Genomic DNA, 141,411 nt, shown 5'->3' with positions numbered 1-141,411 from the left:
CCATCTGCTTCTCCACCCTCCCCCTCTCCTTCCTCTCTGTCTCTCTCTTCCCCTCCCGCAGCCGAGGCTCCATTGGAGCAAAGATGGCCCCGGCTCTGGGGATGGCTCCTTGGCCTCTGCCTCTGGTCACGACAGAGCATCGCCCCCTGGTGGGCATGCTGGGTGGATCCCGGTCGGGCGCATGCGGGAGAATGTCTGACTGTCTCTCCCCGTTTCCAGCTTCAGAAAAATACAAAAAACAACAACAAAAAACTATTTTTCAAAGTGGTTCAGTGACATGTCAGTGTGAGAAGTTCTCCAGGTGACTGTGAAGTTACAAATAGGACAGTTATAGTTCAACAAAGAATTCCCTGGTCAACCCACAAACACATCTAAGACATTCTCGCATCAAAACATGTAAAGCTAGGCTTATCCAAGGAACAAGGGAAGAGGGAATGTGGGAGGATGAGGACAGATACCAAGGATGCCACCTGCAGCTCCGGGGTTAGCGCTGGTCCCCGGGCAGGGGGCGGGTCTCAGCGCACACCCGCATCTGCAGCGGGAGGAGGGGGCAGGGGGCGGGTCTCAGCGCACACCCGCATCTGCAGCGGAGGAGCAGCGAGCAGAATGCACGCTTCTCCCTGGGAGGCCAGCACTTTCTGCAGCTGAACCCACGGACCGAGGCAGGGAAGACACAGGTGCGACAGCTCTGGTCTCAGCCGCCGGCACCAGGCAGGAAACCGAGCCACAGCCGCCTCGCCGCCCCCCAGGCGCACACCCCCAGAGCCAGTCAGGGGCCCCCGCAGAAGCCGCAGCGGTGGAGGTGTTGGGGTTCCAGGTACACTATCTGAAGTTCTGAGAACTGGAGAGACAAACACCGCTGCCTGAGCAGCAAGCGCACGTGCAGCTAAGCCCGGGGGCGGGGCGGCCGCCGGAGGCCGTGGGGGCCGAAGCCGTGGGAGCCGCCAGAGAACAAAGCCGAGAACACACGGTCCACCCTCACTCCGCCCACCCACCACACCCATCGCAGTAGATCCGCAGGGGCGCCTGGGAGACCTCGGAGAGCGCCTCCTGCGTGGATCGCGGGGTGCAGCGCTGGACGTGGATCGCGGGGTGCAGCGCTGGACGTGGATCTCGGGGTGCAGTGCTGGAGTATTGCAGACCTGCAGCCACACCGGCCACCACATCCCCCCGTGGGCGTGGTGTCCTTAGACTGAGGTGACCTGCGCACAGAGGGGACACCCACAGCCCCAGGGCATTATCCATGGCCACGGTGACATTGCTTCACAGATAGCCCTAAACTCCAGTGTTAGGTTAGTATCCGGGGCCCCCTACAAAAAGCCTCACCTAGCCAGGTTGGACTTTAGGTGACCCGGGGCCGGGCAGTTCCTGTAACTCTCCACCTGAGCAACCCTGATCGACAGCTGAACCTCTTCCAGACCCTCCGACATTCTGCCAGTTCGTCACCTTCCCGTCAGTTCTCGGAACATTCTGTCACTTAGCGCCCTCCCGCTCCCCTTGTTGAACAGCTGCGGTAACAACAGACGTTTTCCTCGTTTTCCTCGCTAGCGGGAACTGCCACCCAACTCAGCCCTGTGTAGGCTGTGGCTTCTCATCCTCTCGCTGCTGAGCCCGCTAGGGTCTCAGCTCGTCTGCACACAGATGCATAAAGAAACTTCTTATCAAACCCATCGGGCCTCCTGCATCCCTCCTTTGGGGACCCAACGCCCAGCAGTACAAGCAAAAAGAAAGTAAAACTGTGTGCATGAGTGCCAACTACTGAAAAACAAAAGGTAGATCTCTTATCAACCTACTAAATAGAGAGTCTCACTTAAAAAAGAAAAGCAGATTTCATTTCCATAATGTTTATTTTCCAATTACAGGTCACATAAAAAATGTATCTTAGTTTTAGGTTGTAAAGCCAGGAGCCGCCATCGTGGCCATTCACATGCAGGTTTGCATTGGATTCGGACAATCGGTAAAGAAACAACAGAGCCAAAAACTGGTGAGCCATCACCTTTAATTCTAGCTTGCACCCGGCGAGCAAGTAAAAACACACACTGGGCTCCAAAACCCACTCACATTCAGTGCTCACAAAGCCACTGACTTATCCGAGTTTCCTAGAATCAAAAGTTTGTACCTTACCAGCCTTATTCACCTCTGTTCCCCATCTCCTTCCTTCTCCCTGCACAAACTCTGCACAAACTGGCCTCTCACTCAGCATTCCACCATTTTGGCTGCTTCTCCTGGCCTCCTCCACGTGGCCTCTCTCTGCTCTCCTCTCTAATGCTGATCTCAGGAACCAAGAGAGCAAGCTCCTGGTCTGCCCCACATTATAGTGCAGAAAATCAAAACCTTTAATCCAATATACAAAATAGGTAAGTCTCTGATACAAAGTACGCCCCACATCAAAAAGGGTGAGAGCCTGACCTGTGGTGACACAGTGGATAAAGCGTCGACCTGGAAATGCTGAGGTCGCCAGTTTGAAACCCTGGGCCAGCTCTTCCCCCCTTCTCTCTCTCTCTCTCTCTCTCTCCTCTCTGTCTCTCCCTCTCCTCTCTAAAATGAATAAATAAAATTTAAAAAAAGTAATGTTGAATTGCTTAGAAAGCTTAATCTAAAAAAAAATCCCAAAAACAAAAAGGGTGGGAAAGGCTTAGTCCTAAAACAAAGCCCCAGGCTACAAGGATCCTGCCTGCCTACAGCCCGCCCCCAACACACATTAATACAATCACGCCCATCCCAAGCAATCACCTGGGCAATGGGCTTCCATGTGGGCGGTGCCATCTTTAACAAAGCGAGCGTATGTTTTATCTGCCCAACACAGGTGCACAATATAACGATTAGACATTTATGTACAATACAAAGCGATCATCGCAGTAAGTCTAGTGCTCATCTGACACCATACGTAGCTGTGACAATGCTAATGACTAGATTCCTCATGCTCTACTGTACATCCTAGTGACTGTTCACTTCGACTCCCAAGTTTTTCTTTTTATCGAGATTATTGGGGTGACACTGGTTAACAAATACGGGTTTTCAGTGCACAATTCTACAACACATTCTCTGTACACCGCATTGCATGTTCACACCCCTAAGCGAAGTCTCCGTTCATTGCCATTTGTCCCCTGTAGAGAAGTAACAACTGACATCGCAGAAATACAAAGGATTTTAAGAAAATAATATGACGACCTATATGCCAAAGAGTTGGACAACCTAGGCGAAATAAATAAATTTCTAGAAACAAACAATCTTCCAAAACTTAATCTGGAAGAATCAGAAAACCTAAGCATACTGATTACAACAAATGAGCTTGAAACAGTTACCAAAAAACTCCCAGCAAAAAAAAGTCCGGGACCAGATGGCTTCACAGGTGAATTTTACCAAACATTGAAAGAAGAACTAACAACTGTCCTTCTCAAGCTATTTCAAAAAAATTCAAGAGGAAGACTACTAAGCTCATTTTATGAGGCAAGCATTGTCCTAACTCCAAAACCAGGTGAAGACACTACAAAGAAAGAAAACTATAGGCCAATGTACCTGATGAACACAGATGTTAAAATCTCAAGAAACTATTAGCAAACCAAATCCAACAATGTATTAAAAAGTTCATACACCATGATCAAGTGGGATTTATTCTGGGGAGGCAAGGCTGGTACAACATTCAGAAATCAATCAATGAGATTCATCACATAAACAGAAGGAAGGAGAAAAACCACATGATAATTTCAATAGATGCAGGAAAAGCATTTGATAAAATCCAGCACCCATTCATGATCAAAACTCTCAGCAAAGTGGAAATACAGGGAACATACCTCAACATGATAAAGGCCATCTATGACAAACCCACAGCCAACATCATACTCAATGGGCAAAAATTAAAAGCAATCCCCTTAAGATCAGGAACAAGGCAGGGGTGCCCCCTTTCACCACTCTTATTCAACATAGTCCTGGGAGTCCTAGCCACAGCGGTTAAAAAAGAAAAAGAAAGAAAAGGCATCCAAATGGGAAAAGGAAGAAGCAAAACTGTCATTATTTGCTGACAACATGGCACTGTACATGGAAAACCCTAAAGTCTCAGCCAAAACACTACTAGACCTGAGAAATGAATCTAATGAACAAAATAATCGGTGAACAAAAGAGAAACGAAGGCCTGGACACAGGGAACAGACTGACAGCTGTCAGAGCGGCCGGTGTTGGAGTGCTGGAGAAAAGAAGGTGAAGGTATTGAGGGGAAAAATCATATATATATATATATATATATATCCATAATACATAGATACAGACAACAGGGTGGTGACAGCCAGGGGGAAGGGGGTGCGGTAGGAAGATGGGAGCAAGGGGGGGTGGTAGGGATGGAACGAGACTTTGCTTTGGGCCGTGGGCACACAACGCCGTGTGCAGGTGAGGCTTCGTTGTGTTATGCACTCAAAACATGTATGGTATCGTGAGTCAGTGTCACTCCAGTAAATTCTATAACAAAATAAATAACGCGGCCCTGGCCGGTTGGCTCAGTGGTAGAGCGTCGGCCTGGCGTTCAGGGGTCCCAGGTTTGATTCCCGGCCAGGGCACACAGGAGAGGCGCCCATCTGCTTCTCCACCCCTCCCCCTCTCCTTCCTCTCTGTCTCTCTCTTCCCCTCGCAGCCGAGGCTCCATTGGAGCGAAGATGGCCCGGGCGCTGGGGAATAGCTCCTTGGCCTCTGCCCCAGGCGACAGAGCGACGCCCCAGAGGGGCAGAGCATCGCCCCCTGGTGGGCAGAGCGTCGCCCCCTGGTGGGCGTGCTGGGTGGATCCCAGTGGGGCGGATCCCGGTCGGGCGCATGCGGGAGTCTGTCTGACTGTCTCTCCCCGTTTCCAGCTTCAAAAATAAATAAATAAACAAACAAACAAATAAATAAATAAATAGATAGATAGATAGATAGATAGATAACGCTAACCCTAACTTAAAAAGAAAAGTTCACGGGTGGTGCGCGCATTAGACAGACTTCTTTGCAACCCCACCCGGCTCCGTTTTAGTTCCCTTGACACGAATGAGTCAACACGGCAACTGGTGATGTGCGGTGAGACTCGTTCCCATTGGTGCAGAGCTCAGAGCCAGGTCTGTCCTCAGCCAATGACAGCGTCCACAAGGCACAGACCTTTCCACACTTCCTCTCTTTCTCTTTCTCTTTCTTCCTTTCAGTTTAACCATTACACAGGTAAAATACGCACAAAGTGAAAAAGAAAACAAACACACAGACAAAACCAGGACAAGGCACGTCATAAAAAGTCTATCTCCCCCATTCCTGCTCCTCAGGCAACACCGTTTGTTTTTCTCCTCAGAGGCAACATCTCTTCCCAGCGATGTATGGATATTTCAGCATATGTATATATTTTCTTATTTTCTAAGTACCAGAATAGTATACCTATACTTTTACAACTTTATATTTTTAGCTAATTTCATAATATACACCTTCGTTTATTTAGTTCCTTATTGACAAATGTCCTTTTCATTTTTTAGTATATATAATGTTGCGTGAATATTCTCGTAAGTAGCTTATTTCATACATATATGGGTATAATAATAGGAGAAATTCCTAAAGTGGAACTTCTGGGTTAGAAGATACATAGATTAAAAAAATTTTTAAGTTATATTTTTATCACAAACTTTGATACCAAAAACAAATGTGTGTATGTAACACATGTAAACTCTAAAGCGTTATTGTGTAATAATACATACTCATGGTTTTTACATTTTTATAACAACTTTATTGCATACATACATGGACCTAAACACTATATACATTATTCAGCTCTGCTTGTATTTATTTCCCTTTAGAACATTTATGTTTTAGGATATAACACAACAGAGTGAATACACATTACATCTCTAAATTAAGTCACAAGGTAACATACATTAATGCCACCCCATAAAGTGCTTTCAGCAAATATTAAGTTTTCATAGTTAAACTTTAGACTCTCCACATGGCAAGATAAGAATTCAGAGGGTGTTCTGATGCCTGTTTCCCTGTTGAAAGCTTCAAGTCATTCATTCAACATTTGGACTGGGCTTCCTTGATTTAAAAAAGTGAACACACTCTGAATTTCAAAGTAGCTTATCTTTGGCTCTCTGTATTTTTGCTCGTTTTTAAGAGATTAAAAAAATTATCATTTTTTATGTAATCTTCTTGGTCTTGTTTTTTCACTCAGTGGGTTTCTAGCATATTGAATCCATCCATTTTTACTGCTAATGATATTCTATGATTTAATTATGCATTTTTGTATTACTAAAGGATATTTGAGTTGTTCTAGATTGGCATCTCCATTTTTTTTTTTTTTTTTGAGAGAGAGAGAGACAGGTAGGGTAAGAGGAGGGGAGGAGAGAGATGAGAAGCATCCACTCATAGTTGCATCACTTTAGTTGTTCACTGATTGCTTTCTCATATGTACCTTGACCAGGGGGCTCCAGCTGAGCCAGTGACCCCTTGCTCAAGCCAGCGACTTGAGCTTCAAGCCAGTGACCACTTGCTCAAGCCAGTGACCTTGGGATCAAGTCAATGATCCTACACTAAGCCTTTTCCTGCACTCCGACGGGTGACCCTGGTTTTTTGTTTTGTTTTTTTGCATTTTTCTGAAGCTGGAAACAGGGAGAGACAGTCAGACAGACTCCCGCATGCGCCCGACCGGGATCCACCCGGCACGCCCACCATGGGGCGACGCTCTGCCCACCAGGGGGCGATGCTCTGCCCATCCTGGGCGTCGCCATGTTGTGACCAGAGCCACTCTAGCACCTGAGGCAGAGGCCACAGAGCCATCCCCAGCGCCCGGGCCATCTTTGCTCCAATGGAGCCTTGGCTGTGGGAGGGGAAGAGAGAGACAGAGAGGAAAGCGCGGCGGAGGGGTGGAGAAGCAAATGGGCGCTTCTCCTGTGTGCCCTGGCCGGGAATCGAACCCGGGTCCTCCGCACGCTAGGCCGACGCTCTACCGCTGAGCCAACTGGCCAGGGCCGCCACAGTAGCATTTTGATGGAAGTTGGTTGGCATTTCTGAAGCAATATTCTAGATCTCAGAGCCGTTTTATAAACTCTTTCATGGGCATTATTAAAGAGGTGGAAAAGGGGACTCTGGTCCAAGGAGGACTCCAGGGGGACAGTGACTAGTCCAATATCACCCTATAAGCTAGGGCCAGTGGAGAGGTTTGCAGGGCCCTGAGACACTAGTTTTATAACCTGGAAGACAGCCATAGTACATTTGACCAGGGCTGGTGTTCTGAACTTGTCAGAGGGGCAGATGAAAAGAACTCATTCTGCCTTTGAAACAATCTATTGTGACACCCAGGGGAAGAGCTGTACCGTGGTAAGAAACAGGGAGGAGGTCGGGTCCCAGGAGGAAGCCCTGTACGTGTGGTGAGCCAAGGGGCAGCGGGATGTCCGGAACAGCCCTCAGCAGCTTTGCTTGAGAGGGAATTTCACTAAGGAACAGAGGGGAGAAGAGACAGAGATCAGAGTCCAGACTGGTGGCTTTCGTTACTAGAAAGGGCACTGTTTCTCAGAATCCAGATCCTCTCTGGGTGGGGAATCCCCCCAATCAGGGGATCCCAGGCGTGACCTTGAGGGCACTCCGTGCTGGAAATCCCCAGCTCCCATGGGCAGGCCCTGCATTGCCAGGTGGGGCGGCATCGGCATCGCAGAGACTCCCTGAGCACTCCCGGTCCGGGAGAGCAGTTCTTATCTACTTTTGCTGAATGTCTTCTTCCCGGCCTCTGACCTCTGCACGCACAGCCTCTTGGCTCACCTCTGCCCGAGTAGGGAAGTGTGGGGTGTTTCTAGCAGAGTGTGTCACGCAGGGATACCCCGTCTTCATGTAGACCCCCAAATGCTTCTTGCTCTCACTTGTTCCAAGGCTCCCTGCATTCTTTGCCTTTTTTTTTTTTTTATATTATTCCAAAGTTAGAGGCAGGGAGGCAGGGAGGCAGTCAGACAGACTCCTGCATGCACCTGACCGGGATCCACCTGGCATGCCCACCAGGGGGCGATGCTCTGCCCATCTGGGGCGTCGCTCTGTTGCAACCAGAGCCATTCTAGCGCCTGAGGCAGAGGCCATGGAGTCATCCTCAGCGCCTGGGCCAACTTTGCTCCAATGGAGCCCTGGCTGCAGGAGGGGAAGAGAGAGACAGAGAGAAAGGAGAGGGGGAAGGGTGGAGAAGCAGATGGACACTTCTCCTGTGTGCCCTGGCCAGGAATCAAACCTGGGACTTCCACATGCAGGCTGACGTTCTACCACTGAGCCAACTGGCCAGGGCCTCCTTTGCTGTTCTTGGTCTACCTGTATTCCTTTCCCTAATCTGTACCTGTCCTGTAAACAGAGGCACTCACCTGCATGCACACCCCTTTATCCTTCCCACTGAAGCACAAGGTGGTAGTAAGAAGTCAAGGACTCTACAGAAGTAGAGACTGGCATTTGACCCTTGCTTACCGGCTAGTATGTATGACACAGCTATGGCTGGGTGGTCCTCCTGTCAGTAAGGATACTAATACTTACCTCATCTGAGGTATGGTTTAGTAAAATCTTGTGCAGTTCCTGAAATATCATAAACAGTAGATATTTTCCATTCTTTTACTCAGGTATTCATTTATTAACTCATCCATTCATTTAGTAAATAAAGAGGCAAGTTAATTGAGACATAATCACGACACTCAATATTCCTACTCTTTACGCTGAGCAAAGGACAAGTAAGCAGATAATCCGATCGCTGGACAGATGTGCTCGGAGCGGTTTGCAGAGCAGGTGTGAAAGGACAGGAGGTGAGCACATAACCCGGAGCAGGGAAGAGGAGGGGAGTTGGGGGGCTCTGTAGAGGATGCACTACTTACAGAGCACACTCTTACAGACTCACGGTGTTGGGGGCACAGACATGCCAGTGACCTGGCAGCAGAGAACCTGGCCATGTTCAAGGACACGCAGGGAATTCAGGGACCCGTGTATGGAAGCAGCTAGATATGCAGACTGCAGCTCGGGCCTGGGCCGTGGGTGCGGACCTGAGGGGCTCGGGCCTGGGCCGTGGGTGTGGGTCTGAGGGGCTCGGGCCTGGGCCGTGGGTGTGGGTCTGAGGGGCTTGGGCCTGGGCCGTGGGTGTGGACCTGAGGGGCTCGGGCCTGGGCCGTGGGTGTGGGTCTGAGGGGCTTCTGGCTGGGGTTCTGTGCTGCCCCTGAGAAGTAAGATACTGGCACCAGGATGGTGTAGGGTAGGTGTTGGGCAGATAAAATGTATTATGCTCACCTTGTAAAAGATAACGCTGCCCACGTGGAGGCCGTTGCCCAGGTAATATTAATGTGTGTTGGGGGCAGGCAGAATCGTTGTAGCCTGGGCCTTGGTTTTGGGATTAAGCCTTTCCCACCCTTTTGATGTGGGGCGGTACAATCCAATCATGCCTCAGAGAAGTGACTTTGTATTAGAGACTTCCCTATTTTGTATATTGGATTAAGGGTTTGGATTTCTACACTATAAAATGGGGATGAAGCAGGAGCTTGCGCTCTTGGTTCCTGAGATTATCATTAGAAGAGAGAGCAGAGGAGAGCAGAGAAAGGCCACGTGGAGGAGGCCAGGAGAAGCAGCCAAGATGGCGGAGTGCTGAGTGAGATACCAGTTTGTGTAGAGTTTGTATTTGGGATAAGGAAGGAGATGGGGAACAGAGGTGAATAAGTCTGGTGAGCTAGAAACCTTTGATTCTAGGAAACTCGGATAAGTCAGTGGCTTTGTGAGCACTGAATGTCATTGGGTTTTGGAGCCCAGTGTGTGTTTTTACTTGCCCGCCGGGTGCAAGCTAGGATTAAAGACTATGGCCCACCAGTTTGTGGCTCCGTTGTTTCTTTACCGACTGTCCGAATCCAATGCGAACCTGCATGTAAATGGCCACGATGGTGGCTCCTGGCTTTACAGTAGGCTACCAGAGCAAGAATGGTGAAGAAGAACGTCTGAGAAGAGAGTGATTTAACTTTTTTGTCTGTTTGGTTTTTTAAAGATTTCATTGATTGATTTTAGAGACAGGAGAGAAGAGAGAGAGACAGGGGGAGCAGGAAGCATTAATTTGTGGTAGCTGCTTGTTGTATGTGCCTTGACCAGGCAAGTCCAGAGTTCAAACCAGCGACCTCAGCGTGCCAGGTCGATGCTTTATCCACTGCACCACCACAGGTCAGGGAGAGTGACTTGATTTAACACAGCTTTAAGAATTGACTCTCTTCCTTTTCTAGAAATCACCTGAAGCTCTAAGGTGATGGGATGTGAAACGCGAAAGCAGTTTACTTAAGTCCGGGCTTGCACGGCCGTGACCTTCTCTTTTTCCGGGTTCCCTGCCCCTGGCCCCGCCCCGGCCCCGCCCCTCCCCTGGCCCCGCCCCCTCCCTATCCCGCGGCCCCCACCCCCACCCGGCCCCGCCCTATCCCGCGGCCGCCCTCTTCGGCTGCACAGAAGCCCAAGGTCACAGTCTTGGTCTCTAAACGCAGGGGAGCATAGGGACCTGGAGACCCAGCTGACGGGAGACTAGCAGGAGCCAAGGTGTCCCACCTGTCCATCAGGCCTCCTTCCCTTTGCACACGCACCCTCCCACGTGTCTAAAGAAATATTCCTCACCCGCACAGTACATTTAAATCGTAATTTGTTCCGGTGATATTAACTATCTAATGAGAGCTTCACGTAGGAAGACGTGGTTCTTGTTCAGCTTTGGGAAATAGCTGGGATGAGCTCCTGGATCCTGTTACTGGAGGTGAGCAGGCACTTCCACGCATCCCAGCTCTCCTGGGGAAAAGCCCCGAAGTACCTTGAGATCACTTGGGATCAACCGGCGGGTGAGGCACAGCCAATGGCCGCCGAAAATGCAGCAAACAAAGGTGATCACTTGGCATCTTTGCAGGTTTCTTACTTTGAAAAAAAATTTGGAGCACTTTTTAAAATTTTTTTATTTTTTCTCCTTTTCCAAGTAAGAGGAGGGGAGATAGAGAAACAGACTCCCACATGCGCCTTGACCGGGATCCACCTGGCAATCCCCATCTGGGGCTGATGCTCTGTCCATCTGGGGCCATGCTCCCAACCGAGCTATTTTTAGCGCCTGAGACTCGGGCTCCACAACGCGCCCAGCTGATGCCCTCAACCCAATAGAGCCATGGCTGTGGGAGGAGAAGGGAGAGAGAGAGAAGGGGGAGAAGCAGATGGTCACTTCCCCTCTGTGCCCTGACCCGGAATCGAACCCAAGACATCCACACACCAGGCGGACACTCTACCACTGAGCCAGCGGAGCACTTTTTCAATAAATGCTTTCTTCTTTTTAAATGGGTTTTGGGGCAATGACTTGAGAGTTTGGGACGAGGACGTGATTAATTTGGAATACTAGAAGGAGGAGAGTGATTGAGTACATTCCTCAAAGGGACACAGCTTAGGCGCCCCCCCCCTTTTTTCCCCAGTCCAAATCTGGAGAGACAGGCAGGGAGCAGCGCCTGCCGGTAACCCTGAGGTCACAGAGCGAGGGGTGGGCCGGAGTAAGGACGGGAGGCAGAGGCCCTGGACTGAGAGTGGACGTGGGCTTGCGGTAGCGTGTGCACAGATTGAAGGGTGGGCCGGAGTAAGGACGGGAGGCAGAGGCGCTGGACTGAGAGTGGACGTGGGCTTGCGGTAGCGTGTGCACAGAGTGAAGGGTGGGCCGGAGTAAGGACGGGAGGCAGAGGCCCTGGACTGAGAGTGGATGTGGGCTTGCGGTAGCATGTGGTGTGGGAGGCGGAAGTCAGTATTTGTGGTCTTTGCATCATTCTAGAGAGCGGGTTTGGTCTGCAGGTTCTGGGACAGGACAGGAAGTGTGTTAGAGAGCTCTCAAGAAAGGGCATTTCAATAAACAAAGTTTTCTGAGCCTGGGACACACTTATGAATTCTCTCCCATCCCTTCTTTTAGTAGACCAACAACAGCGGTACTGAAAGAGATGAACAGGTTTGCCCAAGGTGATGTAGCAAAGGGGCCCCCGGGACTGACCCAGGGTGACTGATTCTATGTCTGCATACACCTGGCCAGGACTGCACGAGCCAGCTGCTCACGGCCCCCTCACCCCACACCTGCTCTGACTCTCCTCACCCAAGTGGGTGCCCCTCCTCTCAGAAAGGCCCCTGACTGATGGGGGCTCTAAAAGCAGCAGGAGAAGACCACCAAGTATTCAAGGTGTTTTTGCCATTGAGGGCCCCAGGGCTATTGACTGGACAGTCATACGCCAGTCAGTCCTGGGACTGGTGGGCTGTTCATCATGGGAAAACTTCTCAACGGAGAAGGACTGTCCCAGGTTTGGAACAAGACGGGCAAGTGGATTGGCAGAGGGCATTCATGCTGAATCAGGAGATACTCTCTGCTGATCGACTCCCGCAAGCAAAAGTGAAAGCAGATTCATGAGAACATATGCAGCCCAAAGGGCACCGCACAGCCAGGCAAACACAGGCAGGGGATTTCCAGTGCGGCCAGCTGCTTGTATATAAGCTGGACCTGGACGCGAGGTCCGTGCTCAGCCTCCCGATTTCTCAGTCTCTGGCTTCTGCAGCACCCTTGACTGGAGAGATGGCTCCCAACGCCTCTGGCCTCAGTGTAAGTCGGGACTTGAAAATGGGAGGGGGAGCCTGACCTGTGGTGGAGAAGTGGATAAAGCCTCGACTGGAACACTGAGGTCGTGGGTTCAAAACCCTAGGCTTGCCTGGTCAAGGCACATATGGGAGTCGGTGCTTCCTGATCCTCCCCCTTCTCTCTCTCTCTCCTGTCTCTCTAAAAATGAATAAATAAAATTTAAAGAAAATGGAAATGTAAAGAAAATGAGAGGGGAAAGAAAAGGCCCCTCCAAGGCATATGGGGATCTCAGGAAGGGATGAGGGACAGTGCTCAGGGCGGAGGGGAGGGGTGGGAAGGCTTCTCGAAGGGGGTGAGGTGGGCGCTGACGTCTTCAGGATATGAAGCAAAGTCCTGCGAAGAGAAGCTGGTTGTGTGGCTCTCAAGTCTCTTCTCTGTCAGTCCCCAGACTGGCCACTGTTGGTGGCAGATGGTAAGACAGGGGATAGGGCTTTGCGCACAGCAGGGCTGGCAGCGTCTGAAACTTGGGGAATACTGCCGGGAGCCCTTCTCCCCTTATCCTGTTTCGGGGTCCAGGAGTCTTAAACTTAAGCTTCCTTCTTCTCCCAAAAGAAAGGTTCACAGAACTCATGTACCCTAAGGCATTAATGAGCTGATGCATCGCCTTATATAAATATGGTTCTAGACTCTACAAAGAGATCCAGAAAGGAAGACGATGCCTAGGACTGGAGGGAAGGTGTGTTCTGAACAGAGCACGAGGGGAGGTCCTCCTAGGCTGTCAAGCGACAGCACACTCCTCCTTTTCAGAGAGAGACAGACAGACTGGAACAGACAGACAGGAAGGGAGAGAGATGAGAAGCATCAGCTCATAGCTGCAGCACCTTAGTTGTTCATTGATTGCTTTCTCATATGCGCCTTGACCTGGGGGCTTCAGCCGAGCCAGGCAGCAACCTTGGGCTCAGCCCTGTGACCTCGGGGTCATGTCTGTGATTTCACACTCAAGCCGACCACCTCAGGGTCTCAAACCTGGGTCCTCAGCACCCCAGGTCAACACTGTAGCCACTGCGCCACCTCTGGTCAGGTCCATTTCCATATTATTGAAGTAAGGCTTAGATACAGCCCCTACCTTTTGTGAGTGAGGCCCTGCTTTAATCAAAGGACTAAATCAGTGGTCCCCAACCCCTGGGCCGTGGACCGGTACCGGTCCGTGGGCCATTTGGTACCGGTCCGCAGAGAAAGAATAAATAACTTGCATTATTTCTGTTTCATTTATATTTAAGTCTGAACGATGTTTTACTTTTTAGTTCTGGAATGGATAACAGATGTGGTTAGAAGGAGTAAGACCGATTTTCTTGTTTGTGTTATAACCTGGGAATTCCGAAAGAGAGGTTCCAAGCCAGGGGAGACACCGCCTGTTAGGGAGGCGCTGAGGACCAGACAGGCAATGAGGGCAAAGACATGAAGGAGGGGACGTGGGGAGGGACACGTGGCAGGTCCTCTGACCACTTGTCTCTGACCTTCCCTGTCCAGGTGAACGTCCATTCCGAGGAGTGGAAGCTAATGACCTTCGCGGCCAGCTCGGATGACAGAGTGAAGAAGATCAACGAACATATCCGATCTAAGACCAAGGTTTCCGTGCAGGACCAGGTCCTTCTCCTGGGCTCGACGACCCTAAAGCCTCAGAGGAAGCTGTCATCGTACGGCATAGACAAGGAGACGACCGTACACCTCACCCTGAAGGTGGTGAGCCCCAGTGACGAGGAGCTGCCCTTGTGTCTGGTGGAGTCCGGTGACCAGGGGCAGAGGCATCCCCTCCAGGTGCGAAGATCCAGCCCAGTGGCCCAGGTGAGAGAGATGGTCGAAGCCAAGACTGCCGTCCCCCCTGAGAAACAGACTGTGACTTGCAACGGAAAGAGGCTGGAAGATGGGAAGACCATGGCGGATTACAACATCAAGAAGGGCAGTTTACTCTTTTTGACACCCTACTGCATTGGGGGGTGACCATCCCGGAGGGGCTGCTACCCAGGGCAAAGCAGCTTCCTTCCTGTTAGCTCTCACTCACCAGCCACATCCTCTGAAGTTCTGAGTGAATGAGGGAAAGATAAGAGTAGATTTACAGTGGGAGGTGAGCTGGCAGAATAATGTTTCACTCTCTGATTCTTTGATTCTCACGCAATTAAGCAGCAGGATGTGTGTATTACTGAATACACATAAATAAAGTGTTAGGGCACGGTAGAGATAGCCTTGACAGCCAGCGTACAGCTTACTATTTCCTTGGTTCTCTCTGATTTATGCAAACTCTCCCGTTTCCTTTCCTAACCAACAACATAGTAGGATCAGTGTTCTCATTTCTACGTTTCCGTCGTGTGTAACCCAGTGCTTCCTCTAGCCTAATCACTAGGTAATTGTTGAACCAAACTGAATTTCTGCTCGTAGAGAACAGTGAAGTGATGCATTACGAGGTGAACTAGTTACTCTTATGTGATCGCATTTAATTAATAAAGAATTTAGAAATTCAGTTGAAGGACTCCTCTCCTTATTCAAAGCGGTTTGGTATCAGATGACGCTTGGCACCGTGCCTCCTCTGTGCTCTCTCTGTTTTATACACAATTAAAGTGGTTCTTACGTCTGGGGACTAGGGGGCAAGGACATACATTTTTCCTGGGGAAAATCTAGAGTTTGTGACTCGGGGTGGGGGGACTTCTTGAGAGCAGATGTGCTTCAGGAGGGAGCGGTGGGGGACTGTGGGCCAGTGTCTGCCCTGCCTGCCTGCCTGAGGGTCTTTTCTGGGCTGGGGGCATTGGTTTAGGAGGCAATGAGCCTGGGGCTCAGCTCTGGGTTGACCGCAACACTCTGCCCAGGGTCTGGCTGACAGAGCTTTTTCCTTTCTGCTTCCTTCACCACCAGGTTCTCTCTCGGTAAAACTCGCATTTCTTCCTCCATCTTATTTCCTTCACTCTCTCCTCTGTCCTGCTGTCCTCACATTCCTGTACGGGTCACACGTATGTTTTCCTCGCAATCTGAGATATGTTCGCCTTCCTCTTCACTGATCTAATCCCTGCTTATCTTTAACATGTGTGCAGGGCCTGACCTGTGGTGGCGCAGTGGATAAAGCGTCCACCTGGAAACGCTGAGGTTGCCGGATCAAAACCCTGGGCTTGCCTGACCAGGCGGTGGCGCAGTGGATAGAGTGTCGGACTGGGATGCCGAGGACCCAGGTTCGAGACCCCAGGTTCGAGACCCCGAGGTTGCCAGCTTGAGCGTGGGTTCATCTGGTTTGAGCAAAAGCTCACCAGCTTGGACCCAAGGTCGCTGACTCCAGCAAGGAGTTACTCGGTCTGCTGAAGGCCCGTGGTAAAGGCGCATATGAGAAAGCAATCAATGAACAACTAAGGTGTCACGATGTACAACGAAAAACTAATGATTGATGCTTCTCATCTCTCCGTTCCTGTCTGTCTGTCCCTGTCTATCCCTCTCTCTGATTCTCTCTCTGTCTCTATAAAATAAATAAGTAAAAAAAAAAACAACAAAAAAAAAAACCCTGGGCTTGCCTGGTTAAGGCACATATGGGAGTTGATGCTTCCTGCTCCTCCCCTCTTCTCTCTCCCTCTCTCTCTCTCTCTCTCTCTCCCGTCTCTATAATGAATAAAATCTTTTTAAAAATGTGTGCAGGAACCACCTCCTTGAAGAATGCTTTCTCAGTTTTAACCCCACCCAGCACGAACCACACTGAAGGGTGTTTCTCATGAAGCTCATGGGAAATGGGCTCCGTGCTGGACACTTGTCACCTGGTCAGGCGAGCCTGAGATTGGGCTGATTTCCCACTGTGAGACCCAGGGCTTCCTTTTCTGGACGGGGTCTCCTGCAAGGTAGAGTCTCTGATTTCCTTGTCAATTCCGGAGGTTCCTGACGGCAGACACCAGGGTGTCTTAAAGAGCTGAGGTTAAGCATCACGTGACGCCTCATCTTCCCAGCCCTCGGTTTCTTGAGGGCGGTTACAGTATCTCTTGAGCAGAAGGACCATTCTTCCCCAATTCAGGCTTTCTCTATCAGCCACGAGAAAGCCGGAGGGCCATTTCCCCGTCTTCATAGAGGATACAGGGGCTTTCCCTCAAGCACACGAACACTTCCAAATGGGGAGGAAGGGACTCACCCCTCCCCCATTAACTTTGGAGTCCCTGAGGACACGTGTTTCCATTCTCATACGGGAACGGATAGCCTGATGTTTGCAATGGTCATCTCCACCTACTCACTCCCCACCCTGCACTCTCCACGCTTGCTGACTCCCGGGTCGCCTTCTCGCTGCTCCCTCCACGCCTCTATTTCTGAGCGTGTGGGTGGGTGGAGCGGACAGAGCTCGCCCCGCCCCTGCTCGTAGCTGTGTGCCGGTTGCAGGTAGGCGTGGATGGCCGAGCTGCAGGAAAGGCAGGTGGCTGTCCAGTGGGAACCCATGCGTGTCCACACTGCTTTCCTCCGATCCCCGCTGGACCACATGCCCCCATCGAGGACCGGCCACAGCGCCAAAGGAGGCCAAGAGGTCCGCGGATGCACCAGCGGGATGTCCACGCAGGCGGTGGACATCCGGTGTCTCAGCCTTGGCCGCAGACCAGCTCGGGCAGCGCGGGAAGCTCGCAAAGTCGTGCAACTAGCGGGGCGCGCACGGCGGCTGCGCCCCCGGGAGCGCGCTTGGAGCCGCGAACCAGCTTTGGCCGCGGAGCCAGGAGGCGGCCCAGCGCCTTCGCAGCCAGGACGGCGCGCGTGGGAACCCAGCCCCCGCGGGGTAGCGGGTCAGCGTGGGGGAGGGAGGGCTGGTCGGGAAGGCCAGCAGGAGGCGGTGCTCCTCTGTGCTGTGGTTGGCCTCAAGGAGGAAAACCTTGAGCATGTGACTTAACCTTTCACCTCGCTGCGCCCCCAGTTCCCTGCTATTAAAATAGAATTGGTTAAGAGGGTGAAACACATCGAGTTCTTGGAACAGTGCCTGACACTTTAATAATAAATGTTAACTATTATTCCTATTTCACAAACCAGGACACAGGTTTTAAGAGGGGCCCTACACCAGGTGGTGACAGAAATGGTATGTGAACTTATGTCTCTGCATAGATTAAGGCCAGTCTTTACTCACCTGAAAATTAGGCAATGTTCCTGTTTTATAGAGGAAGATAGAAGGGTGATTGAGGTTAAATGGCTCGAGGTCACACTCTTTGTAATTGCTTATCCGAATTTCAACCCAAATGTGACTAATTCTGAGATCTTTGCTTTAAAAAAATATTTAGAAAATAAACCAGACTCTCTTATTATGCGAGGGACTGTAAAGGAAAAAACTACAGGCAAAGCCTGACTTTTATGTTTAGGTAATTTTTCAGCATCAGGGTCAGAGTGGAGATGAATAAAGTATTGTAGGTTACATGCAAGCTTATGGCTCCATGGTGCTAGAGACCTTGAGTTATAAGAGTTAAATATTCTAATTCTGTGATTACATATGCACGTACCAACAGTTCTGCCAGGCAAGCCTAAACCATTTTCCTCCCAACATGACAAACCCTGAAAACAGGCAGACAATGATGAATCGCACAGATTAGTATCTCTACTACGTCTGTGCACAAATTCCCACACACACAGCTCAGCCCATGTGTGTGTGTACATGCCCCATAATGCCCCTCAAGCAGCCAGAAGGCAAATCTGTTGTAAAAACTGTTCTATGCCTGACCAGGCGGTGGCGCAGTGGATAGAGCATTGGACTGGGATGCGGAGGACCCAGGTTCGAGACCCCGAGGTCGCCAGCTTGAGCGCGGGCTCATCTGGTTTGAGCAAGGCTCACCAGCTTGGACCCAAGGTCCCTGGCTCCAGCAAGGGGTCACTCAGTCTGCTGTAGCCCCTCCCCACCCCCATCAAGGCACATATGAGAAATTAATCAATGAACAATTAAGGAACCGCAATGAAGAATTGATGTTTCTCATCTGTCGATGTTTCTCATCTGTCTCCCTTCTGTCTGTCTATCCCTATCTGTCTGACTCTCTGTCTCTCCCCCCCCCCCCACACACAAACACCAAAGAAAATCCCACTGCTCTATGTGTCCTCACACCTCAGTTGGTGTCCTAGAATGTGCTCTTCATTTGTAAGAGCATTTTTTCCTGGGGCAATGAAATAACAAACCTACCTATATGTCTTATCCTCTGGCACTAATATTTAGTCCTTTTGTTGCCAGATGGTAAGACTAAGGTGCCACAACGAAGAATTGATGCTTCTCATTTCTCTCCCTTTCTGTCTGTCTCTCTGTTTCTCTCTCTTTCTGTCATTGTCACACACACACACATGACAGGCAGAGTTGGTGATGTCTGTTCCTGAGGATCCCTGTACTGGGGTATGTGGACAAAGCAAGGACTTGAGTCTTGTGATGCTAGCCTATTAGCATCAGCTGCTGCTGGTGGCAGACATGCGCTTCCTTCTCGAGAACGTCTTAGTCACAGAGGAGGAAGAGGGATGGTGAAGAGTACTCTCGCTAGAGAGAAAACCAGGGAAGCAACTTTCCCTGTTCTTTGGAAGAAAGGATGGAGCTCTGGGGGACCCACGTCCCACTCCCATAATGAACACTTTGTAGGGAGGTTTCCAGAGAGAAACTCCCCAGGGGGAGGAAGCGTGCTATGTCCCTGGCGTGCGTGGAGGCCAAGAGCAGCAGCATCCCCTCTCACTGTCCTGTCTACTCCTGCTTCTTAACTGGTTTAAGGTTTCATTTCCTGAGCGAGTGACTTTAAGCTAATTAATCTCAGTGATTCTCAGTGTCATCCCGGGTCAGACATGGAAAGCAGCCCTATCTGTGCAAGGTGTGGGTTTGATGAAGTCATCCTCAGTTTCGAATGCTGCTTTGATTCCTATGTCAGCTTTAGCCGCTTTCTCTCCTTGTTCCTCTCACCCAGGGGTCCCCAAACTACGGCCCCCGGGCCACATGCGGCCCCCTGAGGCCATTTATCCGGCCCCCACCGCACTTCTGGAAGGGGCACCTCTTTCATTGGTGGTCAGAGGAGAATAGTTCCCATTGAAATACTGGTCAGTTTGTTGATTTAAATTTACTTGTTCTTTATTTTAAATATTTGTTCCCGTTTTGTTTTTTTACTTAAAAATAAGATATGTGCAGTGTGCATAGGGATTTGTTCATAGTTTTTTTTATACTCTGGCCCTCCAACGGTCTGAGGGACAGAGAACTGGCCCCCTGTGTAAAAAGTTTGAGGACCCCTGCTCTCACCCCTTGTTCCCTTTGTTGTACTTTGTTCTTTGAAGATTTTTGTCCCTGGCTCGTTTTCACTCCTTTCAAAATTCTTGATGAATTCAGTCTCCACATAGATCACACTTCTGTCTCCTTTCTGTTCCTTCCTCAGGAGGAAGCATCCGGAAGTTTATCCCTTTTCTTCACCTCCCTCATGTATTCACTTCTCTCTCTACCTAACTTAGACTCCCTGGTGCATCATTATAATGAATTACTCCTTTGCACACGTACTCTCAAGCAGAAAGCATCAATGGAGGAAACCGCCCTAAGAAAAGGCTGATGGGGAACTTTATACGGAGGGATTCAACTCTCAAGTGCTGGGTCAATCTCAGCATCACTGAGAGGAAAGTAGACATAATACACTTCCTGATATGAAGCAAAAGGAAGTACAAAGCACCAGCAAAGAAGAATTCTTACCTATGAAGGTAAACCAAACTCTCACCAAACCTTTAGAGCTCACACCCACTTAACAGGAAATACAAGGCTAAGGAATCAAATTAATGAGGTCGCCAATAGACAGAGCCAAAATGTGGAACATTCAGGACAAGGGACCCAACTGGTTCAGTGAAGGGAGGGGACATGGGAGGAGGGACTGTTCTGTGTGTAAAGTAAAAGAAATATGCAAAAAATAAAGCGTGTAGATGTTAGATCTGGATTTTTTTTTAAAAGAAGCGTATTTTATACGTTTCACTCCGATTGAATATGAACTCGGTATTACATGGTAACCAGGAATTTGTTTTAATTTTTTGAGGTGGGATAGTGGCATTGTGGTTGCTAGAAAAATCTCGTCATTTTTAAGAGATGCATTTTGAAGACCATAAAATTACAATAACGTCTGGATTTGGCTTAAAATATTTCAGCAAGGGATAAGAAAGGGGGCAGATGAAACAAGAGTGGCAGAATCTTATGGAGCTTTATTATACTGTTCTTTCAAGTTTGCATAGAAAGCTACGTTTCTACACAAAATCTTTCCTAAAATTTTTTTTTGCTTAAAAAAAAGCATTGAATTATTTGTGTCCTTAGCATTCTTTTTTTTTTTTTTTTAGAGAGGGGGGTGGAGAGAGAGGAGAGAGAGAAGGGGGGAAGGAGCAGGAAGCATCAACTCCCATATGTGCCTTGACCAGGCAAGCCCAGGGTTTCGAACCGGCGACCTCAGCGTTTCCAGGTCGACGCTTTATCCACTGCACCACCACAAGTCAGGGTGTGTCCTTAGCATTTTTAAGTAGCCTATTCATACCTGTACATCACCAAGTGTCTATCCATTCCAACAAAGACCCCGTTTTGGTGCTAGCCAGCGGGGAGGCCCGGCGCGTTGCCAGGGAACGGCGCGTTGCCAGGGAACGGCTTGACCGGCGAATCGAGGAGTTTCCTAGAGAGCCACCGGAAGTGAGCGTTGGAGGCCTCGAAGCAGGGCGCTCTGGGCTGCTGCTTTCTCATTGTCTGGGGAAGCTGCCCGCCGGAAGTGCCGCGCCGGAGCGGGCGGCGGCGGCGGCGGCTAGCGGGGTTCCTCCAGCAGGGCGGTCCCTTTCCCAGCTGACGCCGTGCGCGCCCTGGCTCCCGCGGCCCCTCACTCCTGCTTCTTTTTTGTTCTTCCCTGCCGGCTGCGTGCGCGCATGCGGTCCCTGAGGGCCCCGCGGGGGTCGCGCCCGCAGGCGGCGCGCGCGCGATGGGCCGAACCTCTGCGCTGCAGAGTCCCCGCGCCAGCGTCGGAGGGCGGGCGGCACCGACCGGCCCCAGACAGTGGACCGGGGATACGGGGCACGTTTATGGCACCATCAGGGAAAGCAGTAGGGGCCATGAGAAAAAACCGGAGGAACTGTGAAGAAGGGGGAAGGCGCGTCGCCATGGGAACGAGCGGGATGCGGAGGAGGTCTCCTTGGCAACGTGACGGACAGACAAGCAGGCAGACGGGTGAAGGGAGCCGGAGTAGCTGCCCCGAGGGTGCCGGTGCCCCGCAGACGGAAGGGAGAGGAGGTCTGTGACAGCAGAGGGTTGAGTGACAGGCGGGCACGGCCACGCCCCGCCGCCACGCGCGCCGCTGGGAGGTCACGCCCCGCCGCCACGCGCGCCGCTAGGAGGCCACGCCCCGCCACCACGCGAGCCTCTGGGAGGTCACGCCCCGCCGCCACGCGCGCCGCTAGGAGGCCACGCCCCGCCGCCACGCGCGCCGCTGGGAGGTCACGCCCCGCCGCCACGCGCGCCCATGGGAGGTCACGCCCCCCACCACCTCGAGCGCAGCTTTTATTGTGAGCGAGCCGGGCAGGTGGGGGCTCCACGGGATGGCGGCGTTCCGGAGGGCCTCGTCCCGTGCTCGCTCCGAGGAAGACGGAGCCCCTTGGGAGGGTTTTTAGCAGAGAGAGAAACTGACCGAACTTGAATTTTGTTGTTTTGTTTTTTCCTTTTTATTCACTGAGAAGCAGGGAGGCAGAGAGAGACACTCCCGCGTGGGCCCGACTGGGATCCACCCGGCATGCCCAGCAGGGGACGATGCTCTGCCCAGCAGGGGCCGGTTCTCCGTTGCTTGGCAACACAGCGGCCTCAGCCGGAGGCCGTAGAGCCGTCCTCAGCACCCGGAGCGTTGCTCCGATAGAACCATGATAGAACCATGGCTACAGGTGGAGAAGAGAGAAAGAGGGTGGAAGAAGTGAGAGGGGGAGGCGTGGAGAAGCTCATGAGCGCTTCTCCTGTGTGCCCCTGCCTGGGAATCGGACCAGGACTTCCCCACACTCGGCTGACGCTCTGCCACTGGGCCAGCCGGCCAGGGCCTCCGCGTGAGTCTTAAGCGGACCACCCTGTCGTATTAAGAAGACAGGAGCGGGGAGACCCCTGAGACGCGGCTCCCGCGGTGATGCGCGCGGGCGGGCTGTGTGTGAAGGTGCTTTGGCCCAGGATGCAGGACGGTAGCACTGGAGGGTGTAGTCTGCATATATTAACAGATGTGTCCTCCTCTGCTCCCTCATCTCCCGTAGACACCTCACCTCACGGTCCTCCGTGATTCTTCATTTTTGCTGTGCTCACTTTTCTCCTTTCACTTCGTTGAATATGCAGGAAAACAAGGCATGAGCTCACAGCCAGCTTCATGCTGCTGATGAACCGTTCCCCCAGATTCCAGGGCGGTGTTTGACATAGCAAGCCGGGTCGCAGCCGCCCTGGGGGTCACGAGTGGCTTCTGTTCCCTGAAGGAGGCTGGCTGGCATTCACCAGGGTCACTTTATTTTTTTTTCTCTTTAGACAAAGCTATAACTGACTCTGGGTACTGGATCCAACCAGCAGAGAAGAAAGAAACCAGAGCAGGTAAGAGGAGTGTGTGCAGTCTGCAGAACAGCGCGAGGAGGAGGAGAGAGAAGTGGGTCCAGGACACCAGTGGGAGTGGGGCTGGGCCTCCATGGACCCTGCAGACTTCTCCTTGTGGGTATTTTTCCTGGATGGGCTGGTGATCATTAAAGCTTTTTAGTTAAAGGGAGTAACTGGAGAGCATTTTTTTAAAGTGTTTTATAATTATGTCAAGGACTGAGTCCCTGATTTTCTCTCCCCCCTCGGTATTTCTGGGAGTCAGTTTCCACAGACGGAACTTCATGGTTGCTTGCGGCTCCCCACACGTTTTCCTCCTTTCCCGGACTTCACTGCGTTCGTTCTGTGCCCTGCACGAGGCTGTGGTGGCAGAGGAGGGCGCAGGACCACGAGCCAGCTGCCCTGGGCTCCTGGTTCCTCTCCTGCGGGAGGAGGTGAGGCACACGGGTGTTTAGGCAGGAGCCGTAGCCGCTGGGAGTGAAAGGATGACAGAACGGGGGGGGGGGGCTCCTGGGGACCGGCAGTTGGCCAGTTATTGAGCATTTGTAGAAAGTCTTCTGTTATTTCCATGCCAGGCTTGGATCAGTATGGAGAGGAACTAAATTACTTAGTTTCTGCCCTCATCTTAAATGAAATTTGGAAATAATAAAGATTTGTTTTAAAAAGGTTCTACAAAGAAAGCAATTTATCAGAGAAACTGAATGCATTTAGTCACTTAGCTGTGCAATTTGATATATGTGATGGTTTGCAGATGGGCGTATATATGCATATGTGTGTGTGTGTATGTGTGTGTGTGTATGTGTGTGTTTACACATTAAAACTTGTGTAACTCAGTAACTCCTAGCCAACTACAATTTTATTCATGTAAAATTTCAGTGTGGCCCTGGCCAGTTGGTTCAGTGTATAGAGCGTCAGCCTAGCGTATGGACGTCCCAGGTTGGATTTCTGGTCAGGGCACTCAGGAGAAGCAGCCATCTGCTTCTCTCTTTCTCCCTCCCCCCCTTCTCTCCCCTTTCCCCTTCTGTAGCCAATGGTTCAGTTGGTTATAGTATTGGCCAGGCACTGAGGATAGCTTATTGGTCTGAGCATCGGCCCTAGGCACCGAGGATAGCTCAGTTGATTCCAGCATCAGCTCCAGACGGGGTTGCCAGGAGGATCCCGGTCGGGGTGCATGCAGAAGTCTATCTATCTCTCCTCTTCACACTTAAAAAAAATTTAGTATGTAATTGTATTCTTGTATACCTTTTTAGAACCCTGAGGTTTTAGAATTGTAATATAGGTGCCCGAGAAGTAGAAGATAAAGCAGTGTCAAAACATTTTGTCATGAAACTTTGAGCACAGTAAAGGCAGATGGGGACACGTGATGCTGGACTTAGAAGTGCTCTGGGTGGCGCACGGGAAACAAGGCAGGTAAGATTTTATAGCCATGGCTGAGGAAGGTGGGCCTGGAGGACAGGTCAGCCAGCCTGGAGTCATAGATGAGGCGGATGGCATAGACTTTGGGCAGAGGACTAGGTCCCTGGACACCCAGAAGTAGGCTTTTTAGTATATGTTATCTGCAAAGGAGAACAAAGAGAAGTACATTTCTAAGTATATTGTTAGAACTTCCAGAGGAGAAATCCTGAAATTTCTATTGTACAAGGAATCATAAATGAAAATTAATACTATAGAGCAGGGGTCGGGAAGCTTTTTGGCTGAGAGAGCCATGAACGCCACATATTTTAAAATGTAATTCTGTCAGAGCCATACAACGACCCGTGTACGTTAGGCATTATCCAATAAAAATTTGGTGTCCCAGAAGACAGCTGTGATTGGCTCCAGCCACCCGCAACCATGAACATGAGCGGTAGGAAATGAATGGATTATAATACATGAGAATGTTTTATATTTTTAACATTTTTTTTATTAAAGATTTGTCTGCGAGCCCGATGCAGCCATCAACAGAGCCATATCAGGCTTGCGAGCCATAGGTTCCCAACCCCTGCTATAGAGCATACTTATAAATTTAGAAGTGGCGAAAAATATTGGATATTGCATTGCTTAATTTGGATGTTTATTTATTTATTTTTTTTTTGTATTTTTCTGAAGCTGGAAATGGGGAGAGACAGTCAGACAGACTCCCGCATGCGCCTGACCGGGATCCACCAGGCACGCCCATCAGGGGCGACGCTCTGCCCACCAGGGGGCGATGCTCTGCCTCTCCGGGGGGTCGCTCTGCCACAACCAGAGCCACTCTAGCGCCTGGGGCAGAGGCCACAGAGCCATCCCCAGCGCCCGGGCCATCTTTGCTCCAATGGAGCCTCGGCTGCGGGAGGGGAGGAGAGAGACAGAGAGGAAGGAGGGGGGAGTGGAGAAGCAGATGGGCGCTTCTCCTATGTGCCCTGGCTGGGAATCGAACCTGGGTCCCCCGCACGCCAGGCCGACGCTCTACCGCTGAGCCAACCAGCCAGGGCCTGTTTGTTTATTTTTTAATGTAAAAATATCTATACTCTTTTTGTGTGTGTGAGAGACAGCAGGAAGGGAGAGAGAAGAAGCATCAACTTGTAGTTGCGTCACTTTAGTTGTTCATTGATTGCTTCTCGTATGTGCCTTGCCCAGGGTGCCGGTGACCTTTTGCTCAAGCTGGTGACCTTGGTGTTTCAAACGTGTGTGACCTCAGCATCCCAGGTTGAAACTATCCACTGCACCACCACCAGTCAGGCAAAATACACGCACTCTGTGGTTCCCATCTGACCTGAGTTTCCCAGACCTCTTTCTCTCAAAAGATCTTGAATTATCTTCTCAGGGGTGATTTTTTTTTAATTTTTATTTTTTGGTAACAGAGAGAGACAGAGAGGAACAGATAGGGACAGACAGGAAGGAAGAGAGATGAGAAGCATCAGTTTTTCGTTGCAACTCCTTAGTTCACTGATTGCTTTCTCATATGTGCCTTGACCGGGGGCTACAGCAGAGCAAGCGACCCCTTGCTCAAGCCAGATGAACCCGCGCTCAAGCTGGCGACCTCAGGGTTTTAAACCTGGGTCCTCCGCGTCTCAGTCCCACGCTCTATCCACTGCGCCATTGTTTGGTCAGGCCCAGAGGTGATTTTCAGGACAATAAAGTTTACAATTACCTAACACAAAATATAAAGGAATTAATCTTGTCCCAGATAATTTCTATACAGTGCTTTAATGAGTAGTTTTGTTATGGACTGGATGTTTGTGTCCTATCAAAATTTGTATGTTGAATCCCTGAATCACAACATGATGATGTTTAAAGGTGGGCCTTTGAGAAGTTATTACAATAGGTTTAGATGGAGCTGTAAGGATGGGAAGCCCATGGTGAAGGAGTGTCCTCGTAAGAAGAGGGAGAGACAGAGCTTGTGCTCTTTCCGCTCACTGAGAACAAAGAGCAAAGGCGGGCCAGGAGGAGAGCTCTGAACCCGGCCGGACCCCAGCGTGCTGGCCCCAGTCTCTGGTTCCAGCCCCCAGAGCTGTGAGAAGTAATCTGGTGTCTTCCAGCCTCCAGAGCTGTGAGAAGTAATCTGGTGTCTTCCAGCCTCCAGGGCTGTGAGAAGTAATCTGGTGTCTTCCAGCTGCCAGAGCTGTGAGAAGTAATCTGGTGTCTTCCAGCCTCCAGGGCTGTGAGGAGTAATCTGGTGTCTTCCAGCCCCCGGGGCTGTGAGAAGTAATCTGGTGTCTTCCAGCCTCCAGGGCTGTGAGAAGTAATCTGGTGTCTTCCAGCCCCCGGGGCTGTGAGAAGTAATCTGGTGTCTTCCAGCCTCCAGGGCTGTGAGAAGTAATCTGGTGTCTTCCAGCCCCCGGGGCTGTGAGAAGTAATCTGGTGTCTTCCAGCCTCCAGGGCTGTGAGAAGTAATCTGGTGTCTTCCAGCCTCCAGAGCTGTGAGAAGTAATCTGGTGTCTTCCAGCCCCCAGAGCTGTGAGAAGTAATCTGGTGTCTTCCAGCCCCCAGAGCTGTGAGAAGTAATCTGGTGTCTTCCAGCCCCCAGGGCTGTGAGAAGTAATCTGGTGTCTTCCAGCCTCCGGGGCTGTGAGAAGTAATCTGGTGTCTTCCAGCCCCCGGGGCTGTGAGAAGTAATCTGGTGTCTTCCAGCCCCCGGGGCTGTGAGAAGTAATCTGGTGTCTGACCGCAGCCTGTGGTATTTTGTTATGACGGCCCAAGTTAACTAACTTTCTCCCAAGGTCATTTTTAATTTGAGGGCAGAAACTAGGCCTTGTCCCTGGCCTGCGTGGAGGCCAGGAGCAGCATAATACCTCTCACTGTTGTGTCTACTCATTTCTTAACTGGTTTAAGGTTTCATTTCCTGAGCGAGTGACTTTAAGCTGGCCGCTTAATGAACCTCAGTGATTCTCAGGGTCATCCCAGGTCAGACATGGACAGCAGCCTTATCTGTGCAAGGTGTGGGCTTGCTGAAGTCATCCTCAGTGTCAAATGCAGCTTTGATGCCGGAGCTAAGATATGATATAATTATATTTTATTATAATACTTAAGAATCACTACAGTGGTTCCTAGGTGCTGGGAGGAGAGAGAAGTGAGAGGTTGTTGTTTCTGGTGTACAGTTTTAAGTTCTGATCTACCACCCAATATTCGGAAAAATCTTTAACACTGTTAAACTGCACGCTTAACAATGGCTATGACCTGACCTGTGGTGACGCACCGGACAAAGTGTCGACCTGGAATGCTGAGGTCGCAGGTTTGAAACCCGGGGCTCGCCTGGTCAAGGCACACACAAGAAGCAACTATAAGTTGATGCTTCCCGCTCCTCCCCGCACCCTCTTCTCTCTCTCCTCTCTCTAAAAATCAATACATTTAAAAAAACAGTTATGGTATTTCACCACTGTTAATACCATTTGTTAATGTAATGAACATTTTAAAAAAAAGTAACTATTATAAGTTGACAGAACTTTCCAAATTTGTGAAGAGGATGTGGTGAGACTCCAGCCGGCCGTGTGTGGAGGAGTCTGGGTTAGGTCAGGGTGTGTGTGTCTCAGCAGGGGTCACCCAGCGGGGCCGGCACACTGTGCGTTGTCCTGAACGTAATTTGCTCCAAAACGGGAGTGTAAGCAGAGACTGAACACTGGTTAATGATGTGTGCGATGGAGCACGCAGGGGTGAGATACGCCTTCAACTCACTTTGAAAGACAACCGGAAATAAAAAGGGTTTTTATGGACAGAAGAAGAGATAGTTAGGTGGACAGATGTGTGATAAAGCAAATATTACAAAATGTTAATTGTGGAATGTAAGTGGTTCGTATATGGATGTTTATAGTATAATTTTTCAACTTTTCTACATATTTTTAAAAGTTGGTTAAAAAAATAGTTGGGATAGTTATATTTGTTGATGTTATAAGGAAAAGAACTATTATATGACATTGCAGAGCAAAACAGTATCTTCTGTGAGCTCTGTGACCTGCAGGTGGGTCTAGGACTTTTTGAGACAGAGTTATAAAGTATTGGGCTTTTAGAGTAAGACACTGGAAAAACTATGGAATTCACAGTGATTGAAACACAGGCCTGGTTTTGGTTAAGAGCTAAGAGTAGCCTACCAATGGTTTTCGACCTTCTAACATATGGAGACAAGTAAAAATAGAATTATTTCAGGGACTGCTAAGGCAGAAATCATTCCAGGCATAAGCAAATTTGACTAAGATCATTGGATTTCTTTCTTTCTTTCTTGTGACAGGGACAGATAGGGACAGACAGACAGGAACAGAGAGAGATGAGAAGCATCAATCATCAGTATTTTGTTGCGACACCTTAGTTGTTCATTGATTGCTTTCTCACATGTGCCTTGACCGCGGGCCTTCAGCAGACCGAGTAACCCCTTGCTCGAGCCAGCGACCTTGGGTCCAAGCTGGTGAGCTTTTTGCTCAAACCAGATGAGCCTGCGCTCAAGCTGGGTCTCGAACCGGGTCCTCCACATCCCAGTCCAACCCTCTATCCACTGCACCACCGCCTGGTCAGGCGAGTAGCATCAGTTCTTCATTGTAGCTCCTTAGTTGCTCATTGACTGCTTTCTCATATGTGCGTTGATGAGGGGTGGTGGTGAGGGGGCTAGTGACTCCTTGCTCAAGCCAGCGACCATGGGGTCATGTCTGTGATGCCACGCTCAAACTGGTGAGCTCGCACTCAAGCCGGCAACTTCAGGGTCTCGAACCTGGGTCCTCTGCATCCCAGTCTGACACTGTATCCACCTGGTCAGGAAGATCATTGGGTTGATATTCTTCATACAACATCAGGGCAGTTGACTTTTGCGGAATGGCACAGAATTTCTGGCAGACCGGTCCTCGGACTGGCAATTGGAAAACACTGGATAATCTTGGGGAATTTATGTGGGGAGAAGCCAGTTTGCTCCTAAATTGGGGTTTTGGTAAAGTTGCAGCCAAGACGTGATTCTAGAGTCTTACCAGTAGATGACTGACCCTGTTGCTGTCTTCAGACCGGAAAGAAGTCGTTCATGCTTGGATTTGGGGACTTGTGGTGAACGGTGGAGAAAGACACGTCTCTATAGACATAACGCCCAGAGAGGGGAGCTGGCAGCTGGCCTGCAGGGCTGAGTGGCTCCCACTGTTAGTGACACAAAACTGTGCGTCTTGCCCAGTCTGTACGGACCCTACCAGACACGTGTACACTCTGAGAAAGTTTCTTCTGCACTTTAAAACCCTGTGTGTACTGTACTGATTGATAGGTGGAGGATGGCTAAGACTGGGGAATAGGAAGAAGACTCAATTCTTCTCTAATAAGAACAAGGAAAACATTTTTTCTAAATGAAGATAGACCAGCCATGAAGTCACCTAAGGAAATGAGATGTAGGCTCATCCTGGATGTTCTGTTCCACACCGCCCTTTCTTTTCCCCGTGCCCCCACACCAAGTCTTTCTGGAGGAAATGACTTAAACGTTGCAATGCAGGGAAACCTGTTACCATAGAAACTGGAAGTCAGTGATTTGGGCATTTTGGGTAGGGTGAGGTTATTCTAGGGTGAAGATGGACCAGACAGAGACATGTAGTAGGTGGGAGAGAGGGAGCTCGCACTTCCAGTGGGCTTGGCAGCTGGCCAGGGCTCATCCCCAAACTGGAAAGGGAGACCAGAGCGATGGAGGGCGGGGCCCTGGAGCACAGCAGACGGAGACCAGAGCGATGGAGAACGGGGTCCTGGAGCGCAGTAGACGGAGACCAGAGTGACGGAGGGCGGGGTCCTGGAGCGCAGCGGACGGAGACCAGAGCGACGGAGGGCGTGGTCCTGGAGCGCAGCAGACAGAGACCAGAGCGACGGAGGGCTGGGTCCTGGAGCGCAGCAGACGGAGACCAGAGTGACGGAGGGCGGGGTCCTGGAGCGCAGCGGACGGAGACCAGAGCGACGGAGGGCGTGGTCCTGGAGCGCAGCAGACGGAGACCAGAGCGATGGGGGGCGGGGTCCTGGAGCGCAGCAGACGCAGACCAGAGCGATGGGGGGCGGGGTCCTGGAGCGCAGCAGACGCAGACCAGAGCGATGGGGGGCGGAGTCCTGGAGCGCAGCAGACAGAGACCAGAGCGATGGACTCAGGTCGGGGTCCTGGAGCGCAGCAGACCCAGACCAGAGCGATGGAGAGCGGGGTCCTGGAGCGCAGCAGATGCAGACCAGAGCGATGGAGGGCGGGGGCCTGGAGTGCAGCAGACGGAGACCAGAGCGATGGAGAGCGGGGTCCTGGAGCGCAGCTGACGCAGACCTGAGCGATGGGAGGCGGGGTCCTGGAGCGCAGCAGAGGGAGACCAGAGCGATGGGGGGCCGGGTCCTGGAGCGCAGCAGACGCAGACCAGAGCGATGGAGGGCGGGGGCCTGGAGTGCAGCAGACGGAGACCAGAGCGATGGAGAGCGGGGTCCTGGAGCGCAGCAGATGCAGACCAGAGCGATGGAGGGCGGGGTCCTGGAGCGCAGCAGACCGAGACCAGAGCGATGAGACGCGGGGTCCTGGAGCGCAGCTGACGCAGACCTGAGCGATGGGAGGCGGGGTCCTGGAGCGCAGCAGAGGGAGACCAGAGCGATGGGGGGCCGGGTCCTGGAGCGCAGCAGACGCAGACCAGAGCGATGGGGGGCCGGGTCCTGGAGCGCAGCAGACGCAGACCAGAGCGATGGGGGGCCGGGTCCTGGAGCGCAGCAGACGCAGACCTGAGCGATGGGGGGCGGGGTCCTGGAGCGCAGCAGAGGGAGACCAGAGCGATGGGGGGCCGGGTCCTGGAGCGCAGCAGACGCAGACCTGAGCGATGGGGGGCCGGGTCCTGGAGCGCAGCAGACGCAGACCAGAGCGATGGGGGGCCGGGTCCTGGAGCGCAGCAGACGCAGACCAGAGCGATGGGGGGCCGGGTCCTGGAGCGCAGCAGGCGCAGACCAGAGTGATGGGGGGCCGGGTCCTGGAGCGCAGCAGACGCAGACCTGAGCGATGGAGGGCGGGGTCCTGGAGCGCAGCAGACGCAGACCAGAGCGATGGAGGGCGGGGTCCTGGAGCGCAGCAGACGCAGACCTGAGCGATGGGGGGCGGGGTCCTGGAGTGCAGCAGACGCAGACCAGAGCGATGGAGGGCGGGGTCCTGGAGCGCAGCAGACGGAGACCAGAGCGATGGAGGGCGGGGGCCTGGAGCGCAGCAGACGCAGACCAGAGCGATGGAGAGCGGGGTCCTGGAGCGCAGCAGACGGAGACCAGAGCGATGGGAGGCGGGGACCTGGAGCGCAGCAGACAGCAGACATGGCCCCGGGGTCAGAGCTGCAGAAGCCATAATGTTCGGGGAAGAGCGGATGAAGGCCGGTTTCATGAACCCTGTGCCAAATTGACTCCAGCTTTTTTCTCTTCTCTCAGCTCTGCCCGCTCTTCAGGATACCCTCTTTGCCAAAGTCGGAAGCCAGGGAAGCCTGCCTGCCAGGAGTACATGTCACGCTGATGAGCCAGGCAAGTAAGCCGAGCCCCCTCCGTCCTTCCTGCCCACACACGGCTTTCATGTCACCGCGTTCCTTGTCTGTGCAGCTCCCACAACGCTTGGTTGGATGACAAAACCATTTATGGGTCATTTCTTTTTTGTTACTTTTTGCTATCGAAAGTCTATGCTCTCTTCACCTCATCCTCAGATACATACCAACCAGCACCAGCCTCTTGTTTCCTAGAGCCCCTTCTGCCTGTCTCCTGAGGGCACTTAGGGTTTTTCTGCAGGACAGCGTGACCACCCTGTTTCGGGAGCCAGTGACGTTGGAGAACGTGGCTGTGAACTTCAGCAGCGGGAGTGGCAGTGCCTGGCCCACGCGCAGAGGCACCTCCACAAGGATGTGATGTTGGAAAGTTACGGGATCGTGGTGTCACTTGGTAAGGACTTCCCCTGTTCTTGGATTAGTGCTGTTTCCCTCCCTTGTTTCAAAATCTCTTTTATTTATTGATGTAAATGGGCTATCACATTGAACGTCAGAGCCCTCATTCTTCATCGTGAGGCTCTTCTCCCAGAATCAGAGTGTGGAGGGGCCTCTCGGGCTGACCAGCTGCTGTTGTCCAGGTCTTTGGGATGGGACTCTGTCCGGGGGGAGAGGAGACACGTAGCTCCTGTTGTCCCTGGATCTTTGTGTTCAGGTCCTGGTCGTGAACTCATTCCTGCTGGCCCAAAACTACACAGAGCCTCCCGGCCCAGACTCCTGCCCCCTAAAGAAAGCGGGGGGAATACAACCAATACTGTTTCCCAGAATCTCCTTTGCCCTTTGGAATGAGACTTTTCCGAGAACGTCCGAAAACTTGTTTGTTGACATGTTCTGAGGCCCCTGAATGAGCCCTTTTCTCTGTGCAAATGGGTGTTTCTCCCCCGTTTCCGTATTCAGACAGGGGGGTCAAGGCAGGTGTTCCGACAGTTCCGTCTCGCTTCACACACTGTCTCTCTCCTTCCCTCGTCCAGGATTCCCGTTGCCTAAGCCTCCTTTAATCTCCCACCTGGAGCGAGGGGCGGAGCCCTGTGCTGAGGACCCCCAGGGCACGGAGTTCCTGAGCCTCTTCCACCCAGGTGAGTGGGCGGGAGCTCCGCCCCTTCTGTGTTCCGAGACAGACTGGTTACAGCAGGGGTCCCCAAACTATGGCCCCGTGGGCCACATGCGGCCCCCTGAGGCCATTTATCTGACCCCCGCTGCACTTCTGGAAGGGGCACCTCTTTCATTGGTGGTCAGTGGAGGAACATAGTTCCCATTGAAATACTGGTCAGTTTGTTGATTTAAATTTACTTGTTTGTTATTTTAAATATTGTATTTCTTCCCGTTTTGTTTTTTTACTTTAAAATAAGATATGTGCAGTGTGCATAGGGATTTGTTCATAGTTTTTTTTTGTAGTCCGGCCCTCCAACGGTCTGAGGGACGGTGAACTGGCCCCCTGTGTAAAAAGTTTGGGGACCCCTGGGTTACAGTGTTCTAAGTGGGGTCACCCATCCTGAGTGCGCAGAGGAAGCTCCTTACAGAACTTTGAAGGAAGAGAAAACAAACAACAGACTATTTGGGTAATTATTCTGTGATTATCTAATTGGTTCTTTGTAACCCAATAGGCTTTTTGCAATTTGGTCCTCAAAAAAAAAAAAAAAAAAAAAGCCCCCAAAGAACTCATCTCCTCTCTCTGTGTCAGTCCCTCTGGCGGTGGGAGAACATTGCTTTTCTGCCTTCGTTTTTCTTTCAGGACCTCCCCGTTTCAGTCCTGGGCCTGGGACCCTGGCCTCTCTCCATTCTCTCATGTGACACTAGTTTTTCTCATGCCATCGGCTCTTAGCTCTGATGCAGATACCTGCCACGTTGTGGGTCTAACCTTTACCTCTTTCCTGGGCGGCAGGCTCATGTTCTAACTGCTGGGTGTTATTTGGATCAACCACTGTCATCTGCAAAGCGGCACATCACAGATGAGTCAAACTCATCTCTCCCCACAAAGCTGCCTCTTCACTAAGCTCTCTGGGTCTCCCCTCTTGTAGTTGGTCCTGAGAGATTTTCAGTTCTTGACTCAAACTATTTGCTACATTTGTCCTTTAAAAAGAAATTGTTGCCTGACCAGGCAGTGGCGCAGTGGATAGAGCATTGGACTGGGATGCAGAGGACCCAGGTTTGAGACCCCGAGGTCGCCAGCTTGAGCTTGGGTTCATCTTGTTTGAGCAAAGCTCACCAGTTTGGAGCCAAGGTCGCTGGCTTGAGCAAGGGGTCACTTGGTCTGATGAAGGCCCACGGTCAAGGCACATATGAGAAAGCAATCAATGAACAACTAAGGTGTCCCAACGAAAAACTGATGATTGGTGCTTCTCATTTCTCTTTGTTCCTGTCTGTCTGTCTATCCCTCTCTCTGACTCTGTCTCTGTAAAAAAAAAAAAAAAGTCCTTTGTTTAAAGGACAATGGCAGCTACCCTGTCACAGACCCTCTTTTCCTCCCTCCCTCGCGTACAACACACACCCACAGTCCACCGGGTGCCGTGCAGGGCGCACACCCGCAGTCCACCGGGCGCCGTGCAGGGCGCACACCCGCCGTCCACCGGGCGCCGTGCAGGGCGCACACCCGCCGTCCACCGGGCGCCGTGCAGGGCGCACACCCGCCGTCCACCAGGCGCCGTGCAGGTGCTGGTGACATAGAGTCAGGTAAGACGCGGCCCAGCCCTCCAGCCCTTACTCTCTAGGGAGGCAGGTAAGTAGGTAAGGGACTGTGTGCGCGTGCCGAGTGCCGTGTGGATGCGTGGAGGAGGTGTGTGCGGGGATGTGCAGACATGGGGGACACGTCTCAGAGGACCGCAGAGGAACGACAGCTGCGCTGAGCTAGGTGAGGTGAGTGAGCTCGCTTAGGGGCGGGGCATCAGGGCAGGGGCGTGTCCTGTGAGGAGCCAGGGGCCGTGGACTGAGCGGTGCAGGCTGACCAGAGCAAGGCCGTGGGGCGGCCGGTAGGGAACCTACAGGAGCCGCAGCCAGTGCAGGATCGGGACTGGAGTTTGTATGAACTGCCAACCTTGAACATGGTCTTTTTGTTTTTTTGTATTTTTTTAAAATTATTTTTATTTATTTATTTTAGAGGAGAGAGAGAGAGAGAGAGAGAATGGGAGAAGGAGCAGGAAGCATCAACTCCCATATGTGCCTTGACCCAGCAAGCCCAGGGTTTTGAACCGCCAACCTCAGCGTTCCAGGTCGGTGCTTGATCCACAGCGCCACCACAGGTCAGGCTAAATATTTCTGAAGTGAGAAGTGAGGAGGCAGTCAGACAGACTCCCGCATGTGCCTGACAGGGATCTACCTGGCACGCCTACCAGGGGCTCTGCCCATCTGGGGTGTTGCTCCGTGGCAACTGGAGCCATTCTAGCGCCTGAGGCAGAGGCCATGGAGCCATCCTCAGCGCCCGGACCAACTTTGCTCCAATGGAGCCTTGGCTGTGGGAGGGGAAGAGAGAGACAGAGAGGTGAGGGGGAGGGGTGGAAAAGCAGATGGGTGCTTCTTCTCTGTGCCCTGACAGGGAATCGAACCCAAGACTTCCACACGCTGGGCCAATGCTCTACCCACTGAGCCAATTGGCCAGGGCCTGAACATTATTATTATTATTTTTTTTACAGAGACAGAGTCAGAGAGAGGGATAGACAGGAACAGACAGACAAGAATGCAGAGAGAGATGAGAAACATCAATCATTAATTTTTCGTTGCAACACCTTAGTTGTTCATTGATTGCTTTCTCATATGTGCCTTGACCGCAGGCCTTCAGCAGACCGAGTAACCCCTTGCTCGAGCCAGCGACCTTGGGTCCAAGCTGGTGAGCTTTTGCTCAAACCAGATGAGCCCACGCTCAAGCTGGTGACCTTGGGGTCTCGAACCTGGGTCCTCTGCATCCCAATTCGACACTCTATCCACTGTGCCACCGCCTGGTCAGGCTGAACATTATTCTTATAATAATGGAGGGATTAGGTACTTTAGTGTTGTAAGTGCTTTACATACACTGACATGTAATTGTGGTAGTCTATCATGGTAGTCTCCATTTTACAGATAAAGCAAGGGAGGCACAGGCAGAACTGTGTCCTCCCCCTACGTGTGCACAGCTGAGTTTCTGAGCTAAGGTTTGAACCAGGCAGCCTCACTCCAGAGCTGGGGCTCGTGGCTGTTTGCTTTCCTCCTTTTCTGTCTGGTGAGCTGAGTGCCACGGGAGTATTTTAACTAGAGAATGACACGATTGGATTGGTTTGTTTTGGAAGAGTAATCTGGAGGCGGTGTGAAGGGTGGGCTAGAGGGGAAGCAGACTGAAGGACATGGGGGAGAATGAAGAGGAAAGGCCGGAGGGAGGAGATAGAAGAGACTGATTTGGACTCTTGGGTTTCCAACAATAGAAATTAACTCGAGCTTGTTTAAGCGAAAGAACAAGAATTTACCACGGACCGAAGGGCAGGTATACACTGGTTCAAGGAGGGCTGCAGTGCCGCCGTCTGCTCTGCTGCTCTGTGGCTCAGCGTTACTACCCTTTCCCGCAGCTGGACCTCTGCTCTGGTCCGCGAACATCCCCTTCCGGTCCCGCCCACGCCACCCCCACCGACTCAGGTTGGAGTGCTGAAGAGCCACGGTCCTCAGAACCTGGCCTGACTGGCTCTCACATCACGAGTCCAAACCCAAGAAGAGAGGGTCTGGCCTGCCTTAGGCTCGGTGCTGCCCGTATCGGACCTCGTACCCAGATGGGCAGCGTTCCACCCCCGAAATACGGCTCTCTAGGGCCCACTCGGGGTGCAGCGAACATCCTTAGGCGGGGACTGCGCGGGCTCTCCAGCATCCCTCCGTGGCGCGCTGCACGGGTGGGAGGTGTGAAGTGCTCGCTGAATAAGTCTGAGCAGGAGTTAGAGATGGTGTCCAGCTCCCGGTTGTAGGTGACGGTGTGTGGAGCCACCATTCACTAAACTAGGAGAATTTGTAAAGGCTTTTATGAAGTCACTGAGTGTGAAATATCTTAGTGCTTTTCATCATGTCCACCCGTCCTGGCCTTTGCGTAATGTCGGTGTTCTCCTGCCCGGACAGGTCATTTCCTCTCCCCACAGCTTGACCTGGTGTCAGCCACACTGCCCGGCCTCGCTGTGGTCCCTCCACTGAGCAGCTGACGCTTTTGTTTTCTTGTTTACATAGCTGACAGGATGTGGCCTGAGAAGAAGGCAAGTTCGGAGCCGAAGGGTTTTGAAAATGGAAAAATCTGCTGGGTAAAATGTAAAAGTCTCCTAAACGTTTTCTGCCAGGATCCTGACGTTAGGGAAGTGTGTGTTCGCGATGTGAAATTTGAGAACCAGCGGGAAATGCCGACCAGTGAGAAACTGAGAGAAGGGAAAGAAAGCTGTGAGAACTTGACCGTCGAGAAGAGAAAGAACCAGAAGGGACTCAGGAAACACTTCAATCCAAACTCAGAACAGGCTCCATATAACGGAGTTCTTAAAGAACAGAAACCCAACGAGTGTGCCCAGTGTGGCCAATCCTTCCGTTGGCATTCCGACCTGCGTGTCCACTAGCGAGTTCACTCCGGCGAGAAGCCCTACGCGTGCAGCGAGTGTGCCAAAGCGTTCAAGACCCAAGGTCAGCTTTGCGTGCACCGGATAACCCACACGGGGAAGAGGCCCTTTCCCTGTGCCCAGTGCGGGAAGGCCTTCAGCAGCAGGTCGGCCCTCTGCCGGCACCAAAACGCCCACGGGAGGGGGAAGCCTCACGGGTGCGCTGTCTGTGGGAAGGCCTTCCAGTGGAAGCACTCCCTCTCCGTCCACGCCAGGACTCGCACCGGGGAGAGGCCCTACGCGTGCGGGGCCTGCGGGAAGGCCTTCAGCGGGAGCTCCGACCTCACCAAACACACGCGGATCCACACTGGGGAGCGGCCTCACGCGTGCGGGCGTGTGCGAGGGCCTTCAGCGGGAGCTCCGACCTGCGCAAGCACAGGAGAGCCCACGCTCGGGACAGGCCCCACGGGCGCCCTGGGGGTGGAGAAACCTTTCGCAGGAGGGCGGAGCGCAGCAGGCATGCGCGGATTCCCACAGAAGGGAAGCCTTACCCGTGGCGGGAGTGCGGGAAAGCCTTTCGTCACAACCGTGCACGCAGAGCTGCGCGAGGACACGCCGGGGAGCAGCCCTGCCGCTGCGCGCACTGCGGGAAAGCTTTCCGGGACCGGCACGGCCTCGCCATCCACCAGCGAGTCCACACGGGAGAGACCGGGAGAGAGACCGTACGCGTGTGCCGAGTGTGGGAGGGCCTTCCGGGGGAAGTCTAACCTGACCCGTCATCGGAGAACCCACGGGGAAGAGAAGCCGTACGGGTGTGAGGCGTGCGGGCGGGCCTTCCGCCACCGGTCGGTGCTGAGGCAGCACGAGAGGGTCCACACACACGGGCGAGAAGCCCTACACCTGCTGGGACTGTGGCACGGCCTTCCGGCAGTGCTCGGCGCTCGTGGGGCACCGGCGGGTGCACACCGGGGAGAAACCCTACGAGTGTGAGCAGTGCGGGAAAGCCTTCCAAGTGAGCTCCGACCTTGCCGGCCACAAGAGAAGGAAGCACGGAGCCCGGGGGGCCGCACACTTGGGAGTTCCTCCATCCAGTAACTGTTTCTATTAGTCAAGAGTTTTGGCCGCCAACACCTGAGAGTGATGACTCTGGTATTTACACTTTCTTTTTTCTTTCATTTTATTTTATTCATTTTATTTATTTATTTATTTTTTTACAGAGACAGAGAGTCAGAGGGATAGACAGGGACAGACAGACAGGAATGGAGACAGATGAGAAGCATCAATCATTAGTTTTTCGTTGCGCGTTGCGACTTAGTTGTTCATTGATTGCTCTCTCATATGTGCCTTGACTGCGGGCCTTCAGCAGACTGAGTAACCCCTTGCTAAAGCCAGCGACCCTGGGTCCAAGCTGGTCAGTTTTTGCTCAAGCCAGATGAGCCCATGCTCAAGCTGGCGACCTCGGGGTCTCGAACCTGGGTCCTCCGCATCCCAGTCCGACGCTCTATCCACTGCACCACCACCTGGTCAGACTTATTTATACATTTTAAAGAGAGGAGGGAGAGACAGAAGGGGGAGGAACAGGAAGCATCAATTCCCACATGTGCCTTCACCAGGCAAGCCCAGGGTTTTGAACTGGTGACCTCAGCGTTCCAGGTCCACACTTTATCCAGTGCGCCACCACAGGTCAGGGTTTTTTGTTTAGTTTTTGTTTTTTTTTCTTACATTTTCTCCTTTGATGGGTTGTTCTTGTCTCCTGTGTGGGTTCTTCCTGATCCCTGACCCCTGACTGTGAGATTCCCAAAGCCTTTGTCCTTGACCTTCCTACGCAGTGTTTCTTCAGTGCACACATTCACTTCCAAGGTTTATCTGTCAAAAATAATAATATCAAATGCCCATTATTGCTTGCTACATGCCAGCCACTGCTCTGAAGGCTTTACAGCGTTCTGGTAGGATCGTTCGGATGGTTATACCATCTTCTCAATGACCCAAGGTTGCAGGTTCGAGCCCCAGTCAGGGCACGTACGAGGATCTACCAATGATACACAAATAACTGGAACAGCAAATAGATGTTTCTCTCTCCCTCCCTCCCTCTCTTGTTTCACTCTCTCTTCTCTATTGATAGATGGATGGATAGATAGATAGATAGATAGATAGATAGATGGAGTCTTTACAATTGTAGCTCATTTAGTTTATACACCACCCCTACGGGATGAGGAAATGGAAGCATAGAGAGAGATCAAGAGTCCTGCTCAGGGTCACTCAGTGAGTGCTGCCCAGCTGCCCGGCTCCCCAGCCTTCCCTGGGCAACCCCTGGGTGCTGCCCCACCTCAGGTGTGAAGCTATGCGTCCATTCAATGCAGAACATTTCTTTCACGGATAAATATTGGTCCTTTTTAACAAGGTCTTGTTTGCTTTTAACTTAAAGCCCGAATGGTACTTCTCCATATGAGTCCCATATGGTAGCAGCGTTGCTGAGATTCGAGGGAGAAAGGCCGGGCAAGAGCAGATTTGAGAATCCCAGAAAGTGGACGTCGGCCAGACACTGCTCAGGTAGCCGTGTGCACAGGGAAGGGCGTGGGGCCCGCCCCCCTTGCTCTAAATACATCGGAACCTCTTCAGGGTGCTCTTTTCTTAAACATGTGCTGTGTCTGTTTGCATAACAGGAGATGCTCTTCCAAATGTACTAATAAATTTATACCATCTTTTTAAGTCTTTTGAGTGTCTCCATCCTTTCTCTTTCAAATGTCACAGGACCTTACCGCAGACAATTAAAATAGATGCCCATGTACATAAGCCTGTTAAAGTGAAATAGAAAATCTAGAAAAGGGTGCAAATGTGTATCAGCTTAATTAATATAATGACCATAATGGAGAATCAGATTTAGTTTTAAGTTCCCTGTCTGGAGTAAGCAGTGGTTCACCCAGCACTTCTCAAAGGTGTTTTATAAGATGATCCCTGTCGAGGTGCCCGTGGGAGTCTGTCTCTCTGCCTTCCTCCTCACTGAATTTAAAACAAAACAAACAACAAAAAAACACTTCAGTGAAAAATTGCAAAATACTGTGGAAAGATTCCCACAGTTTTGAGACAGAAAAAAAGATCAGATACAAAGGACAGGTAAGTACAGTAGAATCAGAGTACTCAAAAATAGTATTTTGAGATGATAGAAAATGGAACGGTGCCTTTAAAACCTGAAGGAAACTTTTTAAACTTAAATTTCTATGTATAGCTAATCAAATGGTCATCAAAGTGTAAGGTAAAATTAAATTTTTTTTATTATTCAGTAAGAGGCAGGGAGGCAGAGAGACAAACTCCTGCATGTGCCCAGACTGGGTCCACCCAGCAAGCCCACCAGGGGGCGATGCTCTGCCCCTCTGGGGCGTCGCTCTGTTGCATCCAGAGCCATTCTAGTGCCTGAGGCAGAGGCCATGGAGCCATCCTCAGCGCCTGGGCCATCTTTGCTCCAATGGAGCCTTGGCTGCATGAGGGAAAAAGAGAGAGAGAGAGAGAGAGGAAGGAGAGGGGGAGGGGTGGAGAAGCAGATGGGCACTTCTGTGTGCCCTGGCCGGGAATCGAACCCGGGACTCCTGCATGCCAGGCTGACGCTCTACCACTGAGCCAACCGGCCAGGGCAGCAACCGATCTCTTCTTAGGGCCTGAGGCAGAGGCCATGGAGCCATCCTCAGTGCTCGGGGTGAACTCACTCCAATAGAGCCATGGCTGCAGGAAGAGAGAGAAGTGAGAGGGGGAGGGGGGGAGAAGCAGATGGGCACTTCTGTGTGCCCTGACCAGGAATCAACCCCAGACGTCCACACACAGGGCTGACACTACCAGTGAGCCAACCAGCCAGGGCCAGATGATATTTTAAAGACATGGAAAGTCTCAAAAATTTTTTCCTCACATGTATATTTTATCATAAACTCCACCCAAACAAATAAGTAAAATTAAGGGGTGTGTGTGTGAAGATATGGAATCCAAGAAACAGACTTTACAGCAGAGGAAGGAGGCAGAGGTCGCCAATGCTTCTGACCTCAGCCACCAGTCGCAGGTGGAGCAGGGCGGGACTTGGAGGAAGTTCTCCAGGGAAAATGAGAGCATTTGACTACTAGGAATAGTTAGCAGTCTCTCTCACATATACACACACTCCCCACTGCATTTTCCACACTCCATTCTAGCACATTAATCCTTCCACCAATAGAAAACTTGTTCACAATGTGTCTCCACCCAACAGAAGTGCCACAACAGTAACAATGATGGTAACAGTAAGAACATGGGGCATCACCAAGCACTTTTGTACATTCCTCCATTCACTCCTGGGAGATTTCATGCAATAAATATGTGCATTCCTGTTCACAGACGAGAACACCGGAGTGTAGGGGTGTTGAGAGAGATGATTGTGTCTTGCTCACTTTTCATCTTCCACAGGGACCAGTGTAACTAGTGTGCAAACCTACACTGGCCTTTAAGTCACAGATGATTTGATGACCCTGACTGTTGTCCTTTTTTCCCCACATCCATTTGCATTCTCCCTTCTTCCACGTGTCTTTATATGGATTTCAGTTTTGTCGTATTTTTGCCATCTTCTCTTTGAGTTGAGAGAACAGAGTCTCCTGTTCCAAAATACAGATTAGGGTTTGGGTTTTTTTTTTCTCAGACGGAACATAACAGAAGAAGGAATAAAGTCACATAGCTTTCAAAGGGGAGTCTCTTGTTTCTATTCCAATTAGCTTTATGTGGAAAGTTAAAAAAAACAAACAAGCAAACAAAAACCTTTGGATAGAGTTGGGGGTCCCACCTAGACTACTTCCTAAAATCAGAGATGTGGAAAGGAAATGAAGGGTTTTTGCTACGTGTAGAGGAGCCAAATCATGACCTCATGAGAAGAGGACAGTGTGGAGGAAGCCCTAGCCACGGGCCTAGAGGGTTGGTTTCCTGTGAGCATTGAGCCGCACGACACAGTGTATACAATAATTTGACAAACTACCCCTTTTATGCTTACATCTATGTCAACGCAGAATTTCTTAGACAAAGACAAAGTGATGTAACGTGTGTTAACGTTTACTAGCTCAGAGTGCTAGCAAGATGACAATAAGTGTGCCCCAGCTCAGAGAGGTTTGGGGGTTTATGAATTTATATGGGGGGGGAGGGGATGTTCAATTTATCAGAGAAGGAGTTCCGCTTCATTTACCACGATCATGAAACCATCACATTCCCGGTCAGTCAAGTAGGACAGGGTTTTCATGTGGAAGCTCGAGGAGAGCTCATTTGTGCATCAAACTTGTACGAGAGATGACAAGAAAATAAAAGTATATCTGTGGCTGTTACTTATACAAACCCAGGAACGAGATTGGCGGAGCAGTCCTGTCAGAAGCCAGTGGGCACAGAGCGCCCCAACCTCGTGGAGTCAGGAGAGAAGCCGGGTCTGCTCGATCTCAAGCAGCCACTTTCTCGGGGGTGCAGGTGGGGGCGCTGATGACGTCAGCTCAGCGGGGACGGGGACGCGAGAGAACCCGGGGGGCGGGGAGGGGGGCGTTTCAGAATCCCAGCGGCTCGGGGAGCAGAAACTCGGGCACCCCACCAGGCTGACACATCAATCACCTGGGAAAGACTGCCGACTTCTCGCGTCTGCAATCACGGCCTTCCCGTCGTGTCCGCTCATCTCCAGCGACTCCTGACGTCCATCAGTCGGTCTGCAAACCGGCCCGCTCGCGGCAGACGCCGCCCAGGAACGAGTTAAAACTCTTAAAACCACCGACAGCAGCGCCGCGCCGGGGCGGGAGCTCCGACCGGACTCTGCACGTGATCGAGAGCGTGGCTCCCGGTTCTGCACCGGGGACACCAGAACCGGCGCCGAGTCTCTAAAGCCCCGCACGTTTCCTGTGAAAACGGGAAGGTAACTCGTACGCGGTTTACTTTGCGCTTGTTTCTCCTTTCCCGTGAAAAAGAGGGGGGGAAAAAAAGCGACCTTTCCCTGACCGGGAATCGAACCCGGGCCGCGGCGGTGAGAGCGCCGAATCCTAACCACTAGACCACCAGGGAGGTTGAGAGGAGGCTGTAGGAAAAGCTTTACCAACCAAGCGCTCCATCTACGCAGCCAGGGTTCCCCCTTCCTCCCGACCCCCGCCCAGCTGCTAATCGTGCAGAACCGGGTTCGTTTCCGCCGGGCCGCAGAGCCGACACCGTCGGGCTATTAACTCTCAGTCTGGTCCATTTCCGTTTGGGTTCCGTGCTCATCCCGACTCTGCACGTCGCTTCTTACACCTTCCCGGCCCGTCTCTCCGCTTGCTCCTCGCACCCCACGGTCTGGAGGACTCGGGCGTCTCGTCCACGGCGCCGAAAGCAGGAAAAGACGTCCAATGACAACGAGACAAGAGGGAAAATTTTTTTTGTCTTTTTCTTGTAGGACGTCTTTAGCGATCCGCGGTAAGCTCTCGCGGGGCAATGGCAAAGGTAAACAAACAGTAACTAATCAAAATGACGGCACAGCATCCTGGACTCTCACATACCCAGTGCGAGCCTGCCTTCCCTCCTCGCTGTCCACGGGCGTGTTTAATCACGCGGATGTTTGTTTCCTGGGGGTTTTGTTTGTTTGTTTGAAACTAAGACAATTGACCAGCATATCGCAAAGGCATCTGAAAAATCTCCTAGCTCAATCTACAACTGGTATTTTTTAAAAACGGAAAAATTCTGGAATATTTAAAAATTTTTTTTTTTCCCTTTGCAACCACCGCCCCAGGAGAGCCAGGGCTGAGGTGTGTATGGGCGGGTGTGCTCCGCGCCCTCTCTCTGTGCAGCCAGCGTGAGAACACAGCCTGCCTAAACCCTGGGAGGCCCGTGGAATATTTCATTCTTAATGAAAAAATCACTATTTTGTAATGAAACGTGACATAGTTGGGTTAAACAGAAAATTTCCTGGAACGTCTCATGAAAGTGATTTCCTCGGATTTAGAAGAAATAGCTGTTCTTTTTTAGGGGGTGGGGTGGGCAAATGAGCTTAGTTTATTAGTGTAAGGGGGTGAGGGTTCAAGGACTCAATCCCCCAAAAGACCTTCTGACCTTGTTCAAGTCACGATTTTACATTTTGTTTCAACAAGCTCTCTCTCTCCTATGAGTACAAAGAGAGTCAGACAAGCAGAGAGATAGAAACAGCATAATTCACCACCACTCAAATAGATAATTTAGAGATTATTTATAAATTAAACTGAGAATTAAAAAAAAATAGCTGTTCTTTTTGTTAACTCCATTTGATTTTCTTTGAAGTAAAAAGAAAACAACAGTGCCCCCTCTGAGGCTCGAACTCAGGACCTTCAGATTATGAGACTGACGCGCTGCCTACTGCGCTAAGGAGGCCACTGCCTAGTCGCATTTCGTGAATATTGACCAATGTGACGCCGAGAAGACGCAATCTACGTGTCCCGAGTCGCCGAGTTCTGCATGCAGGTGGCGCTGGTTGAAACTGTCCCCGGTGATCGACCGCTGCCCCTCAGCGGCACCCGGCCTTGCTTGCCGCTCATGTCCGGAGGCTCCCTACCAGTAGTCCCCAGTGTCCACGGGGGGCTCTCGGTCTCTACGACCCCCTTTTCCCCGAGTTGGTGACCCACGGGGCAGGAGCCTCCTGCCGTGCCACCTGCGGTGTCCCCGTGCGGGGCGCGCGCCCGGGTCCGCGGTCCCGCGGGGGCTCTCGGGCTGTCCTGGGGGTGGGAGAGGGCAGCGCTGCGGAAAAGGCGAACGGGCAGGTGGAAGAGAAGAGACAGGACCGGGAAGAGCGACGTCCGGTTCCGGGGAAGTGCGGGTCAGGGGGCCCCCTGCGGTGGGCAGCGTGGCCGGGTGGTCTAAGGCCCTTGATGAGGGCGCCGGTCTCTCCGGGGCCGAGGTTTCGAACCCCACCACTACCACACACCCCTTCCTCTGCTTCACCGGACTCAGTAGAATAGATGACGCCCCTTTTTTATTTCCCATGTGGGCAGTTCTCAAAGGCTCCTCCCACCCCTGCTTTCCCAGAGGTCAGCGATCACACCCCTACTCACCGTGTCCAGAACAGTCGCCCACCCACGGTCAGCCTCCAATTAATTATTTAAATGAACAAAAAGTTAATATTTTACTCCCTTCCTCATTGTATTTTCACCACCCGGAAGTAGCTAATATATAGCAGACCTTCAATTAAGCCATTCGTGTATTTAAAAAAACAGTTTCCTCAGTGCCCACTGTGTGCCAGGTGCTCAGTCCGTCGATAGAGCAGTCCTGACCTATCGCGTGATTCAATAAACGATGAGCGCATGAACAGCTGCCCATCTCCCTCTGTCCGCTCCTAGCGGTTCGCTTCCCGTCTCCTGGGTCCCAGCTTGGAAGTTGCTTCCTCCTGGGAGCTTTCCTTGATCTCTCCCTCTAGAATTACAATTAGGCCGTGAGGATATGGAGAGGAACGAGAGAAAGGGCCCCTTGCCCTCCTAAGAGGAAAGACATTAGATGCGTAATGGCCCCCAACTTCTACTGCAGAGAATGAGATTGAACTGTAGAGGGCACCCTACTAGAATAAAGAATGTTACCAAACAGTAGCAGGACAATAAGTGTATAGGACACACTTCAATTGTTCCCAGCAATGTGTCAGAGGAGAGAAAAGAGGGAGATTATACACTTTACTTGAGACACTTAAGTTCGCGTTGTTAGAATGAGTGGATATTTGTTTCATAAGTCGAATGCGTGGAGTCACTAATTTATGCATTTTAAAAATGAAAGTCTGATAAATAGAGCAAAGGAGAATGCCAGCAGGCCTTGCTCAGTACTCTTAACTGGGTCTTCCCCGGGGTGTGGTGTGCGTTGGTGTGCTCTGTTATCAATCAGCCGATCGCTTAGCATTCACTGTAACTTTTGGAAATGTTTATGTCATCGTCTACTTTTCTCCAGGCCTCACAAGCTTTGCCAGATACACAGACATGATTCTCTCGCTTCCCCACATCATAAAAACTGAATAAATATCTGTGGTAAGTGTCGATGAAGAAGCCCATGGAAGAATGTCTTTCTAATTGGTGAAGTGTGCAGGGTGTTCCGAGCGGAGGAGCCAGGAAGACCAGTGATCCTCCAGTTTCGGGGAGGACCGTGTGTTCTGAAGCCCCTTTCTTTCTATAGGACACGCCGCTGGAATTTGGTTCTGGGCTGCCGATTACAGCCCACTGGTTTTCTCTTTTTTAGATTCAGCCCTGGTACCTGGTGACTGCAAACCATCCTTGCTCAGATGACCAGAGACAGATGGCTTCTGGGTGGTGGAACCCCGTTATCTCTTCCTCTGCTCATTCCTCTTAGCGGTGTTTTGGGGCTTTTTTTGCATTTATCTTGCAACATTTGTTACCTATAGCCAACCATAGGTAATTCCAGTGAAAAGGTACAACCGGATGGACTCCAGTCTCAAGAGTAAACAAACCAACCCATGCCCATCTGCCCTGCTTTCCAGGTCTTTACCACCCTCCTTTCCTGGAGGGGGGGCGAGGAGTGGGAGTGAATGTACAGAGGTTGGAAAATGACGTCCCTCCTGCCTATCCTCAGAGAGCAGCTTAAAGCCAATACTTGAATAGTGCGGGTCTTTTGAAGTTAACCTAAACATTAATTATGGGTTGGGTGTGCTCTAAACCAGTGAACATTTTTTTCTTCTTTATTTTCTTTTCTCTTTTATTTTCTTTCTTTTCTTTTTTTAATTTTATTTATTCATTTTAGAAAGGAGAGAGAGAGGGAGAGAGAGAGAGAGAAGAGAGAGAGAAGGGGGGAGGGGCAGGAAGCATCAACTCCCATATGTGCCTTGACTAGGCAAGCCCAGGGTTTCGAACCGGCGACCTCAACATTTCCAGGTCAACACTTGATCCACTGCACCACCACAGGTCAGGCTTTTGCTTTTTTTTTTTTTTTTTTTTTTAAGAAAAAAGTTGTGGCTAATGGAATAAAAAGTATACCACTTGTGCTGGAGAGAAAAGACTTGGTCCACGATTCAGCTGAGTCTGAGAGAACGCCTTTTAAGGCTGGGAGATTCGTGAAGATAGAACGGGGAGTCTGTGGGCGTGGAGGACAGGGACGGACACTTAGGGGACTTGATAGTCACCTGGCCCAAAGTCTTTTAATTTCCCTGCTTTCCTCCTAACCTCCCAAAAGGCATATCCACTTCAACCCATACTTACTGAGCAGCTAGTTCGTGACAGGCCCCTCGCTTGGTTGGAAATACAATGAAAGGAAGAATGCCCGAGAGTGAGTCAGGGACTTCTTAGCGGTTCAGCCTTGGGAGACTGCCAGACATACCTGGAGAACACACGGCCCATGTTTAGGTTGACTATAGTAGTAATCAATACCTGAGTGTTTCTTCCAGCTATGCTTCATGCGTCATCTCGTCATTTGTTATTCTTACAGGTACTTAGGTAAATAATCACGTTAGCGTAAGAGAGTTGGGATTTAGGAAAATAAATGGCTATGCCCAGCACTGTGACCTCCTCTTCCGGTCGGTCATCCACCCTGAGAACACCTACTCACGGGGCCATGTGCCAACCTAAAAATAAAAGGCAACCAGCACTGACTCCGGCAGCAGCCCCCACAGGGCTCCGATTAGGAGAGAAAGGCAACGGTGGTCATGAGAAGGCACCAGGGGACAGTGACATCCACAGAAGGAAGGCATCTATCTCTACTGGTGCAGAAAACGTAACATAGCGACGCTAATTCTAAACAATGTGTCTAATTTTCAGTCCAGTGGTCATCAGCCATGCAGTCACAATAATTGCTTTCGTGTTCTCCTTGCAGACAGTTGCTTGTTTGTTTGTTTGTGGCACGGGAGGTGGCTTAGGCCCAGTGCAAAAGTAATTTTTCCCTCTGTTTGAACATTCCAGAGGTTTGAGGAAAAGACATGGGAGGCGTTTCCTCTGGGATGGCAGACCCCCAGCTCCATTTTAAAGTGGTTCCGTCTAGGTTGTTGTTTACCCTGCTGTGTCCGCCTGAGATCTGGGACCTGGAAAGAAAAAGGAAAAGTCAGATTCAGCCTATGGAGTGCAGGAAAAAGAAAGACACCTTCAAAAAAAAAAAAAAAAAAGCCTAACGCTGGGCTCCCCCACGGGGTCTTCATTAACCCTCCCTCCCTCCCTCCCTCCTTTCCTCCCTTCCTTCTATTAAAATCCCAATTTGCCCTTCCAAATTGGGTGGGAAATGAAGGCAAAATCAAAACTGTCCAAAATAACATTATTCTTGGGACCAGGAGGACCCGCCCTGCCTGTAACAATCTCAGGAAAGAAACCTGGACAGGAGGCCGGGGAACACCTCCCGAGGACACCGCCTCCCTCCCTCCCTCCCGCCTCCCTGGTGTCGGAGTTTCCCTTCGTCCTGCGCCTGGAAACCGCAGATTCATTAAAAACAAACAAACAAACAAAAACGCTCCTGTAAATGAAAAAAAAAATCAATTAGAAAGAAGAGGCAGAACTTTAAAGCAGCATTTCTTTTCAATTATGTTTTATAGATCTCATGTGTTAAAAGAACGAAAAGACTGGAAGGAAATAGATGGTAGGATACTATGAAAGAGGCCCTAGCCAAGGGGGTTCCATGGTGTAATGGTTAGCACTCTGGACTCTGAATCCAGCGATCCGAGTTCAAATCTCGGTGGAACCTTCCCCTTTTTTACGCCACTGAGCAGCAGCACGCGGTCATCAGGAGCCACCAGAACGGGAGAGAGAGAGAGGGGACAGGCGTCCCGGGGGGTCAGTCGGGCGGATGCGACAGGAACAGGTGCTGCAGAGTGAAGGACAGACAGGGCGGAGGGGCTGGTTGAGGGTGACGGGGGCGGTGCCCCGGGACAGCCCCTCTGTGAGGAAGCGGCACCGGGGAGAGGGCCCCCCCATCCACCGGGTTTGTCCCAGTAGAGCCCGAGCTCTACGTGACCAGGCGTCCCTGATGGGACTTCCCGGTGCAGTGGGACCCAGTGCTTATCAGCAGGGCTGGCAGCCTCTTCAAGACTACTCTTGAGGCAGCTATGAGGATGCCACTGGAGGAAAGACACGACCCACACACAAATTAGCTTCAATAATCACACAGGTAATTTATTACTCACAAATCCTTTTGGCTGCCTGGGTACAGCTTAAGGGGGCCCCTTGGGTGTGCTCCTCTCAGCTGGCTTTGGTCAGAGCAGCGTGGAGACAATCCGTATCAACGTTGGAGTCTGGGCGACTAATGCAGCAGGGGGCCCTCAGCTTTGGTACCTTTTCTGGCCAATGCCTTCTAACAGGTGTCAATCTACAGCAGGGGTAGTTAACCTTTTTATACCGACCCCCCACTTTTGTATCTCTGTTAACAGTAAAATTTTCTAACCACCCACCTGTTCCACAGTAATGGTGATTTATAAAGTAGGAAAGTAACTTTACTTTATAAAATTTATAAGGCAGCCCTGGCCGGTTGGCTCAGTGGTAGAGCGTCGGCCTGGTGTGCAGGAGTCCCGGGTTCGATTCCCAGCCAGGGCACACAGGAGAAGCGCCCATCTGCCTCTCCTTCCTCTCGGTCTCTCTCTTGCCCTCCCGCAGCCAAGGCTCCATTGGAGCAAAGTTGGCCCCAGCGCTGGGGATGGCTCTGTGGCCTCCACCTCAGGCGCTAGAATGGCTCTAGTGGCAACAGAGCGACGCCCCAGATGGGCAGAGCATCGCCCCCTGGTGGGCATGCCGGGTGGATCCCGGTCGGGCGAATGCGGGAGTCTGTCTGACTGCCTCCCCGTTTCTAGCTTCAGAAAAATACAAAAAAAAAAAAAAAAAAAAAAAAAAAAGAAGAAGAAGAACTATCGTATGACCCAGCAATCTCCCAATTGTAAGCATTGGTACCTAAAAACACACACACCTCCATGTTCATCACAGCATTATTCACAGTGGCCAACACATGGAAACAACCGAAGTGTCCCTGGATAGAGGACTGGATAAAGGAAAGCTGGTCCATATATACACTGGAACACCACTCAGCATACGACATGATGACACACTGCCATTTAAGGCAACAGGGATGAACCTGCATTATACTGAGTGAAATAAGTAAATCAGAAAAAGCTAAGAACTATACGTTTTCACACAGGATGGGATATAAAACTGAGACTCATGGACACAGAAAAAAGTGAAGTCATTACCAGGGGAGGGGACTTTGGGGGAGGGGAGAAGGGAGTAAAGAGGGACAAATATATGGTGACAGAAAATGATTTGACTTTGGGTGGTGGGTAGACAACAAAATCAAGTTCAAATGCTATAGAAATGTTTACCTGAAACCTAAGGACTCTCATTGATTAATGTCACCCTGTTAAATTTAACTTTCTAAATAAAAATTTTTAATAATTTATTTTTAACTTTTAGCATTTTAATTTTGTGTTTGTGAGGACAGCTCTGGGTTTATCTTGTTTGGGACTCTCTGGGCTTCCTGGATTGTATGTCTATTTCCTTCACTAAGTTAAGAAATTTTTTAGTAATTTCTTCAAATAGATTTCTCAACACCTTGTTCTCTCTGTCCTTTCTGGTACCCAGTGATGTCAATGTTTTTATGCTTGATAATGTCCCAGAGGTCTCTTAAACAATCTCATTTTCTCTTAATTCTATTTTGCTTTTTGCTGTTCTGACTGGATGTTTTTGCTAACTTCTGTTCTAAATTGCTGTCTTAATTCTCTGCTTCATCTCATCCTCTGTTGACTCCATCCAATGTATTCTTCATTTCAGTTACTGTGTTCCTAATTTCCCACTGGTTCTTTTGACTGATTTCCTCTCTTTGTGTAAGTTCTCATTGAGTTCACGTGCTCTTCCCCTAAGTCCACTGAGCATCCATAGAACCAGTATTTTGAACTTTGTATCTAGTTTATTGCTTGTCTTCATTGTAATCAGTTTTTTTTTCCTCTGGAGCTGTGACCTGTTCTTCTCTTGAGACGTGTTTGTCTCCTCACTGTAGCCGCCTCCCTGTCTCTGTTTCTATGTATCTCTTAGGTAGAGCTGCTCTGTCTTCCATCTTGATAGAGTGGCCTTGTGTAGTAAGTGCTCTGTGGGGGGGTCTAGTGTTGCCGTCTTCCTGGTCACCTGCTCACCTGAGCCGGCTGGTCCAGGTGTGTTCCTGTCTGCACTGCAGGTGCCCTCCTGTGGGGGTTGAGTCTTGATGACTCTTTGCACATTGATAATACACAGAAGCATCTAGATTCCAGGAAGATGAGAGAGTTCTCACAACACTTACTGCCGATGGCACCTCCCTCCCCAGCTCTGTCTCCCAGGCTTTCTCCACGTCCATTATTTGCCTCAGCTGATGTTTTTGTCCAGAGACAGCTGCTGGTTCATTGACGTGAAATGGTTTTTGCACATGGTCTTTGCCTTAGTTCATTCTCTACCCTGAGAGAGTTCTGAGTTAGAAAAGGTGAAGATAAGACATTTACATCCATCCTGCAAGGAGCCACCTGACAGGTCACAACAGAAAGTTCCAGAGTTCTGATAAAGTTGATTCAGAAAGTTTTTGCTAGTTTTTCCATTGTTCTATGTAAGGATGGATCTCTGAAGTTCCTAGGCCACCATTGTCTCTGAGGTCACTCCCTTCAGCCTATTTAAAGTTGTACTTGTGCATCACAATTCCTGGTCTTCTGAGGATGTCCAGGAAATGTGTTCATTTAGTAACATTGACTAAGTACCTACTTTATTCTGGGTACTGTGTATAAGAAGTGGCATCTGAATAAAACTCTTTCTCAGCTGTCGAGGACGACATCGCCTAGGTGTGGTGGGATACAGGGAAAGAAACTGTAGCACAACATGGTGCTTTGTTTATCTTTTTTATGTGTTTTGAACCCGACATTATTTATTTATTTATTTATTTATTTATTTATTTATTTATTTTTGCAATTTCTTTTCTGAAGCTGGAAACAGGGAGAGACAGTCTCCCGCATGCGCCCGACCGGGATCCACCCGGCACGCCCACCATGGGGTGGCGCTCTGCCCACCAGGGGGCGATGCTCTGCCCATCCTGGGCGTCGCCATGTTGCGACCAGAGCCACTCTAGCGCCTGGGGCAGAGGCCAAGGAGCCATCCCCAGCGCCCGGGCCATCTTTGCTCCAATGGAACCTTGGCTGCGGGAGGGGAAGAGAGAGACAGAGAGGAAGGCGCGGCGGAGGGGTGGAGAAGCAAATGGGCGCTTCTCCTATGTGCCCTGGCCGGGAATCGAGCTAGGCCGAAGCTCTACCGCTGAGCCAACCGGCCAGGGCCAACCCGACATTATTAATATGGTATAAAGACTGTGTTAATTTATATGGATCCATCATTACCCATTGGTTTTTCTGCTTTCCTTCTTTCTCACATGTTCCTATGACACTGTCAATATATTTAGAGCAGGTATTTTGCTAACAGATCCAGTTATACTTATTTGAAAACATATCTTTTTACTCCTGTAGTTGAAAGGTTAGTTTCCCATCCCAAATTCCTACTTTGATACTGGTTGTACCTCAGTCTATGATGACCACCTTGCCCTGTCCTCTGACCACCACTCCTGACAGGGGGACTGAGCCACCTTCTACCTGCAGTTCCTTCCAGGTGACCTGTTTCCTTCTGTGGCTACTTTAAGGTCAGCATCTGTCTCTGTGTCTGAGGCTCCAGTGAAACATGAGTCTGTGTGGATCTCTGCAATGTGTCCTTAGTCCTGAGCCGTAGTCTCCCCACACCGCGGCCCCTCCATGTGCTCTCTTCTCACCTCTGGACTTGAACCAGACTCATGTTAAACCTCCTCATTCAGTCACCATGCAGCTGTGGTCGCAGAATAACGGCCGCACGAATACGTCCAAGCCCTAATCCCTGGAGCCTGTGACTGTCACCATGCTCAGCAAGAGGGACTTTGCAGGTGTGATTAAAGGCACGGATGATGGAGTAGGGAGATCATCCTGCTAGCAGGGAGGGGCTATTCGAGTCTCCTGGGTCCTTAAATATGAACATGACTAAGAAGTGTGGGTCAGACGGAGCACTGATTTCATCTGTAGTGATTTCTACACAGTAAGATATGATCGTTCCTGTCTTTTTCAGTCTTAATGAAGTGGTGGATTTCATTAAGACATTTCAAGGTTAAATACTGTTGGATTCCTAGGATACTTAACCTGGTCAAGATATTTGCTTCATAGAACATTGAGAGATACAGTCTGCTGTACTTTCTGAGGATTTTCACACTTGCTTTCTTAAATGTGATTTTCCTATTTTTTCCTTATTTCTTTCTTAACTGGCGTTAGGATCGATGTTATTCATGCCTAATAAATTAGTTGTTTGGCTTTTCCTATGTATCCTCATTCTCCTGAATACTGTGCAGAAGAGCAAAAGTCTTCCGGGAGGGTTTAGTGGACTCACCTGTGGAAGCTTCTGGGTGTGGCTGGAGGGAAGCAGAATGTTTACAAAACTGCTGTTAATTCTTTCTTTCTTTCTTTTTTTTTTTTTTTTTTTTTTTTTTTTTTTTTTTTACAGAGACTGAGAGTGAGTCAGAGAGAGGGATAGACAGGGACAGACAGACAGGAACGGAGAGAGATGAGAAGCGTCAATCATTAGTTTTTCATTGCATGTTGCAACACCTTAGTTGTTCATTGATTGCTTTCTCATATGTGCCTTGACCGTGGGCCTTCAGCAGACCAAGTAACCCCTTGCTGGAGCCAGCGACCTTGGGTGTCGGGAGCCGATCAATGACTGCTGGCTGACAAGGTCACAGCAGGAGAAGACCCACAACTGCTGGCTGACAAGGTCACAGCAGAAGAAGATCAAAAACTGCTGATTGACAAAGTCACAGCAGAGAAGACCAATGGCTGCGGGGTGACAAAGTCACCGCAAAGGAAAGGCACAACGATATTTCCCCCTTTGACCTTTTTGAATTAATCTGGCCTTATATCCCCCCTTTTCTGGGTGTGTGCTATTATTTATGGCACAGGGATAATAGTACCATGCTTTCCCTGTAGATTCGTTGTAATTTCTTTGGAAATGAGACAGAGGGTGTAAGTTCCACAGAAAAGCCTGTAAGCCCCTTGAACTGGGCTCATAGACATAAGAGGCTGGCTATGATATCCCTCATAAAGGGTTAAGTTTGTAGGAGAATTTCTTCTTATTAATCATGTTAGAAAGAATAAAGTTAGAACTTAACTAGTGTATGAATATAGTAAATAAATAAAATTTGACTAGACAATAGAATCTTAGGTAAGGTGTAGTGGAGTGGCCCATTGCTTGGCCTTGGATGGGAGCACAGCCGGCAAGATAAGAATGTTTTGATAAGAGACTTGTTTTGTGACTGAAGGCAGTTGCTGGGCTTTTTCTCAGTAAAACATTCTCATGAGATTTTTGTATTTTCCAAGAATAAGGAGAGGAATGTGGTGGGATCCATAGCAGCAATAGCAATTAATGCCTTCTGATATTATGTTGCTACTAAGCTATCTTGCAGGTGACTCTATGTATCTTTAAGCAAAAGTTACTCTTGATGCTATGCCAGTTTCTTAATAGCAAGCCTTTTGAAGTCTTGTGAGAAAAATTAGAACACTGCATGAACTCAGGGCCATTTGCCTGAGCAAGCGGTGGTCCTTTGCTAGTCCTTGATGATTTCGTCTGCTAATCTCTCTCTGCGCCCTTGACTCACAACAACAGTAAAGTAGAGTTATTAATTAGTACTAATCTTTTAGAAGTTTGTACCAATATTGTTATTGCTATTCAAGTTATTGTATAACTGTACTTTGAATAACTTACCACCTGATTTGTAGCTTATAGATATGAATTAACTGTTATCTGGAAATATGTAACCATAGTGAAACAAAATATCATGTGATTGTAACTTAGTGTGTGTGCATAAAAAGAAAGCTAGACCAGCATTTGGTAGAGATGCCTGGCAGTAAATGCTAACGAGAGAATAAAGAGAAAGAAAAGAATTCGGCTCTCTCACTCGATTCGTGCTGACACCGTCTCTTCCTGTGGGACCCCTGGATTCCCCCCGGGGCTGGACCCCGGCACTTGGGTCCAAGCTGGTGAGCTTTTGCTCAAACTAGATGAGCCCGCACTCAAGCTGGCGACCTCAGTGTCTCAAACCTGGGTCCTCTGCATCCCAGTCCGATGCTCTATTAATTCTTTCTTTTCAGTCTTTCCCATTGACATCCATTTCTCCAGCCGCCATCTCTCTTCATCTCTGGCTTTATCTGTCCAACAGCCAATTGGATGACTCTCTTATATTTCTTTCATTCTTTCTTTTATTTTTTGTGACAGAGACAGAGAGAGGGACAGACAGGGACAGACAGACAGGAAAGGAGAGAGATGAGAAGCATCAACCCCTCATTGTGGCTCCTTAGTCTCCTTAGTTGTTCATTGATTGCGCTCCCACATGTGCCCAGACCAGGGGGCTTCAGCAGAGAAAGTGACCCCCTGCTCAAGTCAGCGACCCCTGGGTTCAAGCCAGCAACTTTGGGGTCACGTCCATGACCCTGCACTCCAGCTGGTGAGCCCGCGTTCATGACAACAACCTTGGGGTTTCAAACCTGTATCCTGCACATCCCAGTCCAACACTCCATCCACTGTGCCACCTCCTGGTCAGGCTCTCTTGTATTTCTAACAAACATCTCAGCTCCAACATCTGTTACAATGAACGCCTGTGATGTCCCCTCAGACATGCTCCTTCCAGAGCTTCCCCATCTCTACTGACAGCGTCTGTCTACTGTGTCCCAGATGTTTGGTGACCTTGACTCCTCTCTCTCTCACCCCAGATCAACCCGTTAGGAAGCTGTAAAGTCAGTGGTGGGATTCAAATAATTTAACAACTGGTTCTCTGCCCTAATGACTGTTTTAAGTATAAAAAAAGATATATTGAAAGGTAGTTTATTATTTCATGAATTTAATACTTAAATAAGAAAGATAAAAGAGGTACACAAAACTAGATAGTAAGAGTTTCAAATATTAATAAAAAAATTTAAATAAAACCTGATAAAAACAATAAAACTGTTACTTATGATATTTTCATATTGCTTCTTGATCAGGGAACAGCAGCACACATATAATATCTCAGGGGAATTTGGGGAGCAACACAAAGCTGAAACAAGTGACAGCTTGTCACCCCTGGTTGTTTGGAATTTTCTCTCTTTATGTTATGTTTGTTTAATGAAGTAATAAACTTAAGAGAATTAAAATGTAGTGTTTCATCAAAGGTATAATGAGTTTTATGAAATGAAAAGATAAGTACTACAAGCATAGTTCTGTCAAACTTTTTCACCTATGGATGGAATGAATGTTATTTAGAATATGCTGTTGCACAGATAAATGTTAAAAAAGAGTGAGGAATGTAAATTTGTGATTTCCACATGGGGCGGCTGCCCAGGCGCCCACCTTAAGAGAGAACCCTGATGACAAGTGCCATTTTAACAACCGGTTCACTGAATTCAACAAAGAAGTCAGTATTGGTTGTGCAGAACCAGTGTGAACCAGCTGAATCTCACCGCTGTGTAAAGTCCATCCTCAGAAGGGACCAGATCCCACCACGCCCACTACGTCCACTGCTCACCCCGTGGAAGCACCTCCAGCCTGGAGCCTGCACAGACCCCACTGCTCCCCACTGCCCCCCTCGCCTCCACGTCTGTTCTCAGCACAGCAGCCACAGCGACCCTTCAAAGGGGACGTCCACCTGACCAGGCAGTGGCACAGTGGAGAGAACGTCAGCCTGGGACGCTAAGGACCCAGGTTCAAAATCCAGAGGTCACCAATTTGAACCTGGCCTCATCCAGCTTGAGTGAGGGATCATAGACATGACCCATGGTCACTGTGTTGAGCCCAAAGTTCAGTGACTTGAAGCCCAAGGTCCCCAGCTTGAGCTCAGTGTCACAGCTCGACAAGTAATCAATAAATAACTAAGGTACTGCAACTATGAGTTGATGCTTCTCATCTCTCCCTTCTTGTCTGTCTGTCCCTAACTCACTAAAACACAATAAAATAAAATAAAAAACAAAGGGGACGTCAGACCATGTCCCTCTCCTGCTACAAAGCACGGCTCCCACCTCAGAGCACAGCCCGTGTCCTCTAACGTCCTCAGGCCCACGGGGTGTGGCCGGGCCTCTGTGGATTCCCACGCAGGCCTCCATTAGCACTGGACGTTCCTGCCTGGACAGAACTCCCCACACATCCTCGTGGACAATTCCTCATGTCCTTCACATCTTCCTCAAGGCCACCTTCCCAGCGAGACCCACACTGACCCCCCCGGTCACACAGCCACCTTCCTGTCCCCACAGCCCACACTCGGGGTCGCCTTCCCCACTGCGTTTTCCCAGGACACCCCCCCTTCTGACACAGACACCTCCCTGTTCACTGCGCTCATACACACCTGTCTCTCCCCACACGACACAGGCTCCCAAGGCCAGCAGTGTTCCTGATCTGACTTCAGTGACGTCCCCACGTGAACAACAGTGCCACACGTCTGCACACACCCAGTCGTGGTTCCTGAGTGGTCCGTGTGGGGCAGCTCCCTGCGCTAGAGACGCGTCTCTATTGATGGGGCCTCAGAGCACAGCTGTCCTGTGGCGGCTGCAGCACAAGGTGCCCTCACACTGACCACAATGCACCTGCACTATCCCGGGCTGCTCCCCCTAAATCTACAGTGGACCCTGCTCTGCACGTCCCGGAGTCTGCACTGAGCCAGCCCTGGAGCACAGGGCAGGGGAGGGCGGGCGGGCAGAGAGAATTCCAGCAGGGACTTCTCTAAGCTGAGGAATCCCTCCTCTCTGCTGATTCCAGAACCTGTTTTTTTATTTCTTGTCATGAAAGGTCTGGAAAAGATGGAAAGAACCATCAGCCCCAAAAGGAGGAAAGAGCAGGAGGCGTCTGAAAATTCTCTCGACACCAGAGACCCTGTGTGCAGGGACCCCCTTAGCTCTGTGGGACAATGACAGACAAGTCATCACCTGCTGCTGTCAGACAGGGACACCCAGAGGAGAATGAGACTGGAACTCCCAACAAGAACAAAAACAGTCACATTGCTCCACAGAAACAAAGAAACAACAAATAAAGACCCAGGAGACGGGGGTGATAGTAGGACCCAGGCCTGAGCCTCAGCTGACCAGCGTATGATGCCATCAGAGCTCACAGACCTGGAGGGGTCCTTTATTAGGACAAGTTACAAGGCCTGGGTGACATTTGAGTCCCTGTGATCACAGGTCCTGGTGGGACAAGGTTCTACCGAAGAGACAAGGACAAAGGAGCAGAGAGGTGACCCAGCTGAGTGACCACGTCAAAGCCCCCGGTGCACTGAGCACCAACTGGGCACAGGCCTGACCACACTCGGTCCTCACAGCCTCTCCTGTCCCTGCAACAGACTCAGCACAGCAGACACACGGGTTCTGGAAAATTCTCAGTGCTCCCATTTATTTCCTCTCAAACTTTAAGGTCCTCTCTTTTAATTAACCCATCAACCCTCCACAGCAAGAACTGAAAATACAAATTCACACACAGAGTCTTATTTCAATAAGGGAGTAAGAAGCTGCAGCTCAGTGCTCCACGAAGTACAGACAGGGATGGGGAGGGCCCAGCCCCCTCTGCTGGACAGGGAAGTGTGGGGAGGGGACCTGGGGGCAGGGGTGGGCCAGCCTCCCACCTCCTCACAGTATGCTGATAGGAATGCAGACACGTTCAGATGCCCTTTGCAGAGAGAGAAGTGAGAGGTTCCTGAAGTCACAAATTGGTTTGGTGTGTGTGTGTGTGTGTGTGTGTGTGTATGTGAAGCATCTTCCGTCACTCAGTCCCCCACAAGGCAGCTGTCTCACGCTGTAGAAGAAAATAATCACAAACAAATTCAGGTCAGTGGCTGTAACTGCTGACATTCTTAATAGTTCACCTCATGCTCAAAATGTCCCAGAGAATCCCCATCACCCAGCCCTGTCCCCTCTGTCCCAACCCCTCCCATCAGGGTCTCACCTTTAGAAGCCGTGAGAGACACATCAGAGCCTTGGGAGTGGTCATTGCCTGGGGTAGAACACAACAGGACGTGGTCAGAGCCCCCAGGACAGGAGACTAAAGGAGGAGCTATGCAGGGTGAGGTCCCCCATGGCTCCCGTCTGTACTGTCACAGGGTCTCAGGGGTCACCCCCTCCATACTCACTGGCAGCCTGAGCGTAGCTCCCTCCTTTCCCACCTGCAGGAAGAAAACATCCCGTGAGAAACCAGGGAGGAGGCAGGGCCATGAGGTCCTAAAGGAACCCCTAGTCCTGGGCCTCAGAGAAGTTTCCAGAACTGTGAGTACAGACCCAGGGCAGGATCAGGAAACCTGAGGAAATTATATGTGTGGGGACTGGACCACCCATCCTTCTGAAGGTCTGTCCTCAGCAGGACCCTCCCCTCTGACCTGTGACTATGGGGGACCAGGTCCCCATCACTAGATTCATCAAGGTGATAAATCTGTCCCTCATTTTCACACGTGCCTCACTAAAGAGTCAGTGTTAGCAAACAGCCTCAGACTGGGCAAGGACACGTGTGGGGACAGTACATCCCATTAATGAAGTGGACACACTTCTTCCTGGGCTTGAAACCCCCTGTGGGACAAGAAACTCAGACCCCACCCTTCCCTACCTGAGCGCCTCCTCCTCCACATCACAGCCCCCACCACAGCTCCAGTGACCACAGCTCCAAGGAGGACCAGGACAGCAATGATGACCACAGTGGGGATGGTGGCCTGAGGAGGCTCTGGGAAGGGAAGGGAAGGTGAGGACCCTGACCCCCAGGCCGCAGCCCTGACCCTGCTGAAGTCCTCCAGAGGCCCCTGCTCCCTGAGAAGAGGCTCTGTGCCCGCGTGTCCTCCTCACCCCATCTCAGGGTCAGGGGCTCGGGCAGCCCCTCGTGCTGCACATGGCACGTGTAGCTCTGCTCCTCTCCAGGGGGCACCGCCACGGCCGCCCACTTCTGGAAGCTCCCGTCCCCCGCAGGCCTGGTCTCCACAAACTCCATGTCCTGGGTCAGGTCCTGCCCGTCACGCTGCCAGGTCAGGGTGATCTCCGCAGGGTAGAAGCCCAGGGCCCAGCACCTCAGGGTGACCTCACGGTTAGAGATGGGGTGGTGGGTCACGTGAGCCTTTGGGGGGTCTGAGGAGAAGGGTGAGAAATTCAGGAACTTTGCATCCCTCATGGGCCACTCCAGCAGCACTCCTGTGACCATCGTGAGAGGTGACAGGACAGCTGGGGTGGGGGCGGGAGCAGAAAACCCAGACACCAGCTGGACAGAGGCACCTGGGATGATCTAGTCTTTGGAAAGTTCTAGATTCCGAGGGACACAGCTCAGGGTAGGAGGCAGGTCTCTAAGAGGATAAAGGTATTTCTGGTCCTGACCTGGGTGGAGGCCAAATGACCCAGAAAAGCTGGGTCGGACCTCAGACACACTGGGTGGGGGACAGAGAACAAGGCCTGAGGGAGAAAGTCCCCGTGGGTCCCGGGGCCACTGCCAGGGTCAAGAGGAACCGCTGATGGGTTATTTCAGGGTTGGTCTCCCCTCCATCCCGGAGAGACTGCACCTAATTGTCCCTGAGAGAAGGGGGAGTCGCTGTCTGGTCCCGGATCTGAAAACCCAGGGGACTCAATGTCCCGACCCAAAGGAGGGTGTTCTGACCCCGGTCCATTTCCTGTCTCCGTGTAGGAGCCGCAGCCCGAGGGGAGAGGAGGGAGCCCCGCGGCCCTGGTACCTACGCGCAGCAGCGTCTCCTTCCCCTTTTCCAGGTAAAGGCGGAGCCACTCCACGCACGTGCCCTCCAGGTAGTTCCTCTGGTACTCCGCCTCACCGGCCTCCTCCCACTTGCGCCGGGTGATCTGAGCCGCCGCGTCGGCCGCGGTCCAGGAGCGCAGGTCCTCGTTCAGGGCGATGTAGTCGGTACCGTCGTAGGCGAACTGACTGTACCCGCGGAGGAGGCGCCCGTCCCGGTCCATTTCGCAGCCGAACATCCTCTGGAGGGTGTGAGACCCTGACCCCGCCCCGACCGCGGGGATTAAACCGAAACCGAAAACGAAACCGGGTCAAAGTCTCGCGGGCTCCTCCCGGGTGGGGTGAGGGGTCCCGCGGTCTCGGGTGGAGCTCAGACCCGGACACTCGGGCGACCCCGGCCCGTCCGTGGGGATGGGGTCGTGACCGGGACCCGCCCGCGTGGCTCACCGTCCGCGCTCTGGTTGTAGTAGCCGCGCAGGGTGTTCAGGCCCACTCGGTAATCCTGTGCGTTGTGTTTGCAGATCCGCGTGTTCCGGTCCCAATACTGCGGGTGCTCCTGCTCCACCCACGGCTGCTCCATCCACGGCGCCCGCGGCTCCGCCCTCGGGCTCGCGGCGTCGCTGTCGAACCGCACGAACTGCGTGTCGTCCACGTAGCCGACGGCGAAGAAGCGGGGCTCCCCGCGGCCGGGCCGGGACACGGCGGTGTAGAAATATCTCAGGGAGTGGGGACCTGGGGACGGGGAGGTTCTGAGACGCGCGACCCTTACCCGCCTGGGTGCCGGGAGACGGAAAAGGGGCCGGGACAGAGCAGGGGTCAGGACGGGGCGGTGGACACGCGCCTCCTCCCCGGGGTCCTGCGCCCCCGCCGGGTCCCCTCGCTCCTCCCCGCAGAGGCCGTTCCCTCCCGACCCGCACTCACCCGCCCAGGTCGGGGTCAGGACCAGGGACCCCGAGAGCAGCAGGAGGAGCATTGGGGACCCCATGACGCGAATTCTCAGGATCTGGGGACAATCTGTGTCGGGCGGGTCCGCGGAGACCTTATAACCGGGAACGACCGGGAGGCTGATTGGCTTCTCTAGAAACCGGTCACCCAATGGGAGTGACATCTGTGGACTCATCATGAGTATCCAGGAAGGAGGACCCGACACAGGTTGTCAGAAGCAGAAGTGAAACCCGGGGAAACGGGGACTCCCCAACACTGACCTTCCCCACCCAGACTCCGCCCTCGGACTGAGACCCTGAGAGCCAGGCCTGGGGACCCGGGACTGTGTCCTGACCCCTCCTCCTGCGCGGAGAGCTCTTTGTCACCGTGTCTCCCTGAGTCCTGAACCAGGGGCTGTGTGAGGACACCAGGGAGACCCCCAGGCTGGGCCCCGCCCCTTTCCTCCTCTTCTCTCCCCGGAATCCCTCCCCCTGAAATGGACTCCCTGCCTCCCACCCCTTATCTGTCCCCCTGGACTCTTCTAGAAGAAATGTCACCCCAGGGACTTTGATGTCAGAGAGTGAGCTCGCCCTGGGAATGGAGGTGGAGGGACAGGGTTTCTCTTAACCCTGGAGGAGCTGTGTCTGAAAACACGGGATGGAGATTCTCAGAGACCAGTCTCCCTGTTGTCTGTGAACCCCAGTGGGGAGCACAGTCTTGGGAACCCTGAACATCAGGAAGCTGGTCTGTAAAGAAGTGATTCAGCCCCTTGTACAGAAATGTGTCTAACCAGCACTGCAGTCAGACTCACAGAGCTCCTGAATTCTACTTCCCACACAGTGTGTCTGTGACTCGGGATTGTTACATTGTGAAATGATCTTCATTCAGTAGCCCTGAGTTTGTCTGTGAGTCCCCCACGTCCTCAGTACAGAGAAGCCCAGGGAAGCCGTGTGTCGCTGTGCATTTCAACAGGAGCATGTACGTCCTCGAAGTTACAAGTGCTCAATGTGGTCATCCAAATGATGGAGAGAGAAGGAAGGTTGGCTGGAGGCGTCCCAGACCCAGGGCAGAGTAAGGAGAATTCAGAGAGGGTGTCAGGGAGCCTGGAGCCTAAGTCAGCCTCCAGAGGAGCAATGGTCCTGCCTCAGTTTCCCTGCTGTTCTCAATCTTTGATGGGAAGGAGCCTGTGAGAAGCGAGGTCCCAGAGCAAACAGGGCAGCAGATCTGAGAGCACAGCAGAGGGGCCATCGGTCAGTTATGCTCCCTCAGGCTGAGGTCTGGGTGTGCATTCTCACGCTGCCACGTGACCTAGTGGAGGAAAGAATGACAAGAGAGGAAAAGGGAAGAACTGCTGGACCAGCACCTTTACGTAGACGAGAAGGGATGAGGCCTCGAGCACCAGCAGAGGGACCACTCTGGCTGGGAGCGTAGACAGCTCACCTGTGGTGACGTCTCCAAGTAGACGGTGTTGGAAATCTGTAATAATCATCTTCTAATGTGTCAAGTTTTCTCAGTGAAGCAGGAAACAAGGTTACTGGCAGTAATGAGATGGGGAAGGAGGGTGGGTGTGTGAGCAGAGGATGGGGGAGACTGAGGGAGCCGTGCAGGGACAGGATGATTGTGGGCAGCAGTGTGGACCCCCTTCTGGTCTGGGTTATGACTTTAACATGACAGTGTTCATGGGGCTGGTTTGTTCTCCAGCCTCCAGTAGCTGCACGGGGCAGGTGCAGGGAGGGCAGAGGTAGAATTTCTCGGCTGTGAAGTTTTTCCAAGCAAGGGTGACAAATCAAGGGAGATCAAGGGAGGGATTAAAATGCTGTCTCATGGAATTGAAGATGAGTGAGGAGGGAGGAGAGGACATTGAGGGGTGAGGGGCAGTGACTAGATGGTAGGATAATAACCTGGGATCCCAGTGGGCACAAAGGATTGTGGGAGGTGATGTAGCATAGGGTGGTCTCAGGCCTGGGAAACAGGCACATTTGTGATGAATGGTTTGCTGACATTACATTACACATGTGGTCAAATAATCGCACCAGTGTTTCCAGAGCTTAGGCAGCCCTGCGGGGTGAGTAGGGAGATGGAGGGCAGTGCCAGGGTCCAGCCCCGGGGGGAATCCAGGGGTCCCACAGGAGGAGACGGCGTCGACACGAATCGAGTGAGAAAGCCGAATTCTTTTCTTTCTCTTTATTCTCTAGTTAGCATTTACTGCCAGGCATCTCTGCCAAATGCTAGTATAGCTTCTTTTTATGCACACACACTAAGTTACAATCACATGGTATTTTGTTTCACTATGGTTACATGTTTCCAGATAACAGTTAATTCATATCTATAAGCTACAAATCAGGTGGTAAGTTATTCAAAGTACAGTTATACAATAACTTGAATAGCAATAACAATATCGGTACAAACTTCTAAAAGATTAGTACTAATTAATAACTCTACTTAGTTGTGAGTCAAGGGTACAGAGAGAGAGATTAGCAGACGAAATCATCAAGGACTAGCAAAGGACCACCGCTTGCTCAGGCAAATGGCCCTGAGTTCATGTAGTGTTCTAATTTTTCTCACAAGACTTCAAAAGACTTGCTTATTAAGAAACTGGCATAGCATCAAGAGTAACTTTTGCTTAAAGATACATAGAGTGCATCTGCAACATAGCTTAGTAGCAACAATAATATCAGAAGGCATTAATTGCTATTGCTGCTATGAATCCCACCACATTCCTCTCCTTATTCTTGGAAAATACAAAAATCTCATGAGAATGTTTTACTGAGAAAAGCCCAGCAACTGCCTTCAGTCACAAAACAAGTCTTTTAGCAAAACATTCTTTTCTTGCCGGCTGTGCTCCCATTCAAGGCCACGCAACGGGCCACTCCACTACACCTTACCTAAGATCAGGGGTCCCCAAACTTTTTACACAGGGGGCCAGTTCACTGTCCCTCAGACCGTTGGAGGGCCGCCACATACAGTGCTCCTCTCACTGACCACCAATGAAAGAGGTGGCCCTTCCGAAAGTGCGGTGGGGGGCCGGATAAATGGCCTCAGGGGGCTGCATGTGGCCCACGGGCCGGGCCGTAGTTTGAGGACGCCTGCCTAAGATTCTATTGTCTAGTCAAATTTTATTTATTTACTATATTCATACACTAGTTAAGTTCTAACTTTATTCTTTCTAACATGATTAATAAGAAATTCTTCTACAAACTTAACCCTTTATGAGGGATATCATAGCCAGCCTCATATTTATGAGCCCAGTTCAAGGGGCTGACAGGCTTTTCTGTGGAACTCACACCTTCTGTCTCATTTCCAAAGAAATTACTACGAATCTACAGGGAAAGCACGGTACTATTATCCCTGTGCCATAAATAATAGCACACACCCAGAAAAGGGGGGATATAAGGCCAGATTAATTCAAAAGGTCAAAGGGGGAAGTATCGTTGTGCCTTTCCTTTGCGGTGACTTTGTCACTCCGCAGCTATTAGTCTTCACTGTGGTGACTTTGTCAACCAGCAGCTGTTGGTCTTCTCTGCTGTGACTTTGTCAATCAGCAGTTTTTGATCTTCTTCTGCTGTGACTTTGTCAGCCAGCAGTTGTGGGTCTTCTCTGCTGTGACCTTGTCAGCCAGCAGTCGTTGATCGGCTCCCGACAGGGCAGAGCGTGGGAAGCATGGCGTGGACACTGTGGGAGGGCTGGGTTATTGGCAATGACAAGTCTAGGGGATGACAAGGGAGGGGGCCCAGGAGGAACAGAGCAGAAGGTCATGGAGGAGAGGAGCTCAGGGAAGTGAGGAGCCAGGGACTGAGCGTCCTCTGCTGTGTGTGTTCTGTCCCTGCTGTAAAGTGACCACAAACCAAGTGGCTTTAAACAGCAGCCCTTTATTATCTCATGGTTGTATACGTTACACATATGAAATGTCCTCACTGGGCTAGGAATAAGGGGTCAGCAGGTCCCTGCCCCTCACTGGGGCTCTGGAAGAATCCACTGCCAAGCTCATTCACTGTGTTGTCTAAACTCAGATTCTTGCAGATGTGGGGCTGAGTCCCTGTTTCCTTGCTGGGTGTCAGCTGGAGCCACCCTGAGCTCCCAGAGGATGTCTTCAGTCCTGGAACGTGGCCCCCACAGCACACACAATCCTTCCCCCACGTGGAACCTCTCTGCCTCCCCTCACCCTCATCTCTCCTGCAGCATCTCTGACTCCAGCCAGAGAAACCTCTCTGCTTTTAGGTTTATGTGACGTGATTGTCCAGCCAGGTGATCCAGGATGGTCTCCCTGTCCTAAAGCCCTTAACCTTCATTACATCACCAAGTCCCTTTCCTATGTAAGGAAGCCTGTCCATAAGCGGCAAGGATTTGGGGGGATACCTTTGGGGACCACTGTTCATCCTTCCTCATCTGATTAGGTTGAAATGACTGAGGTCAAGGAGGTGGCACTCTGGGGAGGGTGACAGTGACCCAGGAGCTAAAAGGAATGGGAATAGGTGGTGGTCCCCAGGGATCACCTACAATGAGGGGAGTGGGGGCTTTGATGATGGATTAGGGGATGTTAGGGAGGAGAGAAGGGAAAAGTCAAAGCAGTTGAGGAGAAGGACCCACCCACCTCCAGGTCCAGGGCACATGGTCTGTGGGAGGGGAGACACCCCCATGACAGGACTTCAGAGGGAGCCGTGTCCTCAGGGAGACCCAGGTCCCTGTCAGAGCTGCAGGTGCAGGAACACCCTGGGAGGACTGTGTGGATTTGGCTGATCCTGGGCTGAGACCTCCGGGGGACACAGTGGGAAGGTTTCAGGAGCTGGGGAGGGGGTGTGAGGGGAGATAGAGTAGGGGTGCACGGAGCCTGTGGAGATGAGCGTGCAGGATGTTTGGGGGACCCGGGGTGACTGAGACAGACAGGGGAAAGGAGAGAGAAGGAGGTTAGTCTTGGTGGATTCAGGGCAGATGGTGGTGAGTGTGGGAGAGGGAGGTGGGAGGGGCAGGGGTCTGGGGCTCTCACTTGGGCTCTGTCGATGGGGATGAGGAGGTATGGGGTGGTCAGTCTTAGTTCCAGTGTGTGGACACTTCCTTGACACCCTGATTGTGGGGTTCAATCCCTGGTGGAGGAGGGGTGTTACAAGTCCATGGATTCACTGTTGACCCTTGTGGGATGGGGGTACAGCTCTCAGATCTGCCCGTCACCTGCTTCAGGAGAGATATTCCTGGGGCACCAGGTGTGACCCGGGCACAGGGGCCTCTTCTGTCCTGCTGAGGGGACAGAGGGCTGAAGGCAGCTGGGGTCCTCATCCCAGTAGAATCAATGTGTATGTGCACAGGGTGGATGATGATGTAGACATTACAGAGTTGCTACCAAATTAGAGATACTTTTTAAAAAATTGATGTGAAATCTGACCTTTAGAGGATAATGACGCTAATTTTATCTGACCTTTAACTTAGAAAAGATTTGAGAATTAATTTCCCCGTTATGATAATATTAGATAGGAAGAAATGTTCTTACTGTTGGGAGATGCATGCTGACGTGTGTAGCAATGAGGGTCATGATGCCGGCACGTGACTTTCGAGGATTTGGCAAAAGTGATGCAAACATTATCTTTTGTTTTTCAAAATGTACTTTAAAGCTATAGTCGACATACAACACTACGTAGGTTGCAGGTGTACAACATAGGGATTGGGCGTTTGTACGCCTTATGGGGTAGTGACCTCGGTAAGTCAGGTAGCTGCCTGTCACTGCACTCAGTTATAAGGATGTCACTGGCTGTGTTCCCTGTGCTGTACTTTGCCTCCTGTGACTTATTTCATAGATGGTCATTTGTACTTCTCCATCCTCAATTCTGTCACTTAGTTTTTGCCTACTCACCGCCCCCCTCACCTGTGGCAGCCATCAGCTTTTTTCTCTGTATCTATGAGTCTGTTTCTGTTTCATTTCCTTTGTTTTTTGGATTCCACAGATAAATGAAATCATACAGTGTTTGCTGTTCTGACTTATGTAACTAGCGTGATACTCTCGAAGTCCTTCTCTGCTGTCACAAAGAACAAGAGTTCCTTCTTTTTCATGGCTGATTGATTCCACCGTACACACATGACACACCTTTACTCATTCGTCCGTCCGTGAAGAATTAATTTGCTTTCATACCTTGGTGACTGTAAGTAACGATGCGGTGAACACAGGGAAGGATTTATCTTTTTTTTTTTTTTTTTTTTTTTTTTGTATTTTTCTGAAGCTGGAAATGGGGAGAGACAGCCAGACAGACTCCCGCATGCGCCCGACCGGGATCCACCCGGCACGCCCACCAGGGGCGACACTCTGCCCACCAGGGGGCGATGCTCTGCCCCTCCGGGGGCGGCGCTCTGCCGTGACCAGAGCCACTCCAGCACCTGGGGCAGAGGCCAAGGAGCCATCCCCAGCGCCCGGGCCATCCTCGCTCCAATGGAGCCTTGGCTGCGGGAGGGGAAGAGAGAGACAGAGAGGAAGGAGAGGGGGTGGGGGGTGGAGAAGCAAATGGGCGCTTCTCCTGTGTGCCCTGGCCGGGAATCGAACCCAGGACTTCTGCATGCCAGGCTGACGCTCTACCGCTGAGCCAACCGGCCAGGGCCGATTTATCTTTTTAAATTAATGTTGTTGCTTTGTTTGGATAAGTCCCTGGAAGTTTTAATTTTTGGAGGAATCTCCACACTTTCCCCCAGTTTACCCTCCCCCCTTCACAGAGTGTGACGTTTGCTCCACATCCTGGGCAACGCTTGTGTTCTGTTGCCATTTGGAGAAAGGGCCACTCTGCAAGCTGTGTGGCGACACCTCATTGGGCTGTGATTGGCATTTCCCTGATGACTACTGGTCTTCAGTATCTATTCACGTGTCTGTTGGCCAGCTCTATGTCCGTTTTTTGGGAAAAAAAAAATCTATTCAGGTCCTCTGTTCATTTTTGTAAATAGACTTTTTTTTTTTTTTTCTTAAGCTGGAAACGGGGAGAGGCAGTCAGACAGATTCCCACATGTGCCCGACCGGGATCCGCCCGGCACGCCCACCGGGGGGGGGGATGCTCTGCCCCTCCGAGGTGTCGCTATATTGCAACCAGAGCCATTCTAGTGCCTGAGGCAGAGGCCATGGAGCCGTCCACAGTGCTGGGGCCAACTTTGCTCCAATGGAGCCTTGGCTGCGGGAGGGGAAGAGAGAGACAGAGAGGAAGGAGGGGGGGTGGAGAAGCAAATGGGCACTTCTCCTATGTGCCCTGGCCGGGAATCGAACCCAGGTCCCCTGCACGCCAGGCCGACGCTCTACCTCTGAGCCAACCGGCCAGGGCCGTAAATAAACTTTTAAAAATTAAATTTATTGGTGGGGTGTAGGAAAATGGCTGGGAATTAGACTGTGGTCCTGAGACAAGTGTGTGGTGGGGACTTCGGAACACCAGGTCCTGTGGGGGCAGAACCCGCCCCGGCAGCACTGATAAAATTGTTTCATAGAAGCAGCTGATCCCTGGAGCCTTTTCCTGCACACCTGAAAGCTATTAGTTAGTCATCCTTCTCTGCTCCTGAACCCATTCTAGACTAATCTCACCCAGGCTCTGCTAATGTGCTTGATGAGCAAAGACACGAATAAATACGATGAGGCTGCAGAGAGCTGGGCTCTCAGTCCTGGAGGCCGGGAGTCCCCTGGACCTGTCTTTTCTCTACGTTGTGTCTTGTGTGTGTGTTTTCTTAAGTCCTGCAGCGCCCTCCTCTCCTGCACCCCCATGGCTGAGCTGGTCTCGGCAGTGGGGACATTGATTAATAAAATGACATAGGTTTCAAGTGAGCAGTAGTTCTCTGTGTATCATCTGTAAGTTCACTGGCTGTCCACCACCCGGTCACATCATCCCTCACCACTTCCTGACCTCCTGTGCCCTTTACTCCCCCACCTCCCCCCTGCTCTGGTAACCACTGCACTGTTGTCAGTTTCTATGAGTTTTTTCATTTCTTAAAGATTTTATTTATTGATTTTAGAGAGAGAAGAGAAGAGAGAGGAGTTGGGAGCAAGAAGTATCAACTCATAGTTGCTTCACTTTAGTTTTTCATTGATTGATTTCTTCTCCTATGTGCCTTGACCAGGCAAGCCCAGGGTTTTGAACCGGCGACCTCAGCATTCCGGTTGATGCTCTATCCACTGCGCCACCACAGGTCAGGATCTGAGTTTTTGTTTATTTGTTCATTTGTTGCTTTCAGTTTTATATCCCACATATGACTGAAATCATATGGTTCTCGAATTTTTCTGTCTGACTTATTTCGTTTAGCGTGATGTTCTCAAGATCCATCCATGTTGTCACAAATGGCAGGATTTCATCTTATGGCTGTGTGCTATTCCATTGTATACATGTACCACATCCTCTTCATGTAATGACCCATCGAAGAATAACTGTGTTGTTTGCATGTCTTGGCCACTGTGCATAATGCTGCAAGGAACATAAGGGCGTATATATCTTTGCAAATAAATATTTTCAAATTTCTTGGGTAAATATCCAGTAGAGGGATTGCTGGGTCATAAGGTAGTTCTACTCTTTAATTTTCTGAGGAGCCTCATGGTGTCTTCCACAGTGGCTGTACTAGTCTACATTCCCACCAGCAGTGAGTGAGGGTTCCTTTTTCTCCACAGCCTCTCTAACACTGTTATGACCTGTCCTGTTGGTAATAGCGATTCTAACAGGTATAAGGTGGTGTCTCATTGCAGTTTTGATTTGCATTTCTCTAATAGCTAGTGAAGATGAGCATCTTTTCATATATCTGTTAGCCATTTGTCTGTCTCCTCGGGAGAAGTGTCTGTTCAGGTCCTCTCCCCATTTTTAAAATTGGGTTGTTTTTTTCTTGTTGAATTGTATGCGTTCTTTCTATATTGTGGATGTTCACCTGTTGTCAGAGCTGTTGTTTGGAAGTATCTTCTAGTCGTTTGCCTTTTTGTTTTGCTGTCAGTTTCTTTTGCTCTGCAGAAGCTGTTTCCTTTGATATAGTTCCATTCATTTTGTGTGTGTGTGTTTTAAAACATTTTATTTAAAAAGAAATATTTTTAATTTATTGTGTTGACGTGGTTACAAGTATCCCACGCATTATAAACCCGCTGCACACGGCATCGCGCCCCCGTGCCCCATGCGAAGTCTCTTTCCACCCCCACACCACCCTCTGCCCCTCCCCCTTTCACCCCTCCCTCTCCTGGGCCTGTTGCTACCTTGTTTCCTGTATTTCATGTGTTCTATGTATATAATCTGACTACTCCCTCCACCATCTTTGATCCCATCCCCACCTCTCATTTCTTCTGACAGCGTTCCATCTGGTCCTAGTTACCCTGCCTCTGTTTCTATTTTGTTCCTTAGTTTATTGTGTTAATTAGATTCCACATATAAGTGAGACCATATGATATTTGTATTTCTCTGCCTGGCTTATTTCACTGAGCATAATAATCGCCAGGCCCACCCATGTTGTTGCAAAAGGTAATATTTCCTTCCTTTTCGTGGCCACATAGTAGTCCACTGTGTAAATGTACCACAGCCTTTTTATCCAGTTCTCCGCTGATGGACCCTTGGGCTATTTATACAAACAAATGGAAGCATATACTGTGTTCATGGATTGGAAGAAATTAACATTATTAAAATGTCTATATTATCCAAAGCAATCTATAGATTCAATGCAACTTCTATTAAAATAACAATAGCATACTTCACAGATCTGGAAAAAATATTCCAACAATTTATATAGAACAAAAAATGAACCTAAATAGCCTCAGAAATCTGGAAAATGAAGAATAAACTGGGAGGTATTACACTTCTGGATATCAAGTTATACTACAAGGCCATTGTAATCAAAACAGCCTGGTACTGGCATATGAACAGACATCTAGATCAATGGAACATAACAGAGAACCTAGAAATAAACCTACACCTTTATATTAAATTAATATTTGAGGCAAGAGGCAAGAGTATACAATGGAGTAAAGACATTCTCTTTGATAAATGGTGGTGGGAAAACTGGACATGTATATGCAAACAAATAAAACTAGACCACCAACTTACACCAAACACAGAAATAAAATGGATAAATGTAAGTCACAAAATCATAAAATTCCTATAGGCAGTAGAGTCTCAAACATCTCTTGTAGCAATATTTTTGCTGATATATCTCCTTAGGCAAATGAAATAAAGAAAAAAATAAACAAGTGGGTCTCAGTTCCATGTGCATTGCAGTGTTATTTACAATAGCCAAGATCTGGAAACAGCCCAAGTGTCCGTCAGTGGACGAGTGGATTAAAAGGCTGTGGTACATACACACAATGGCCATGAAAAAGAAGGAAATCTTACCTTTGGGATGGCAGGGGTGGACCTGGAGATTGTGCTAAGTGAAATAAGCCAGGCAGAGGTAGACAAATACCATATGGTCTCACTTATATGTGGAATCTAATGAGCACTGAGGAACAGAATAGAAACAGAGTCCGGGACACAGGGAGCAGAGGGACAGCTGTCAGAGGGAAGGGGGATGAGGGGACTGGGTCAAAGAAGGTAAAGAGATTGGCCAAATTATATATACATCACACATGTATACTGTAAGGACCAAGAGAAGATCAGAAAATAAGCAGGGCACTAATGGAACAGGGAACTTAAGGGTTACAGGCAGGTCCTGCTCCTGTTCTGTTAGGAGTAACATGCCCAAGGTCGTTCAAGAAGCAGAGACAGATAGGGACTCTGGGAAGCTGAGAGAGAAGGAAAAGAAAAAAAAGAAAAAGAGACAAACGTTTGCATTCTATTGGTTAAAAGACCCTTATCAGAAGTTTAGGTTTGGAATTCGCCAATGAGCTAGACCCCAGCCCCTGTTGCTATGCTATGTGCAGCCCCCTTAGCAAATAGGTTACCGCCACATCTGCTTCTGTATTATATTTGCTTGCTTAGCTTATAAAAAGATTTAGCTGTGAGCGCTAGGTGCGATTCCCATCTGTAGCTCCTTGTGAGCACGGTGTCTCTGGACACCTCGGGAATTTGCCCCTCCGCCGGTAAAACTGGCCAATAAAGTTACATCTATACTCCTGAAAGTCTCCATGATGTGTCAGCATGGACTTGGTGAACATGTTAAGGACATTCAAAACAGCAAAGACTCGTATAGATCCTGTTATATTGGCTAAGAATTTGCTTAAAGGCTTTAATTCCTATAATGTATTAGAATGTTTGGGTATCTGTGAACATTGGCTATATTAATTTTGTGTTTATTCTGTATTTTTTCTCTTTTTTTTAAAAAAAAACAATCATCTGTTTTTTTAACATTTTTATTTTATTTTTATTTATTTATTCATTTTCGAGAGGAGAGGGAGAGACAGAGAGAGAGAAGGGGGGAGGAGCTGGAAGCATCAACTCCCATATGTGCCTTGACCAGGCAAGCCCAGGGTTTCGAACTGGCGACCTCAGCATTTCTAGGTCGACGCTTTATCCACTGCGCCACCACAGGTCAGGCTATTCTGTATTTTTTCAGTCTGACTCCAAATTAGAATCTGGGAAACTAGGAAATCAGATGAGTGAAAATCACAGCACACAAATTAAAAATAAAAGAGGATATGGCCTGACCTGTGGTGGCACAGTGGATCAAGCATCGACCTGGAACGCTGAGGTCACCAGTTCGAAATCCTGGACTTGCCTGGTCAAGGCACACACACAAGCAATCAATGAACCACTAAAGTAAAGCAACCACAAGTTGATACTTCTCATTCCTCCCCCTTCTCTCTTTCTCCTCTCTCTGTAACATCAATAAATAGAATCTTTAAAAATAAAAAAGGATATGTAATAGACTGCAAGTGGCAAAAAGCCATTGTAGATTGGAGGCTTAGCAAAAGGCTAAGTTCTCCCCCTCCCCCTCCATATTGGCTGTGATGCTGAGTATTTGCACCCACTCCACTTGCTTCCTTAAGTTGCTGGAAGCAATTTACATGCCCTTCTTCTGACTCTTTGTTTGTTCAGATGTTGGTTGATTTCACTTATGCATGGTGGGGGGAGTCCTGTTTATGCCTTGGGAGAGTTCCTGTTTTAGCCTCAGGTGTGTAACTTTGTATCAAGGACTTCCTTGATTTGCATATGGCTATGTAATAAAGCAAACTGGGGCTATGGGACACTCGGATATTGCCATCAACATTGAAGAGTCCGCCCGGTCCCATCCTTTTTCTTAATGAGTCTGTTTTCTTAATTCTGCACTGTTCTCCCTCAAAACCCAGAATTATGAGCCTGCTGGTCTGCCCTCCCCCCCCAGGGGCACTGAAGGACTGTCACAGACCCTGTGGGGAGAGGTTAATCCAGAAAACCCTCTGGACACTCTCCTGTTTTATATTCCAAGTCTCCCAGCAGCTTCCCTGGGGAGGACAAAGGGCAGCATGACCCTCAAGTTGGGCAAATTTAGAGGCTCCATCCCTGGGTCCCTGGAAGCAGAGTGAGAACCACCAGGCGGCCCTCTGAGGGCCAAGACAGGAGAGCAGGACAGGAAGGGCAGGCACCTCGCTCAGTGATAGCCCGTCCCCTGGCCCCCCCACCCCAAGGCTTTCCCTGGCCCTCACCCCAGGGCTTTCCCCGGCCCTCACCCTGAAACTCTCTCCAGCCTTCGTCCACCACGCGCCAGGGTGTGCCCGGTTCCTGGGACTCTCCCCTGTATTCCCCACCCCACCCCACCCCCCGTTCCTGCCTCTCCAGGGCTGGGGCTCCCCCAGCCGGACTCCCTCGGTGCCTCTGCCAACCCTGGGCTCCTCCACCATCAGACTCTCACTCCCAGCCTGTCCCCAACCTGCCAGGACCCTCAGACCCTGTTTTCACAACACCCCCCACTCTATTTTCACTTCTGCCTTTTCCTCCTCCCCCTGGCCTGCCCCCTCCCACCTTCACAGGTCCTGCCGCATCCTCCTCCTCGAGTCCTTTCTGCCCCCATCCTAACGCTGTCCCACCCCTGCCCTCTGAGGGGTCCCTGGGCTGCCCCGGGCCTCCTTCCACTCCCTGACTCAGGATTTTCCTTGAGAAGCCCCCGTGACGGAGAGAAAAGGGGGCCAGGGGAGAGGAGACCCCTGGTTCCGGCGCTGTGCACGTGCACAGGGACCTTGAGCAAGTTACTTTTTCTCTCGTCCCGTTGCCGCCCCGCCCCGCCCCCCAGCCAGGTGTGACCCCCATCGGCCCACAGCGCCTTCGAGCCTGGATACACTTCTTGCTGCTTCGGAGCCCGGGCTTCTCGGAGCTTCCACAGGGTTTGAGCCTCCCCCGTGACTCACAGCGTCCCCATCTCTCTGCACCAGAAACGAGGACCCCATCCCTCCACGGGCCGACGCCTCCCCGCCCCGCTGCTGTGTTAGGGTCGGGGATAGTGCACTTTGACGCGCTGTACTTCTTGTTGTGTGGCTTTCGGGGTAAGTGAGGTGAAGGGGAAAATAATAACTTGAAGCAATTTAGACCAATCTGCTTTTATTTATGTCAGTATGAGAGTGAACCCTACATAGCATGAGACCCTCCCCTAAGAGGGGCACAGGTGAGAGGGGTTGGGGAGCTGTACAGGTCAGTCATTGGTCTCAGAAGTCGCGTAGTCCCTAGTTCTGTGACCTTGAACTGGTTAATTTACCTCCCCAAAGGGAAGAGCATGCTATCACAGGGTCCAGCACACAGTAGGGGCTAGCCCGTCTTGAGGAAGCCCCTGTCGCTAGTCAACCAGTCCTAACGAGGGAGAAGACAGACAGGAAATCAGTGAAGAAAATAGAGTCTAGTTGTGGTGTGCTGGGGAGAAATCTGATGGGCAGTGATGGGGTAGGAAGGGGTGCCTCTTTAGACAGAGTGGCCAGGGAAGTCCTTGTTGGAAAGGTAAGTTTATTTATTTATTTTTATAGGGACAGAGAGAGAGTCAGAGAGAGGGATAGATAGGGACAGACAGACAGGAACGGAGAGAGATGAGAAGCATCAATCATCAGTTTTTCATTGGGACTCCTTAGTTGTTCATTGATTGTTTTTTCTCATATGTGCCTTGACCGTGGGCCTTCAGCAGACCAGTAACCCCTTGCTTGAGCCAGCGACCTTGGGTCCAAGCTGGTGAGCTTTTTTTGGCTCAAGCCAGATGAGCCCGCGCTCAAGCTGGCAACCTCGGGGTCTCGAACCTGGGTCCTTCCACATCCCAGTCTGACGCTCTATTCACTGCGCCACCACCTGGTCAGGCGGAAAGGTAAGTTTATTCCTTGAGAAGAAACCAACTCTGTAAAATCCCAGGGGAGAGGGACCTTGGGCTAGCACAGGAAAAGGCCAGAGGGGGGCTTGTTTTAAGAAACAGATGTTTCTGGCATGTAGTGATTAAAGTGGAGAGTGGTGTGAAATAAGGGGGCGGGGAGAGGACCTTGAACTTCCTGGTAGAGTTTTGATTTTATTTCAAGTGGACGTGGAGCTGTTGGAGGGTGTTATCCAGGAGTGTGTTCTAATCACTGGTGATAGTTTTAAAAACACCATCTGCCTGCTTTTTGGAGAACAGAATGGTGGAGAGGGGAGGAGGGGGGCGGGGAGCCCAGAGCCCAGAGAGAAGCGGATGCAGTCATGTTTGTGGCCTGGACTCCAGCTGAAGCTCTGGGATGGAGAGCAGGGTCAGTTTGCTGTCTCTGGCTTCTTCCTTGGAGGACTCTTAGTCAGGACCCCCCGTTGTTCATGGTAATTAGTCACTGTTCTCTCCCGTCTGCATGGGGAACGCTCTGCCCCTGCAGGATGGCAGAGGAGGGCATCACTTCACTTCCTCTCCCATCAGAGGCCAGTGCTCCTGTGGTCTTCTGGTCTGGAGCTAGTGGAGTTTCTGCAATTTTAGAGGTGATTGGATGGGCTTTCAAGAGGCTGACAGAGGGTTGGCCTGTGGGGGCGCAGTGGATAAGGCATCAACCTGGAGGCTGGGGTTGCCGGTTTGAAACCCTGGGCTTGCAGGGTCAAGGCACATGTGACAACCAGCAAGCAGTGAACAACTAACTGAAGCAACTGTGACTTGACACTTCTTGTGCCACCTCCCCCCCTAAAATCAATTAAAAACGCTTTGAAATAAGTCTTGGAGAGAGGCTTCCGGCAGACGAGGTAGGACCAGTCTCAGTTGTAGTAGCTGCCGGAAGCAGTCTAACTCCGTGAGTTGGCCTGAGGACAGGAGCTTCTGCCCTTTTCAGCATCCTCTGGGGAAAAGGGTCTTATCTGCTTACTGGGATGGCGCTGCGAAGAGTGACCACCACCACATGCCTCTCAGGCACTTACTGACTTGATACTGTGCTGAGAGCAACCCCCCAGGGACTCAGGGTTGGAAGTATGTAGTTTTGTTTAGAGTTTGTGTGTGTGTGTGTGTGTGTGTGTGAGAGAGAGAGAGAGAGAGAGAGAGAAGAGGAGGAGAGGGAGGGCAGAAGGGTGGAAACACATCAGTCAGTGCTGAAACCTGAGTGTGTACTTGGAGCCAAGGCTGAGGAGGAGAAGCTTCCCGTCGGGCAGTGAGGACAGAGGAGGCAGCAGGAGGAGCAGATGTGAGGTGAGTCAGCGCGGAGTCTGGGAGCTGTGTGAGTGGCAGGACAGCAGAGGGTGACACAGGACTGGCCTGTCGCTGTTAGACCCTGACCTGGACACGGTGAGGAACCGCCGGCTGTCTCAAAGCAGGAGAGACAGGTGAGCTTGCACGTTGGAAGGACACTCCAGCAGCAGCAGGAAGGCAGTGCAGACGGACCAGGCAGGGACTGGGCAGGGATCCAGGAGCAGACGGGGGTGGAGTCTCAGGGATGGGGGGGTGTGCTGAGCTGTCTCACTAGCGGTGTGCACCTCGGGAGCTCACTCTGCACCCCAGACTCCCCCCCTGGAAATAGGGGTGCTGGTATCTCGTTTATTGGGTTAAATTATGTTATGCATGCAAAACTGTTAACACACGCCCATTCTACGGTAAGTGATCAGCAAAGGCTTGCCGTTGTCATTATTATACGGACACTTGTGATTATTCAAGTAGCAGCAAAGTGCCCGGTGTAGGAGCATGGAACAGAAGGTGAGAAGTGATACGCGTCAGACTTTTCTAACCTCTGAGCAGCACGAACGTTCACGGACGTCCTCGGGCCTCCTGACCCTCCAGAATGCAACCGGTTTATTGTAAAAATGTGTCAGGCAACATTGAAAAAGGCAAATGTATGTTCTTCTTGTTTCCATAGATTGGTTATCAAACAAACATGATTTTAGGTTAATAGAACTGGAACTAATTATTAATTTCATTAAAAAAAAAAAACACTCACCACTGAAAGGACTAAAGGGGAGTCAGAAGAGGCTGGTGGTAGATTAGAACTGGGGGCAGGTGAGGAGAGGGAGGAGCTGAGAGCAATTCTTAAGTTTATAGCTGGACAGTGGTTGGAGGGTGATGCCATTAACCAAGTTGGGGAACACTGAGGGGGGGCAGCACTTCCTAATGGTATCAGTTCTCTGAAGTTTGCAAAAGTCTTTTTTTCATGAGTCTCACAGCATCCACTGAGGACGTTAAGTTCCACGGGGCATAATGCGATCATGTTCATCACTGTCTCTAGCACCTAGCACAGGGGCTGACATGTGGTTAGTGCTCAGTAAGTATTTATTAAAGGAATGAAAACAAAAAAGACACAGAAGCTTCTCTGAGAATTCTCCCGTCCTCCTCTTAGTCACGTGGGCACTGGGTTTCTCCATCCAGAACTTCTTCCGAAGATCCCTGAGACGATGACAGACATGGCTTCCCTGTCTCCATGTTTCCCTCAACCCTCACGACAAGCCAGAAGAGGGAGGGAAAAGGGTGATTGTGCCCCATAACACAGGGCCACGGAGCTGGGACCCCACAGGGGACTTGTTCCAGTGGACAGCAAGTCCTGGTTCAAGGATGTGTTCTTGCTTCCTGGGGGAGAACTGAGGGCTGTGGGCACCTTTCCCGGGGGGGACTGTGATTTGTGGGCACCTTCCCCGGGGGGACTGAGGGCTGTGGGCACCTTTCACTCCCTTCATTCAAATGGACGTGGTCAGGGAACGGGGAGGACATGGGGTGGGGGGTGAGGCAGACTCCAGGGAGGACGCTCTCACCTGTTCAGGAAGTCTCTGCCGTCCTGGAGGGAGAAAGCACAGGGTCAGTGTGAGTCAGACCTCACGCCCTGCAGCAACACCGCTCTAGAGAGGGGACGCAGCCCCTTCCTTACGCAGCGGCGTTCTCGTGGATAAAACAGCAGACACAGCAGTGACAGAGCAGACAGGGCCGGTGGGGACAGAGAGGGCGGGGCCAGCGGGTCTGAGGGGGTGGCCCGTGGGCTCAGGTGTGGAGGACAGTGTGCAGGCCAGGGAGAGGACGGGCAGGTGGAGAGCCCTCGGCAAAGGCGGCAGGCCAGGTGGCAGTGGGCGGAAGGGCGTGGGTGGGATTTACATGGTGTTCCGTGCACAGCAGTAACCACCCACGGGTTTCAGGTGGGGGTGCCACACACCTCCGCTTCCATGTGGCTGTGACTACACATCTTCCCATGTCCAGGGTCCCCTTCTCCCTTTTAATAACAGGACCCAGCAAGAAATTGCACTCCCCAGGTTCCCTGGTAACCGGGGTCTGGACACGAGACCAAGCTGGTCAACAGGACATAGGAGGAGGCAATGACAACAATTTGGGGGTCATGTCCTTTAAAAAAGAAAGGAAATTGCCATCTGCTCCTCCCTCTCTTCTCTTGGCTGAATTCTGGACATGGTGATGGTCCTTGAGAGCCGGGCTGAGGGACGCCCGTGAACACGGCCCGTCTGGAGGCCGTGCTGGGGGCCAGCTGACAGTGAGAACAGCCTGCAGCCGCAGCGGCCGAGACAGAGAGCCACACGTGTCCACACAGACCCGCCCGCACAGCTGTGGACGGTCAAGGGCACTGTGGCCCCAGCTGGAGGAAGGACGGTGCTGTCATGTCTGTGTGGGGACAGGGTGGCCCAGGAAGGGTCCCTGTGGGATGCTGGTTATTTCCTTCTGTGAGTCTAGAGCCTCCGTGACGTCAGCATTACATTCTGCCTTCCTTTCGCTCACTCACAAATATTAATTAAGTGCTTCCTACATGCCCGGCTCCACTCTAGAAGCCTGGGGCACAGCAGTAAAACAAACAAGCAAGCAAAACAAAACAGTGCTGTGCAAACAACCTCATAGAGCCGACCTCGTGCAGGGGAAGCTGACAGCAAGCTCTCCATGTAACACACACACCGTTACAGGATCACGCGAGTGCTTGGGAACCAAATGGAATCTGCTGACGGTGGCTGCTGTGACAGTCCCCAAAAGTCTCGGAAAGAGGGGGCCCTGCAGTGGGCAGTTCAGAGCTCAGAGCCACACCCACTCGGCCAGGAAGCCACTGCCCAGAGACGGGGGAGTTTCTGGCAAATCGTTCTGATCTGTCCCCTCAACACAAGCCAGCCGCAGCCGCTTGAGGACGGGTAACAGCCGAGGCAGAGCGTGGAGTCTGCAGAGACGGGCGCTGTACAAGGGCCGACCCACGGACGCTGAGCCCTCTATGGGATGAAGGTGGCGAGTGGCCCGAAGCTGGATGCAGGGACCCTTCTCTCACAGGACACAGAGGGGAGCCTGGGCAGTCCCAGGCCACCTGCGGCCACACTCCTGGGGCTGCTGTCCAGTGGGCACACGGCTGGGGACTGCCCAGGAGCAGTCAGGAAGGGGCTTTTCAGGGGCAAGGACGATGACCAACAGACGGAGAGGCAGACGAGTGAGCAGCGCCCAATCGGCAAGTTCTGTCTGTCCATCCAGGGCTGGCCTGGAAGATGGCCGTGTCTCTTATGGCCGCTCGTATCTCTGTCCTCTTTAACACCGTCGTGAAATCCCCATGCCGAAGAGCTCCCTTTCCTTTCCCCGCCCTTTGTCTAAACGTCCGTGATGACATCTCTTGTCCTGCTGCTCCCCTCTCGCTGGAGTTCGCTACCCGATTGTAGATCGAGCCCCTATCTCATTAGGACCTCATTCTTCCTGTCCAGGGACAGTCCACTCACCTCCGGGAAAACATTACTGACAGTGAAGGAGCTGGTGGTCCGGTTCCTCTGCAGCAGAACCGGAACCCACACGGACAGAACCCACCGCTACAACATTTCCTGTGCTGGTTTCTAAGGCGACACTCAGCCCTCCCTTTCCCCCCACCCGCCCCCAGGGACGTCCGTCTTCCGTCTTAAGGCACAGACGGCTGGGCCTCTACCAGCCACGGAGCTCCTTGGGGTGAAGCGGTGAGAGGCTCCCCTCGGGGCGCACACACCTGCACGTCTGCTCCGCCCACACCACGCCATGTCCCCCTGCTCTGGCAAACATGGTAGACGAGGAGGAGGGGCGGCAGCAAGTGGCCCCGTCAGAACCTGGAGAGACGTTCAGGGAACAGAATGACACCTGGAGGCTGGACGGAGCCAGAGACACACACTGGACACAACGAGAGCAAAGGACGCAGCAGAGAGAGCCCTGGGGGTGAGGACAGCGGGGGCGGGGCTCTGACGGACACCTGACCCCCCCCCCCACGGCCTGGGACAGCCCCCTCCCCTCTCTGGCCCTCAGCGAGTCCATCAGCACGGGGGCTGCACTGGGGGGGGGGTTCTAAAAATCCCTGCTAGTCCTGAGTCCTGACTCCCAGTCACAGGGACAGAGCACAGGCTGGAGCCACCTGTCTGTGAGGTCTGTGCCCTGTCACGTCCCGGGTGCCACCTGTCTGTGAGGTCTGTGCCCTGTCACGTCCCAGGTGCCACCTGTCTGTGAGGTCTGTGCCCTGTCACGTCCCGGGTGCCACCTGTCTGTGAGGTCTGTGCCCTGTCACGTCCCGGGTGCCACCTGTCTGAGGTCTGTGCCCTGTCACGTCCCGGGTGCCACCTGTCTGTGAGGTCTGTGCCCTGTCACGTCCCGGGTGCCACCTGTCTGTGAGGTCTGTGTCCTGTCACGTCCCGGGAGCCACCTGTCTGTGAGGTCTGTGCCCTGTCACGTCCCGGGTGCCACCTGTCTGTGAGGTCTGTGCCCTGTCACGTCCCGGGTGCCACCTGTCTGAGGTCTGTGCCCTGTCACGTCCCGGGTGCCACCTGTCTGTGAGGTCTGTGCCCTGTCACGTCCCGGGTGCCACCTGTCTGTGAGGTCTGTGCCCTGTCACGTCCCGGGTGCCACCTGTCTGTGAGGTCTGTGCCCTGTCACGTCCCGGGTGCCACCTGTCTGTGAGGTCTGCGTCCTGCCACGTCCCGGGTGCCACCTGTCTGTGAGGTCTGTGCTCTGCCACGGGCCTGGGGCAGTGTTTCTGCTGCTGACAGGCAGGCCCAGCCCCCCACACCCTGCAGGTGGGGAGACCATCTGTGGGCCTTCCCCTGCCCCCCCCCCCCCGAGAGCAGGAAGACTGAGCACGCCCCTCCACTCCATGGGCTGCGAGCCCTTCTCAGCTGGGGGGGGGGGACTTCTCTGGGGGGAGGGCTCTGCAGGGCAGAGCTGTGCTGCATTGCAACTTAGCAACCTGTTCTCCGGTCCGAGACATTCCCTCCTCCCAGAGACGGCCTCACCCACCCTGACCCTCGGGGATCCCCCCCTAGGCCACCCCCACCTCTAGAGCAACTTCACCCCCAGGACCACGGACAGCGTCCACGGACGGCTCTCTGCCGGAGCCTGGTCAGGAGGCAGGCTCGTGATGGTCGGGACCAGGGAGGAAGACAGTCCTGAAAATACTAGTAACTCTCCCTTCCACTCTCATATCCTTAAACATTTTTTGTAGAAAAACTACTTTGTTGTTGTTGTTGTTAGCAAGAGAGGGGGGAGGAGAGACAGGAAGGGAGAGATGAGAAGCATCAACTCTTCTTGGTGGCACCTTAGTTGTTCATTGATTGCTTTCTCATATGTGCCTTGACCAGGGGGCTACAGCAGAGCGAGTCACCCCTTGCTCAAGCCAGCGACCTTGGGCTCAAGTCAGAGACCTTTGGGCTCAAGACAATAAACTCAGGGTCATGTCTATGATCCCACACTCAAACTGGATGAGCCCTCACTCAAGCCAGGGACCTCGGGGTTTGAACCTGGGACCTCAGCTCCCCAGGTCGATGCTCTGTCCACCGGGCCACCGCCTGGTCAGGCAGAACGTTTCTTTATTGAAGTGTCAGCAGCCCAGTCATCTCATCTGATGTCCAAGTCACCACTGGGACAGGAGCTTGGGGGCAGGATGATCAGCCCCATTGTTTCAGAGGAGGAAACCGAGGTCCCCAGCGGGAGTGGCTCCCCAGGGGACCTACGCCCTGGTGCCCAGGTTCCCTGCCCACCGGGGGAAGAGGTCTCACCTGCATGAGCTCGGCAGCCGGCTGCTGTGCTCTGCCCTCCAGCTCGGAGATGAGGAGCGTCAGCCGGGCGAGCTCCCTGCCGCCCCGGGCCTGGTCCTCCTCCCTGCCCTCCGCCAACTCCTGCTCCAGCCTGGTCAGCTGGTCCAGCAGCCGCTGCTCCCGCTCCCGCAGGAACTGGTGGCCCTGCTCGAACTCGGCCACGATGGCTGCCTCTCCTCCTGGAGCTTCCTCTGCAAGGGCGAGAAGGGAGAGGGGTGATGCTGCCGCCGGGGGCTGGAAACCCCTGGGATCTGGTGTGAGCGGCGCTCCAGAAGGATCCTTCCGCCCGGGGCTGGAACCCCCTGGGATCTGGTGTGAGCGGCGCTCCAGAAGGATCCTTCCGCCCGGGGCTGGAACCCCCCAGGATCTGGTGTGAGCGGTGCTCCCGACGGATCCTTCCGCCCTAGCGGCCGCCACTCATGAATTCTAGTGTTCCGGCTGGGGAGGGGGGCGGAGGGTAAAGGGGCTTTCCAGCATGCCTGGGCCAACCTCTTCTCCTCAAAGAAGAGTCGGGGAGGCCCTGGCTGGTGGGCTCAGTGGTAGACCGTCAGCCTGGTGTGTGGAAGTCCTGGGTTCAATTCCCAGGCAGACTGTCTCTCCCTGTTTCCAGCTTCAGAAAGATGGAAAAAAAAAACAATTCCCAGGCAGGGCACACAGGAGGAGCGCCCATCTGCTTCTCCACCCCTCCCCCTCTCCTTCCTCTCTGTCTCTCTCTTCCCCTCCTGCAGCTAAGGCTCCACTGGAGCAAAGATGGCCCGGGCACTGAGGATGGCTCTGTGACCTCTGCCTCAGGCGCTAGAATGGCTCTGGTTGCAACAAAGCAACGCCCCAGATGGACAGAGCATCCCCTCTAGGTGGCCATGCCGGGTGGATCCCGGTCGGGCGCATGTGGGAGTCTGACTGCTGCCTCACTTCTAACTTCAAAAGAATACACACACACAAAAATCATGTATTTAAAAAAAAAAAAAGCAGAGTCAGTGAACCAGTCCAGTTCACTCAGCCATCACAGGACTGGAACCCTGACTCTGACGGGTCGGCCCATTAGCTGTTCTGGGGACACCAGTGTGTCCCGGGCCCTTTGAGGAACTCTGTAAGCCAACACTCTCCCCTCCTGACACCGATCTCTGCATGTCACCTCTTCTAGCAGCTTTCTTGGGTCGTCTCATCCAGGCCTGACCGTCTCTTCAGTACAGCACTACTGGTATAAAGTGTCTGTGTGAACCCACCCGGCCACGCAGGCCTGTCCTGTGCCCTCAGCGAGACTGTGACCTCCCCTGCCTGGGAATTTGACTGAAAACTCTAGGCTGGGGATCTGGTCAGTGTCCTCGGTGCCCTGCTGGACATTGGGCTGGTGGTGTCCACACACTGAAGCCTGGAGGTGCTCCTTGAACTCTCTCCCTCTCCCGGGGCCCAACTGCCCATGGGGGGGCCTGACCCCAACGCCCCGCAACACCCACTCCCCACAGAGGACAGGAACCCGCTCCCCTGCATTTCCGGAAGCACACGGGGACACCTGTCCCCGCGACCAGCAGCTCTGGGGGGGGGGCCTGGCCATGCGCCTCCTCTGCCCACCCCTCCCTGCCTCCGCAGCTCCTGCACCCCAGGAATCACTTCTTGCCCCCCTCTGTGACAGGAAGGGCGCAGCCAGGGCCCCCTCAGAGCCCCACACCCTGGATCCTCTTTCAGAACCGGGGCAGCTGCATCAGGTGACGCCTAGGAAACCCACTCCCTGCTCAGACCAGGACACGGGCCAGCGCCCAGAGCCCGGGGGGCCAGCGCAGGCCTGCCCACTGCTCCTCCCAAGCTCAGGAGCTCCAGCTGCGAGGCCCACGGCCTCAGGCGTCCCCTCCGCAGCCTCACTTACCAGCGCGGCGGTGGCCTCAGCTGCTCCCTTCGCCCGACAGCCCTGAACTTTGTCTCTGTCTCTCCTTAGAGCACTCAGGTGGTTCAGAATTTTTTCCTGTAGAAAGACAAGCAGTGGGGACAGGTGGATGCCCTGGGCTAGGGCAGCAGCAGGTGGACTCAGGCCGAGGAGTCCCTGGCCAGCAAGAAGCCTTCAGCGGGTCCTCGGCCGGGCCTGTCCTCCACCATCCAGGTGGGCGCAGAGGAGGGCGCGGCTGGCACCGTCCGGGGTGGGCTGGAGGGCTTACCCTGTGGGGCTGCGCGGCCTTCTCCAGCAGGACGGCCTCATGGGACTTGTGCTCCCGGGACTCCCTGCAGAGCACGCAGAGCAGCTGCCCGTCCTCCTCGCAGTAATAGTGCAGCTTCTCCCGGTGCCGCGGGCACAGCCGCACGCCACGCTGCTCCTCCCGGGCCGCCCGCTCCGGTGTCCCGCCCCTGTCCACCTTCAGCCGCTGGATGCTCTCCACCAGGCTGGCCAGCTGCCACACGGGGCGGACGTTCTCCTTCTGAAAAGGCTTCTTGCAGAGGGGACAGAGGGGGCAGCCTGCGGCGACGGGGGGGACGTCGGCCGCGCAGCAGCGGCAGAAGACGTGGCCGCAGTCGACGGTCACGGGGTCCCGCAGGTGATCGAGGCAGATGGAGCAGGTCACCTCCTCCCCCAGGCTGCGCAGTGGTGCCGACGTGGCCATGTGGCCATGGCGTCCTTAGTCCTGAGGTCAGGGGCGTCTGCTCACTGGTGGGGGGGCCTCTGCTCCTTGGAGACCAGACACGGAGTCAAGAGCGCACCGGCAGAGGGCAGAGGTGACAGCCTCAGGTGGGGCCGCCAGCCCCGGCCACCCAGAGGCACACGGGGTGACAGCCAGGCTCACAGAAGAGCAGAGCGAGAGCACCCACTGACCATCCAGCCCAACCTCTCCCTTGACAGGCAAGGACTCAGGCCCAGAGAGGGGAGCTTGGCAGAGCGGCGAGCAGAGCTCCCGAGCCCGAGCCGTGGGGCCGGGGAAGCACTCCTTCCATCAGCTGACGCACCGGCTACTAGAACAAGACACCCGGGGCTCCCTGCCGGGACACTGTCCTCGTGAGCACACATCCTACAGCTCTGCTGCTTCCCACGAGCCCCACCCCCGACAGTCAGGAGACCCCTTCTGTTTGCTCCTCCGGAGTTGCAGAGACTAAGAGCATGGGGGTTCTTGACCAAGACGCAGCGACAGGGTGAGCCCTGTATAAACCTTCACAGACGGGCTGCGCTGTGGTGTGGGTTTGGTTCACGTTCACTGGACCGCCTGTGGGCAGAGCACAAGCCGGCCACACCGGGGTCTCTCCCAGCTGGGACTCCCCCTGCGGCGGGCCTGGCTGCCCTGCTGGCCTCACTGAGCTCCCCGTGGGGACAGGACAGATGCTCAGCCGCCATGATGGCCATGTGCTGAGGGCTTGACCCCGGAGGAAGCACAGGAGCTGAGCAGAGAGGACTGGGGTCCCTCCGCCTTTGCAGCCCCGCCCACTTCCTGCGCGGACAACACCCGCCTCCCGCTCCTGATTCTGGGCGACAGTGCAGAACTCTTGGAAGCACCCTGGGCCTTAGTTTATCCATCCATGAAACGGGGAGGGGCACCCGCAGGGTTTCCTGAGTGGGCTGAGTAAAAGAATTAGGTTGAACTTACCGAGCGTCAGCACGGGACACAGAAAGGAATCTCGGAGAGAACCCAGGACCCGGGGACCCCACACCCAGTAACCGGGGCCCCCGCACCCAGGAGCGTTCAAAGCACCAGACGCAAGGGCATTGATCTCAAGTCGCAGCGAGAGAGGAAGCGAGGGAGAACCAGCCACGGTGACACGGGGTCCTCGAGGGGCGGGGCCAGGCCGGCACGCAGGCCACCGCGAGGCTGGCGCGGAGCCACGCAGACACGGTAAGTCAGCACTGGACAGACTGAGCCCGGCAGGGCCCCGCGCAACAGCTCAGCGCCTTCGTTTCTTCCACCCCAGTGACGGCAATGAGCTAGAAATGACCCCACCCGCTGAGACCCAGAGGAAAAACAAAGCAGGAACAGAACAATGTCTCCTTCCTGAGGATCTCACAAGTGATACTATGTAGTGAAAGAACCGCACAAATGGAAGGGACCCTGCAGCTGCAAACAGAGTCCACTGGACGCTGGGATGGAGTCAGAGCACCGTGGCTTTAAGACACAATGAGACCCTGGCCGGGAGCTCAGCTGGTTAGGGCGTCATCCCCATGGGCCAAGGTTTCCAGTTTGATCCCGGGTCAGGACACCTACGAGAACCCACCCGTGAATGCATGAATAAGTGGAACAACAAGTCTGTTTCCCTCTCTCCCTTCCTTCCCCCTCTCGCTCTCTAAAAATCAATCAATACATTTAAACAGAAATCAAATAAAATAAGCAATTTCTCCTAGAAGTGAACTTCTGTGAGGTGCATCTCACAAACCCAGTGAGGACAGAACTCAGGCAACAAGAGAGTGATCTGGGCCTGGACACTGGAGAGGTGGCCACACCCCTGCGGACACGACCACACCAATGGCCTGGACCCCCCAGACTTCACCATCATGGCTGTGCTGTGGTTACCGGCCGGCCACCAGGCAGTCTCAGGAGACGCCAGTTCTGTGGACAGAGCATTGCTGAGGCCCACAGGGGTCACTGTTCTATTCCCCCCCCGCCCCCCCCCCCAAAGGGCAGAACGTCAGTGGTGCTCTGAAGCTCAGTGCGGCCGTGCAAACCCCCAGGACCAGGCCGAGGCTCACTCTGACCAGTGGCAGTCCGCACTGTGCTCAAAGGGGCATAGAGGCTGCAGCCACCAGGGAGGCAGATGGGACCAGGCTTTCAAGTGTCACTGAGGCCCCTGGTCAGTGGCAGAACGACGACCTGGTGTGTGGACGTCCTGGGTTCGATTCCCAGTCAGGGCACACAGGAGAAGCAACCATCTGCTTCTCTCCCCTCTCCCTTCTCTCTATCTCTCTCTCCCCCTCCTACAGCCCATGGCTTGATCGATTTGAGTGCATTGGCTCTGGGCGCTGAGGATGGCTTTGTGGAACCTCTGCCTCAGGTGCTAAAAATAGCTCAGTTGAGAGCATTGGCCCCAAGTGGGTAAAGCATTAGCCCCAGATAGGAATTGCCAGGTAAATCCAGTTGGGGCACATGTGGGTGTCTGTCTCTGTATCTCCCTACTTCTCAATTAAAATAAAAAAATTAAAAAAAAAATAGCCTGACCAGGCTGTGGCGCAGTGGATAGAGCATCGGACTAGGATGCAGAGGACCCAGGCGAGACCCCGAGGTCACCAGCCTGGACCCAAGGTCGCTGGCGCGAGTAAAGGGTTACTTGGTCTGCTGAAGGCCTGCCGTCAAGGCACATGTGAAAAAGTAATCAATGAACAACTAAGGTGTTGCAATGAAAAACTGATGATTGATGCCTCTCATCTCTCCATTCCTGTCTGTATCCCTCTCTCTGACAGATAAATAAAGTGTCCCGGAGGGTTTTACATAGAAGGTGGCACAATTCATCCGACAGGTTACTGGTTGTTCATTGACCGCTTTCTCATACGTGCCCTGACAGGGGGCTCAAGCCAGGTCCACAGGGACATGTCTATGAGCCCACGCACAAGCCTGTGACCCTGGGGTTTTCAACCTCAGTCCTCAGAGTCCTGGGCCAACACTGGATCCCCCGCGCTGCTGCCTGTCCCAGGCAGGTCCCAGCCTATTGAACACCAGCTTCTCCCAGACCTCAGAGACCGCACCTGCCTTATCCAGAACTAGATAGCCCGGCGGTCATATGAAATGACCGCTGTTCTAGATATTATAAATTGTAATTAAAAAGATTTGTGCAAAGGTGTCTGCTAATTCAAACTGAATTACCCAGGGCAGGTGGCGAGGACGCCCCTTTGCTTACTGCCCCATGGGGTTTCCCCCTTCTACTTGCTTAATTGCTTAAAGTAGAGTGCAATGAAGGAAACCACTGGCGGTACATTTCTTAAGAGCCACCACTAGCTCAATAAATAAAGGTGATTTAAATAATAAAATGTTAATTCACATGTCAAAGATCTCTTTGTACACATTTCTTGTATAGATCTTTCCATCATTTTTAAGCTCGCCTTGCAGAGGACCATCAATTATTTTTAATTTTACGTCCGTTCTTTCACGAACTCTTGAACAGGCAACATAAAGTTGACCGTGTCCAAATGCAGGCTCAGGTAAAAAAATGCCAACACGCTTAAGCGTTTGGCCCTGAGACTTATTGATGGTCATAGCAAAGGCAAGTTTTACAGGAAATTGTCTACGTCTCAATTGAAACGGCAACCCTGTTTGAGATGGAGCCAAATCAATTCTTGGAATGACATGTATTTCACCTTTAGAGGAGCCAGTCAAAGACTTAGCTATTATGACATTATTTTTCAATTGGAGAACCTCTAGTCTTGTACCATTGCAAAGACCCCTTCTGGTGTTAAGATTTCTTAACAGCATAATAATTGCTCCAATCTTTAACCTCAATTTGTGAGGTGGCATGCCAGAAGGCGGGACTATTTGAATGCCGTGGCAACTTCACCCCATTGGCTAGTACAGTTATGCAAGCAACCAATAAGCTATCGGCAACAAACAGACACTTAAGCCGCATACAATAAAGATGAGCGCAGTGCCCGCCCACGCGCGGGAAACTGGCTGAGGACGCGGCGACGCCCACTCATTAGGAGCCCAGGAACGCTGCCCCAGGGTCTGCGAGCAGTCTTAGCCAGTCAGTGCTCTTCTCTCCAGAAAGGCGACTTCGCCATAGGGCCCAGGCAGCGACCACCCACCGCGGAACCCCAGGCTGGGTTCCAGGAACCAGACAGAACCAGGAGACGTGCACAGGGCTGATCCGGTGCCCACGGCAGCCAGCGGTGAAAACTGCTCTCCCTCTCCTTCCGTTTCACACCTCCGTCTGCAGAGGGCTCCTTCTCCTCCTGGTTTTGAGCTCCAGAGGCGTCAGGGAATCCTACTGCCTTTGGGGAGAGGGGAGGAGACTGCCAACATCACGTCTGTGAGACTCAGTCACGCGACTGTGAGCCGATTTTGGGGGGGGGGTGTTCATTGTCATTGCTTGCTGACAACAGAGTTCGACTTCTGATGCAGCCATTTCTGATGGTTCCCCGTTTGGGACAATGACTGACACGCCACATTGCCGGACAGCAGACAGAGACAGCCTCCCCTGGACTAGCTCAGGCCAAACGGTCATTTCTAACGGGTCTGTACGCTGTACCCACGCACGTCCCCACCAGCAGGCAAGGAGCACTCACGCTGCACCCACACCTGGCACTGTCGGCACTCAAGTTTCTGCTGATCTAGTGGATGGAAATAGAACCCCACGGTGAGTGAGTGTGTGCGCGTGCAAAATGCTAAAAAAAAAAAGGAAAAGAAACCACCGAGAGAAGCCCAGTAACAGCCAACGGGATCCTCGCAGGGGCTGTGACCCAACTCAAGTGCTGTAATGTTTATCTTTGGGAAAAGGGGTTCGCCAGCTTCCCTTCTTCCAGTCCCTGTCTGGGGACCATGTGCTGCAGACAAAGCTCGCCCTCAGCTGGAGAGAGAAGCAGGACACTTAGCCTCACGGGCCCCCAGGCCACAGCACCTGCTTCAGGAATGAGAACATGACCCATGACCGCCCAGCCTGTCACCAGGACCCCCAGCTGGGGCACCAGAGGGAAAGACTCTTGTGGTCTCTAGAGAACAACTCAAGAGCTGATGTCACCTGGTGAGAAGCTGCTGGAGCCATTTTGCTAACCAGAGGGCTGGCCTGTTTTGAGAAGGAAGCCACCCCACAGATGAAGAAACCACGCCCACCATGTGACCCCCTGCATCAGGCTGTGCTGAAGCTATCTACCCCTGACCTTCTCCACCACATGGACCAACGACGCCCTTTGCTCATCCAACACAGCTTGTCTGTCATCTGGAGAAAAAATAAAACAGAAAAGGAAAGAAAAAGAATCCTTACTGATACATCAGAGGAAGTTATTGAAGATGACCAGGCTGAAATAGACAAGGACCGTAATGCAGAAAAATGAGCCTGTTTATCTAGACAAAGAAGGTCCTGTAACAACGTAGAGAATACCAGCATTTCTCTGGCCCTCACCTGAGGACGGCCCCCTGCCAGGCTGACGGATCCACACACGCTCTCAGCTACCATGGCCTCTCCCCACAGCTCCTAGAAATTCGGGGTGAGGAGGCTTCCAGCCCAGCTACATTCTAACCAAGCCTAACGTGAAGCGTTCTGGGGCAGGACCCAAACCCAGACTCCCACCGAGCCTCAGCCACTCTGCCGTGCAGCCTGCGGCTGGACTTCTGACCTTCCTGGGTCATCATGTCACCAAGAAGACACAGGAGTGGGAGGGAATTAATGACCCAGGCCATTCAGAGGCGTGAAATAGAAAAAATAATAATAAACCAAAACACTATATATATTCCTGACACAGAGCTCCCGAAACCCTGTCATTCCCGGGGTGGTGACGAGCACCAGGAGCAGCTCTGGTTCTAATGAGGTGACTCTGGTGACTCTGGTGACTGTCACCAGAAGCCCCAGCCAGGGTGGGGAGCTGGGAATTCTCAGCCCCATCTCCCACATTCGAGAGGGACAGGCCAGAATGGACTGACCGTGTATGGTGCCCGTATGAGGAAGCCTCCAGGTGGGTGGACACATCCTCACTGGGAGGGTGACACTCCCCAGTCCACAGGGACAGGAGCTCCTGGACTCAGGACCCCCCCACCCCCAGATCTCAGTCTCTATGTCCCTTCATCTTCCTGGTCATCTGAACCGTATCATGTCCTTCAGGAAACTGGTCAATGTTAAAAGCGTTGGGCTGAGTTTTTCCAGTACAACAGGACAAACAGAAATAAAGGTTCGGCAAGTCCGCCAGCGTATTTAATGTGTCACCTGAAGTCACTGCTGTTACTGAGACCAACCAGGCTCTGGGTCAGAGCGCCGACCCCAGACAGCAAGGTTACAGGTTCAACCCCAGGTCAGGGCACGTAGCAGACTCAACCAACGAATGCATCCGTGAGTCCATGTCTGTCTGTCTGTCTCTCTCTCTCCCTTCCCCCGCTCTCTAAAATCAATACTAAAAACAAAACAAAAAAAGAACAAACAGAACACAGCAAACACGGCTGAGCTTTGGGGTCAGGACTGCAGTGTTATTGTGCTAATGTTTCACCATCTGGCTGTCAGGCAGGAAAATGCCAACTTGTCAGATTTAATTTTCTTTCAAGGTCATAAATGGAGTCAGGGAACGAAACATCCCGGGTCAGGGAGATGGAGCTGCTCTTATCCGCTAGCTCCCTGGAGGAAGGAGGGGTCTAGGCCATCGGCGAGGGAGGTGACCATCTTTTCATCGACCTTGAGATCGCCAGTCATCACACTGAGTATCTCTGAAATCAGTGGTGTTCAATTTGGCGAAATATTTTTTTTTCCTACGAAAACAAAAAGTAACGGACGGTGCCTTCGACCTGGGGGGATGTGGCCTGTGTCCTGCAGAGGAGCTGCCAGTCCTCTGATGCCCGTTACTCTCCCGCTTCCGGTCTTACCCGCGGTCAGAGCTGCAGGGCAGGCGCATGGGCCCTACACGGTGGCCTTACTTACTTACCACCCAACCCGCAGGCCTGCTTCCCCTGCTCGCTGGATACAGAGAGGGGAGGACAGCCCCCCCTAAGGCCCCCAGGCCCCACCCCTTGTCCTTGGAGGGGCTCTTTTATCAGCTCCAGCTCACACCCCAAGGCCTGAATCAGATGTTGTGACCCTGGATCCGGGAGGTCCTTCCTTTGAGTAAGTTAATAAGTGGCAGAAAAGACAACTTTCCCACGTGAAATAATTCCAAATACTATATGATAGTTTTCCTGAAGTGGGGGAAATATATTCTCCACGCCTTAGGTGTGGACTGCACACAGTGGGACTATTTTCCAAAGAGCACAGTATGGGTGTATGTGTGGCAGGAAGTATTGGTCAAATAAGTTTGTAAATATGATGTATATGTTTGCTCGTGTATAGTATGCATTGGGTGTGGGGGACAGGCTGTAAGCAGGCAGGGTCCTTATAGCCTAAGGCTTAGTTTTAAGACTAAGCTTTTCCCACCCTTTTAATACTGAAATCTTCTAATACTAAGATCTTCTCAAAACTAAGCTTTTCCCCACACCTTTGACTGTTGCATGATGTGGGGTGGTGCACTCTTATGAGGAATCCCATTCATGCCTCAGATAAGTGGCTTTGTATCAGAGACTTCCTTATTTTGCATAGGTGAAGCTGCCAAGATGGCGGAGTGCTGAGGGAGAAGCCAGTTCGTGCAGAGAGAAGGAAGATGGGGAACAGAGGTGAATAAGGCTGGTGAGGTAGAAACCTTTGATTCTAGGAAACTCAGATAAGTCAGTGGCTTTGGGAGCCCTGAATGGAAAGGAAAATGTTTTCCCACTGTGTGTATTTCTCGCTCACCGAGTGCAAACTAGGATTAAAAGTAATGGCCCACCAGTTCTTGCCTCCACTGTTTCATTACTGTCTGAATCAAATGCAAACCTGCATGAGCCAGGTGGCTGTGATGGTGGCCATGGGTACTGGCTTTCCAGAGGGTTAATAGAGTAACTTTACAGAGAAACCTGACAATCGCTATCTCAGCCAGATCAGTGATCAAGATCAACATCAAGTCATCAATTATGCTGATCTTCTGTTGTACCCCCCCCCCCCAGCTCCCAGGATAGCATAGGATGAAAATGGTTATGTATCTGTGGGTCTTCCTCCCAATAACGCATGAGCGCCTTCTCAGGAGAAAACATTCAAATTCCAGCAGAGGGACAGACTACAATACACCTGACCAGAATCATACCCTCAAAACTGTCATGGTCATCCAAGACAAGGGCAGCCTGGGAAAGGGCCCAGACACGGGGAGTGTGAGGGGGCGAAGGGGTCCCGCGTGGGAGTTAAATGTGACACGGTACCCCAATGGGATCCCGGGACAGAAAACGCACTCACGTTTTAAAAAAACTAAAGAACACTTAACTGTTGTGGACTTTGGCCAAGAACAAACGTGCCCTCTGATGTTACATTGTTGATAAAAGGGGGAAAGGTTTCGGGTTATAGGGGAACCCTCTCCTCTCTGCACAGTGTTTCTGTACAACTAACACTGTGCTACAAAACACAGCCTAGGTTTTTTTGTGTTTTTTTTTTAAAAAAGCAGACTCTTTTAAACTTGGGGATACACTTGCAGGGATTACGGCTCTAGCTATACAGGTCCAGGGCCCGGGGTGGCCGCTGGACACGGCGTTTGCCCGGGAAGGCCGCTCCTCCCGCGGCGCGAGCACCGGGAGCACTGGGGGGCCCGGGGGCATCGGGAGCACCGGGGACACCCAGAGAACAGGGACTTTGAAGTCGGTCGGGCCCCTACCTGCTCCACAAGGACCTTCCCACACTCCCTCCGAAATCGAAACCAGGAAGAGAATCAGCAAGGAAAAGACTGATGCGTCCCAAGTACCCGTGACTGAACCGGTTTATTCGGACCAGAAAAAGGAGAATAGGAAAAAAAATTAAAGAAAAATAGGAAACGAAAGAAAAGATGACTTCGGTTACAATAAGGGGCTGGACATCGGCTGTGCTCCGAGCTACCGGGCCGCCGTGGACGCGCTTCCCGCCGCTCAAGCGGCGAGAAAAAACGGGTGTCTGCGCCCGGCGACTAGGGGCGCACGGAACCCGGGTGCACTGCCGGGCGCGGAGGGGCGCATGGAGCCGGGCGGGCAGCCGGCAACGAGGGACGCTCGGATCCCAACGCGCAGCCGGGCCGGGGTCGGCAGCAGGACCCTGGCTCGCACCCGACCGCGGGGACCTGGCGCGTGTGACGCTGCTTTCCTGCGTTTCTCCCCGGACGCCCCTACTCACCGGTGCCGAGCTCCGGGGCTGACGTCGCCCGCGTTCCGCGTCCCACGGCGCTCAGATCCCGGGAGCGACCCCCCGCCAGCACCGAGCACCGCAGCGCTTCCCCGCCGGGTAACCTCCCCGCCCTTCGCAGCCGTCGCCACTGAGATTTCGCCCCGACCAGCTCCGGGATTGGCTCCTGCCGAACTCCGCCTCCCAGTGGGAACCTCGGGCTCCTACACGTCACTGATCACGAGGCAATTCTCCGCGCCCCCGTGGGGCTGGGGCCGCAGGCTGGAGAAAAGGAAACTGAAATCGGGTTCGGGAGGGGCCGCAGTTGTGCGTGCGGTGGGCGCTGTGCGTCCCCGGGTGGAAGAGTCCAATGCTGAGCCATGACGAGACTCCCTTGCGGGGCTCTGGGAAGCCAGGTCCCCTCTCCGCGGCCGGATTCCGCACCGCCCCATTCCTGCTCCCGGCTGGACCAGGGCGGCTGAGCCCTTTGCGCTACAGGGCGCGGCAGGTGCTCCAGAAAGTAGGACTCCCCGTTCCCATGTGGCCTAAATTTACTTCCTGGATCAGGGAGGATCTTTTAGCAAGCAATCATCTAAGTGGGAAGCGCCTATGATTGATAGAGGGAACGCAAGGGTCAAAATTTTAGCTCCGTGACAGTCAATAGGCTTTATGGTTAGTGCAAGGAAAAGCTTTGTTCCGGGAACTGGCAGACCTACAGAGGCGGATGTAACGGCGGGCGCACCGGGCGCTCGCGCCCTGGGTCCCAACTTGAAGCTTTTTTCTAATGCAAGGGGTCCAATATTTTCTTCTGCGCCCGGGGCCTCAACCGACCTTAATCCGCCTCTGCGTACCTAAAGGGGACTGTGTGACTGAAGGAGACCCGCAAGAAATCTATACACGTTTGTGCCCTAGGGGTCTGCAAGCAAAGCCTTTGTGCTCCGTGCACAGACCTGCTGACTGATCCAATTAACTTGGACTGTGATGATGAACTCCCCCTGGAAATTCCAAAACACTTACTTCCCCTTTCCCCCCTTACAAAAAAGTTGCTTTGGGATAAGAGTTCGAGCCGGCTCTGGGGACATGACCCCACTTCCTCAGATTGCTGGTCATCTGAATAAAGCGCCCATAGAGATCAATCCCTGTTTCAGTGAGAAGTGAAAGTTCACCTCTCAGTGGCTGAAGTGGTGACAGGCAGGTTTTCCAGTTTCGCGATGAGTAAAGGGCATTACACAAAACATCCTTAAACTAGGCGCACATTAATAGCCCCACTCGACAGACAGGAAAACGGAGGTTCCACAGTGTGGGGCATGGGCCTGGCTCCCCGGGCCAGCACTCAGAGGCTCATGTGCGCATCCCAGGAGTCCACTGGGCCCTCAGTCTTTTGGAATCAATCTCCAGCCACGTAGGAAGCATCTCTAAGGAACAGCTACTCCCACGCGGGGAGGATCAAGGGAGACATTCTGCTGGGCATGCGCAGTGGGAGCTAAACTGGTAGTCCTTATAGGGCTGTCAGTCTAACCTAGAAGGATCTGATTGGTTAGTGGGAAGAACCAATCTAAGCAGCGAAATTTGGAAACTAATTGGTTGGCTTTAAGGAAAACTCGTTCTTCCCAGCCCCAAAGTATAAACAGAGGTAATGGAAAGCCAGCCTCTCCCTCTGCCTTCCTGCGTGGGAATGCCTGCTCACCTCGTTTGCTCCTATGTTGCGTGGGCGGGCAGCCCTCTGTGGGCAGTCTCCCAAGGACAGGCTTTGAGGAGCGCCCGGTGTGGACTGCGCTTTGATACGGGCTAACCCACGGTGCAGAATATCTGGAATCTGATCTTGATACTGGGCTTGATGAAGACAAGACTGGGCTTTTCCCTCGGCGGGACAGACGGAAATAAGACCTTGGGAACCTGTGAGCAGCCTTCGATTTCAACCTCGGATAAATCTTACGGCAAAGGGCTCAGCTTCTCCAAATGCGGGTCCTTTTTTTTTTTTTAAGATTTTATTTATTCATTATAGAGAGGAGAGAGAGAGAGAAGGGGGGAGGAGCAGGAAGCATCAACTCCCATGTGTGCCTTGACCAGGCAAGCCCAGGGTTTTGAACCGGCAACCTCAGTATTTCCAGGTTGACGCTTTATCCACTACGCCACCACAGGTCAGGCCCAAATGCGGGTCCTTTGAAATGCCTTTTTCTCTCCCTGCAGAAGAACCACACGTCCACTGGCCTCAGTCGCTGTGTTCCAGGAACCGTGGCATTCAAGTCCACAGTCCCCCCAGGCCAGTGGGGTTTTCTGGGTTCACACCCAGCAGAGACCTGGTGGCTGGCAGTTTGCTGGGAAGGGGCAGTAGGACACACTTAAGAGTCAATGGTTCACGCTTCTCTGCAACCAAAGGGTAAATAGATTAAATCACCCAACTCGGAGAGATAGACAGCAGGAATCCAACTAGAACCATTTGTGCCACCCACACCCAAGGAAAGATGGTGGTCAAATAAGTTTGTAAATATGATATATATGTTTGCTCGCTTATAGTTTGCATTAGGTGTGGGAGACAGGCTGAAAGCCGGCAAAGTCCTTATAGCCTAAGGCTTAGTTTTAAAACTAAGCTTTTCCCCACACCCTTGACTGTTGCATGATGTGGGGTGGTGCACTCTCATGAGGAATCCCATTATGCTTCAGGTAATTGACTTTGTATCAGAGACTTCCTTGTTTGTATATTGGATGAAAGGTTTTGATTTCTACACTATAAAATGGGGCAGAAGAGCCCATGCTGGAAGAGAGCAGAGAAAGGCCACATGGAGGAGAGGAGAAGCAGCCAAGATGACAGAGTGCTGAAGGAGAAGCCAGTTTGTGCAGAGTTTGTGCAGAGAAAAGGAGATGGAGAACAGGTGAATAAGGCTGGTGAGGTACAAACAGTACAAACCTTTGATTCTAGGAAAACTCAGATAAGTCAGTGGCTTTGGGAGCCCTGAATGGAAAGGGAAGTGTTTTCCCACTGTGTGTATTTCTTGCCTGCCAGTGCAAGCTAGGATTAAAGGTAATGGCCCACCAGTTCTTGTCTCTGTTGTTTCATTACTGTCTGTCCGAATCCAATGCGAACCTGCATGGGCCAGGCGGCTGTGATGGTGGCTGTGGGTACTGGCTTTACAAAGGATGAAGTCAGGAAAATAAATCTCATTTTGATGCATCAGCATAAAGATGATGACAGTGGTAGAGAGCACTGGCCCAGCGTGTGGAAGTCCTGGGTTCAATTCCTGGCCAGGGCACACAGGAGAAGCGCCCATCTACTTCTCCTCCCTTCCCCTCCCCTTTCTCTCTCTCTCTCTCTCTCTCTCTTCACCTCCCACAGCCATGTCTCAATTAGAGCAAGTTGGCCCTGAGCACTAAGGATGGCTCCATGGCCTCCACCTCAGGTGCTAAGAAGAGCTTGGTTGCTGAGCAACGGAGCAACACCCAAGATGTGCAGAGAATTGTCCCCTAGTGGGCTTGCAGGGTGTATCCTGGTGGATGCACATGCAGGAGTCTTTTTCTCTGCCTCCCTGCCTCTCACTGAACAAAACAAAACAAAAGACAAATAAAGAGTGAGAATGCAAGCAAGTTCTGTTCTGGTTAGAGAAGAAGAAGGAGTCTAGGACGTGAGTTCCTGGAGACAGATCAGAGGGTTCACACGGGACTGGTTGATGCCACCCTTTGCTCTCTGGTTGCAAGTCTCACAGGCACCGTGTGACAGAAGTGAGGGTTCACCTCTCAGGGACTTGGTCAGACTCACCAGGGAGCTGTGCACCTGCTCCGTCAGTTCCTGGGGGTTGAGCGTTTCCAGTCTTTGAACCTCGTGGAGCCGAATGCAGCCTCCACCTCCTGGTCGGGTGAGGCCCCATCCCCAGTGTGGTCTCCTGCAGAAGTGTCCTGAGCTCACCGTTTCCTGGCCTCCCCTCTCACTGTTGTGTCCGTGTTCATGATAATGACGGTAGAAGGAGCTCTGGGGTCGATCTCTGGTCAGCGTTTCCTCCGTCTTGGAGTCGTCTGGCTTTAGCTGGTTCCCACACTGTTGCTTCTAGGACCCCCGCGAGGGATTCCTGCCATAAACTGCTTCCTTTTTGATTCTGGGGCTCAGGGGAGAGGACCCAGCGACTTCTCAGTCTGGGATGCTCCTGTTTTCTCATTTCACTCGTCGGGATTGTCCTCCGACTCCTTTCTGTCCTGACTCACGTGACTCCTTGACGGACGCAGCATCTCAAGTCCAAGCGAGAGCAGTGGAAGAGGGTCCCAGGGCTTCGTGGTCGCAGGGGGCTCTGCTGTAGCTCACAGTGGTGACTGCCCGGCAGCTGCTGGCTGGACCCTCAGACACACGGGCCCGAGTCCCTGAGAACAGAGCCAAACCTCTTTCCTCTAGTGTCACAAACCAGCACAACTCGTCATTTTGCAGGTCTCGAGGGGGAATGGTTGAGGTTTAGAAAATAAACACAGAAAGAAAAAGAATGGGATTGTGAGGCCTCCTGCCAAGCTGATGGTTTGCAAGAGTGAGTCTCCACCCCCAAAACGCTTTACTTATAGGGCAGAGAGCAAAGCCATTAGCAAAACAAAGAGAGCTCAGATACAAAGTCACATTTCTGAGGCAAAAGAAGAATTCTCCCCAGAGCCCCAAAACACCCTCCACCCTGCACATAACATCTTCACTTCACAAAACAAAGGGTGAAAAGAAAACTGCCCCAGTCTCTCCGAGGGACATGGGGAGGGGACCAGTAGAAACCATCAGCATCACAGCTGACATGGACGTGTGGGGAAGGGCGTGGGAACTGCCTCTACCAGCTTAATCAAACAGTCAGAGGTTTGTGGGGAAGAGCTATGCTTTTGGCTTAAGTCTTAAACCGCGTGGACTTTGTCAATCTGCAGCCAGTGTCCCACACTCCAGCCTCTCCAGACCCGTGTTCATACCAGAGGGAGACAGAGCAGTGTCTGGGCTGGTGAGGAGTCTGGCTGTGGAGTTGGTCTCTGCTGGGCTCTACGTGGGCTGGAATCCTCTGCTCTCCCCCATTCTGTGTGACTTTGGAGAGCTGCTGAGCCTCTGTGTGTCACAGATTTTATTTTATTTATTTTGTGGCAATTTGGAGATAATGATTATAGCAATTTCATAGACTTGTGAAGATCAAGTGAGACAAGATGTGTCAAGTCTTTGAGACAGTGAATGAAGTGTTGATTAGGTCAAATACAATTACTCTAATACAGTTGCTTGCATTTGAGATGAGACTCCTAAATCAAGTGAGAAGATTTCTTAGCGTGAAAATATATGACAGAGACTTTAACAGGACAGGAATCAGAGGGCCTCTGGGAGGAGCTCTCAGACGCTGTCGTTAGAAAGCCCGACAGGAAGAGCTCTATGTTCAGATCACAGCTCTGTGGTTATAACAGCCCCTCCACACACCCCCTCCTCCCGTCTGTATGGGAACCTCCTGCTCTTCCCCTCAGGACTCCCCTGTGGCCACCACAACTGCACGACCAGATTGCAGTGTCTTTTTATTTTATCCCTCACAAAATCTTTTTTGCTAATGAAATAGCTGCACAACTTTTTGTTTATGGGCAAAGCAACTATGTTTCTGGAACAGCTCTGGTTTAACCTAAGGAAAGAGCAGGGTCTGCCCTGGTGGGGATGGATCTCAGGGTCCCTTGGGCCCTTTGCTGACCTGCTCCAGTCTCAGGACAGTGACAGCTGGCCATGATCCAGAGCGTGGTCCCTCCCACGTGCACCCACACCCAGCAGAGGCGGCTACCAGCTGAGGTTCATTTATGTGGCTTCCAGAAAATAGCACAAGGCCATTCACAGGATGCATCTGACATTGACCTGTTCCAGAGTCCCTGCCAAAGGCCACAGAAACAAGACCTCTGGTGGCTGTCCTCAGACTGCCAGAGCACCACCCAGGTAGCTCCACAGCTGACACAGCCCTGAGGGAGGTTTCAGCAGGTACCTGTCCTGGGGTCAGCCCCCGCCCAAGCGGCTCCTACACTGTGGTTGGGGTGAGCCTCCTGATCAGCCAGCCTGAGGGTCCACACCACAGACACACACACCACAGACACACACACCACAGACACACACATACCACAGACACACAGACACACACCACAGACACACACACCACAGACACACACCACAGACACACACACCACAGACACACACCACAGACACACACACACCACAGACACAGACACACACCACAGACACACAGACACACACCACAGACACACAGACACACACAGACACACACACACTATAGACACACACATACACACACAGACACACACACACCACAGACACACACACAGACACACACACTACAGACACACACACCACAGACACACACACCACAGACACACACACACCACAGACACACACACCACAGACACACACACACAGACACACACAGACACACACCACAGACACACACGCACACAGACACACACACCACAGACACACACCACACACACAGACACACACACCACAGACACACAGACACACACCACAGACACACACACCACAGACACACACCACAGACACACACACACCACAGACACAGACACACACCACAGACACACAGACACACACCACAGACACACAGACACACACAGACACACACACACTATAGACACACACATACACACACAGACACACACACACCACAGACACACACACAGACACACACACTACAGACACACACACCACAGACACACACACCACAGACACACACACACCACAGACACACACACCACAGACACACACACACAGACACACACAGACACACACCACAGACACACACGCACACAGACACACACCACAGACACACAGACACACACAGACACACACACACTATAGACACACACATACACACACAGACACACACACACCACAGACACACACACAGACACACACACTACAGACACACACACCACAGACACACACACCACAGACACACACACACCACAGACACACACACCACAGACACACACACACCACAGACACACACACACAGACACACACAGACACACACCACAGACACACACGCACACAGACACACACACCACAGACACACACCACACACACAGACACACACACCACAGACACACACAGACACACACCACAGACACACACACACCACAGACACACACACCACAGACACACACACCACAGACACAGACACACACACCACACACACAGACACACACACCACAGACACACACCACAGACACACACACACCACAGACACACACACCACAGACACAGACACACACACTACAGACATACACTCACACTACAGACACACACACAGACACACACATGCACACACACCACAGACACACACATGCACACACACCACAGACACACACACAGACACACACACACCACAGACATACACTCACACCACAGACACACACACAGACACACACACACCACAGACACACACACTACAGACATACACTCACACTACAGACACACACACAGACACACACATGCACACACACCACAGACACACACACCACAGACACACACCACAGACACACACACACCACACACACACAGACACACACACCACAGACACACACACCACAGACGCACACCCACACACCACAGACGCGCACACCACAGACGCGCACATACATGCACACACACACGCGCACACACACCATAGACACACACACCACAGACGCACACACACATGCACACACCACAGACAGGCAGCCAAAATGTGGGGGAAACACTCCCCAAATGAAGAAACAAGAGAAATCTCCAGAAAAAGAGCAAAACAAAATGGAGACATGGAGACACAGAGTTCTAAACAATGGTTAGAAGGACGCTCAGGAAACTTAGTTGAGAACTTCAACAGCCTGAAAAAGCACGTAAAAACCAGGAAAAAAACAAACCCAGTTAAAATGAAGAAGAAGTGAAGGTTTTTCTTCTAAAATCAGGAACAAGACAAGGATGCCCACCTTCTCCACTCTTACTTAACATAGTTCTGGAAGTTTTAGTCAGAACAATAAGGCAAGAGGGGAAAAAAGAAAAGACATCTATATTGGGAAAGAAGAAGTAAAGGTATCACTTTTTGCAGATGACACGATCCTGTATATAGAAGACCCCAAAGACTCCACCAAAAAACTAGTAGGAACAATAAACAAATACAGTAAAGTTGCAGAATACAAATCAATATTCAGAAGTCTACAGCTTTTCTGTATGCCAATATTAAAACTTCAGAAAATAAAAAAAAAGCCCAAACAAACCCCAATTTCCTCTGCAATTACAACAGAAAATAAGATACCTAGGAATAAACTTAACAAAGAATGTGAAGGATCTGTATACTGAAATGACAAAGCATTCTTGAAAGAAATTGAAAAAGACACAATGAAATGGAAAACTATTCCATGTTCTGGATATGGAAGAATCAACATAGCAAATGGCCATATTACCCAAAGCAATAAACAAATTTAATGCAATTTCCATTAAAATCCTAATGTCATCTATTAAAGAAATAGGATGAAAAATCACTAGGTTTGTACAGAAATATAAAAAACTCTGCATAGCCAAAGCAATCTTGAGAAAAAGAATGAAACTTAAAGTATCATACAACCTGACTTCAAATTATAATGCAGAGCCACGATAATCAAAACAGCGTGGTATTGGCAGAAAAACAGACACACAGACCAATGGAACCGAACTGAGGGCCCAGAAATAAAACCACATGTATACGGACAAATAATCTTCTACTAGAGATCTAAAAACACAGTGGAGAAAACAAAGCCTCTTCAATAAATGGTGCTGGAAAAATTAGAAAGCCACATGTAAAAGAATGAAACTTGACTACAATTTGTCCCCTTGCACAAAAATTAATTAGCTCAAAATGGATCAAAGACCTAAATATAAGCTCCAAAACAATAAATTTTTTTTTTCTTTCTTTTTTTTTTTTTTCATTTTTCTGAAGCTGGAAACAGGGAGAGACAGTCAGACAGACTCCCGCATGCGCCCGACCGGGATCCACCCGGCATGCCCACCATGGGGCGATGCTCTGCCCACCAGGGGGCGATGCTCTGCCCATCCTGGGCGTCGCCATGTTGCGACCAGAGCCACTCTAGCGCCTGAGGCAGAGGCCACAGAGCCATCCCCAGCGCCCGGGCCATCTTTGCTCCAATGGAGCCTTGGCTGCGGAGGGGAAGAGAGAGACAGAGAGGAAGGCGCGGCAGAAGGGTGGAGAAGCAAATGGGCGCTTCTCCTGTGTGCCCTGGCCGGGAATCGAACCTGGGTCCTCCGCACGCTAGGCCGGCGCTCTACCGCTGAGCCAACTGGCCAGGGCTCAAAACAATAAATTATATAGCAGAAAAATAGGTAGTAAACTTATGGATCTTGGCCGTAGAAAACATTTTATAGATTTGACCCCAAAGGTAAAAGAAGTAAAGGCAAAAATAAATGAATGAGGCTATATCGAACTAAAAAGATTCTGCACAGCCAAAGAAACCAACAAGAAAAAAAAAAAAGGCACCCAACCAAATGGGAGATGATATTTAAAACAACAGCTCTGATAAGGGGTTAGTATTCGAAAAATATAAAGAACTCACAAAGCTCAGAAACAAACAAGCAAACAATCCAATTAAAAAATGGGGAGAGGACATGAACAGACACTTCTCCCAAGGAGACAGACAAAAGGCCAATGATATATGAAAAGATGCTCATTGTCACTAGCTCTGAGAGAAATGCAAATCAAAACTACAATGAGATATCACCTCACACCTGTTAGATTAGCTAATAACAAGTGTTGGAGAGACTGTGGAGAAAAAGGAACCCTCATCCACTGCTGGTGGGACTGTAAACTGGTACAATCATTATGGAAGAAAGTATGGCGGTTCCTCAAATTATTAGGAAGAACTACCTATGACTCAGCAATCCTCTACTGGTTATCTACCTAAAACACTAGAAAACATTGTTACATAAAGATGCATGCACCCCTACGTTCACCGCAACATTATTCACAGTGGCCAAGACATGGAAACAACCAAAGTGTTCTTCAATAGAGGACTGGATAAGGAAGATGTGGTACATGTATACACTGGAACACCACTCTGTATACATGTACATAAGAAATGATGGCATATTGCCATTTACAACACGGATGGACCTTGAGAATATTATAGTGAGTGAAACAAGTAAATCAGAAAAAGCTAAGAACTATATGATTTCACACACAGGTGGGATATAAAACTGAGCTCATGGACAGAGATAAAAGTGAAGTGATTCCCAAGGAGAGTGGGGTGTGGGGGAGGGGAGGAGGGGAGGGAATAAAGAAGGACAAATATACCGTGATGAAAGATTATTTGACATTGGGTGATGGGTAGACAACATGATCAACAGTTAAAATACTATAGAAATATTTACCTGAAACCTAGTTACTCTTACTGATCAATGTCATCCTGTTAAATTTATTTTTTTAATAAAAAATATAAAGAAAATAAAAAGAATGTTGGAGTATTCCCGAATTGTGACAGTCTCTTCCTTCCTGTTCAAGTCTAGATTCCACTGATGGCCTCTAGGTGGCGACAGATCCTAGTTATAATAATATTCTCCAGTTTAAAAAAAAAAAAATTTAAACTCAGGTTCTCTGCAACAGGGAACCTGGCCTTTTCCTTCAAACTTTAGACCACTTCTCACGAGAGTTAAAAACACCCACAGTTGTAATTCTCCACAGTTGTCAATGAGAAAGGAGAGGAAGGAAGGGATAGATCGTAACCTGCCCTGTTTCCAGATGACCCGTCCACCCTCGGGGCAGCTGCAGTCCCGGCTCAGGGTGGACGTCCGTGTGCACACACAGCTCCACACCTGTGCTCTGATGACCCGCGTGAGGAGGAATTCTAGGCCGAGGGGGAAATCAGGGAGACCATCTTCATCTTATCAAAGCCTAAATTAATCAATTGATTGCTTCTGGTTTATAAGCAGAGGTGAAATGTTCAAGACTCCAACATAACAGTCAAAATGGTTTCTTAAAGTAAGTCCATTTTTTTTTTTCATTTTTCTGAAGCTGGAAACAGGGAGAGACAGTCAGACAGACTCCCGCATGCGCCCGACCGGGATCCACCCGGCACGCCCACCAGGGGCGAAGCTCTGCCCACCAGGGGGCGATGCTCTGCCCATCCTGGGCGTCGCCATGTTGCGACCAGAGCCTAAAGTAAGTCCCTTTTAAATTAGGACCCAAGCTAATATTAAATTAACTATCTCGCATTATAAAAACTGGTTTCTCAGTCCTCTGCTGATAAAGTCTGTTTGTGTATTTCTTATCAAATCCCAAACACTGAACCTCTCTCACCGTAGACCACGCCCACAAGGAGAGATTCGTTCACAAAGTCGGTGGATGTGAAATTCCTTGGGTACAAAGTGGACTGCCTCTTTTACCTGATGATTGACAGTGGCTGCAGCGAATGACACCTTCTCTTTCTCATTTGGGGCACAGAGATGGCCTGTTTCTATTCTCACCTAGAAATATTGGGATAACATCAGGATGATGGTGGCGTGAGAGAAACCCTTGCTTTCTCCCCTTTCAACGAACTGAACAGCAATAACTCAGCAAAGAAACCTACCCTGTTTCCCCGAAAATAAGACAGTGTCTTATATTAATTTTTGCTTCTAAAGACGCGTTAGGTCTTATTTTCAGGAGGCCTTGTATTTCTAAGCTTGAAAAAAAAATTGCACTAGGTCTTATTTTGGGGGGAAACACGGTATAACCCCGCTGGGCTCTCAGGCTGGCCTGAAAGGTCAGCACACGGAATGGACTAAAGGCGGGAAGGGTAAACAAACGGTCAGAAGATAATTCGCACTCGTGGTCAGGCTCTGGAGAGGGAAGAGCCCGGACTGTCTGGGATTTTGTCTCCCGGGGCCTCCGGAGAGGAGAGAAACCTGGAGTGACTGGCGATTCTTCTGCAGGAGGAGCGGAGAGATTGCGGGGAATTCGGTGAGATACTGAACAAAAGCAACAGAGCGTGGGGTCACCCCAGTGTTCCCATGGTCTGCCACGCCCGTACCTGGACAGACACACAAAAATACAAAGTGGGGCCCCCAGCGTCACAGATCCCGCCTCCTTCCCCTCGTGGGGACAGACCCCACAGCTAAAAAACAGGTGCTCTGTATCTGGTCCCTGCTCTGTTTGGCCAGAAGCAGGAGCACCCCGAGGCCTGAGCTCACCATTGCTAACGCCATAAAGCCCTCACGAGTTCCACCCACCATCCCGACCACAGCCCTGCCCCCACCTTTGTGACAGCAGCTCCTCCCCATTGTTCAGCCTGGGATTCTACAGAGCTGGAACTTGTGATACAGTATAGCACCACCTACTGGAAAAAGATAGAAAAACCCCTCAGAAATATTTTCTAGTATTTTGTCTTTAGTTCTTTTTGTTGTTGCTGTTTTGTTTTTTATTCTATCTTTACTATTTTTTGTAATTTTTCTCTTTAATTTTAAATTTATTTTTACATTATGTTGTTGTTTTCTGCTTTTTTTTTTTTTTGTATTTTTCTGAAGCTGGAAACAGGGAGAGACAGTCAGACAGACTCCCGCATGCGCCCGACCGGGATCCACCCGGCACGCCCACCAGGGGCGATGCTCTGCCCACCAGGGGGCAATGCTCTGCCCTTCCCGGGCGTCGCTCTGCCGTGACCAGAGCCACTCTAGCGCCTGGGACAGAGGCCAAGGAGCCATCCACAGCGCCCGGGCCATCTTTGCTCCAATGGAGCCTCGGCTGCGGGAGGGGAAGAGAGAGACAGAGAGGAAGGAGAGGGGGAGGGGTGGAGAAGCAAATGGGCGCTTCTCCTATGTGCCCTGGCTGGGAATCAAACCCGGGTCCCCTGCATGCCAGGCCGACGCTCTACCGCTGAGCCAACCGGCCAGGGCTTTGCTTCATTTTTTAAAAAACAATATCCTCTCAAATACCCTCAAGACAGAAAAATGGAATACCATGACTACCCAGACAAGAGTCACGGTTCTGGGGGAAAAAAGCTCTAGAAAAGGTCAATCATTTGGAACCCTTGGAGTTAAATGATAGAGAATTCACAATTGAAGTTCTGAACATACTCAACAAGATGCAAAAGTAAAACTCTGATAGGCAACATTATGAGTTCAGAAAACAAAACGAATACCTCACCAAGGAGACTGACACATTAAAAACAGAGATGAAGAAATCAGTACATAAACTGAACAATGAGCTAGCAGGTTTAGCTGATAGAACAGGCCAGCAGATAAAGGAAAGACGCAACATCAAAGATGGTCCACTAGAGATGTTACAGAGGGAAAAGAGAGAGACTCAAGAATTAAAAAACATACCTGCCTCATACAGCAAAGTAGAGGCTTGTCCTCTGGGAAGACAGAGTCGTCTTCTCCTCTGAAGAAGCCTCCTACACAGAAAAAAAAAAAAAAAAAAAAAAAAAAAAAGAATTAAACAACAACAACAACAACAACAACAACGAGAGCTCTACTAGAATTGTCTGATTCTATCAGAAAATGAAATATAGGAATAATAAATATTTCAGAAAAAAATAAAGGGAGAAGGAAATGGAGAGGTTATTCAAACAAATCATTGATGAGAATTTCCCAAGCCTATGGAAAGAGATAGATCCTGAAATCCAGGAAGCAATCAGAATTCTGAGTTACCTCAACACAAACAGACCTATTACAAGGCACATCATAATAAAAATGTCAAAAATCAATGACAAAGAAAGAATCCTTAAGGTAGCTAGAAAAAAGAAAAACATAACATATAAAGGAAGGGCCATTAGGTTATCGTCAGACTTCTCAGCAGAAACTGTACAAGTCAGAAGAGAGTGGACCCAAACATTCAAAGTACTGAAAGAGAGAAAGTACCAGCCAAGAATACTATTCCCATCAAAATTAATATTCTTCAAATATGAAAGAGAAATGAAAACTTTTCCAGACATACAGAAGCCGAGAGAATTTATCACCAGAAAAACACACTGCAGGAACTAATCAATGGGGCGATTCAACCAGATGCAAAGTAGAGAACAAATCAGAACCACAAGTAAAAGCTCCAACAATGTAATAATAAAAACAAGGGTAACCTGTGATAACAATAACGTAAAAGGAGAAGAGATGAAGATGTGCAGTCGCAAAGGAAGATGGAGTGCAGAAGCACTCCTAAGACAAACTCTTGTACACATGAACATTTTTCTGTTAATAACCTAATAGTAACCACCCACAAAAAAACCACCACTAAGACACATCACTTAAAAAAAGAAGAAACAAGTTAAAAAAGTAGGAAAAATCACCAAATAATCAACTGACAGTAACACTAAAGAGAGGAACGGAAGAAGACTCAGAGTTATGGGAAAACAAAACATAAAATGACTATAGGAAATCCTCAAGTGTCAGTAATTACCCTAAATGTAAGTGAGCTGAACTCACCAATAAAGAGTCCCAGAACAGCAGATTGGATCAAAAAGCAAAACCCAACCAAATGCTGCCTTCAAGAGACACATCTAAGCTGCAAGGACAAAAGTAGACCCAGAGTGAAGGTTGGAAAATGATTCTCTAAGCAAAGAAAACACAGAGAAAAGCAGGTGTAGCCACACTCACATCTGACAGTGCTGTCTTCAAGACAACAAAGGTAACCAGAGACAAAGACGGGCATTTCATAATGATAAAGGAACAGAATATCAAGAAGACATAGCAATTCTTAATATTTATATCCACCAAAACATGGAGCACCAACATATATAAGACATCTATTAACTGATCTAAAAATAAAAACAAACAAAAACACAATCATTAAAAAAATAATACATCATGATCAAGTGGGATTCATTCCAGGAGCACAAGGATGGTTCAACATACAGAAATTGATCAATGTAATACACAACATCAACAAAACAGAGAACAAAAATTATATATATAATCCTATCAATAGATGCAGAAAAAGCATTCAATAAGATACAACATCCATTTATGTTTAAAACATTCAATAAAATGGGTATAGAAGGAAAGTACTTCAACATAATAAAGGTTTTATATGACAAACCATCAGCCAATATTATACTAAATGGTAAAAAAGTGAAGGCTTTTACTCTAAAATTAGGAACAAAACAAAGCTGCCCTCTCTCTCCACTCTTATTCAACACAGTTCTAGAAGTTCTAGCCAGAGCAATCAGGCAAGAGAGAAAAATAAAAGGCATCCATATTGGGAAAGAAGAAGTAAAGGAATCACATTTTGTAGATGACATAATCCTGTATATAGAAGACCCCAAAGACTCTATTGAAAAACTATTAGAAACAATAAACCAACACAGTAAAGATGCAGATACAAAAGTCAACAAAAAAGCCTTCAGCTTTCCTATACATTAACGATAAAACGTCAGAAAATGAACTTAAAAAAATCAATTCTTTCTGAAATTGCAACAAAAGAAATAAAATACCTAGGAATAAACTTAACAAAGGATGTGAAAGACCTAGATACTGAAAACTACACAGCATTATTGAAAGAAATTGAAAAAGATACAATGAAATGGAAAAATAGTTCATGTTCATGAATTGGAAGAATCAACATAGTTAAAATGGCCATATTACCCAAACCAATATACAATTTTAATGCAATCCCCATTAAAATCCCAATATTATTTTTAAAAGAAATAGAACAAAAATAGCCAGGTTTGTATGAAACCATAAAAAACACTGCATAGCCAAAGCAATCCTGAGAATAAAGAATAAAGCCAATGGTATCATATGACTTAACTTCAAATTATACGACAGAGCCATGATAATCAAAACAGCATGGTATTGGCAGAAAAGCAGACATACAGATAATGGAACAGAATTGAGAGCTCAGAAATAAAACCACATATATATGGACAACTAACACTGGGGAACATTTTTTTTCCTGTTGCATGAGGTTTTAGAATTTTTTCTATATATTTCTGCATCACTGACTCCAAAACTGAAATTCATTTTTTGGTGCATGCTCTAGTTTTTATACAATTTTAATTTATTTTTGTTACAGTTAATGGCATGCTTTGGTATTTAAATTGGAGTTAAAGGGCAACGACTCTTGGATTGAACATAACCACAAGGCAATTAATGTTTTACAAACATCACTTTTACATAATTGTAGTTGTTTTAAAATGTAAAAAATTATCTGATAAAAACACCCTCTTATTTTGTTTTCAGATTGAATCATGGCTTCTTTGAGTAGGCATAAATGTAAGAATAGTCCTGACACCTTCTGTTATATATGTGGCTGTTACACACTTCAACGTCAAAGGTGCAATATTTCATCATTTGTGACACGTGCATATATTGCCTATTTTCAAGTTCCCCTTGGCGATGAAGACAAGAATTGGGCTCCTCATATTGTGTGTCATAATTGTGAGGACATGCTTCGTGACTGGACAAAAGGAAAACGCAAAGGAATGCCTTTTGGTATTCCCATGGTTTGGCGTGAACCTAAGGACCACAGCAGTGACTGTCATTTCTGTCTGATACATACAAAGGGCATCGGCAAGAAAGAACGGCATATGATCGCATATCCTATTATTTCTTCAGCAATACGACCTATCTCACTCTGAGACACTCCCAGTTCCAGTTTTCAATGGTTTTATTTCTTCTAAGGACGAAGAAAGTGAACATGGTGATCAAGTGTATTTTGATAAGATGCATAAGAAAATGGTTGTAGAATCTGAAGGGTCTTCTTCTGATGCCAAACAGTCATTAACCCCTCAGCAGTTTAGCCAGCTCAAATTGAATGACTTAGTAAGAGATTTGGGTCTATCAAAGAAAGCAGCTGAGTTATTAGCCTCCAGGCTTCAAGAAAAGAATGTACTTCACTGGTCAGCTAAAGTATCCCATTTCAGGAAGCGTGAACAAATTTTTGTGGACTTTTTTTCCCGAAGACAAACACTTTGTTTACTGTCTCGATATCAGTATTCTTCTCAGCCAGCTAGGTGTTACCACTTACAGTCCAACAGAATGGCGGCTATTTCTTGACAGCTCTAAACAGAGTCTGAAATATGTTCTCCTACACAACAGTAATGTTTATGCAGGGGTTCCAATTGGTTATTCAACTCATCTGTGAGAAGATTATAGTGACATAAAAAGTGTTCTCGACTTTCTGAAGTGTGAGGAGCATAACTGGATCATTTGTGTGGATCTTAAAATGGTCAATTTCCTGCTAGGACAACAGAGAGGTTTCACAAAGTATCCTTGCTTTCTGTGTTTGTGGGACAACCAAGCTCAGAAGAAACACTGGACACAGAAGAAGTGGCCGAAACGTGAAACTCTGGAAATAGGGATGCAAAATATTGTGAATGAACCTGTAGTTAATTGAGACAGGATCATTTTCCCCCCACTTCACATCAAACTTGGCTTAATGAAACAGTTTTTTCAGGCTTTGAGTAGAGAAAATGAATGCTTTCAACATATTATTTCTGCTTTTCCTGCCTTCTCTTTTCAGAAGATAAAAGCAGGTGTTTTCTATTGACCTCAAATTTGAACCCTCATACGTGACAAAGAATTTGCCAGGAAGATGAATAAGGAGAAAGCAGCATGGCAGTCTTTTGTGGCAGTTACAAAGAACTTTTTTGGCAACAAAAAAGCAGAAAACTATGAACTTCTGGTTCAAAAGATGCTGTTGGCTTTCCGCGACATTGGATGTAACATGAGCATTTAGATTCACTTCCTGAACAGTCACCTTGATAAGTTTCCCGAAAATCATGGAGCTGTCTAATGATCAGACTACTGCTGGAGCATCAAACGAGATTGTCCTCAACAAGTACACAAATGCAAGAGCTACAAACGCAATTTTTTGCCTGAATAGAATTTAAATAAGTTTTGCGCAAATTTTATGATTAAGTGTTTAAAATGTTCTATTTTGAAATTATAGACAAATTCTGATGCAATCATATCTTTTAGTGTATTAGTGTATTTACTGCATTATATAAATTATTATATTTTCACAAAGATGATGCCCAAGAAGACATTCTACTTTATTATGTTAAACTAAATGTTGAAAATTTTACAATAAGATGAAAACTTAAAATCTTCAATTGCAAATAAACTGTAGTTTACAGAAAAATAACATGTCAGATTTGAGATCAGCACACTCGAATTAGGTAAAAACAAGTGTTTTTGTGGATGCAACAAAAATTGTGTTCCCCAGTGTAATCTTTAACAAAAAAGCCAAAACACACAATGGAGCAAAGAAAGTCTCCTCAATAAATGTTGCTGGGAAAATTGGAAAGCCATGTGCAAAAGAATGAAACTTGACTACAGTGTGTCCCCCTGCACAAATATTAATTCAAAATGGATCAAGCACCAAAATATAAGATCTGAAACAATAAATCACATAGAAGAAAACATAGGTCCTAAGCTCATGGACGTTGGGCATAGAGAACAGTTTGTGAATTTGACCCAAAGACAAGGGAAGTAAAGGCAAAAATAAATGAATGGGCCCTGGCCGGTTGGCTCAGCGGTAGAGCGTTGGCCTGGCGTGTGGGGGACCCGGGTTCGATTCCCGGCCAGGGCACATAGGAGAGGCACCCATTTGCTTCTCCACCCCCTCCCCCTCCTTCCTCTCTGTCTCTCTCTTCCCCTCCCGCAGCCAAGGCTCCATTGGAGCAAAGATGGCCCGGGCGCTGTGGATGGCTCCTTGGCCTCTGCCCCAGGCGCTAGAGTGGCTCTGGTCGTGGCAGAGCGACGCCCCAGAGGGGCAGAGCATCGCCCCCTGGTGGGCAGAGCTTCGCCCCTGGTGGGCGTGCCGGGTGGATCCCAGTCGGGCGCATGCGGGAGTCTGTCTGACTGTCTCTCCCCGTTTCCAGCTTCAGAAAAATACAAAATAAATAAATAAATAAATAAATAAATGGGACTATATCAAACTAAAAAGCTTCTGCACAGCAGAAGAAACTGATAACAAAACAAAGAGGCAGCCAACTAAATGGGAGATGGTATTTACAAACAACAGCTCTGATAAGGGGTTAATATCCAAAATATGTGAAGAACTCACAAACTCAGCAACAAACAAGCAAACAATCCAATTAAAAAATGAGGAGAGGAACTGAACTGACACTTCTCCCAAGAAGACAGACAGAAGGCCAACAGATATATGAGAAGGTGCTCATCTACACCAGCTATTAGAGAAATGCAAATCAAAACCACAGTGAGATCCTGCCTCACTCCTGTTAGATTGGCTGTTGTCAACAAGACAGGTAATAAGAGTTGGAGAGGCTGTGGAGCAGAAGGAACCCTCACTCCCTGCTGGTGAGAATGTAAACTGGTACAGCCAGTATGGAAGAAAAAATGATGGCTCCTCAAAAAATTAAGAAGAACTATCTTATGATTCAAAAATCTTTCTACTGGGTATCTACCTTAAAAATTTGTAAACATTGTTACGTAAAGACACATGCCCCCCCCATCTTTATCACAGCGTTATTCACAGTGGGCAAGACATGGAAACAACCAAAGTGTCCCTGGTTAGAGGACTGGATAAAGGAAAGCTGGTCCATATATACACTGGAACACCACTCAGCATAAGACATGATGACACATTGCCATTTAAGGCAACATGGATGAACCTGCAGAACATTATACTGAGTGAAATAAGTAAATCAGAAAAAGCTAAGAACTATATGCTTTCACACAGGATGGGATATAAAACTGAGACTCATGGACATAGATAAAAGTGAAGTCATTACCAGGGAGGGGATTATGGGGGAGGGGGAGTGGAGAAGGGAGCAAAGAGGATGAAATATACAGTGACAGAAAATGATTTGACTTTGGGCAATGGGTAGACAACATAATCAAGTTCAGATGCTATAGAAATGTTTACCTGAAACTTATGGGCTGTCATTGATTAATGTCACCCTGTTAAATTTAATTTTCTACATAAAAATTTAAAATAATTTCTCTTTGTCTTTAATTTTTAGCATGTTAATTATGATGTGTTTGTGTGGACGGCTCTGGTTTATCTTGTTTGGGACTCTGGGTTTCCCGGATTGTATGTCTATTTCCTTTTCTAGGCTAAGAAAGTTTTCAGTCGTTTCTCCAAATAGATTTCTCAACGCCTTGCTCTCTCCCTCCTTTCTGGTACCCAGTGATGTGAATGTTTTTATGCTTGATGATGTCCCAGAGGTCTCTTAAACAATCTCAATTTTTCTTAATTCTATTTTGCTTTTTGCTGTTCTGATCAGGTGGTTTTTGCTAACTTCTGTTCCAAATTGCTGGCTTGATTCTCTGCTTCATCTCATCTGCTGTCTCATCCAATGTATTCTTTATTTCAGTTACTGTGTTCCTAATTCCCCACTGGTTCTTTTGACTGATTTCTGTCTCTCTGTGTAAGTTCTCACTGAGTTCACGTGCTCTTCCCCTAAGTCCACTGAGCATCCATAGAACCAGTATTTTGAAATTTGCATCTGGTTCATTGCTTGTCTTCATTGTAATCAGGTTTTCTTCTTTCTGTTCTTCCCTTGAGACGTGTTTATTGGTCTCCTCACTGTAGCTGCCTCCCTGTCTCTGTTTCTATGTATCTCTTAGGTAGAGCTGCTCTGTCTCCCATCTTGATAGAGTGGCCTTGTGTAGTAAGTGCTCTGTGGGGGGTCTAGTGTTGCAGTCTTCCTGGTCACCTGCTCACCTGAGCCGGCTGGTCCAGGTGTGTTCCTGTCTGCACTGCAGGTGCCCTCCTGTGATGGTTGAGTCTTGATGACTCTTTGCACATTGATGATACACAGAAGCATCTAGATTCCAGGAAGATGTGAGAGTTCTCACAACACTTACTGCCTGTGGCTCCTCCCTCCCCAGCTCTGTCTCCCAGGCTCTTCTCCACGTCCATTATTTGCCTCAGCTGATGTTTTTGTCCAGAGACAGCTGCTGGTTCCTTGACATGAAATGGTTTTTGCTCATGGTCTTTGCCTTAGTTCATTCTCTACCCTGAGAGAGTTCTGAGTTAGAAAAAGTAAAGGTAAGACATTTACATCCATCCTGTAAGGATCCACTGGACAGGTCACAACAGAAAGTTCCAGAGTTCTGATAAAGTTGATTCTGAGAGTTTTTGCTAGTTTTTCCATTGTTCTGAGTAAAAATGGACCTTTGAAGTTTTCTAGGCCACCGTTTTCTCTGAGGTCACTCCCTTCAGCCTATTTAAAGTTGTACTTGTGCATCACAATTCCTGGTCTTCTGAGGACGTCCAGGAAATGTGTTCATTTAGTAACATTGACTAAGTACCTACTTTATTCTGGGTACTGTGTATAAGAAGTGGCATCTGAATAAAACTCTCTCTCAGCTGTCGAGGACGACATCGCCTAGGTGTGGTGGGATACAGGGAAAGAAACTGTAGCACAACATGGTGCTTTGTTTATCTTTTTTATGTGTTTTGAACCCGACATTATTAATATGGTATAAAGACTGTGTTAATTTACATGGATCTATCATTACCAAATGGTTTTTCTGCTTTCCTTCTTTCTCACATGTTCCTATGACACTGTCAATATATTCAGAGCAGGTATTTTGCTAACAGATCCAGTTATACTTATATGAAAATACCTCTTTTTACTCCTGTACTTGAAAGGTCAGTTTCCCATCCCAAATTCCTACTTTGATAGTGGTTGTCCCTCAGTCTATGATGACCACATTGCCCTGTCCTCTGACCACCACTCCTGACAGGGGGACTGAGCCACCTTCTACCTGTAGTTCCTTCCAGGTGACCTGTTTCCTTCTGTGGCTACTTTAAGGTCAGCATTTGACTCTGTGTCTGATGCTCCAGTGAAACATGAGTCTGTGTGGATCTCTGCAATGTCTCCTTAATCCTGAGCCGTAGTCTCCCCACACCGCGCCCCCTCCATGTGCTCTCTTCTCCCCTCTGGACTTGAACTAGACTCATGTTAAACCTCCTCATTCAGTCATTATGCAGCTGTGGTCGCAGAATAACGGCCACAGGAATACGTCCAAGCCCTAATCCCTGGAGCCTGTGACTGTCACCATGCTCAGCAAGAGGGACTTTGCAGGTGTGAATAAAGACACAGAGCATGGAATAAAGAGATTATCCTAATAACAGGGAGGAGCTAATCGAGTCTCTGGGTCCTTAAATGTGAACATGACTAAGAAGTGTGGCTCAGACGGAGCACTGATTTCATCTGTAGTGATTTCTACACAGTAATATATGATCATTCCTGTCTTTTTCAGTCTTAATGAAGTGGTGGATTTCATTAAGACATTTCAAGTTTAAATACTGTTGGATTCCTAGGATACTTAACCTGGTCAAGATATTTGCTTCATAGAACATTGAGAGATACAGTCTGCTGTACTTTCTGAGGATTTTCACACTTGCTTTCTTAAATGTGATTTTTCTATTTTTTCCTTATTTCTTTCTTATCTGGCATTAGCATTGATGTTATTCATGCCTAATAAATTAGTTGTTTGGCTTTCCCTATATACCCTCATTCTCCTGAATACTGTGCAGAAGAGCAGAAGTCTTCCGGGAGGGTTTAGTGGACTCACCTGTGGAAGCTTCTGGGTGTGGCTGGAGGGAAGCAGAATGTTTACAAAACTGCTGTTAATTCTTTCTTTCTTTCTTTTTTTTTTTTTTTTTTTACAGAGACTGAGAGTGAGTCAGAGAGAGGGATAGACAGGGACAGACAGACAGGAATGGAGAGAAATGAGAAGCATCAATCATTAGTTTTTTACTGCATGTTGCAACACCTTAGTTGTTCATTGATTGCTTTCTCATATGTGCCTTGACCGTGGGCCTTCAGCAGACCAAGTAACCCCTTGCTGGAGCCAGCAACCTTGAGTGTCGGGAGCCGATCAATGACTGCTGGCTGACAAGGTCACAGCAGGAGAAGACCCACGACTGCTGGGTGACAAGGTCACAGCAGAAGAAGATCAAAAACTGCTGATTGACAAAGTCACAGCAGAGAAGACCAATGGCTGCGGGTTGACAAAGTCACCGCAAAGGAAAGGCACAACAATACTTCTCCCTTTGACCTTTTGAATTAATCTGGCCTTATATCCCCCCTTTTCTGGGTGTGTGCTATTATTTATGGCACAGGGATAATAGTACCGTGCTTTCCCTATAGATTCGTAGTAATTTCTTTGGAAATGAGACAGAAGGTGTAAGTTCCACAGAAAAGCCTGTAAGCCCCTTGAACTGGGCTCATAAACATAAGAGGCTGGCTATGATATCCCTCGTAAAGGGTTAAGTTTGTAGGAGAATTTCTTCTTATTAATCATGTTAGAAAGAATAAAGTTAGAACTTAACTAGTGTATGAATATAGTAAATAAATAAAATTTGACTAGACAATATAATCTTAGGTAAGGTGTAGTGGAGTGGCCCATTGCTTGGCCTTGGATGGGAGCACAGCCGGCAAGAAAAGAATGTTTTGATAAGAGACTTGTTTTGTGACTGAAGGCAGTTGCTGGGCTTTTTCTCAGTAAAACATTCTCATGAGATTTTTGTATTTTCCAAGAATAAGGAGAGGAATGTGGTGGGATCCATAGCAGCAATAGCAATTAATGCCTTCTGATATTATGTTGCTACTAAGCTATCTTGCAGGTGACTCTATGTATCTTTAAGCAAAAGTTACTCTTGATGCTATGCCAGTTTCTTAATAAGCAAGCCTTTTGAAGTCTTGTGAGAAAAATTAGAACAGTGCATGAACTCAGGGCCATTTGCCTGAGCAAGCGGTGGTCCTTTGCTAGTCCTTGATGATTTCGTCTGCTAATCTCTCTCTGCGCCCTTGACTCACAACAACAGTAGAGTTATTAATTAGTACTAATCTTTTAGAAGTTTGTACCGATATTGTTATTGCTATTCAAGTTATTGTATAACTGTACTTTGAATAACTTACCACCTGATTTGTAGCTTATAGATATGAATTAACTGTTATCTGGAAATATGTAACCATAGTGAAACAAAATACCATGTGATTGTAACTTAGTGTGTGTGCATAAAAAGAAAGCTAGACCAGCATTTGGCAGAGATGCCTGGCAGTAAATGCTAACAAGAGAATAAAGAGAAAGAAAAGAATTCGGCTCTCTCACTCGATTCGTGCTGACACCGTCTCTTCCTGTGGGACCCCTGGATTCCCCCCGGGGCTGGACCCCGGCACTTGGGTCCAAGCTGGTGAGGTTTTGCTCAAACCAGATGAGCCCGCGCTCAAGCTGGCGACCTCGGGGTCTCGAACCTGGGTCCTCTGCATCCCAGTCCGATGATCTATTAATTCTTTCTTTACAGTCTTTCCCATTGACATCCATTTCTCCAGCCGCCATCTCTCCTCATCTCTGGTTTTATCTGTCCAACAGCCAATTGGATGACTCTCTTATATTTCTTTCATTCTTTTATTTTTTGTGACAGAGACAGAGAGAGGGACAGACAGGGACAGACAGACAGGAAAGGAGAGGATGAGAAGCATCAACCCCTCATCGTGGCTCCTTAGTCTCCTTAGTTGTTCATTGATTGCGCTCCCACATGTGCGCAGACCAGGGGGCTGCAGCAGAGCAAGTGACCCCCTGCTCAAGCCAGCGACCCCTGGGTTCAAGCCAGCAACTTTGGGGTCACGTCCATGACCCTGCACTCCAGCTGGTGAGCCCGTGTTCATGACAGCAACCTTGGGGTTTCAAACCTGTATCCTCCACATCCCAGTCCAACACTGCATCCACTGCGCCACCGCCTGGTCAGGCTCTCCTGTATTTCTAACAAACATCTCAGCTCCAACATCTGTTACGATGAACGCCTGTGATGCCACCTCAGATATGCTCCTTCCAGAGCCTTTCCCATCTCCACTGACAGCGTCTGTCTACTTGGGTACTGAGATGTTTGGGGACCTTGATGCTTCTCTTCTCTCTCCCTTCCTGACTGTCCATCCCTATCTCACTAAAAAGTAATAAAATATAATAACAAATAAAGGGGACGTCAGACCATGTCCCTCTCCTGCTACAAAGCACGGCTCCCACCTCAGAGCACAGCCCATGTCCTCTAACGTCCTCAGGCCCACGGGGTGTGGCCGGGCCTCTGTGGGTTCCCACGCAGGCCTCCATTAGCACTGGACGTTCCTGCCTAGACAGAACTCCTCCACATGTCCTCACGGACAATTCCTCATGTCCTTCACATCTTTCCTCAAGGCCACCTTCCCAGCGAGACCCACACTGACCCCCAAATCACACAGCCATCTTCCTGTCCCCACAGCCCACACTCGGGGTCGCCTTCCCCACTGCGTTTTCCCAGGACACCTCCCCTTCTGACACAGACACCTCCCTGTTTACTGCGCTCACACACACCTGTCTCTCCCCACACAACACAGGCTCCCAAGGCCAGCAGTGTTCCTGATCTGACTTCAGTGATGTCCCCACGTGAACAACAGTGCCACACGTCTGCACACAACCAGTCGTGGTTCCTGAGTGGTCCGTGTGGGGCAGCTCCCTGCGCTAGAGATGCGTCTCTATTGATGGGGCCTCAGACCACAGCTGTCCTGTGGCGGCTGCAGCACAAGGTGCCCTCACACTGACCCCAATGCACCTGCACTTTCCCGGGCTGCTCCCCCTAAATCTACAGTGGACCCCACTCTGCACGTCCCGGAGTCTGCACTGAGCCAGCCCTAGAGCGCAGGGCAGGGGAGGGTGGGTGGGCAGAGAGAACTCCAGCAGGGACTTCTCTAAGCTGAGGAATTCCTCCTCTCTGCTCATTCCAGAGCTTGTTTTTGTTTGTTTGTGTTTTTGAGAAGGTTTGGAAAAGATGGAAAGAACCATAAAGCACCAAAAGGAGGAACGAGCAGGATGCGTCTGAAAATTCTTCTCTCAATACCACACAGAGGACCCTGTGTGCAGGGACCTCTTGGGCTTTGTGGGACAATGACAGACAAATCATCGCCTGCTGTCAGACAGGGACACCCAGAGGAGAATGAGACTGGAACCCCAAACATAAACAAAATCAGTCATATTGCTCCACAGAAACAAAGAAACAACAAATAAAGACCCAGGAGACGGGGCTGATAGGTGGACCCAGGCCTGAACGTCAGCTGACCAGCGTATGATGCCATCAGTGCTCACAGACCTGGAGGGGTCCTTTATTAGGACAAGTTACAAGGCCTGGGTGACATTTGAGTCCCTGTGATCACAGGTCCTGGAGGGACAAGGTTCTACTGAAGAGACAAGGACAAAGAGCAGAGAGGTGACCCAGCTGAGGAATGACCACATCAAAGCCCACGGTGCACTGAGCACCGACTGGGCACAGGCCTGACCACACTCTGTCGGAAGCTGATCAACAACTGCTGGTTGACAAAGTCACCGCAGAGGAAAGGCACAACGATACTTCCCCCTTTGACCTTTTGAATTAATCTGGCCTTCTATCCCCCCTTTTCTGGGTGTGTGCTATCACTGATGGCACAGGGATAATAGTACCGTGCTTTCCCTGTAGATTTGTAGTAATTTCTTTGGAAATGAGACAGAGGGTGTGAGTTCCACAGAAAAGCCTGTAAGCCCCTTGAACTGGGCTCATAAACATAAGAGGCTGGCTATGATATCCCTTGTAAAGGGTTAAGTTTATAGGAGAATTTCTTCTTATTAATCATGTTAGAAAGAACAGATTGTGACTTATGAATAGGTAGGAAACAGTAACTATACACAGAAGCACCTTTCAGCCTTCACTTAATTCATCACTTTCCCTCCCTAGCCTTTTCATGTGGTAGAGTAGAGAAACTTTCCTTTCTTCTTGCATACCTACCTGACCTGCAGGTGGTGGAACATGCTGAGAAAAATAAAGTTAGAACTTAACTAGTATATGGATATAGTAGATAAATAAAATTTGAGTAGACAATAGGACATTAGGCAAGGTAGAGTTATTAATCAGTACTGACCTTTTAGAAGTTTGTACCAATATTGTTATTGCTGTTCAAGTTATTGTATAACTGTACTTAGAACGACTTATCATCTGATTTATAGCTATAGAAATGCATTAACTGTTACCTAGAAATATGTAACCATAGTGATACAAAAACAATGATTAATCAATGTATTCTGAATACCATGTGATTGTAACTTAGTGTGTGTGTATAAAAATAAAGCTAGGCCTGACCTTTGGTGGCACAGTGGATAAAGCGTCGACCTGGAAATGCTGAGGTCACCAGTTAGAAACCCTGGGCTTGCCTGGTCAAGGCACATGTGGGAGTTGATGCTTCCAGCTCCTCCCCCCTTCTTTCTCTCTGTCTCTCCTCTCTATCTTTCTCTCTCTCTCTCTGTCTTTCCCTCTCCTCTCTAAAATGAATAAATTAAAAATTAAAAATTTAAAAATTTAAAAAAAAATAAAAATAAAGCTAGACCAGCATTTGGGAGAGATGCTTGGCAGTAAATGCTAAAGAGAAAAAAGAATTCGGCTCTCTCACTCGATTCGCGCCGACGCCTCTCTTCCTGTGGGACCCCTGGATTCCCCCCGGGGCTGGACCCTGGCAACACTAGGTCCTCACAGCCTCTCCTGTCCCTGAAACAGACTCAGCACAGCAGACACACAGGTTCTGGAAAATTCTCAGTGCTCCCATTTATTTCCTCTCACACTTTAGGGTCTTCTCCTCTAACCCATCAACTCAAGAACTGAAAATACAAATTCACACCCACAGTTTTATTTCAATAAAGGAGTAAAAAGCTGCAGCTCAGTGCTCCACGAAGTACAGACAGGGATGGGGAGGCCCAGCCCCCCTCTGCTGGACAGGGAAGTGTGGGGAGGGGATGTGGGGGCAGGGGTGGGCCAGCCTCCCACCTCCTCACACTATGCTGATAGGAATGCAGACATGTTCAGATGCCCTTTGCAGAGAGAGAAGTGAGAGGTTCCTGAAGTCACAAACAGGGTTGGCGGGTGTGTGTGTGTGTGTGTGTGAGTGTATGTGAAGCATCTTCCGTCACTCAGTCCCCCACAAGGCAGTTGTCTCATGCTGTAGAAAATAATCACAAACAAATTCAGGTCAGTGGCTGTAACTGCTGACATTCTCAATAGCTCACCATGTGCTCAAAATATCCTGTCCCCTCTGTCCCAACCCCTCCCATCAGGGTCTCACCTTTAGAAGCCGTGAGAGACACATCAGAGCCCTGGGCACTGTCACTGTCTGGGGTAGAACACAACAGGACATGGTCAGGCCCCCAGGACAGGAGACTAAAGGAGGAACTATGGGTGGTGGGGTCCCTCATGGTTCCCGTCTGCACTGTCACAGGGTCTCAGGGGTCACCCCCTCCATACTCACTGGCAGCCTGAGCGTAGCTCCCTCCTTTCCCACCTGCAGGAAGAAAATATCCTGTGAGAGATCAGGGAGGAGGCAGGGCCATGAGGTCCTAAAGGAACCCCTAGTCCTGGGCCCCAGAGAAGTTTCCAGAACTGTGACTACAGACCCAGGGCAGGACCAGGAAACCTGAGGAAAGTACATGTGTGGGGACTGAACCACCCATCCTTCTGAAGGTCTGTCCTCAGCAGGACCCTCCCCTCTGACCTGTGACTATGGGGGACCAGGTCCCCATCACTAGATTCATCAAGGTGATAAATCTGTCCCTCATTTTCACACGTGCCTCACTAAAGAGTCAGTGTTAGCAAACAGCCCCAGACTGGTCAAGCACATGTGTGGGGACAGTACTTCCCATTAATGAAGTGGACACACTTCTTCCTGGGCTTGAAACCCCCTGTGGGACAAGAAACTCAGACCCCACCCTTCCCTACCTGAGCGCCTCCTCCTCCACATCACAGCTCCCACCACAGCTCCAGTGACCACAGCTCCAAGGAGGACCAGGACAGCAATAATGACCACAGTGGAGATGGTGGCCTGAGGAGGCTCTGGGAAGGGAAGGGAAGGGAAGGGAAGGGAAGGGAAGGGAAGGGAAGGGAAGGGAAGGGAAGGGAAGGTGAGGGCCCTGATCCCAAGGCCACAGCCCTGACCCTGCTGAAGTCCTCCAGAGGCCCCTGCTCCCTGAGAAGAGGCTCTGTGCCCACGTCCCCTCCTCACCCCATCTCAGGGTCAGGGGCTTGGGCAGCCCCTCGTGCTGCACATGGCACGTGTAGCTCTGCTCCTCTCCAGGGGGCACCGCCACAGCCGCCCACTTCTGGAAGCTCCCGTCCCCCGCAGGCCTGGTCTCCACAAACTCCATGTCCTGGGTCAGGTCCTGCCCGTCACGCTGCCAGGTCAGGGTGATGTCCGCAGGGTAGAAGCCCAGGGCCCAGCACCTCAGGGTGACCTCACGGTCAGAGATGGGGTGGTGGGTCACGTGTGCCTTTGGGGGGTCTGAGGAGAGGGGTGAGAAATGCAGAACTTTTCATCCTTTATGAGCCACTCCAGCAGCACTCCTGTGACCATCGTGAGAGGTGACAGGACAGCTGGGGTGGGGGCGGGAGCAGAAAACCCAGACACCAGCTGGACAGAGGCACCTGGGATGATCTAGTCTTTGGAAAGTTCTAGATTCCGAGGGACACAGCTCAGGGTAGCAGGCAGGTCTCTGAGAGGAGAAAAGGGATTTCTAGTCCTGACCTGGGTGGAGGACAAGTGACCCAGAAAAGCCGGGTCAGACCTCAGACACACTGGGTGGGGGACAGAGAACAAGGCCTGAGGGAGAAAGTCCCCGTGGGTCCCGGGGTCACTGCCAGGGTCAAGGGGAACCGCTGATGGGTTAGTTCAGGGTTGGTCTCCCCTCCATCCCGGAGAGACTGCACCTAATTGTCCCTGAGAGAAGGGGGAGTCGCTCTCTGGTCCCGGATCTGAAAACCCAGGGGACGCAATGTCCAGACCCAAAGGAGGGTGTTCTGACCCCGGTCCATTTCCTGTCTCCGTGTAGGAGCCGCAGCCCGAGGGGAGAGGAGGGAGCCCCGCGGCCCTGGTACCTGCGCGCTGCAGCGTCTCCTTCCCCTTTTCCAGGTAGAGGCGGAGGTAATCCATACACCTGCCCTCCAGGTAGATCTTGTCGTGCTCCGCCTCACCGGCCTCCTCCCACTTGCGCCGGGTGATCTGAGCCGCCGCGTCGGCCGCGGTCCAGGAGCGCAGGTCCTCGTTCAGGGCGAGGTAGTCGGTACCGTCGTAGGCGAACTGACTGTACCCGCGGAGGAGGCGCCCGTCCCGGTCCATTTCGCAGCTGTGCATCAACTGGAGGGTGTGAGACCCTGACCCCGCCCCGACCGCGGGGATTAAACCGAAACCGAAAACGAAACCGGGTCAAAGTCCCGCGGGCTCCTCCCGGGTGGGGTGGGAGTTCCCGCGGTCTCGGGTGGAGCTCGGACCCGGACACTCGGGCGACCCCGGCCCGTCCGTGGGGATGGGGTCGTGACCGGGACCCGCCCGCGTGGCTCACCGTCCTCGCTCTGGTTGTAGTAGCCGCGCAGGGTGTTCAGGGCCACTCGGAAATGCTGTGCGGTGACCTTGGAGATCTGCGTCTCGCGGTCCCAATACTGCGGGTCCTCCTGCTCCACCCACGGCTGCTCCATCCACGGCGCCCGCGGCTCCATCCTCGGGCTCACGGCGTCGCTGTCGAACCGCACGAACTGCGTGTCGTCCACGTAGCCGACGATGAAGAAGCGGGACTCCCCGCGGCCGGGCCGGGACACGGCGGTGTAGAAATATCTCAGGGAGTGGGGACCTGGGGACGGGGAGGTTCTGAGATTCGCGACCCTTACCCGCGTGGGTCCCGGGAAACTGTAAAGGCGCCGGGACAGAGCAGGGGTCAGGACGGGGCGGAGGACACGAGCTCCCCGGGGTCCTGCGCCCCCGCCGGGTCCCCTCGCTCCTCCCCGCAGAGGCCGATCCCTCCCGACCCGCACTCACCCGCCCAGGTCGGGGTCAGGACCAGGGACCCCGAGAGCAGCAGGAGGAGAGTTGGGGACCCCATGACGTGAATTCTCAGGATCTGGGGACAATCTGTGTCGGGCGGGTCCGCGGAGACCTTATAACCGGAAACGACGGGGAGGCTGATTGGCTTCTCTAGAAACCGGTCACCCAATGGGAGTGACATCTGTGGACTCATCATGAGTATCCAGGAAGGAGGACCCGACACAGGTTGTCAGAAGCAGAAGTGAAACCCGGGGAGATGGGGACTCCCCAACACTGACCTTCCCCGCCCAGACTCCGCCCTCGGACTGAGACCCTGAGAGCCAGGCCTGGGGACCCGGGACTGTGTCCTGACCCCTCCTCCTGACGGAGAGCTCTTTGTCACCCTGTCTCCCTAGTCCTGGCCCAGGGGCTGTGTGAGGACACCAGGGAGACCCCCAGACTGGACCCGCCCCTTCCTCCTCTTCTCTCCCCGGAATCCCTCCCCCTGGAATGGACTCCCTGCCTCCCACCCCTTATCTGTCCCCCTGGATTCTTCTAGCAGAAAATTCACCCCAGGGACTTTGATGTCAGAGAGTGAGCTCGCCCTGGGAATGGAGGTAGAGGGACAGGGGTTTCTCTTAACCCTGGAGGAGCTGTGTCTGAAAACACGGGATGGAGATTCTCAGAGACCAGTCTCCCTGTTGTCTGTGAACCCCAGTGGGGAGCACAGTCTTGGGAACCCTGAACATCAGGAAGCTGGTCTGTAAAGAAGTGATTTTGGCCCCTTGATACAGAAATGTGTCCAACCATCACTGCAGTCAGACTCACAGAGCTCCTGAATTCTACTTCCCACACAGTGTGTCTGTGACTCGGGATTGTTACATTGTGAAATGATCTTCATTCAGTAGCTCTGAGTTTGTCTGTGAGTCCCCCACGTCCTCAATACAGAGAAGCCCAGGGAAGCCGTGTGTCACTGTGCATTTCAACAGGAGCATGTACATCCTAGAAGTTACAAGAGCTCAATGAGGTCATCCAAATGATGGAGAGAGAGAAGGAAGGTTGGCTGGAGGCGTCCCAGACCCAGGGCAGAGTAAGGAGAGTTCAAAGAGAGTGTCAGGGAGCTGCCGGGGTCCAGCCCCGGGGGGGATCCAGGGGTCCCACAGGAGGAGACGGCGTCCGCGAAAATCGAGTGAGAGAGCGAATTCTTTTCTTTATCTTTATTCTCTTGTTAGCATTTACTGCCAGGCATCTCTGCTAAATGCTGGTCTAGCTTTCTTTTTATGCACACACACTAAGTTACAATCATATGGTATTTTGAATACATCGTTTTAGTTTCACTATGGTTACATATTTCTAGATAACAGTTAATTCATATCTATAAACTACAAATCAGATGGTAAGTTATTCAAAGTATAGTTATACAATGACTTGAATAGTAATAACAGTATTGGTACAAACTTCTAAAAGATTAGTACTAATTAATAACTCTATTTTACTGTTGTTGTGAGTCAAGGGCGCAGAAAGAGATAGCAGACGAAATCATCAAGGACTAGCAAAAGGACCACCGCTTGCTCAGGCAAATGGCCTTGAGTTCATGTAGTGTCCTAATTCTTTTTTCACAAGACTACAAAAGGCTTGCTATTTAAGAAACTGACATAGCATCAAGAGTAACTTTTGCTTAAAGATACATAGAGTGCACCTGCAAGATAGCTTAGTAGCAACACAATATCAGAAGGCATTAATTGCTATTGCTGCTATGAATCCCACCACATTCCTATCCTTATTCTTGGAAAATACAAAAATCTCATGAGAATGTTTTACTGAGAAAAGCCCAGCAACTGCCTTCAGTGACAAAACAAGTCTTTTAACAAAACATTCTTTTCTTGCCGGCTGTGCTCCCATTCAAGGCCAAGCAATGGGCCACTCCACTACACCTTACCTAAGATTCTATTGTCTAGTCAAATTTTATTTATTTACTATATTCATACACTAGTTAAGTTCTAACTTTATTCTTTCTAACATGATTAATAAGAAGAAATTCTCCTACAAACTTAACCCTTTACGAGGGATATCATAGCCAGCCTCTTATGTTTATGAGCCCAATTCAAGGGGCTGACAGGCTTTTCTGTGGAACTCACACCCTCTGTCTCATTTCCAAAGAAATTACTGCGAATCTACAGGGAAAGCATGGTACTATTATCCCTGTGCCATAAATAATAGCACACACCCAGAAGAGGGGGGATATAAGGCCAGATTAATTCAAAAGGTCAAAGGGGGAAGTATCATTGTGCCTTTCCTTTGCGGTGACTTTGTCACCCCGCAGCCATTGGTCTTCTCTGCTGTGACTTTGTCAATCAGCAGTTTTTGATCTTCTTCTGCTGTGACCTTGTCAGCCAGCAGTTGTGGGTCTTCTCTGCTGTGACCTTGTCAGCCAGCAGTCGTTGATCGGCTCCCGACAGGGCAGGGCATGGGAAGCATGGCGTGGAGACTGTGGGAGGGCTGGGTTATTGGCAATGACAAGTCTAGGGGATGACAAGGGAAGGGGCCCAGGAAGAGCAGAGCAGAAGGTGATGGAGGAGAGGAGCTCAGGGAAGTGAGGAGCCAGGGACTGAGCATCCTCTGCTGTGTGTGTTCTGTCCCTGCTGTAAAGTGACCACAAACCGAGTGGCTCTAAACAGCAGCCCTTTATTATCTCATGGTTGGGTACGTTACACATATGAAATGTCCTCACTGGGGTGAGAATAAGGGGTCAGCAGGTCCCTGCCCCTCACTGGGGCTCTGGAAGAATCCACTGGCAAGCTCATTCACTGTGTTGTCTGAACTCAGATTCTGGCAGATGTGGGACTGAGTCCCTGTTTCCTTGCTGGCTGTCAGCTGGAGCCACCCTGAGCTTTGAGAGGATGTCTTCATTCCTGGAATGTGGCCCTCACAGCACACACCATCCTTCCCCCACATGGAACCTCTCTGCCTCCCCTCACCCTCATCTCTCCTGCAGCATCTCTGACTCCAGCCAGAGAAACCTCTCTGCTTTTAGGTTTATGTGACGTGATTGTCCAGGCAGGAGATCCAGGATGGTCTCCTTGTCCTAAGGTCCTTAACCTTCATTACATCACCAAGTCCCTTTGCCATGTAAGGGAGCCTGTTCACAGGCAGCAAGGATTCAGGCTGGACATCTTTGAGGACCACTGTTCATCCTTCCACAAGTGATTATGTTGAAATCACTGAGGTCCAGGAGGTGGCACTCTGAGGAGGGTGACAGTGAGCCAGGAGCTAAAAGAAATGGGGGTCCCCAGTGATTACCTACAATGAGGGGAGTGGGGCTCTGATCTGATGATGGATTAGGGGATGTTAGGGAGGAGAGAGGGGAAAAGTCAAAGCAGTTGAGGAGAAGGACCCCACCCACCCCCAGGCCCAGGGCACAAGGTCTGTGGGAGGGGAGACACCCCCATGGCAGGACTTCAGAGGGAGCCGTGTCCTCAGGGAGACCCAGGTCCCTGTCAGAGCTGCAGGTGCAGGAACACCCTGGGAGGACTGTGGATTTGGCTGATCCTGGGCTGAGACCTCCGGGGACACAGTGGGAAGGTTTCAGGAGCTGGGGAGGGGGTGTGAGGGGAGACAGAGTAGGGGTGCACGGAGCCTGTGTAGATGAGCGTGCAGGATGTTTGGGGGACCAGGGGTGACTGAGACAGACAGGGAAAAGGAGAGAACGAGATGAGTCCTGGTGGATTCAGGGCAGATGGTGGTGAGTGTGAGAGAGGGAGGTGGGAGGGGTGGGGTCTGGGGCTCTCACTTGGGCTCTGTCGGTGGGGATGAGGAGGTTTGGGGTGGTTGGTGGTTGTGTCTTGTTTCCAGTGTGTGGACCCTTTCTTGACCCCCTGAAGTGTTGGAGGAGAGAAGGGGTCTTAGAGGATGTGCCTGAATTCACTCATCCCAGATGTAGAGGACTGTGCCCAGACACTAGGTCTAGCTGTGTCACCTGCCCCGTGTGACATGGGCTGTGCTGCAGTCACTGGAAGCCCGACTGGTCCAGTACAGTCAAGAGTCACCCTGATGGGGCTGCCGCTGGTGCAGGATCTCAGCTAGGAGCTCCCTGGGGCTGATCACCCGGTGGCCTTGGGCACCTCCACCGGGTTCTCTGCTGGGCGTGGCTGCTCCCAGCCAGGCACCTGGTTCCGGAAGGGGAGTTCCAAGTGCAAAGTCAGAACCCATGTCAAGCATCTGCTCTGATCAAAATGGTAATGGATAAAGAAGTGGTACATACATACAATGGAGTGTTACTAGGCCATAAAAAAGAAGAAACCTTAACATTTGCAGCAGTGCAGATGGATCTTTAGGTAACTAATCGTCATTCTTTTCCTGCTTTTAAGATTCTTTGTAAAATTGGAAAGTCGCATGCAATAGAATGAAACCTGACTACCCCTGCACAAAAATTCATTCAAAATGGATCAAAGACCTAAATAGAAGATATGAAACAATAAATTACGTAGAAGAAAACATAGGTACTAGACTATGGACCGTGGCCATAGAGAACAATTTATGAATTTGACCCCTAAGGCAAGGGAAGTTAGAGGGACAATGAATGAGTGAGACTATATCAACAAAAAAGTTTCTGCACAGCAAGAGAAACCAACAACAAAACAAAAACACAGCCAAACAAATGGGAGATGACCTTTACAAACAACAGGTCCGATAAGGGCTTAATATCTAAAATATATATGGTCTACCTGAAAGTTCTGTTGGTTTTTGGAATAAAACAAAATACAAATTTTTCTTACCGTCAATAAACTTTATTAAATACTATAATTGCCATTATTATTAATGATTTCTTGCCAGCGTGAGGGCAATTTGTATATCCCATTTTTGAAAAATGTTTTATCTTTTGATGCAAAAAATTGAACCAGTGCTTGTTTGATATCTTCTTCATTTTTGAATTTTTTGCCCTTCAAAAAATTTTGTAAGGACAAAAACAAGTGATAGTCGGAGGGTGCTAAGTCCGGGGAGTATGGTGGATGCGACAGAATTTCCCAGCTAGTTCTGCAATTTTTTGACGAGTCCCCAAAGCAGCATGTGGCCTGGCATTATCATGATGCAGTATGATGTTCTTCCTATTGAACATCGCTGGCCTCTTTTCTTGGACTGCTGTCTTTAAATTATCCAGTTGCTGACAATACTTCTCCGAATTGAGCTTTTTGTTCGGGTTTTTTTTTTTTTTTTACTTTTCTGAAGTTGGAAACGGGGAGAGACAGTCAGACAGACTCCCGCACGCGCCCGACCAGGATCCACCCGGCACGCCCACCAGGGGCGTTGCTCTGCCTCGACCAGAGCCACTCTAGCGCCTGGGGCAGAGGCCAAGGAGCCATCCCCAGCGCCTGGGCCATCCTTGCTCCAATGGAGCCCTGGCTGCGGGAGGGGAAGAGAGAGACAGAGAGGAAGGAGAGAGGGAACGGTGGAGAAGCAAATGGGCACCTCCCCCATGTGCCCTGGCCAGGAATCGAACCCGGGTCCCCCCGCACGCCAGGCCGACGCTCTACCGCTGAGCCAACCGGCCAGGGCCTTTGTTCGGTTTTAAAAGCTCATAATGTATTTGTCCTCAAATGTCCCACCATATACACAACATTCTCTTATTCAGAGTCAAATTTGGTTTAGAGGTGGAAGGGCTAGGTTTTCCGGGTTCATAATATGCCCTTTTCCTTACAATGTTTTTGTAGGTAATCCACTTTTCATCCCCAGTTATCATCTGGTTCAAGAAGGGCTCGATTTTGTTCTGAGCAAGCAGAGATGTGCATATGAGGACTCGATCATCCAAATTCTCTGACTTAATCCATGTGGCACCCATCTTGAATATTTCCACACCAATCCTATCTTCTGAATATGGCCCGAAATGGTTTGCTGAGCTGAATTAAGCCTTTCTGCGATCTCTGATGTTGTCAGAAAATGATCTTGCTCCAACATGGTCTTAACAACATCGTCATCGATCAAAGATGGTCACCCAGAACGTGGCTTATCAGAAAGGTCGAAATCACCTGTTTTGAATTTTTCGAACCATCTTCTGCACGTCCTATCAGAAACTGTACCTTCACCAAACACTTTCAATAAATTTCTACATGCTTCTGTAGCATTTCTTCCTTGTTGAAATTCATATCAAATACAGTGGCGTAAATGAACTTTATCAGTAGCCATGGGTACACTAAGGCTTTACACATAAGACTAACGTGAATCAACTTTGTTTTATTGAATAGTTAATTTGCTACGTCAGTATGTATACATTAAGTGATAAAAATAGAGAGGCACACATGCGCCAAATAAACATGTGCTTACGTGTCGAAACTTGTTGTGATGGAAAGAGACAGAACTTTCTGGTAGACCTGATATAAAGAACTCATACAGCTCTACAAACAGGCAAGCACGCCAATGAAAACACGGGGAGAGGACCTGAACAGACACTTCTCCCAAGAAGACACACAAACAGCAAACAGATATATGAAAAGATGCTCATCTTCACTAGCTCTGAGAGAAATGCAAATCAAACTACAATGAGATACCACCTCACACCTGTTAGATTGGCTGTTGTCAACAAGACAGGTAAAAACAAGAGTTGGAGAGGCTGTGGAGAAGAAGGAACCCTCATTCACTGCTGGTGGGAGTGTAGACTGGTGCAGCCAGTATGGAAGAACGGATGGTGGTTCCTCAAAAAATTAATAATAGGACTACCATATGACCAGTAATCCCTCTACTGGGTATTTACCCCAAAAAACTCAAAAGCATTGGTACGTGGAGAGACACCCCCCCCATGTTCATCACAGCATTATTCACAGTGGCCCAGACATGGAAACAAATCAATTGCCCTTCAATAAAGGGTTGGATAAAGAAGATGTGGTCCATATATACACTGGAACACCACTCAGCCACAAGAAATGGTGACCTATTGCCATTTACGACAACACGGATGGACCCTGAGAACGTTATACTGAGTGAAATAAGTAACTCAGAAAAAGCTAAGGACTGTATGATTTCACACAGAGTGGGATGTAAAACGGAGACTCGTGGACATGGATAAAAGTGAAGTGGTTACAGGAGGGGACAAGGGGGTGGAGGTGGAAAAAGGGAAGAAATTATAAAGAGAGACAAATATACGGTGACAGAAAATGGTTTGAGTCTGAGTGATGGGTAGACAACGTAATCATTTCAAATACTATAGAAATATCTGCCTGAAACCTATGTACTTTTCTTGATTGATGACACTTTGTCAAATTTAATTTTTTTAATAAAAAATTTAAAAAAAAGAATATTGGAGTATTACCTATTTGTGACAGATTCTTTCTTCAAGTCTAGATTCCACTGTTGGCCTCTAGGTGGCGACAGATCCTAGTTAATATTCCAGTTTTAAACCAGTTTAAACTCAGGTTCTCTGCAACAGGGGCATTCTGGCCTTTCATCCGAAACCTTAGACCACTTCTCACGAGAATTAAAAGCACCCACAGTTGTAATTCTCCACAGTTGTCAGTGAGAAAAGAGAGGAAGGAAGGAATAGATCGTTACCTGCCCTGTTTCCAGATGACCCGTCCACCCTCGGGGCAGCTGCAGTCCCGGCTCAGGTGGACGTCCGTGTGCACACACAGCTCCACGCCTGTGCTCTGATGACGCGCGTGGGGAGGAATTCTAGGCCGAGGGGAAACCAGGGTGACCCCCTTCTTCTTATCAAACCGAAATTAATCAATTGATTGGTTCTGGTTTATAAACAGAGGTGAAATGTTCAAGACTTCAATATAACAATCCAAATAGTTTTAAAAGTAAATCCTTTTTCATTATGACTCAAGACAGGATCAGTTAACTAGCACTGGTTTCTCAGTCCTCTGCTGACCAGGTTTTTTCTTTATTTCTTTCTTCTCAAATCCCAAACACGGAGCCTCTCTCACCTTAGACCACGCCCACAATGAGAGACCAGTTCACCAAGTCCGTGAATGTGAAATTCCTTGGGCACAAAGTGGACTGCCTCTGTCTTTTTACCAGGAGGACTGACAGTCACTGCAGCAAATGACAACTTCTCTTTCTCACTTGGGGCACAGAGATTGGCTGCTTCTATTCTCAACTAGAAATATCACAGAATAGAAAGCAGTGCAGTTTCTCATGACACTGAGCAAACCCCCCAAATTTCACACAATAGAATATTTTCTTTTTGTGTGTGTGACAGAGACAGAGAGAAGGACAGAGAAAACAGAGAGATGAACAGATAGGAACAGACAGACAGGAAGGGAGAGGGATAAGAAGCATCAATTCTTCTTTGGGGCACCTTAACTGTTCAGTGATTGCTTCTCATATGTGCCTTGACCAGGGGCTACAGCAGAACTAGTGACCCTTTGATTAAGCCAGTGACCTTTGCACCCAAGCCAGTGACCATAGAGTCATGTCTATGGTTTCACGCTCAAGCCAGGGACCTCTCAGGGTTTCGAATCTGGGTCCTCTACAATCTGGGTCCTCTACGTCCCAATCCAACTCCTTATCCACTGCGCCACTGCCTGGTCAGCCCACACAATAGAATACTCTCATTTCCTTCCTTGGTTTGTAACTTCGTCTTTTCTAAAACTGCTTACATGGTAATAGGGTTCATAAAACAGTTGTAATAAGAATTTCACATAGTAATGGAAATAATTCTGTGTATTTATCTCTGTGTTCGGCAATAACCGAGTGTTATAAACTGCAAGTGGCAAAAAGCTTTTGTAGATTGGAGGCTTAGCAAAAGGCTAAGTTCTCCCCCTCCACCTCCATATTGGCTGTGATGCTGAGAATTTGCACCCACTCCACTTGCATCCTTAAGTTTCTGGAAGCAATTTACATGCCCTTTCTCTGACTCTTTGTTCAGATGTTCGTTGATTTCGCTTGTGCATGGTAGAGGGGAATTCCTTTTTATGCCTTGGGAGAGTTCCTGTTTTAGCCTCAGATGTGTAACTTTGTATCAGGGACTTCCTTAATTTGCATATGGCTATATAATAAAGCAAACTGAGGCTATGGGGTACTTGGATATTGCCATCAGCATTGAAGAAGCCTCCTGATCCCATCCTCTTTTGGTTTTTGTTTTCTTTTCTTTCTTTTTTTTTCTTTTGTTTTTTTTTGTATTTTTCTGAAGTTGGAAATGGGGAGGCAGTCAGATAGACTCCCGCATGCACCCGACCGGAATCCACCCGGCACGCTCACCAGGGGGCGATGCTCTGCCCATCTGGGGTGTTGCTCTGTTGCGGCCAGAGCCATTCTAGCGCCTGGGGCAGAGGCCAAGGAGCCATCCCCAGCACCCGGGAAACTTTGCTCCAATGGAGCCTTGGCTGCAGGAGGGGAAGAGAGAGACAGAGAGGAAGGAGAGGGGGAGGGGTGGAGAAGTGGATGGGCACTTCTTCTGTGTGCCCTGGCCAGGAATCAAACCCAGGACTCCTGCACGCCAGGCTGATGCTCTACCACTGAGCCAACCAGCCAGGGCCCATCCTCTTTTCTTAATGAGTCTGTTTTCTTAATTCGGCACCGTTCTCACTCAAGACCCAGGATTACGAGCTGTGCTGGTCTGCAGCAAGTGGCACCCGAACAGGGAATTGAGTACGAGAAAACCAAACTGAATGCAGGTGATGGAATCCCCAAGTGTGCACAGTGAGTAAAGAAAGATTTTGGGGAGAGTATAGTCGGGAGTAGAAAATTATGGGACAGTTAGGGTCAAACCTTTTCTTAAGAACAGTTATGCAGCTAGAATGCTTTTTGCATTATGTTCAGAGGTGTGCCCCTGGTTCCCGGAGGAGGGAACGGTTATTTCTGCTGCAGGGGAGCCAGTAGGTAGAGCTCTGAGAAGGCAGTGGGGTGAGGAGACTGTGGCAGGAGGAATGAAGGAGGCAGTCTCTCCGGCAGTTGGTGCTGTACTTTGTGGCTTGGGGGCTGAGGAACGTAGGACAGTGTGGCTGCCTCTGGTTCTGTCCGGCTGCTCAGTCTGCCGCTCAGCTGAAGTTGAGGTGGGAGAAATCTCAGCATGGTCAACCTGAGCCGCCGGTTACAGCAGCTATAGAACTTGAGAATGGATAGGAGACTCGGTTATTAGGAAAGTTACAGCTTTTCCTGTTAATGTTCTAACTACAATCTTCTGAACTATCATTTTGTTTCTTATTCTTTGCTTGGAAAGAGGGTGAAGGGGGCACCTGTTTGGATGTTGCTAAACAGAAATCTCATACGGCCGTCTTGAGATTTTTTGAGAGAGATTTCTGTTTGGTATTTATCTTTATTAAAACAGCCCTATGTAAGATCAAGCAGGCCACTTTCTAATCTCTAAAACCCCGGGTTTCACTCTTGATTTGTGTGATTCTATGTGAGGTCTTTGTTTAATGTCTAACTGTGTCTGTTTTTGAGACCCGAATTGAGTTCTTCCATGCAAAGACTGGAAATGCTGGCTCTAATATTGAAAAATTAAAATGACTTTAGAACTTGTAAGGAGCGCTCATTTAAATTATTTAAATTTAAATAGAATAGAATGTAGGTCCTTAAGACTTAGTAATTTGGTTAGTGCATTGTGAGGTGTGTTCAGAGTTAGGAGCCAAATAGCAATTCAAGTATTAGAATTAATCAAAGTTACATGTTATACTTGTGTTTTTGTGCATAAATTGTCGTCGTTTCTTTCTTTTCTTTCTTTTTTTTTTTTACAGGGACAGAGAGAGAGTCAGAGAGAGGGATAGATAGGGACAGACAGACAGGAACAGAGAGAGATGAGAAGCATCAATCATCAGTTTTTCATTGCGACACCTTAGTTGTTCATTGATTGCTTTCTCATATGTGCCTTGACCAGGGGCCTTCAGCAGACCAAGTAACCCCTTGCTCGAGCCAGCGACCTTGGGTCCAGCTGGTGAGCTTTTGCTCAAACCAGATGAGCCTGCACTCAGGTTGGCGACCTTGGGGTCTCGAACCTGGGTCCTCTGCATCCCAGTCCTGGGGTCTCGAACCTGGGTCCTCCACATCCCAGTCCTGGGGTCTCAAACCTGGGTCCTCCGCATCCCAGTTCGATGCTCTATCCACTGCGCCACCGCCAGGTCAGGCAAGGAAGTGAATTTAAATGCATAAATATGTCACCAAACTACCAGGGCTTCTAGGAAGAAAAGGAGACAATGAAAGAAAGGAGATAAAGACACGAGTTTTCTTTTTTTTTTTTTTTTTTTTTTTTAGGGGGTGTGGAATAACGCTATTTTATATGTTTGTAAAAAAGGTAGGTTTTTTTTACTTTTAAAATAATTTTTTTCTTTTTTAATTTTTAATTTATTGTCTTGACACGGTTTCAAGTGTCCCACTCAGTATGACACCCTTAACCTCCCACACATCCTGTCCCCCAGGCCCCCAGGCAAAGTAACACAAGTTTTTTCTAGAACTGAAGACAGTAAACCTCCAGATTAAGAAAAGATTCGTCCCTTATATGTGACAAACTCCCCACGTCAGAGCACATCCTCATGAAGTACCAGAACCCTCAGGATAAAGCCAAGACCCTCAAAGAGAGAGCACAGAGAGCTTGTCCAGAAGGATTAGGACCACAGGGGCATCTTTCTTCTCAGCAGCAGCACTGGACGCTGCCTTCTAACTCATTTCCATAAAGGAAAACAATTTCCATATTAGACTTCTGATCCCAGACGAACTACCAATCACGTGTCAGGGGACATTAGTAGACTTGTAAACCCTCAAAAAACCTGCATCTCCCATGTCCCCTTTCTCAGAAAGCTTCTGAGGACTTGTTCCACCAAACGGAGTTAAACTAAGAACAAGGAAGTTGTGTGACCCAGGAACGGGGGACCCTGACACAGGAGAAGAGTGAGGACGAGCCCCAGGGAGCCTGCTGCTCAGAACAATCAGTCCTCAGTACAGCAGAAGGAGGAGGACGAGAGAGACGCTGACCAGTGGAGATGTAACCGACATTGCCTTTCTGTTTTACCATGAGTGTCAGAAGTTTGTGCTGAACTGAGAATAGATACTTAGAAAAGGAAGCAAAGACACAGGAGGAAATTACTTTGGAAAATATCTTAAAAAGCTAAACATAATACCTGTGCTGTGACCCCTCAATCCCACTCTAAGAAGTGAGCACTTGTCTAAGAAGTGAGCACAGGCATATACCGTGTGTCCATAAAGTCATGGTGCACTTTTGACCGGTCACAGGAAAGCAACAAAAGACGATAGAAATGTGAAATCTGCACCAAATAAAAGGAAAACCCTCCCAGTTTCTGTAGGATGATGTGGCAGCATGTGCGCATGTGCAGATGATGACGTAACACTGTGTCTACAGCGGAGCAGCCCACGGCCATGCCAGTCGAGATGTGGACGGTACAGAGGAAAGTTCAGTGTGTTCTGTGGCTCACTAAATTCGAATCTGTGACCAAAGTGCAACGTGAATATCGGCGCGTTTATCATGAAGCACCACCACATAGGAACAACATGACTCGGTGGGATAAGCAGTTGAAGGAAACCGGCAGTTTGGTGGAGAAACCCCGTTCTGGTAGGCCATCAAGTCAGTGATGAGCAGGGGTCCCCAAACTTTTTACACAGGGGGCCAGTTCACTGTCCCTCAGACCATTGGAGGGCTCCCACATACAGTGCTCCTCTCACTGACCACCAATGAGAGAGTTGCCCCTTCTGGAAGTGCGGCGGGAGCTGGATAAATGGCCTTAGGGGGCCAAATTGCAGCCCGCAGGCCGTAGTTTGGGGACGCCTGCTAAAGGCTATACGGGCTAGCAACCTAAGGAGCCCTAAAAAATCTGTGCGTGAGCCTACATCAAACTGCACTGAATAGGTATGCACCTTTTATTTGGTGCAGATTTCACATTTCTATTGTCTTTTGTTGCTTTCCTGTGACTGGTCAAAAGTGCACCATGACTTTATGGACACACGGTATAAGAATGTTCAGGGCAGCCTTCTTCATAACAGACAAGAACTGAAGGCAACTCACAATTCAATATTGTTGATGGCAAAATTATTCAATAAATTGTGATATAGTGAATCAATACTCAGCAAAATTACTGCTATAGAGAAGAATGATTCTTACATACAGAATGAATTTTTAAAAAGAAGCTAGACCCCCTCCCCCCCAAAAAAATAGGTGCTTACTGTATGATTCTATAACGTTATGGGTAAAATGACCCACAAGTTCTGCTGCCTGTGGCAACACAGATGGCCGATGTTTGTGACACAGGTGCTGATGAAAAGGACAGAGGTTTATTCAAGTGCTGGCAACCCTAGAAGAGGAGGGACTCTTGTCCCCAAAAACCCATCTTAACAGCTCAGATGCCCTGGTGCACATTGGGGAGCAGAGGATTTCAAGAGGCTGGAATCTCCTCAGGGGAAGGGCAGACGCAGTTTCTTTTCTTTCTTTCTTTTTTTTTTACAGAGACAGAGAGAGAGTCAGAGAGAGGGATAGATAGGAACAGACAGACAGGAACGGAGAGAGATGAGAAGCATCAATCATCCGTTTTTCATTGTGACACCTTAGTTGTTCATTGATGGCTTTCTCATATGTGCCTTGACCGCGGGCCTTCAGCAGACTGAGTAACCCCTTGCTCGAGCCAGCGACCTTGGGTCCAAGCTTTGCTCAAACCAGATGAGCCTGTGCTCAAGCTGGCGACCTTGGGGTCTAGAACCTGGGTCCTCTGCATCCCAGTCTGATGCTCTATCCACTGTGCCACCGCCTGGTCAGGCTGCAGTTTCTTTTGAGGAAAGGAAGTTCTCATCTTCACGGCTGGCTGGACTTCCTCGGTCCTCTTGGCTTCATGGGAGACCCAAAACTGGAAGCCTCGACCTGGTGAGAGAGGGGAGGCGGCCTGCGGGGTCATTCTTCCCGCTCTGATGTTAGCTCTTGACACGGGTCAGCTGGATGTCTGTCACTCATCACCAGCATTAACATTCCTTATTCTGGGAGGGGAACAGGCTGTTGAACTGGAACGAAAACTCAGCCAGAGGTGAAAGCAGAGGATTGAGTCTATACTTTTGATTTGTTGCAGAATACCTGTCTTTGATTCCTAGATTGGTGATGTTAAATCGTAGTTACAGTTAGAGGAACAAGCTGGGTTTAATATTCACTAAGATTAACATGGGTGGCTTTATATAAATTCTTTCATAGGCCTACTTTCTTAGTATATTCTTTTTCTTTTTTTTTTAGTGAGAGAGACAGACAGACAGGGACAGACAGACAGGAAGGGAGAGAATCATCAACTTGTAGTTGCAGCACCTTAGTTGTTTATTGATTACTTTCTCATATGTGCCTTGACTGGGGGATATAGCCGAGCCAGTGACCTCTTGCTCAAGCCAGCGAACATGGGGTCATGTTTATGATCCCATACTGAAGTCAGCAACCCCACAGTTAAGCCAGATAAGCCCCCCGATCAAGCCGGCGACCTTGGGGTTTTGAGCCTGGGTCCTCAGCATCCCAGGCCGATGCTCTGTCCTCTGTGGCACCACTGGACAGGCTGTATGTAATCAATGATCTTTCTGCACCTGGACGAGAAGTGAAGTAAAGAGTTCAAAGAGTTTGTACATTAAAAAAAATTAGCTATTCTGCTGCAGACCAGCACGGCTAAATAATTCCAGGTCCTGAGTGGGAAGGGCAAGGAATGGAAAAAATAAACTTAGAAAAAAAGATGGGATTGGGAGGTCTCTTTGCAACGCAAAGATAGTTTGTAAAAAGCCAAGAGCCCCCTCCCCCCTCTTATTATATAGCCATGTGCAAATGAGGAAGTCTCCCTTACAAAGTCGCACATCTCCAAGGCAACCCAAGAATTCCCCCAAGTGCAGAAACCCTCACCCCCTATAACTGAAATCAACCAACATCAGAACAAAGGGTGAGAGGAAAGGCATGTAAATTGCTTCTAGCAACTTAAGCAAGTGAAGTGGGGGGATGGGATGGGTGCAAATACTCAGCTTCTTGCCAATATGGAGGCGTGGGGGAAGAACCTAGCCTCTGGCTAAGCCTCAGACAGCAAGGGCTTTGCCAACCTGCAGTCTCCCACACTATTCTCCCAATTTCCACCCACACAGTGTACAGAAATCCCTGTTTCCTCACATTCTCACCAAAACTCTCAGTGAGCTTTTTTAATTTTTAGTGGCCCCATCAATAAAATGCAACATCACATAGTTTTACTTTGCTTCTTACTTAGGGCGGGAAAAGTCATCCTTTGTCTTATTTGCCAAAAAATAACTGTCCATTTTCCCCCTTTATCACTTGACTGTTTAGAGGCACGTGTCTGTATAGATGTCATTTCAGTTTTAATTTTGTTATCAACTGTATCTACTTGCGGCTTTCGGGTTTGGGGTCATGTTTAGAAAGAATTCCCAGGTAAGATTAAAAAAGCAGCCACTCATTTCCCCACAAGGCTAGCCTGTTGTTCCAGAATCGTGTGGCAGTAACTCCTTCATCTCTTACTAAATTCTTACTGAACGTTCGGGCTTCCTTCTCAGTTACTATTCTG

General features: G+C 50.1%; 5 protein-coding genes, 1 long non-coding RNA gene and 3 other non-coding genes across 12 annotated transcripts; 4 read left to right on the top strand and 5 right to left on the bottom strand.

The window, feature by feature from the left end:
* Positions 1 to 12,189: 12,189 nt before the first annotated feature.
* On the top strand, positions 12,190 to 15,065 carry UBD (ubiquitin D). The gene is made up of 2 exons (XM_066249561.1): positions 12,190 to 12,571; positions 14,078 to 15,065. The coding sequence occupies exons 1-2, from the start codon at positions 12,389 to 12,391 to the stop codon at positions 14,546 to 14,548; spliced, it is 654 nt and encodes a 217-aa protein (XP_066105658.1). The 5' UTR covers positions 12,190 to 12,388; the 3' UTR covers positions 14,549 to 15,065.
* A 6,224-nt stretch (positions 15,066 to 21,289) lies between these two features.
* Positions 21,290 to 38,662, top strand: ZNF311 (zinc finger protein 311). Its single transcript, XM_066232416.1, is given in 11 exon segments — positions 21,290 to 21,626; positions 23,040 to 23,102; positions 23,365 to 23,533; positions 31,932 to 32,025; positions 32,236 to 32,340; positions 32,343 to 32,429; positions 33,004 to 33,108; positions 37,202 to 37,945; positions 37,948 to 38,264; positions 38,266 to 38,430; positions 38,432 to 38,662. Coding segments are annotated over 9 exon segments (1,998 nt in total). The 5' UTR covers positions 21,290 to 21,626; positions 23,040 to 23,102; positions 23,365 to 23,383.
* A 4,856-nt stretch (positions 38,663 to 43,518) lies between these two features.
* On the bottom strand, positions 43,519 to 43,590 carry TRNAE-CUC (transfer RNA glutamic acid (anticodon CUC)). The gene has a single exon. It is a non-coding gene; the product is annotated as a tRNA-Glu (tRNA).
* A 1,238-nt stretch (positions 43,591 to 44,828) lies between these two features.
* Positions 44,829 to 44,901, bottom strand: TRNAM-CAU (transfer RNA methionine (anticodon CAU)). The gene has a single exon. It is a non-coding gene; the product is annotated as a tRNA-Met (tRNA).
* Positions 44,902 to 49,107: 4,206 nt separating this feature from the next.
* TRNAQ-CUG (transfer RNA glutamine (anticodon CUG)) lies at positions 49,108 to 49,179 on the top strand. Its single transcript has one exon. It is a non-coding gene; the product is annotated as a tRNA-Gln (tRNA).
* A 9,695-nt stretch (positions 49,180 to 58,874) lies between these two features.
* On the bottom strand, positions 58,875 to 62,358 carry LOC136332411 (patr class I histocompatibility antigen, A-126 alpha chain-like). The gene is made up of 8 exons (XM_066272043.1): positions 62,142 to 62,358; positions 61,668 to 61,952; positions 61,204 to 61,479; positions 60,335 to 60,610; positions 60,102 to 60,215; positions 59,635 to 59,667; positions 59,451 to 59,498; positions 58,875 to 59,300 (listed from the first exon to the last, which is right to left on the bottom strand). The coding sequence occupies exons 1-8, from the start codon at positions 62,341 to 62,343 to the stop codon at positions 59,296 to 59,298; spliced, it is 1,239 nt and encodes a 412-aa protein (XP_066128140.1). The 5' UTR covers positions 62,344 to 62,358; the 3' UTR covers positions 58,875 to 59,295.
* Positions 62,359 to 68,213: 5,855 nt separating this feature from the next.
* Positions 68,214 to 74,257, top strand: LOC136318786 (uncharacterized). The gene is made up of 2 exons (XR_010728126.1): positions 68,214 to 68,272; positions 73,605 to 74,257. It is a non-coding gene; the product is annotated as an uncharacterized lncRNA (long non-coding RNA).
* Positions 74,258 to 79,167: 4,910 nt separating this feature from the next.
* LOC136320960 (tripartite motif-containing protein 26-like) lies at positions 79,168 to 95,348 on the bottom strand. Its single transcript, XM_066254109.1, is given in 6 exon segments — positions 79,168 to 79,194; positions 83,387 to 83,592; positions 83,595 to 83,616; positions 85,290 to 85,385; positions 85,576 to 86,081; positions 95,216 to 95,348. Coding segments are annotated over 5 exon segments (792 nt in total). The 5' UTR covers positions 86,017 to 86,081; positions 95,216 to 95,348.
* A 27,436-nt stretch (positions 95,349 to 122,784) lies between these two features.
* LOC136325890 (patr class I histocompatibility antigen, A-126 alpha chain-like) lies at positions 122,785 to 126,343 on the bottom strand. Of its 4 annotated transcripts, none has more exons than XM_066261449.1 (8): positions 125,969 to 126,343; positions 125,499 to 125,783; positions 125,035 to 125,310; positions 124,166 to 124,468; positions 123,883 to 123,996; positions 123,416 to 123,466; positions 123,233 to 123,280; positions 122,785 to 123,109 (listed from the first exon to the last, which is right to left on the bottom strand). In XM_066261449.1, exons 1-8 carry the CDS (start codon positions 126,168 to 126,170, stop codon positions 123,105 to 123,107), a joined length of 1,284 nt encoding a protein of 427 aa, XP_066117546.1. In that variant the 5' UTR covers positions 126,171 to 126,343; the 3' UTR covers positions 122,785 to 123,104. The 4 variants fall into 4 exon arrangements, with proteins under 4 accessions (XP_066117546.1, XP_066118431.1, XP_066119311.1 ...); XM_066262334.1 differs by having other exon boundaries at positions 123,416 to 123,448; positions 125,969 to 126,342; XM_066263214.1 differs by having other exon boundaries at positions 124,166 to 124,441; positions 125,969 to 126,341.
* Positions 126,344 to 141,411: the final 15,068 nt, after the last annotated feature.

Source organism: Saccopteryx bilineata, chromosome 1 (assembly GCF_036850765.1).
Source record: "Saccopteryx bilineata isolate mSacBil1 chromosome 1, mSacBil1_pri_phased_curated, whole genome shotgun sequence".
Lineage (NCBI taxonomy): Eukaryota > Metazoa > Chordata > Mammalia > Chiroptera > Emballonuridae > Saccopteryx > Saccopteryx bilineata.
The sequence above is the reverse complement of the archived record's forward strand: the minus strand, read 5'-3'. Positions and strand labels throughout refer to the sequence as shown.

What these genes read in the sequence shown, in the direction of transcription:
- LOC136325890 (XM_066261449.1), bottom strand. Translation starts at nt 126,170, where the DNA reads ATGATGAGTCCACAGATGTCACTCCCATTGGGTGACCGGTTTCTAGAG. An exon ending in CTACAACCAGAGCGAGGACG is followed by an intron (nt 125,311 to 125,498) that starts GTGAGCCACGCG and finishes GGGCGGGGTCAG; the next exon opens with GGTCTCACACCCTCCAGTTG. An exon ending in GGAGACGCTGCAGCGCGCAG is followed by an intron (nt 124,469 to 125,034) that starts GTACCAGGGCCG and finishes AAGGATGAAAAG; the next exon opens with TTCTGCATTTCTCACCCCTC.
- LOC136332411 (XM_066272043.1), bottom strand. Translation starts at nt 62,343, where the DNA reads ATGATGAGTCCACAGATGTCACTCCCATTGGGTGACCGGTTTCTAGAG. An exon ending in CTACAACCAGAGCGCGGACG is followed by an intron (nt 61,480 to 61,667) that starts GTGAGCCACGCG and finishes GGGCGGGGTCAG; the next exon opens with GGTCTCACACCCTCCAGAGG. An exon ending in GGAGACGCTGCTGCGCGTAG is followed by an intron (nt 60,611 to 61,203) that starts GTACCAGGGCCG and finishes CCTTCTCCTCAG; the next exon opens with ACCCCCCAAAGGCTCACGTG.
- UBD (XM_066249561.1), top strand. Translation starts at nt 12,389, where the DNA reads ATGCAGCCCAAAGGGCACCGCACAGCCAGGCAAACACAGGCAGGGGAT. An exon ending in CCAACGCCTCTGGCCTCAGT is followed by an intron (nt 12,572 to 14,077) that starts GTAAGTCGGGAC and finishes TTCCCTGTCCAG; the next exon opens with GTGAACGTCCATTCCGAGGA.